Below are 144179 nucleotides of genomic sequence, written 5' to 3'. Positions count from 1 at the left end.
TTAGTACTGGAGCAGGCTGTGGGTTTATAGGGGAATAGGGTGGGAAGTAATTTAAATATATTAAATTAATTATTATTTTTTAGGAAATACAAATTAAGTTTAATTAATTTTTGCATTTATGTTTTGTAGCGGGTAGTGGGTTTATAGGGGAATTGGGTGGGAAGTATTTTAATTGTATCTAAACAATTATTTATTTTAATTAATTGGTATTGATAAATTCATTTCTAATTAATTATTAATTATTTTAATTGTTAATTTATTTTTTTAATTGGTAATTAATGTTTGTAATTGGTAATTAATTTTTGTAATTGATAATTTATTTTTTAATTGATCATTAATGTTTGTAATTGGTAATTAATGTTTGTAATTGGTAATTCATTTTTTTAATTGGTAAGTAATTTCTTTTAATTGGAAACTATTTTTTAATAATTGGTGATTAATGATTTATAAAAAGTATATATATATATTTTTTAAACTCTTTATTCGTGACTGTGACAAGCATTACAATATACATTTAATCATCGCACATAGTATCAGTCTTTTCCGTTTTCTTTAACTTAACTTTGGCATATCATTCCTCACATCTATTTGTTCGCCACATCTCTTAATTTTTCCCAAATAACATTTCAGTATAACATTTATTACGTGTCTGTAGAGTACTGTATCGCCCTTTTAGAACCCGTCCCTCCCAACTCCTTCCTCCCTCACCCCGTCTCCTGGCTATTCCAGTGTACATAGTCTGTAAGTTGAATATATCAGCTTTATGTTTTTGTGAGAGGAAACTGCAATCAATAGGCATGGTTACCGGTGTATCTAGGCTTGGTAGCCGCGCATGCAGACATTCCACATACCAGGTGTGTGTTCAGACAGTATCTTCCAGTGGCATTACTGGGTCGGCATCTTCCAACTCTATTAACATACGGTCCCAATCCTGCGCAATAGGGTATTTGCGGTGTCCCTTCTCTTCCTCCCTACGCAGTGCCCCAGCCTCTGCCTTTCCCCATTTCAGCATGTCGGACCGCCATACTTCTACATCAGGGTGCCTGGGCGACTTCCATCTCATGGTGAGAGTTTGGAGTGCCAACAAGAGAGCCAAATCTACAAATTTCAGTTGTGCCCTACAGGCCTTGGACCTCTTCCTGTTACCTATCAGGCAGGGTAATGCACCCTCAGGGATCTGCAGAACAGTTACAGTGTATAGTGTGTTTTTGATTGTCGTCCAGTAATTACGTAGTCTCGGGCATGCCCATAACATGTGAATAATATTAGCGTCATCCTCATGACATCTAGGGCAGTTGTGGGGGGTGTTGGGAAACATCCTGTGTAGTCTTTGAGGGGTGAGATATGCCCTATGCAAAACCATGGCCTGTATAGATTTGAATTTAACGTTCCTGGACACTCTCCTAGGGTGGCCTAGGATGATCTTCCATTCCCCGTCAGTGACTGCCTCCCCTGTGTCTGCAATCCAAGCCTCCCTGAGTGTGGTGAGGGGCAAAGCTGCGTGTTCTCTAATGCCCATATAGAGCCACTTCACTAAGTGTCCACCCGTCCCCATATAGTGGAGGAGATGAACCAGTTCGTGTTGGTCCGGTTTGGTGCGTTGTGGAGCCCAGGTGCGTCTTACATATTGGGTCACCGAGGCGTGTAGAATGTACAATCGTTGCAGGGCCACTGTGGATTGTGCAAAGGCAGCATGATCTAATAGGGTATCGTCCCCAAACAAGTCTCCCACCCTGTCTACCCCAGCATCCATCCAGGGTTGTAATCTGCGTCGTGTCAGGTTCCATTGCGGAGTCGGAAGGCCAACTAGGGGGATGTTGTCTGCATAAGGAGTGGTTCCTGCAGTGTACTTTAGTGCTTTCCGCCAACATTTCAGAGCCACAAGTAGTAGGGGGTGGCAGTCCCTGGGAGTCCTGGCTGCAGGTAGCAAAAGGGAGTGGAGGTCTCCGCGCGCCAGTTTGTCCGCCGTAAAAGCGATCTCGTGGAGGTTTCTACCTGCCACCCATCTTGTCAGCCACGGGAGTTGGCTAGCATAATAGTAGCTTCGTAGGTCTGGTACCCCCAGGCCTCCCTGTCTGGTGGACAACTGTAACTTCTTGAGACTTACCCGCCGTCTGCCCGACCCCCAAATAAGGTTGATTAGTAACGAGTTTAGTGTGGTAAATATGTGTTGTGGAAGTAGGACTGGTAAATTCACAAAGTAGTATAGTATTCGGGGAAGAAGGACCATCTTTGAGATCGCCACCCGGCCCATTACAGAGAGGGGCAGGGACGTCCAGAAGGTCACGCTACTTCGAAGGCCATTGATTGCTCTCCGCACATTGCCCTCTATCTGGTCTTCCGGACTCCGGTATACGTTAATACCGAGGTATTTAAATGTAGTTGGAGCTACCTGGATCTCGTGTGCGCCAAACTGTATATGGGCAGGCTGCCGTCCGTCACGGAAAAAGAAGCCTAGTGATTTTCCGGGGTTTACAGCCAAGCCAGAGATTCTTTCAAATCGCGTAAAGATGGTTGCTTGGTGTGTGTGGTCATCCTGCAGATTTCGGAGGAACAACATGATATCGTCGGCGTATATGTGGATCAAGTTATGGGTATCTCCAACCAGAATGCCCGCCTCCGCTGCCCTAGTCTGGAGTGCAATCGCCAGTGGTTCTAGTGTGAGTACGAACAGTAACGGTGACAGCGGGCATCCCTGTCGGGTGCCCCTGTGGACGTCATAGCTGTCCGAAGTGTGCCTGCCGGTGCGTGCCCTAGCCGTTGGATTCGTGTATAGTAGACAAATCCATTTTATCAGGGCGTCTGGGAAGCCGAAGCGACTTAAGGTTTCAAACATGAAGTCCCACGTCAGGGAATCAAATGCTTGTCAAAGGTCAAGGGCTATGCAGCCAGCGTGCGGTAACCCTTGGGGGGTGGTCGTCATGAGGGCGTGCAGTCGCCTCGTATTCTGGGAAGTGCTCCTCTCCGGGAGAAAGCCACATTGATCAGTGTGGATCAGGCCAGGGAGATGGGCTTGTATTCGCAAGGCGATAGCCTTGCTAAGGATTTTATACTCCGAGGGGAGCATGGACAGAGGTCTATAATTACCCACATCAAGGGCGTCTCTGCCGGGCTTCGGAATGGAAATGACTAAGTCCTGCATAGTCGAGGCGGGTAGATGGCCGACCTCATAAGCAGTTTTGTAGATTTTTTCCAGGACAGGTGCCAGTGTGTCGGAGTAAGTTTGGTAAAACTCCCCAGGCAGGCCATCCATACCCGGAGTCTTGCCTTGACTCAGGGCGTGGATGGCAATTTTAATTTCCTGTTGCGTTATGGGTTTGGCTAGGGCCGTCTGGATCTCTCGGGTCAGGGTCGGGATCGCCAACTCATGTAGGAAGTCTACCATGGCCTCCCTAGTATCTGTAGGGGGAGGAGCATACAATCTCTCTAGGTGGGTCCTGAACACATTGTTGATCTCTAGCTGCGTGTTTACCTGCCGCCCGTTCCATCTCGGACGCTCGTAATTACTGGGGTCTCAGGGGTATCTCGGATCAAACGAGCTAGCAGTGCCCCGGACCTGTCCGCCTCCGCCTGCTGTCGTCTCAAGTAGTCTTTATAGTCTATAACCCTTAAGGTTTCTAGAATTTCTGCATGCTCAATATTACACAGCTGTAGGTCGCCCCTGCGGCCAGGGTCCGTTCCCACCGCGGTCTCGAGCTCTCTCAGACGGCTCTCCACCTCGCAGAGTTTATTGTGAATTTCTTGTCTGGCGCCCACCAGCCGACCAATTGCGGCTCCCCTTACCACAGCCTTCATTGCATCCCACACTACCAAGTTCGAGGATGCAGAGTCCCAGTTTTCTCTGAAGTAGCCGGTTAAAGTGTCCTCAAGGTGAGCACGGAACGGGTCATCCTCAAGCAATGAGGGGTTGAGCCTCCAGGTGGGTACCGGTGAGGGTATCCTCCCCCAGTGTAGATCAAGCGTTAGCGGCCTATGGTCCGAAAATGTTTTGGCAAGGTAGGCCGAGGATGCACACTGCGTCGTCAAGGAGTTGGTGCACACAAATCTGTCCAGACGGGTGTGTAGGTCATGTAGTGGGGAGTAATATGAGTATTCTTTATGTGTTGGGTGCAGCGTGCGCCACACATCCACCAATCCCCACCCCTGAAGCCATGTGTGGAATGAGTCAGACAGTTTATGAACCCCTGTCGCCTGGAGGGGAGGGTGCGATCTATCTAGACCTACATCTAGTATCATGTTCCAGTCCCCCCCCAAAATCCAGGGGATGTCTATCCAGTCTGCCAGGCCCCGACCTACAGTTGTAAGGAATCTGTCCTGGTCGTAGTTCGGGGCATATATACAGCCCAGGACTACCATCATACCGTCTAGTGTACCCTTTACCAGAAGGTATCACCCTTGGTCGTCCACTTTCCTTTCCATCTCTACGAAGGGGGTACCATAGCGTACCCATATCGTGGCCCCTCTGGAGAAGGCAGAGTACGTTGTGGAAAACACGGTACCCCTCCATTTCTTGCGCAATGTGTGCACCTCGGACTGTGTCAGGTGGGATTCCTGTAGGAATACGATATGTGCTCTCTGGCGAATCAAGAAGGCGTGTACTCTATGTCGCTTCTGTATCGCACCTAACCCTCTCACATTCCACGTAACCAGCCTATACTTCCCTTTCTCTTCAGCCATAGTCAAATACAGATGTCCAAGGGGGCAACATTACATATTGCAGTACGTACATTGGCCACGTTAGCCTGAAGACGGTTCCCTCCCTTCCCCAAACCCCAACTCTGAAGGCACAGCCTCGGAACCCTGCTGTGCCGAACATGAAACTGTAAAACGTAATCAAACAATTAACAGTGCATACGCTCTTGGGGGGTCTGCTAGGCTTGGGCCATATCCAATGGACCATGCCAATCTGTGCCGCCTGCTCAACGGCACCGCCGGGAGGGTTATTGTTTAACCATTCATTGTTGCAGTCCGCCTCTTAGGGGAGGGGGCCTTACCCCTGCATAATCAGTGTTGCAGTCCGGTGATGGGTAGGGGTGTGAGGTTCATGAGGTCCACACGACAGGGACAGTACATTGTGGACAGGACTAGTTCACCTCAGGAGTCACCAGTCAGTACAGAAACACATTCACGCACTCCGTCTTTAGGACCTTCGTCCCCCCCACAGCCCGGCCGTGCATTCAGGTTACAATAAGGAAAAGGATACCAGCGTGACCTGACGATTCAGATCACATCTACTTTAGTCGTTATTCCAGGGCAGTGCCCAGAAGTTCATCAGCCGCTCTGGGTGTCACAGTTGGGAACAGCACCTTACTGTTTTCCGAGTCTGAATGTACAGTGCTGTCTTCGGTGTCCGTAATTACTTGCCCACGTTCTTCCCTGAAGGAGCCCACCATCGCAATGGCACCGACTTGTCCTCTTTTCTGTTCATGAACAGGAGGCTTACGCCGTTTCGGTTCCGCACTACATGCACCTGATCTGTTTTCCGCATGGTCCGCCCCAGCCTTGGATCCGCTGGCCGACGAGCCTTGGGTTGGGTCCAGGTCCTTCTCAATGTCCATCACTTCCAACCACTCTTCCATGTCCGTGGGGCTGTCGAAGAAGTGGGTTTTGTTGTCGTGGATCACTTTGAGGCGTGCAGGAAACAACAGGGCGTAGCGGAGTTTGGCTCTCTGGAGTCTCTTTTTGATCTCGTAGAAGGAGGACCTCTGCTTCTGCACTAGGTTGGTGTAATCTGGGTAGAGTGAGATGCGTTTGTTTTCGTATTCTATAACAGATTTCAACCGGGCCTGTCTGAGCAGTGTGTCCCTGTGTCGATAGTTGAGGATCCTCACAATCAGGGGCCGTGGTGGCCGGCCCGGGCTCGGCTGGCCAGTAGGGATCCTGTGCGCTCTCTCCACACAGAAGTACGGGGACAGTCCTTCTGCAGCTACATTATCCCTGAACCAGTGCTCCATAAAGTCCGTTGCGTGAGGGGCCCCTCACTGCGTTCCGGCAGACCAATGACGCGGATGTTATTGCGTCGATTGCGTCCTTCCGCATCCTCCACCCGTTCTATAAGAGTTTGTACCTGATGCTGGATTTGTTGGATGGAGTCTGTGGGTTCCGCCACCGTCGGGGCGAGGTCCATCAGCGCCAGTCCCTGGTCTTTGACTTTGTCCGACAGTTTAGCATGATCGGCTTTAAGCAGTGAGAGATTGGTAGTAAAGGTGCTCATTTGCGCCTCCATCGCAGCCCTAGAATCTCTAATTTCTTTAAGGATCAGGTCCAGTTTGTCTCCCTGGTGGCCTCCTGAGAGGGTAGAGGTCAATGCCAGAGGTGTGGAGCCACCCAGGGTCGCATCAGGAGTGAATCCCGCAGCTGTCCCATCCTTGTCATCTGTTGCCTTTGCGCCTTTTCGTCCCATGGTGGCTGTTGCAGGGCAGATTCCCACCACTTCCCGAGTCTCGACTACTCGGGCGTCCGTCGCCTCCCGTAGACACTCCCGTCTTCAGCAGGCAGGCAGCTTCACGAAGGTCGCGGGTATGGCACTAGTACACTTGGAGGCGCAAGTCGCATTCGGGTCTGTCCATCGCAGTGGAGGCGGCAGGGACCAGTGCACGGGTTGGACAGGCAGGGGCCGCCGCTTTACAAGCACCGGGGAGGGCAGTGTTACAGTCTCTGCTCGGGGTGATGATGGTGGTCTTCCTCGCGCCCGCAGGCGGCTCCCGGGGTCCGCTCCCGTTCTTTCCCTATATTTGGCGCCAGCCGGCCGTCGTCCCAGCCCTCCAGCGCAGCGCGGGTCCAGGCCGGCAGAGCCCCTCAGTCCGGCCTCCTCCCCCTACCCAGGGTAATGGCGGTGGTCCTGCCTCGTGTCCTCGGTCTCAGCCTAGTCCGGTGATTCTGGCAGTGCGTCGCCGCTCTGGTCCACCAGCAACCGCAATATCCTCGGAGGGAGGGGGGGGAGGAGACCAGGGAGAAGGCAAATGGGGCCAGTGCGGTGCCGTCCTCAATATCTCCGTGCCCTCTCCACTCGGTGGCAGTCTCCTGAGTCCCCACCCAGGTCGTCGGTGCAGCGCAGGTCCGGGGCACCCGCAGACAGAGCACCCTCTCGTGCACCAGCCCAGTTTTCCAGCTGGATCCCCTAGGCCCCCGAAATCCTGCAGGAAGGGGTCGCCGGAGGGTGGGGGGGCCCAAACTGCGTGGCCGCCCTCTCGGCCCTACCAGTGGTCAGGCCGTTCCCCAGGCAGTGGCGTCCAGGCAGTCCTCCGGCAGCTCGGCAGGCGGCGTCCTTGCGTCCCGGTCACAGACCGCACTCGAGTCCCCGGCATGCAGCGTGGGTCCAGGCCTCAACTCCCTCTGTTGGCTTGTCGGGCACTCGTAACACCCAGGGCTTCAAAAACGTTGTCGAGGCGAGCAGGGCACCGTAGGAGCAGGATCCGATCCTCAGTGGCACAGGGTGGCCCCCCGAGCCGGTGTTCAGGATCGATTCACTCCCGGCGGCACCGGAGCTCTAGCAGTCTCCGTCCGCCATGATGGCTTGCTAGCCCGACCACCCTATAAAAAGTATTTTTTGGTATAAAAATAATGTTCTTTTTTAAAGTTTTTTAATTGCTAATCAATTTTTAATAATAAATATGTGTTTTGTTTTGAAAAATATTTCATTGTTCAATATTTATTATTTGGCAACTAATATTGATTAATTAATATGTATTGGTATTTATTGTTAATTTATTGTTAATAAATTATTCAATTGTAATTATGTTTTTAATAATTATTAAGGGGTATTTGTAAATGATGTTGGTTTAAAATTTAAATTATTAATTATTTTAAATAAAAATATTATTTATAAGTATGTTATATTTAATTTCTATGCTATCCAACACTTTCCCTACTGTTGCACTCTCTGGAGTGGGAATAGTCATTTTTACCCTTACGCTATTCAACGTTTTCCCCACTGTTTTACTCTCTGGAGTTGGAATAGTAATTCTTACCCACCCGCTATCCAACGCTTTCCCTACAGTTACACTCACTGGAGTGGGAATAGTAATTTTTACCCCTACGCTATCCAACGCTTTCCCTACTGTTGCACTCTCTAGAGTGGGAATAGTCATTTTTACCTTCCTGCTATACAATGCTTTCCCTACTGTTGCAAACTTTGGAGTGGAAATAGTAATTTTACCTCTACGCTATCCAACGCTTTCTCTACTGTTGCACTCACTGGAGTGGAAATAGTAATTTTTACCCACCCGATATCAAACGCTTTCCCTACTGTTGCACTCTTTGGAGTGGGAATAGTGATTTTTACCCCTACGCTATCCAACGCTTTCCCTACTGTTTCACACTCTGGAGTTGTAATAGTAATTTTTACCCACCCGCTATCCAACGCTTTCCCTACTGTTGCACTCTCTGGAGTGGGAATAGTAATTTTTACCCCTACGCTATCCAACGCTTTCCCTACTGTTGCACTCTCTGGAGTGGGAATAGTAATTTTTACCTTCCCCCTATCCAACGCTTTCCCTACTGTTGCACTCTTTGGAGTGGGAATAGTAATTTTTACCCCTACGCTATCCAACGCTTTCTCTACTGTTGCACTCGCTGGAGTGGGAATAGTAATTTTTACTCACCCGCTATCCAACGCTTTCTCTACTGTTGCACTCTCTGAAGCTGGAATAGTAGTTTTTACCCCTACGCTATCAAACGCTTTCCCTACTGTTCCACTCACTGGAGTGGGAATAGTAATTTTTACCCATCCGCTATCCAACGCTTTCCCTACTGTTGCACTCTCTGGAGTGGGAATAGTAATTTTTACCCCTACGCTATCCAACGCTTTCCCTACTGTTTCACACTCTGGAGTTGTAATAGTAATTTTTACCCACCCGCTATCCAACGCTTTCCCTACTGTTGCACTCTCTGGAGTGGGAATAGTAATTTTTACCCCTACGCTATCCAACGCTTTCCCTACTGTTGCACTCTCTGGAGTGGGAATAGTAGTTTTTACCTTCCCACTATCCAACGCTTTCCCTACTGTTGCACTCTTTGGAGTGGGAATAGTAATTTTTACCCCTACGCTATCCAACGCTTTCTCTACTGTTGCACTCACTGGAGTGGGAATAGTAATTTTTACTGACCCGCTATCCAACGCTTTCTCTACTGTTGCACTCTTTGAAGCTGGAATAGTAGTTTTTACCCCTACGCTATCAAACGCTTTCCCTACTGTTCCACTCACTGGAGTGGGAAAAGTAATTTTTACCCATCCGCTATCCAACGCTTTCCCTACTGTTGCACTCTCTGGAGTGGGAATAGTAATTTTTACTGCTACGCTATCCAACGCTTTCCCTACTGTTTCACACTTTGGAGTTGGAATAGTAATTTTTACTCACCCGCTATCCAACGCTTTCCCTACTGTTGCACTCACTGGAGTAAGAATAGTAATTTTTACCCCTACGCTATACAACGCTTTCCCTAATGTTGCACTCTCTGGAGTGGTAATAGTAATTTTTACCTTCCCGCTATACAACGCTTTCCCTAATGTAGCACTCTCTGGAGTGGTAATAGTAATATTTTACCTTCCCGCTATCCAACGCTTTCCCTACTGTTGCACTCTTTGGAGTGAGAATAGTAATTTTTACCCCTACGCTATCCAACGTTTTCCTTACTGTTTCACTCACTGGAGTGGGAATAGTAATTTTTACCCATCCGCTATCCAACGCTTTCCCTACTGTTGCACTCTCTGGAGTGGGAATAGTAATTTTTACTGCTACGCTATCCAACGCTTTCCCTACTGTTTCACACTTTGGAGTTGGAGTAGTAATTTTTACTCACCCGCTATCCAACGCTTTCCCTACTGTTGCACTCACTGGAGTAGGAATAGTCATTTTTACCTCTACGCTATACAACGCTTTCCCTATTGTTGCACTCTCTGGAGTGGTAATAGTAATTTTTACCTTCCTGCTATCCAACGCTTTCCCTACTGTTGCACTCTTTGGAGTGAGAATAGTAATTTTTACCCACCCGCTATCCAACGCTTTCCCTACTGTTGCACTCTCTGGAGTGGGAATAGTAATTTTTACCTTCCCACTATCCAACGCTTTCCCTACTGTTGCACTCTTTGGAGTGGGAATAGTAATTTTTACCCCTACGCTATCCAACGCTTTCTCTACTGTTGCACTCACTGGAGTGGTAATAGTAATTTTTACTGACCCGCTATCCAACACTTTCTCTACTGTTGCACTCTCTGAAGCTGGAATAGTAGTTTTTACCCCTACGCTATCAAACACTTTCCCTACTGTTCCACTCACTGGAGTGGGAATAGTAATTTTTACCCATCCGCTATCCAACGCTTTCCCTGCTGTTGCACTCTCTGGAGTGGGAATAGTAATTTTAACTGCTACGCTATCCAACGCTTTCCCTACTGTTTCACACTTTGGAGTTGGAATAGTAATTTTTACTCACCCGCTATCCAACGCTTTCCCTACTGTTGCACTCACTGGAGTAAGAATAGTAATTTTTACCCCTACGCTATACAACGCTTTCCCTAATGTTGCACTCTCTGGAGTGGTAATAGTAATTTTTACCTTCCCGCTATACAACGCTTTCCCTAATGTAGCACTCTCTGGAGTGGTAATAGTAATATTTTACCTTCCCGCTATCCAATGCTTTCCCTACTGTTGCACTCTTTGGAGTGAGAATAGGAATTTTTACCCCTACGCTATCCAACGTTTTCCTTACTGTTTCACTCACTGGAGTGGGAATAGTAATTTTTGCCCATCCGCTATCCAGCGCTTTCCCTACTGTTGCACTCTCTGGAGTGGGAATAGTAATTTGTACTGCTACCCTATCCAACGCTTTCCCTACTGTTTCACACTTTGGAGTTGGAATAGTAATTTTTACTCACCCGCTATCCAACGCTTTCCCTACTGTTGCACTCACTGGAGTAGGAATAGTCATTTTTACCTCTACGCTATACAACGCTTTCCCTAATGTTGCACTCTCTGGAGTGGTAATAGTAATTTTTATCTTCCCGCTATCCAACGCTTTCCCTACTGTTGCACTCTTTGGAGTGAGAATAGTAACTTTTACCCACCCGCTATCCACCGTTTTCCCTACTGTTGCTTTTTTTGGAGTGGGAATAGTAATTTTACATTCTACGCTATCCAATATTTTAATTACTGTAGTATTTTTGGACTTTAAACAGTAGTTTTATTTATTTTGTATTTAATATTTTTTTATTATTGTATACAATGTAGTGTTTAATACATTTTGAATACTTTGTAGGTAAATTAATTTTTTTAATGTATTAAATAATTATATACTTTTTATTTGTGTTATTTTTTTATGTGTGTAGATGTATTTGTAATTTATAGTATGTATAAATAATTTGTAAGTAATTAAAATAATTATTAAAAGTTATTATTAAGTAAGTATATATTATATATTGTATGTATATGTTTAATTAATGTTTTATTATTATATATGTATCATTTATTAATTTTAAACATTATTAAATATTTTAACTACATTTATTTTATTTATTAGTATTATTTACTTTATTTTACACATTTATTTTTAACTGAAAAAAACGATATTTTTAACTACAATATTTTTAACATCGATATTTTAGTTTCGATATTTTTGTACTTACCTTGTTGTAGATAGGATGTCTATATACTTACCTTCGATATTCCAGCGTCGATGTTTCTGTAGGTCGATATTCTTAGAGTCGATATTCTGTCAGTGATTCGACTAAGTTAACAAGGCACAGATTACATTATGTGCACCCTTCTACATGCACATGAACCATACGTTCAAAATATACTCTAACATTACCGAATATTTAACCCCTACAAATTTATTGTGATAATAATAACGCTAAGTCATGTTTATAAACACATTTGTTAACCTTTTAATCAAACATTAATATAAAGCACAACAAGTTTAGTTGGTTACAACTCTAAAACATACATATGGGGCCAGATGTTTCAAAGGTTTTTACCCATTCTGTGTCTATGGGAAAACGTGTTCGTAGATATGGACAATGATTTGCATTAGTCTTGGAAATACTTTAAACATACAATACCCCTTTTCTTTTTAATACATTAGTCACACAGAGTATATGCTAGTGCAAACTACCTGTGATAATAATGCACTCCTACTGTCATTCTAAGTTGGGGCCGAAACTCCTCTCCTCAAACTGTCAAATACCTTTAACTGTCATTCAGTTTGTATATGACCTTCTTGTTGGAAACTGTGTCTGTCAGTGCCATCAGCCATTCTTCTACAGTCTGTTTTGTCACAGACTTCCAGTGTTTAGGATACATATCATAGCTAAAGCCATAGCTACCGCCAATAAAGTGGCTAGCCACTGCTTTTGGTGCTGTCATTTCATTCCTGTGTAACATACAGGAGCCTCAGATCCAGGGAAGTTGGAGGCTGAGGTTAGTGGAGTTCAAGAGTACCTCCCATACTGTTTCTCACAATGGTTGAATAATGGGACAGGTCTATAGAATGTGTGTCATTCTAGCTATCCCTGTGGAGTATAAAAGGTGAGCAGTGCCACTCATGCAAGATTTTTTAATTACTAATTTTTAACCTAGCTTCCCATAAGCTTTTGTCATAACTTTCCGTAAGCTTTTGTCATATGTGTGAAGAATCTCCTTCCAGTGTGTTTCATTGATAGAATATGAGGTATGTGGTATCCAGCAGCTTTATAGCGATCTCATTTTGGATTGGGAGTGGGTATGATCAATAAGGTTGTCATAAAGGCTGGAGATAAGTTGTTTTGTGTGTGCCACACATGCTTAAGTACCAGTGGAAGGTGGAGTCGCCAAGGATCTGAAGTTCATTGGCCACTCTCGATAAGAGGATTCAGTTCACTTGACCATACTTGAGAAATTGTATTGGTTCCAATTGAAATTTTCACTGGAGGTCTTTAAAGGTGAGAAAGAGTCCATCATGCACCAGTTGACCTAGTGCCAGGATTTCTTTCTCAGACCAAGAGGACCATGAAATTAGTTCCTGAAGGATTTCCCCATTGTTCGATATAGGTGCAGTTAAATGCAGGTATCTCTTCTGTTTCAAGAGCTTGTGATTAATTTCCCAAATCCATTTTTATACCTTGAAGTATTGGGCAAGTACAGGAGTAAACTATGACACCTAGAATGTGTTCAGTGCAGGTTTGAATATTGTGTTAGCATATGGTTAGGATTGGTGCTAATTTTCATAGGAAAATAAGTTGAGGGAGATGTCAGAGTCAGTACCATGTCATCTCTGTATAACATCAGTTTCAGATCACATGAGGATGTGCCTATAATCAAGGATTCCAAGGGCAATATGAAGAGCAGGGGGTATAGAGGGCATCCCTGTCTGGTTCCTCTGAAGATCTTCAAAGAAGAGGAGCCGAAACAGCTAAAGCAGGATATCGCTCTGGGAGTATGATATAACCACTGTAGCCAAGCAAAGAGAGCCTGACCTATTCACATTTTGCCCAGAATCCTGTATAAATATTTCCATTCAACCGAATAAAAAGCCTTTTTGGCATCAAGGGATGGTGCTATTTTTTCGGTGTTTTGGGAGGTACTGTCCAGATGAAGTGTCACAGAGTCCGCAGAAGGTTGCAAGGAGATTAGCTAGGTATCAACCCCACTTCATTGGTATAAACTGGCGATGGATTGAATTTTGTAATCAAATTGCCAAGACCATGGACACGATCTTCACATCTGAGTTGATGAGTAAAATCATGTGATAGTTCTTGCAGTGTAAATGATCTCTTCTGAGTTTGGAGATTAAAGATCTCAATGCTTGGGTACATTCAGTTAGTGGTATCCCCTCAGAAATAGCACCTCAAAATAAGTACCCCAGAAATAGGATGAGGGCTGAGCAGTGATTTTATAGACGTCTATCAGGAAGCCATCTACTACAGGTGCTTTGCCGGAGGGTATGTTCCTAGTAGCTTCTGCTTTCTCTTAATCCTCTATTTCACAGTCCAGATCCCTTTGACTGGCCTGAGTAAGGCATAGAATCGGGATGGCCTTTGTAGAAGTGCTTCTCCTCTGTCATGTCATTGGGAGCTTCTGAGATGTAGAGGGTGGAATACTAGTCAGGGAATTATTTAAAAAAGTTTCTCAGGCATGCGTGAAGCCCTTTGTTGCACCTTCACAATGAAGGTGTAGAAGATTGCACTGATCTCTGATGTAATTGAAAGGCAAGTAGTTTTCCGGCCTGTCTCCTCATTAGTAATGTCTGCTTTGCAGTCTTAGAAGCGCTTCCTTGCTGCTGATGTGAATAGGGAATGTTGTTCATGTTTATTTTTGCTGTAGGGTTGAGGAGGGTCACAGGTGATGGGTTATGCTAATAGATCCAGATTGGGATATTAATTTCACCTCCCAAGGTAAGTTTTCAATGACAGACCTGATTTATGGATGCTCGTGAATCTCATATTGTCAGCCCCCTCATGTAGGTTTTTCCTGTGGCCCATAACATTTGAGGGGAGAGAGTTTGGTTCTTGTTAAGCTCCACATAGTCTCGAAGATAGCCAAAAAGTTTCTGTTTCTCATCTGGGAGTCTACACCGTAGAGTATCCATCCTCCGTACCCTTTCCCATGACATTTGTAGTTGGAAATCTAATGTTTCTGAGGTAGGCGCGTAGTCTGATATTCATTGGGTTCCTATCTAGATTAAAGCTTCGGGAGGAGAATTGTGCTCAGGAAAAAACAATCAATTTGGTATTGTACATGCTACGAAAATTCTGCAGAGCAAGTGAGGGGATTTTCCTTATTGTCCAGGGGGCCTTATTGCCATGCTTGCTGTAGAATCTGTCTAGAATTAACATGGCGCAAAAGACACATGGTAATCAGTCTTGGCCGGTTTGAAGTACCAGGGAAGCATTGTTTAATCCTCTGGTCTTTTTAGAGTTCCAAAGGTGTCAAGAATTTAGTGTTCAGTAAGCATGGAAGGAAACCACTCTGGAAACCATGGATATCGTTGACTTCGCTCTTCCTGGCTGTGAACGAGTGTTCCACAATCTGTGTTGAACTCTTAATGCCTTTAAGTTTCTTCATTAGTGTATCTAGGGTAATATTTTCATGTGTTGCCATGGTGAATAGTTGATGTTTCCCCTCTGTGGCAGTTAGAGCTTCTGTAAATGGTAATTGTCTGGATGTTGTGTCTTTCAATATTTAGGAGCATGGGAAAAGTGTGGAAAGGAACACAATTTATAGATGAGAGTGAATCCAAGTAGCTTTCAGTGTGATTTCATCTCTTTCAGTTGGTGGAGCTGGATCCTGAGGATTCTCTGGAATTTCAAGTGGACCGCGTATGTCCTGTTCTTACTGGGCAGAGCGTGATGCCCAAGCGGTAGTCCCCTCTACTATGGCAGCCAACTATGACTTGCAGTCCCTTGTGATGGCGAATCTTATTGAAACATGACAATGTGTTTGGTCTCTGTACCTGCCAAAATAATAGATAAGAAGGTTGTATGCCACTGAGCTGATTTAAACCAGGTCCCACTCTTCATTGGCCTCACCTGTTGACAATCCTTTTTTGGGAGAGTTTGATGCACATCTGCGGTATGTGCAGGGTATTGAAAGTGGCTTGCATTGGCGGATAGACTGTGGTAGCACCAGCACCTTCCTATGAGCGATGGATGGCCACTCATGTGAAAAGGGGGATGGCCAAACTGCAGATGTTGCCCTTGATCTGCAAAGTTTATTACTCCTCTTGTCCCAATCCAACATGGATGACGTTTTTGAACCACATCTTCCCTCAAGTGGTGGAGAGCAGGTGCAACCGTGTTGATTTCTTCCCCTCAGGTACTGATAAGGTGCTGTGGGGAACACAGAAGGTGGGTATGCGGCTAAGGGCCCCCTTGCTCTTTTGTCCATGAATACAGAGACCCTGCTGGTCACTCCTGTGGCAGGTCTCTTGCCAGGGAATGGTAAATCCATTAGGGATGGCTTACCATAATGTTAGAGCATGGCAGCACCAGCAACTCTTGCACAACGTCTCATAGAGTCAGTCTATAGCCCAGGAAACAAGTTGCCAAATCCACCTTGCCCATCTGCCATGCATCGCCACAACTGCTGGAGTGTTGAGTTTATGGCTAGCAGGGCGCACTATCCTTTTAGTCCTGGATCTGTTTCGGCTCCACTGGCTCCCCCTCATAACCCTTGTCTTTTGTGATCAGTCTTGCCCCCCATATCATGATTATTATGCATCTTTAGGATGTTGGCCCAGTGGAGATATTTAAAAGCTGTCCATCTTTGTCGAGACCAAGCTCCAACTTCAAGATAACTGCTCACGCTTCAAGAGTATTGAGTCAGCAACCCACATAAATCTAGTCATAATGCTCTCTTTGCATTTCGATTGTTGTTTCATTTATGACATTTCAAACACTCATGAAAGGATTTCCACTACCCAAAAAGGTATCAACAATTAATGGTTTGGTCAAACTCCTTTCAGGTGGTTTCAGTGGTACAGCATCCACATAAAATGTTATACGCAACAGTGGATGATTTTTCGGGGCTGCTTATTAGGATCCAGTGGCTGAGGGAAATTATAGAAGGTACAGAATTTATATCAATGGTCATCCAATAGAATAAACTTGTCTGCCAGTGTTAGATTGCCTCCTCATGCTAATTTTGAAAGCAGCTATCAGTAAAAACTACCTAAAGGAAAAATCATCCATCTACGAAACGTGTATATTCCCCAAATTGTAACAATTAGAGCTATTACATGAACTAAAAATAAAATAAATAAAATAAAGGGGGTTATTCACACTGATTTCTTTGAAGCTTAGGTGTGAATTGACACAGATGATCACCTTCTCACAGTACATCTTGGCTGTCCTCTTGCGGTTTACAAAACTTAACAGAGTCTTGATTATCAATTTGTATAATTTGCCCTCTTTTGGAAATAGAACCATCCATTTGTCGGTCCTGCAGTCCTTTCTAGAAAGTTGTAGACACGATTTCACTTTGCTTACTCCCATGCTTTTAATTGGTGACTTAAATTTGCATTCTTGTAGAATGAAGGGCTGTCCGTTTAGATCAGGGGTAGAGAGTGCATGGCTGATGTCCCGTATATGGAGCATTGCACATAGGGGTATTTGCTTACCTTAATTTTGGAGGAATTTAATTTTTACTACACTGTAAGAGTCCTGTAGATTGTGTGTTTGTACATTCTCCAACTATTATTGGCAGATACACATCTACAACAATTGATTTTATTTTTATCTCCTCTCCTTTCACATCTTCAATGATACGTTTTACAGTCTTAGAGCAAGGGCTAAGTGACCACAACTCCATATCTCTTGCATTAAGATGGTCCAAGTGATTAGATGAGGTAATAAATACAGCCTGTACTCACCCTAATTTGATAGGTACATTACTAGTGCCAACAGATCAAGGGTGTTTGCTAAAGTGGGCAAAAATAACCCACACAACCTTTTTTAGTACCCTGATTGCCCCTTGCTTTCGGAATTTTATAAGTTCCTCCTTGAGGGCTCTAGAGATGAGGACTTTTTAATCACCTATAGTAATATTCGTCATAAAGTGAACTCTGCACTAACTAGTAAAGCAGACAAGGTGTTCAATGGCAAGTGTTCTATGGCCCAAAGAGATTTAGAGAAAGCTTTAAATTTCATCCAAGGGACCGAAGTTGGGTTGCAACCTGCCTTCAGGCTTATTGATGGGCCATTAAAGAGATGAAGAGTACTTTGAAAGAGTAGGCTTTTGAACAACTTCTTCTGGGAAACTGTTAATCATCCTCTGTTTACTCTGATGCTGGGAACACTACATGTCCTAATATCTTACCTGATATGTGGATGAGTCATTTTAACCCCTTAATTGCTGCCGTCGGCCAACGGTCGTCACGGCCACTACCTCCCCAGTGCTGCGCACGACCGTTGGACGTCCATTCAGCACTAGTTCCAATGGACAGCGCAGCACTGGGGAGGTTTATTTACAAGCTCTAAAGGGGTTAAAGAGGTTTCTAGCGGCAGTCTTACTTAAGCTTCTGAGCTGGGCCTAGGAGGACTTGCATATTGTTTTCTCTGGGTGCCCGGCCCAGATGGTGTGTGAGGCAATCTGTTTTTATTAGAACCTTTTGGGCACTTTTATTCACTCCAATTGTAATGCTGCAGTCAGAACTTACCTTCCCAGTTCTTGGGGGCAGTCTATCATAATTCCCAATTATAAAAATGGGGAATATGGGTGAAACGTGGTGTCATAGACCGATATCGCCTATTGACTTAGTAGTCAAAGTGATTGGCCAAGTGGTCGTAGCCAGGCTTTCATCCTAGGCATATTACAATGTGATTCTTGCAGATCTGTATTAGGGCTATAGACCTGGTCGATGCACTATGGATCAATATCTGAACCCCCGTTCACCTATTAACAAATATGTAGTGACTAAGCAGAGAGGTTTGCATTTGGGTTTCATGGATCCACATCCACTTTTGATCGTGTCAATAGGGACAAACTTTGGGACTTGCTGATCTCAATCGGGGTGCATGTGGACATTGTCCTTTTTCTATTTTTCTATGGGATTTGTGCAAGGATATGTCCTCTAGAGTAAGATATGGCTTGAATGATCAATACACTGTCAGATTTGGGGTGAAGAGTGGGGTTAGTCATGGGTGCACAATTTCCCCTTTTCTGTTTACACTATATATCAACCTCCTCAAGTTGGTTTTACTCCAGAATGCTATAGATTTGCCCTGAGTAGGCACTATTCCCAATCCTGCACTGTTATATTCCATTGATGCAGTCATGTTAGCCCGGACATCACTTGGTTTAAAACATTTATCACTTTCTTTTGAATAATTTATGTCTTCTTTGGATCTCTCGATAAATCCGAGTAAATCCCAAATTATGACAGTGGGTCCTAAGTCTACAAAATGATGCTGGCATTATATATCTGGCAGTGAGATCATGAGGGCATCTGCATTCTCTTATTTGGGAGTCCAGTTGATCAATCAGGATCCTGGTCTACTATATCATCTATTATTTTTTTTATTTCTTAATTACGTTGCAGCAGTTTCGGGCTTTGCATTCAGGCTGGGCTGCACACCACTTTCAATTATGCTTAAGATATACCAAGCCAAATGTGTTTCAGCGAATGCGTATGATGGTGGCATCTGAGGCTATGCAGGCATGTATATGGGTACCACAAGCTTTATAGTTCATGAGGAATTGGGAATGGGTTATATTTTGGACGTTCTTGCCTTCCACCCTTTGCTTAAGTGGTTATCTGTGTGGGCAGTGAATGGTCCTTTCCTCAATAAAGCTATTATAAGGGCTATGTAGAGCTGGATGGGGTAACATGGATTGAATGGTTGAGTTACGTTAAGGCGATATTCTCTGCTATTGGGCTCCCCAATTAATTCCAAAACACTGAAATTATAACTGGATCAGGTCAGAAGTGGATTACGTCTGCATTTGTGGCCTATAAAAATAACAGAAGGAAGACGGAGCAGGTAGGGAAATCTACAGTACATGCCCACGCTCTCCTGAAATCTACTCTATTTATGGAGCCCTCTCTAATTATGATGTGTAGCTCCAGCCAGCAAATTCTCTTGTCCAGATTTAGGATAAATTTTATTGGCGGTCCCAGGTAGCTGGCATAAGTCTGCCAGTTTGCCCGCTTGTGAATGCGAGTCTATTTCCACACAAGACACACTGCCTGTTATATTCTTTTGTAGGTTTTATGCACACTTGAAGAGTACAGTTATAGCCCCACGTTTAAAGGGCCCAAATGTTATTCAAGTAAGACCCGTCATAGTTTTTCTACAATTTTTGGCAACAGACCATATTTGTTTTTTCTCTAACCGGTATCTTTAGAAGGGCAGTCACATTGAGGCTTTCAATGAACTATTGATGGATTTGTTTGAAGGTTATTTAATCAATTCGTAATAGTTCCTTCTATCCCTCTTTTGAAATGAAAGATTTGATTTTAACATGGTTTTAGCGTTTAGGCCTCTATAATCGACTATATCTTGGGCGATGTAGATTAATGGCATAAAGTCATCGACTTTTCAGTAAAGCCTAGATTTAAAAGTGACCACAACAAGTTGGCACTAGAAATATCACTCCCCCAGGTTAATGTTCTTCAGAGCATATCCCCACTAGTAGTTTCAAATTTAATTACAACTGAAGGGGATAGAAGAGTGCGGTGGGGAACTTTTGTGCAGTCTTTGGAGAAAGTGACCACCCTTAATAAGCAAGTCATCCTTTTTTTAGAAATAGCTTTTCAAGCACCTGACAATAGTCAAGGTTTAGAACTCCTGGCGATACTAATCACGAACCATCAGGAATTGTTTTTAAAATTAGCAGAATATTTCTACAAATCAGAAGTTAGTAATAGAGTTCACACCAAAACTAAACACACCTGGTATAACAAATCATGCACGGATGCTAAGCGTGCTCTACTACTTGGGATCAAAAATAACGACAAACAATCTACCAAGGTAAACAGGGCACACTACAAAAAAGTCATAGCCGAAGAGAAAGCAACCTGGGAGTTAGATAAATGGGAAGCAATCAAAAAAACTCTAGATAACCGGGATATGAGAGGCTTTTGGAATCTAGTGAAAACTGGCAAATCCGAAGGCATCTCTGAAATCGAGCCAAACTTGGGGGAAGAAGTCTGGCGATCCCATTTTAAAACCCTTTTTATGCGGACAGTTGATGGTGAAGTGGTTCCCACCGAAGCTGCATCAAACAAAATAAACCTTATCAATGATGCACCCCCATGCACACTGAAAGAGGTTACTGCGGCTTTGGGAAGCCTCCTGCCAGCCAAGGCACCTGGCCTCGATAGAATCCCTGGTGACCTATTTAAAAATGAGCAAGCAGTGTGGACATCCTATCTATGTACCTTGTTCAACGCTATCTTGCAAGGGATGGCCATGCCCCCGACCTGGGCAGGGGCAGAAATCATTCCCATTTATAAAAAAGGTTCCCCGCTCAACCCGGCAAATTATCGCCCAATAAGTATTATTGATGTCAGTCAAAAGATCTTTGCTAGGGTTGTTCTTGATCGATTGGATAGAGGAAACAAAAATATTAACACCTTTACAATCTGGGTTTAGGACTAAAACCTCTACCATAGATCAGATCTTTACATTGCAATTAATCTATTGGAAAACGGTCTCTCTGGAGGGTGGCAGCCTTTACCTAACCTTTGTGGACCTTAGATCCGCATTCGACATGATGCAGCGGAATCAATTATGGGGTATACTCCATGACATGGGAGTACCAGCATATTTATGCACCTTGCTCAAGCGTCTGCACCATGACACGTATGCGAGAAGAAGGCATGGTAAAAAAGGGGAACTGACGGCCCCCTGTCCTGTAGAGAAAGGGGTGTGACAGGGATGCGTCCTAGCCCGACCCTGTTCTCCCTCTTTTTAAATGGCCTTATTGAAACACTATTAGCTGTAAAAGATATAGACTCCCCGAGTTTAGGTAACCGCAAAATACCAGCCTTAATGTTTGCGGACGATACCCTGCTACTCTCCAAATCACCAATGGGTATACAGCGGGTTCTGGAAGAGTTTTGTTCATTCTGCAGGAAGAGGGACCTGGAGATAAATCTCCAAAAGACAAAATATATGGTCTTTCATGCTAACACCACCAATTGCCCACATCCCCAAATGGATGGCTTGGCCCTAGAGAGGGTGTCCATTTTTGACTATCTAGGTCTGACACTCAATGACAAGCTGGACTGGGGAAATCAGATAAAGAAAGCCAACCTGAAGCTTACTCAGTCCATAGTGGAAAAGTGTGGCTCACTGGTTAGAGGAGGCAGACCTGGAAGCAGAGGTCAGCCCGGGACCGGGGGTCAATTCCCGGCTCGGCGGGGTCTTGAGTCCTAAAATGTCCATGGACTCGACAATTCTCGCTCCGGTGCCTACTCGATTCACGGGTTCACACTCTGCGACTCTGGGCAATAGCTTGCTTAATCTCCACAACGGCCCCTCGGGGTGGGATGCCTGGCTTTCACCTTGCAGATACCCTGCCGGGGTTATCTCACAGGGGAATACCAGGACGGGTTCCCTAAGCAAGCGCTTAGAAACCGCTCGGTGATTTGCGCTATATAAATTCCTGTACATTTACATAGGGGGAAGCCTGAAAGTATGTTAAAGATGCACACAGAAAGTGGTAGGTCCACTGGCAGAAATGTATAAAGTGCAGGCAAGGAGAGCGACGCTGTATGGAGCGGAGCTCTGGGGACACTACCTAACTAATATCCTATCTATAACGGAGAATACCTTCCTAAGGCAGCTATTGGCACTTCCGAAAAGTACTCCGTTGACTCCACTACGGATGGATTTGGGTATTTGCCCCATTGCCAATTTAAGCGTCTCCCATCCACTTTTATTCTAGCGTCGTATCTGGAGTACGCCCGAGTTGGTTCATTACAGGGAGGAACTTAGGGACGTTATGACCATCCTGCGTGCAGGGAACATACCCTGGCTGTCCCACATCAAGAGCACTTGCCAGGTATTGGGCAGGATGAATATGTGGTTGACGCCAGAAGAGACCTGCCCCTCCATCTCCAAAAAACCCTGTTTTCTGCCAACAAGGAATACAAATTTACCCAAGTATCCCAGTGCGCTAAAACATGCAGTTTGACTCACAGGTTTTTGGAAGTTAAGCAGCAGTACAAACTGGAGCTGGCCCTGGATAGTATACATCCTTTTACTGCAAAGAAATTGTACTTACAATTTAGGGATGGTATGCTCCCGCTTAGAGCGTGTACCAACAAATGGAAGAGAGCCACCAAATTAGGATGTCCTGGGATGGCCTGTGACTGAAGAAACAGAATTCCACGTCCTCCTTTTTTTGCCCTGCGTATAATAGACCCGGGTCAAAATGGATTGTTCAGCTCTGCAGAAATGTTGGAATTAGACACCACACTGAGGCCTTCAGATTTCTAAAGTATGAAACAGACCCATTATATGTTTTTGCCGCTTCCAGGTTTCTATTCATAATGTGGTGCATACGTAGGAGCATCCTTATGTGCACACAATATATTTTCCTATGAATACAGGAAATACCAGTATGCTCTGAGAAAAAGAGCAACAATGCGCAAATATAGTAGCAAATAATCAATGATTCATGAAACAGAAAGTGAATAAAAACAATATGAACTACCGATGAAAAAGTTTGAAATTCCTGTATTCATAGGAAAATATATTGTGTGCACATAAGGATGGGACCAGTGGTTCACTGACCTCACATTGTGTTTTGATTACCTAACGCCGAGGGACACCTGACGTTGCTTATGTGGCACCTCTAAACTTGAATGAACTTTGCTGAAACACTGCTGTGCACCCCAGTACACTGTTTTTTGATTGTTACCACTTCGAGCATACGTAGGAGCATCATAAAGGAAATTGCGCCTGTTAGCAAATAAGCTCTATCTGACTACTGACCCCGATGGAAAAAACCTTACTATATATTGCTTCTCCATTCACTAACTTCTATGCTAATTTTGCACATTCCCCCAAAAAAGGACAAACAGTAGAAATTCAACTTTTAATAATACTTTGATTGTTTTTATTTAGTATTTATTGAATCATGTTTTATGCTCTAAAAAATCAGTAGATAATGAATTTCAATTAATGTTGCAATATATCATGTTGATGTGCCACAGTACATTGTAAATGAAACTGCATTTTATTATCTTTTTTAAAAAACAAAATTCTATCTCTGTTTTTATTATCTAAATCATCTATTTGAAGGTGCTTTAAAATGTCTGCTATATTTTTATGTGCTTTTATGGCTGCATAGCCGAAATAAAGTTTTTTTGACTTGACTTGACTTGACTTGACTATTGGTATTGTGCTTTTACTGTGTTTGTCATTGTGTTTTTGATAGTGCCAGTGTTGTTCATTCCAATTTGTGATCGCAAATGCCGAAATTCGGCATTTGCCATCGCAATTGGGCTCAGTGGTATGTATGAAAGAAAAACTGCCTCACAAAATAAGGAATCGCACAGTTTGCGAATCCCTATTTTGCGATTGCATTTAAGGAATTGCAAATTTCTATTCCTTAAATGCAATGTATGAAGCACATAAAAAGTGCAATTTGGCATTTAGGAATCGCAAATTACCACCAACTCCAAGTTGGTGGTAATTTGCGATTCCTCTAAAAAATTCACTTTTTTGCATTTATTAAAGTGCCATGTGGCGAATATACATGCCCTTAGGGCATGTGTGTGTGCCACATGTGCACACATGCACATTTCAGGGGTGCAACAGGGTGTCCTTTTGACACCCTGGCACCCTTGAAATTGCATTCTCAATTTGCGATTCTCTAATTGAGAATCGCAAATTGAGAATGTCTTCCCATTCATTCCTATGGGCCTCCTAACCCATAGGAATGATTGGGGAGGTATTCCTTAATTGCAAATCGCAATTTGCAATTCACAATTAAGGAATATGTAGGATTCGCAAGATTATTTGCAAATCCTACATACATAGCATTTTGCGATTCTCAAATTAGCGATTTGCAAACAATCGCAATTTGAGAATCGCAAAATCAGAGTTTGATACATATGGCCCTTAATAATTAATTATCATTTGAACATACTTGAAAGCAGGAAGCATGGAATGGAGGGAGAGACATGAACAGAACTCAATCCGCCAGATTGGAAATCAGTCTAGGCATGCCAGAGAAAAGTCCAGGATTAAATGCCAAAGAGTGTTTCCCAAAAAGGTAAAACAATGTGGATTTTCAGGAAATTGCACAATGTCAAACCCTTAGAATCTTCAATGTTCTGGTATTGCTCAATAATGAGTGGGATGCTGAGTCACATTTGTTAATGTGCCAACATATGCTAATTCTTTGCTATGGTTGAAATATTGTAGTTAATATTTGTCAATCGCAGGTCCTGTTTTTCTGCCAAAATTGCTTTTGCTATCAAAATCTGAGAGATTAATGCTATCATTTTAACAAAAACAGCTTTGTCTTTCAGCTTATTAATGGCCCCATCAGTAAAAGTAATCGCTGATCATCTACTGTTTATTATATTTTATATAGCACAGATACACATATTTCTGAGAAATGTTACAGGGTGAAATGAATTAGTTGACTAGGGGGCATATTATCAAGCAACTGTGTTAATATTATCGCCGCTTTAGCGGCAGAAAACTGCCGCTAAAGCGTCGATAATGGGCTTAGAGAATTCCCATAGAAGCCCATGTTCACACCAGAACATGGGCTTCTATGGGAATTCACAAGGGCATATTATCAAGCCCATTATCGTCTCTTTAGCGGCGGTTTTCTGCCTCTAAAGCAGCGATAATTTCATCGCCGTTGCTTGAAAATATGCCCCTAGGTGTCTATAACTTCAAGCATACGAAACATGTCTTCATTTATACAGCAAACAATAAGATTATGGGCTTACACATCCAGTGTAGAATATCAGTAATATAAACAACAGATGGATATTTATTGATATGGACTGATAAAACTAGTTAGGGTATAATTTAAACAAAAAAGGTGAGATTGCACAGTCTATGAATCGATTTTTACATTTAAATATGGTGAAAACAGTATCGATAGAAAAAGGAGAGAATTGGAGGTAGGTGAAACAAGATGTATGAAGATATAGAAGTTTTGCTAGCTATCAGAGGTATGCTGACAATGATTTATGTGGAGATCATGGTATAGGTGCTGTGCACGTGAATTCAATTATGTGCTAAGTAGGTGCTTCATGAGTAGATATTTATTTTAGAATGTGTTGGAAGAACATAGAGATATTGCTCACCTTATTTCAATAGTTATGTTATTCAACATATAGCACGTAAAGACCAAGAAACAAAGTGGCTCATGATGGATGTCATTTTGCTAAAAGAGGGTGTTACAAATGCGGATCTCTGGTTGGCACCAAATAGGGACCTTTGTGTGGTATCTCCCTCTCCTGCCCACCCCCGGCGGCTCTGCGTGTGATGGAGCTGCTCGCGATGACATCACTTAGAATGTCACTGCGACCAGCGTTCCAAGGCGAGCGCCGGGGACACTAGCTGAGGAGACTGCATAGCGGCAGGCTGTGGCTGAGGTCGCGGGTGTTTGTACTGATTTAATAAAGACTTCTGTTAACGCACGTGACGGCTCCTGACTGTCATTTAAGAGGCTACCACACTGGCGACGAGGGTAACCTCCTGCGACCTTAACACGCCGGAAGGAAGAAAGGAAGAACAGCTGACTCGAGGAAAACCTGCCGGCTGAATGAAAAGGGCATCGGGTTACAACGCGGAGAACTGACCGGAGAAAGGCGCAGCCCAGGGAAGAATGGTGTTTGTCTAACACTCGAAGGAGGTGCAGAGGGAGTGAAGGTGCCACGGCGGAATACGTGTGAAGGCAACTGCAGGTCGGTGTGGACTTTTCATCTGAGAATCTCCCGTGAAGTGAGGTACGCCTGCCTGTCATCCCTGCGCGCTCCCCCAGACTCCTCGCCTTTGTTCTGTGTGGCGAGCTACCTTCAGCCAGTAGTGTGTGGGAGACGCCCAGTTCATGACGGAGCCTGGCTAGCGTGTAACTTTTGCGCCTCCTGGTCGAGTGTGAAGGCGAGAGCGAGGCGCACTGTCCCCTCACCCGGTGCAGAAGAGCAGGGCTGTCGGGGATAGGTAGCAACGCTGACGGAACTGATTGCTGCCTGGAATAGCACGGAGGGAGATCAGTCTAGCACCTTGAAGACATTTCTTGAAGTGAAGGCAGGAGGAGTGTGAACTTCACTTCAGGGGGCACGCACTGCACCGCGCGTAGGGATCCAGCGCACAACGTGGCTGTTTAGTCCCATGGATTGTCATCGGCGTGTAATTGGCATACTTTGATTGGCATTTGACCTTTTTTTTTATTTGAGAAGCGTTCCCCACCTCTGTACCCCTGCTGTCTTACGAAGGTTTTACTGTTTGGTAAACCCACATTGCTAGGCGCACATGTGCGTGGCAGCTTCTCTTTGTCACCACAGTAGGCGTGCGCAATCTGAGAGCGACAGAGGAGATGTGCACGTGAAAGCGATGCACTGCCTGTTGTTTGATGGAGAATTTGTGTTGCATTTGTAACGAACTGGTGGCGATTTTAAACCGTTGGAGTAGACGCATATGAAGATGTGTAATGCCACCATTTGAAACTCTCTGGAAAAGCTGTGCTGTCAGTCAATGAAAAACAGTTGTATGAGCACATCGAGCAAAGTTTTGACTTTTCAAAGGGCAAGCCGTGTGCTGAGTACATCCAGCCCCAGGGTGCATGGACTGTGCAAACAGGGAAAATATTCACTTTGTGTTTTGTACTTTCATTTCCCCACTGCTGGTCTTTTCATATGTTCATATAACAAAAAAATCTCCTGCATCTCAGTAACCTATTCTGTAGCAAGTTACATGCTCGGTATCCTTGTTAAAGGAAGTGAGAGCCGTGTAGAAGTCTGTCACCTATATTCCTGCTAGCTTATTAGATTTTGTCTCCTAAAGTATAAGTGTCTCCACCTCTAGGTTTTTCTTCCAGGCACACTTACCTTAGCACAGACTACAGCGCATGTTCACATATACCTAAGTGTAACTGTGATTTGGTGCATTCTTCAAGGGTGAAAGTTCTTATCCAGTCTATTGTGTAGTAAGCATGCAAAGTGTGACCCCTCCACCGTTTTTCTTAACCAATCCAGGTGATCCCACCATCCTGTGGAAAAAATGGAAAAAAGTGTTCTTGAATTACGCTACTGTGTGTGGGCCCAACCTAGGATTAGAAAGGAAAGTTGCGTTGCTGGCCTATTACTTAGGCGCAGAAGGAGAGGAAGTCCTAGACCACCTCCCAGATTTAGGGGCACAGGAGGCAAGGGGTCTGAATGAGTTTGAAGTTAGTCTAAAGAAGTTAGATTTGCACTACCTCCCTAAGACAAGCACAATAATGGAGAGGTACCACTTTGGGAAGAGAGCACAGAAGGAAGGAGAGTCTATAGAAGACTTTGTGTCTGAGTTGAGGAAATTAGCCGCCACTTGCAAGTTTGGTGGAGCGAGTGAGGAGAGAATTAGGGACCAGTTTGTCCTGACTTGCAGGATGGAGCGTGTGCGTGAAGAGTTATGGCTTAAAGATGACCCGCCGTTGAGAGAGGTCCTCATCATAGCCAAGCAGGTAGAGCACATGCTGCAGTGCGTCAAGGAGATTAAGCAAGATGCAGGGGAGAAGAAGAACGATGACAAGACCAATGTCAGTGAGGTGGTGACCGAATGCGAGGCTGTGTCCGTAGTAAAAGGTCAGAAGGTAGTGAGCAGAGAACAGAAGGAAGGCAGGCCGGGAGGGTCATTCAAAGGTACCTGCTACAGGTGTGGCAAGCAAGGGCACCTAGCCAACGACAAGGAGTGTCCCGCCCTCAGATTCACATTTAACAAATGTGGTAAGAAAGGCCATTTTAAGCAGTACTGTAAGAGTGGGCAGGGGGTCAGTAGACAGAGTAGAGACAGAACGAATGTGGTGTGCGACGAGATTGTAGTGCAGGTACAAGAGTTGAAGGCACAAAGTCCTAGCAACCCCACGTGTGCGGAAGTTGTGGTACAGGTTGGTGAAGGTCAAGTCAGTAGCCCTAAGGACCCCATAAAAGTAGGGGAGGTTGACCTAGAAGCATTGTTTGACTCCTGTTCTAGAATAACAATTATCAATGCCAAGGAGTTCTCACGTGTGTCAAAGGGAAAGATAACCTTGAAGAGTTTAGACTTAAGGCCAGGGGGGTATGCTGGGCGTCCTATCTCCATGAAAGGATATTTTCTGAGTAAAATTGAGTACAGGAATAGGACTACTGTGTCTAAAGTGTATGTATCCACTGTTGGTGACAACATTTTGGGGTGGCAAGCACAGAAGGAGTTGGGAGTGTATCTCAATCCAAACAGCAATCCCCAGATTTTAATACAGGAGATGCAAGAATGCAAGGCTGACATCACAACAGAGTTCGAAGAGGTGTTTAGAGAAGGGCTTGGATGCTTAAAGAACTACTGTCACAAAATAAGATTGAAGGAGAACGCCAAGCCCGTTGTGGCTAAAGTTAGAAAACTCCCCATAGCCATTCAGGAGGAGGTCAAATCCGAATTGGAGAAACTGTACAAGGCTGGAGTCATCGAACCGGTGGAAGCGACTGAATGGTTGGCACCCATCGTGGCTGCGAAGAAGAAGGATGGGTCAGTCCGGCTCTGCATTGATTTAAGGGCACTAAATAAGGAGGTCGTGGTTGACCGATACCCCTTACCGAACATCACCCAAATGATGAGCATGCTAGAGGGTGCCAAGGTGTTTTCCACTCTCGATCTCACCTCGGCCTATTTCCAAATAAAACTGCACGAGGAGTCTCAGGAACTCACGGCTTTCGTGACACCCATGGGCGCTTACAAGTTCAAAAGGATGCCTTTTGGGTTAGTCTCGGCGGCCGCCGTGTTTCAAAGAATCATGGGCAACATCCTAAAAGGCATCCCAGGCGTAATGTGTTACCAGGATGACGTGCTTGTTTTCGCAAAGAACCATGTAGAGCATGATGAGAGACTGAGATGTGTGTTGAGGAGGTTCTTGTCCCAAGGCCTTACCGTAAAGAAGAACAAATGTGTGTTTAGCTGTGCAGAGTTGGATTTCCTGGGTCACAAGGTGACGACGGAAGGCATACGTCCCAAGGCTGAACTGCAAAACACCATCGTGAATCTGTCTCCCCCCAAAAGTAAGGACGAGATTAAATCATTCATGGGGATGTTGGAGTTCTATGGAAAGTTCATAAGGAACCTGGCGGGCAGGACTTACGCCATCAGGCTACTGTTGAAAAAAGAAAATGAATTCAAATGGAGCCAGGAGTGCCAGAGGGAGTTCGAGGACGTGAGGAGAGCACTCGCTGAAGCCCCCAGTTTGAAGTCATACGTGCCCAACCGGACAACGATAGTCACCACAGATGCAAGCGGAAAAGGGCTGGGAGCTGTACTCACCCAAAAAGGTGAGGAAGGAGAAGAAACCATAGCCTTTGCCTCAAGGTCGCTCCAGAAGTCTGAGAACAACTACTCAGTTATCGAAAAAGAGGCGTTGGCGGTATCATGGGCAGTAGGAAAATTCAGAGATTTCCTGTGGGGAACTCAGTTCACCCTCCGAACTGACCACAAGCCGTTGGTAGAAGTGTTCAGCAAGAAAGGTCTGGATGCCATCTCCAGCAGGATAAGGCGTTGGGTGGTCAGCCTCCAGGAATACACGTTCAACGTCGAGTACGTCCCAGGAACGCAAAACCTTGCAGCTGACTGTCTATCCAGACTTGTCTGTGAAGAAGAAACAAGGGAATTGCAAGAAAAGACGGTTGAAGAAGAAGAGGGCCTCATGGTAGAGAATGTCTGCACCATCCAGAAGGCGTTGGGAGAAGAAACATGGAGAAAGGCGCTGGATGAGGACAAGATATTGGAGGAAATTTGCAGAAGAGTAAGAAGTGGATGGAAGCACGTTGACAAACGAGATGAAGACCTGCGGCCTTACCAGGCTATTAAGGACGAGTTGACCATAGTTGACGGATGCCTGTTCAGAGGAACGAGGCTTGTACCACCAGCAACTGTGAGAGACAACCTGGTCGAGATAGCCCACGAAGGGCATCTGGGTATCACCAAAACCAAACAAAGACTCAGGGAGAGTTATTGGTGGCCGAACATGGACCTGGTCACCGAAAGGAGAATCAGGGAGTGCATTCCATGCAGCAATAGCGACAAGGTCCTGAAGCAACAGACGCCACCCATGGTGTGTAGGCCGCCCCCGTCAAGACCGTGGGATGAGTTGGCATTAGACATCGTGGGCCCAATGTCTGGTGAACTGCGGACGCCTTACATATTGGTGCTCGTGGATTTATATTTTCGGTGGCCGGAGATAAAATTCGTCAATGAAGTCACGACCAAGACAGTCATCAGATTTTTACAGGAGGTGTTTATCCGAGAGGGGCTCCCTAGCAACATCCTCACTGACAACGGAGTACAACTATGCTCGAAAGAGATGGAAGACTTCCTAGAAGAAAGAGGCATCAGACACAAGCGTTGCGCGTTATACCACCCCGAAACCAATGGCATGGTCGAACGTTTTAACAAAACCCTCAAGGAGAGCATCCAGCTGGCCAAAGCCAGTGGCATAAGCTGGAAAGAAGAGGTGTGGAGGCGTTTGGAAGCATACAGGTTCACGCCGCATCAGACTACGGGCGTCACCCCGTTCGAGTTGCTCCGCGCCAGGATACCCAACACTAAGCTTACCCCTGGGTGGATGGAATGGCACAAGGGGTGGTCGGACCGAACCAAAGAAAAGGATAGCCTGAGGAAGCATGAACAAGCCATGAAGGCGAGGAAAGAAAGATACGACCAGCGCAAAGCCACACGGGAGGTCGAATTCAAAGTAGGAGACAACATCAAAATCAAAGCTCCCACAGGGAGGGCAAGCTGGTCAGGGTACAGCAGTCCTACCAAAATCACAAAACTTTTCAAGAATGCAGTCAAAACTCAAGAAGGGAAAATATGGAACCTAGCGAGAGTTGTAAAATACCACCCTCCAGTGGAAGTCCCTGAAAGTGCAAGGGGGGGGGAGGGTGACCCAAGACTGGACAGTAGTTCCACCACCATGAGGCCGTCAGGTGTCCCTCCCCCAGGCCACAGGCCCAACAGGAGAGTGACCAGACCCCCCAGGCACTTTGATCAATATGTAATGATGTAACTATTGCCACTCTGCCTACTGTAAGCTTTCACCCTCACTAGGTCAGGGTTTCCTGTTTGCTATACTCCCCAATACCAGTTCGTTTGGTCACCCCATGTTTTCTTTCTGCACATCGTTATATTTAATGTTTTCAATTTTGCAGGGAAGGGGGATGTGTGGTATCTCCCTCTCCTGCCCACCCCCGGCGGCTCTGCGTGTGATGGAGCTGCTCGCGATGACATCACTTAGAATGTCACCGCGACCAGCGTTCCAAGGCGAGCGCCGGGGACACTAGCTGAGGAGACTGCATAGCGGCAGGCTGTGGCTGAGGTCGCGGGTGTTTGTACTGATTTAATAAAGACTTCTGTTAACGCACGTGACGGCTCCTGACTGTAATTTAAGAGGCTACCACACTTTGCTTCTAGTCAGGATAAGGGAATACACACTTTAGATAACCCCTGCTCACCCCCTTGGTAGCTTGGCACGACCAGACAGGCTTATCCCAAAGGCAATGTGTAAAGTATTTTTACCAACACTCACAGTAACACAGTGAAAACACCACAAATGGACACCACACCAGTTTAGAAAAATAAATTATCTTTATGTAAACCAAACAAGACCAAAACGGCAAAAATCCAACATACCAAAACTCAGTAGAATGTCTTTAGAAAGGGTGTTGTAAAAATAAACTTGTAAATGATGAGATGCAACACTTTACTCAGAAAGTACCTGGGATGCGTAGCGCAAAACAAACAAAAAGGTCGCAGAAAAGGCGATGCGTCGATTCTTCCTGCACTCCGGTTCTGATGCGACATGATGGCGCCTATATGCTTTGCGACGATCCGGTGGAATGCGAGAAAATGGCGTCTTTTCTGCGATGCGACAACGTAGAGGCGATGCGTGCACGCTCAACGGCCGTGCAGCAAACTCAGTGGTTTTCTGAGCCGCGACAGGCCCTGCGACACGCTTCTCCAGTGATGCAATGACGCCCTCGGTGACAGCGGCCTGCTTCTCCGGTGTTGCGGCGACGATCAGCAGCTGCGCGCTTCCACAGCGGCGCGACGGCCCTGTGACACGCTTCTCCGGTGACACAACAGCACACTCTGTGCAATGGCACGCTTCTCCAGCGATGCGATGGTGAACGCCAGCAGCGGAAACAAGCTTCCCCGATGATGTAACAGCAGCTGCTGTGGCGCCATCACACTTCTCTCTCAATGCGTACCGCTTCCAGCGACCCCCAGTAAAAAGGCCTCACACACAGTTACATGCCCTCCTGGCAGACTGGAACTCCTAGCAAGGAAGTTCAGGGAATCTGGTGGTAAAGTCCTTTTGTGCCTGGGACTTCAGAAACTTCTCAGACTCTTGGAGACTTTACTTCAGATGCATACAGCACATAGCAAAGTTCTTCTTTAAGCAGGGGACACATCACACAGCAAAGTCGTTAAGTTCTCTTCTCAGTAAAAACAGCAAACTGCAGGCCAACCCCAGACACACAACAAGGACGGTACTTCTCCTCAGTCTCTTCAGCTGATCTTCTTTAGCAGTCATTCCTCTTGATCACAAAGTAGTCTAACTTTCAGGGGTTTCAGCTCTCATATTTATAATCCAAAAGTCTTTGTTCTCTATGTGTGAGGAGTCCTGGACCCAGCCCAAACCAGTTCTGGGTGCTCTCTGGCAGTGCACAACTTCCTCCTTTGTCAGTGTGGGCCAGGGTCATCAGACGCACCACAGGAGGTGGAGCCTGCATTGTGGTAGACAGGCACAGCCCTATTCAGGCCCAGGTGCTACTCCTCCCACCACTCAAAATGCAGATAGGTCTATTCAGCCTAGTGCTGACTGACCCAGACTCTTGGAGCCACCCCAGCCCCTGTCACTCTCAAATCTGACAGTCAATCCATAAACAGGCAAAGGTACACAGAAAGGTTGAACAAGAAAATAGCCACTTTCTAAAAGTGCTATTTTCAAACACAGAATTTAAAAAACATCCTTACTAAAATATGTATGTTCAAATTTTGAGTTCAGGGATACCAGATTACAATTTTCTATTTTGCTCCTATGGGAAGCTATGCAGGTAAACATGTTACACAGGATTCCTCATTCTGTCCTATGGGCAAGATAGCCTTTCAATAGTTGTTAGACCTGGCACCATTGGCGTGGGTCTCCCTTCCATTTTTCGCTTTTGTCTCCTCTGTGTTTGCTAGTGTTAGATGCTCTGGGCGCTGTGCCACTGCCATTCAGTGCCACGGCACAAATGCTTTCTATTGTAAATTGACAGTATGAATTGGTATAATCCTAATTGACCCAAGGAACATGATAGGAAAGTCGAATTTAGAATGCCTGAGCTCCAAACATGAAAGTGCATCTTTTAGTGATGATTGTTTTTATATTCTGTGATTGAAATTACCACTTTTAGGAAGAAGGTATTTTATTGCCTAAACCTTCCAGTGTGCTCTGCTGTTATGTGAATTGGCTGTCTGGTTTTGGAGGGTCAGGGCAGGCTGAGCCCGACCTGGATTGAATAGAGAGATCTGCAGTGGAGTATGGGGAGGGGTGACCCTTTGATCTGAGCAGGGCTGTGCCTGACAAGGTAAATGATGGCTCCATCTCCCACTGTGCGTCTGATGGCAGACCCCCTTTCCTTTGAAAGGCATGATGCAGCCTTGCAATCAAAGTGCTCCAGGATGACAGCAAACTGGTTCTGGCTGGGTTCAGTGATTTGTTACTTTTTGAGAACAAAGACTTTTGGGGTATAAAGATCTGTGCTAAAACCCCTACACGGGGTGTTAATTCTGGATGTTAAGACGTACCTCTGTCCATGTAACTAGAGGGAAAGGACTTTGAAACTTTCATCCATCTTGCTGAAGAAACTACCCAAGGGCCTGACTGGAGCTTGCCTCCTGATGAAGTGTCAGGGAAATTAGACTTCACCCATCAGCCATCTGGATTCCTATTTGAGGGGGATTCTACTCGCAGGTGAGGCCTCTGTTGAGAATTCCAGAGCCTCTGCTTCTACTGCGGGGAATGCGGGCTGAAAGTCATCGTTATTGCTATTGTGGGCCATCATAGCTGAGAAGCTATTGCCCCAGAGTGCCCGCATTTGCCAGTGTTACCAAAGTCATTGTTATCGCTCTTGTGGGCCGCCGCAGCTGGGGAGCTGTTGCAGCTGAGAGCCCACATTTGCCTGTGTTACCAAAGTCATTGTTATCGCTATTGTGGGTTGCTGCAGCTGAGGATCTGTGCTGTTGAGTGCCTGCATTTGCCTGTGTTACCAAAGTCATCGTTATCGCTATTGTTGGCCACTGCAGCTGAGGAGCTCTGAGGAGCTCTGCCTCTGAGTACCCGCATTTGCCTGTGTTACCAAAGTCATTGCTATCGTCATTGTGGGCCACCGTAGCTGAGAAGCTGTTGCCGCTGAGAGCCTGCATTTGCCTGTGTTACCAAAGTCATCGTTATCTCTATTGAGGGCCGCTGCAGCTGAGAAGCTGTGCCTATGATTGCCCACATTTGCCGTCCCACGAGAATCATTGCTATCGCTATTGTGGGAAGCTGCAGCTGAGGAGCTGTGCCGCTGAGTGCCCGCATTTGCCGTCCTACGAGAATCATCGATATCACTATTGTGGGCCGCTGCAGCTGAGGAGCTGTGCCGTTGAGTGCCCGTACTAGTCCCCAGTTCGAGGATCTTGTTATCACCTGTGTGTGCCGCTGGGTGCTCGCCTTTAAGTCCCATCCCAGGATTATCATTAGTGCACGCCGCGGATCGCTACAGCTGGGAGTTGTGGCCACTGCGAGTCCACCTGTCATCACAGCAGCTTCCTTGTGAGGCTGCGAGCTGTGCCCCTTTAAATCTCAGGTACATTGTGCATCACTGTGTCGCGTGGACCCCGGCCTCGAGCTAAGTTCGTTCCACGTGCTTTTTGAGAGCCTTTATTGCTTTTGAAGTGAATCTGTAATTATGTGCATTGTGGCTCCTTGAGCGCTTTTAAGCCTCATGTTCAGTCTATATATATAAAGATAACAATTTTTTTATAACTGCTTGTGGTGTCCGTTTGTAGCGTCTTCTCTGCGTTATTGTGTATGGTCATAAATGCTTCACACACTGCCTCTGAGATAGGCCTGTCTGCTCGTGCTATGTCACCACAGGGTTGAGCAGGGATTATCGAAGGGTGTAGCCCCCTTACTCTGACTTAGAAAGAAGGATCCCTATTTGGACCTAGGCACCAGCCATTGCCAACTAGAGATCTCCATTTCTAACAACAGTAAAAAACAAAATTGGCAGTATTTCACTAGTAGGACATGTAAAAAACACTAGTACATGTCCTACCTTTCAAATACACTGCACCCTGCCCAGGAGGGGTACCTTGGGTCTACCATAGGCATGTCCAATGTGTAAGAAAAGGGAAGGGGCAGGCCTGGCTAGTGGGTACACTGGCCAGGTACACAGGACAGTTAACAAACTGCATACAGGCTCTGTGGTGGTAGGCCTGAGATCTCTTTTCAGCGATATTTGTGTGGGTGGCACAATCAGTGTTGCAAGCCCACTAGTAGCATTTGAATTACCAGCCCTGGCCCCCTCAGTGCACTTTACTAGGGACCTACTGGTAAAACAAGTAAGCCAATTATGGATAACCAATCACAATAACAATTTACACAGAGAGCATATGCACTTTAGCACTGATCAGCAAGTGCCCAGGGTTCTATAGCCAACAACCACAGGTCAGGAAAAACAAAGGAGGAAGAAGCAAAAGGCTTGGGGACAACCCTGCAAAAAGGGCCATTTCCAACATAACCTCCTTCCAGCCAAAAGCCAGGGTAGACCAATCGATAACCCGATGTGCTTCTCTGCTTGGAGCGATAGAACAGGGCAACTGACTCAAACAGCAGGGGACTATTCCTGTTCTACGCCTTCCTGAACCAAGTTGGATCCCTCTATCTATACTCTCAGGGCCCACTAGGCTAACTCATGGGGGACCTTTTTCCTCACCTGTGTACCCCATCAGTGCAGCGTCTAAACTTACTTTGCTCAACCCAGCGGTGTGACCCAGCCCCTCTCCCAGGGGCAACTCTGTCCACCAGACAACCAGCCACAGTGGGCACTGACAGCTGTCAATGATGAGAGCCAGGCCTCATGCCTGTCAGGCCTCTCTAACCTCTGTGGCATCAGAAAATGGGGGGCAGTACCCCCAGGTGTCTGGCACCTTTTCTCCTCTTTCCCTCCTGCCAAATCAGGTATGGCATCCTGACACGGGCCCACCAGCCCAGGGTTCGCACCCTCAGGGCACAACTCTCCCACCAGTTCAGGACCTTTCTCCTGCAAATGGTCTACCAAACTAGGATCTAAATCCTCAGGTTGAACCATGGTCAGAGGCGAGGACTCCCTCCCTCTGCACCCTCCCACCGGGAGTGGTACCCCTGGAAGCCAAACCGGTCAGGAGACTGCTTACAGATGTCCTTCCTTCCAAGTCAGGCAGAACCTGAACCTGCCCTCCCAACCTAGTGGCTAAACCCCAAGGCTGAGCCCCTACTTGCCAAGGAAGGACTTCTGGGGCCGCACAGAGCATCCCCCTTTTGTTGGTCTTCCCAAAACTTGTTTAACTACTTGCCTCCATTTTTCTGCTGAAATGTTGTTTTGTTGGCCTTAGGATTCTGTGCACTTTACCACTGACAATAAGTGCTTAAGTGCTTGTGCCCCTCCCCTAAACCAAAACCTAATTGGTATATTTAGTTTTCCTAATATGTCCCTTGTAAAGTGGAATACAATGTATCCAGGGCCTGTAAATTAAATGCTACTAGAAGCCTTCTGCATATATTGACCACACACTTAGGTAGTCCCTTATAACATGTACCAGCGCTGCTATTGTAGCCTGAATGAAGTATCATCTGCTAATTTGATTTGCTAATACAAACCCCTTGTCAAGCCTTAACTTCCATTTTGATTGCATTTATGTCACCCCTATGGGCAGCCCTAGGTAACCCATAGTGCAGGATGCAATTTAGTTAAAAGTTTGAACCTATACTTTTAAGTTTCACATGTCCTGGTAGTGAAAAACTCCTGAAATCGATTTTCACTACTGTGAGACCCATCTGTCCCATAGGATAACTTAGGGGTGCCTTATTATCTTTAATACATTCAATAAGTGCTACATTGTGGTTGCAGATAAATAAGAATTTCATGTTTGGTATCTATAACATTGTAATTAAAAATCCTCTTTAATGGTAAAGTTGGATCTTAAAGTACAATTTTAAAAACGCCACTTTCAGAAAGTTGGCATGTTCCTGCACTTGGCAATTTGGTGTCTACAGGCTTTCCTGGGTCACATGAGTGGGTGCAACTGATAGTTAGACTTCATGAATTACTCCCAGACAGTCACCCAATAGAGCAATTAGGTGTGCCTGAATGGGCCATCTGCTGGCAGGAGGGAGGGTGGAGCTGGGTACAGACCAACTTGCAACTGGATAGGCTGTGCTCTGCCTTCACACAAGTGCTTCTCTCTTCCACAGCCAGCTTGGTGCCAGGGCAATGGAGTCCAAAAGTTCCACGCACTTCAAGGAGAAACCTCTAGGAACTTCTACTAACTTCAAAGGAAGCACTTGGTATAAAAATAGGGACATCAGACTCACATTTAGTTCACATTCTGAACCTACGGAAGGACTTTCAGATGACTGCCTCCTGCTGCGGCCTGCTGTGTATGTCACAAGATGCTTTGCTGCACCTGGAATGACTGCTTTGCTGCTTGAACCCAGCCTTGAATGCTCAGAGACCAGCCCTGTTGTTTGATCCCTGCATCTTCACCTGAACCCTAGACTACAAGAGTGACTCTGTTGCAAAATCATCCTGTGCCCTGGGCACCCTCTAACTTTTTGCTGACTGGAACTGGTGGTAACTGACTCTGACTGACCCTGGGCTCTCTTTAACCAGGGCCAGTGCCAAGCTGAAAGCAACACATTAGAATACAGTTAAGACACCCAACATACACTAGGGTACACTATGGTATGGTGGGGTACCCCTGTAATTGATGATTCCCAAAAAAGGGGGACAAGGGGGGGCTAGTTTAACGAGGTCCAACGTACGAGCCCCAGAAGTACTGTATGCAAAGAAGGTACGAGGTTCCTCTGAAGTAAAAGACAAGGAGAGGAGATACTATAAGGTGAGGGTGGTCAAAGGTAACCACACACCTAATAAAGTGAAAAAAGGGGGGGAATCCCCTTTGCGAAACTAGGAGAAAGCTAGGTGTCATGCTTTCTCATATGAGCCTGCCCCTCGTCAGCTCAACATTGCAATATACCTGATGGGCTCCCAAACCGGGGCTCTTTAGCTGGGATCATTTGGTCCTGCGGGTGGGTGCAGTGGTGGTGAGGGGCCTAGTGTGCGTAGATGTCAAGGAAAGTTGATCACCCTGACATTAGAGGCATGAAACATGTCGCTCCACTGAGAGTAGGGCACACATAACTAGACACATTGCATCTGGTGCACTGCCACTCTCTCTATATTTTTTTAGTCATGCGGTTTACCTTATGAATAAAATAATGATTAGGACTAACTGACCAGTTTTAAATCCACTTTCCTTGACATCTACACACACTAGGCCCCTCGCCTCCACTGCACCCACCAACAGTAACAAAAGATCCCCGCTAAAGAGCCCCGGTTTGGGAGCCCGTCAGGTATTGCAGCCCGACCTGACGAGGGGCAGGCTCATATGATGAAGCATGACACCTAGCTTGCTGGATGTGTGAGAGCCCTAGTTCCGCAAAGGGCAGTCCCCCCTTTTTTTCACTTGATTAGCTGTGTGGTTACCTTTGACCAACCTCACCTTTTAGTGTCTCCTCTCCTTGTTTTTTACTTCAGAGGAACCTCGTACCTTCTTGCATACAGTACCCATGTCATTGGCATGCCCTACCCCATAAGCCCCTAGTATATATTAGGGCAGGGGATTGAAACTACCTAGAAGTCCCTAGTATCCTGAGGCATGGCAGTTTAGAGGCCAGCAGATTTTCTGCACTAGCATGTGTGCAGTACGGAAGCCTGAGGACAGTTTAAAAGCAGCACTGGTTGCCAGGACTGATTTTAAACAGTAAATTGTGCCCAAACTCAACTTTGGTGGTAGGGACACTTAAACATGGAAAACCTACAATGTTGTTGCACATTAGGGACCCCCAGGGTTTCCCCAGGTATTCCAGGGGTGGGGGTCAGTGATCTATTAGGTAGTAGGTACGCCCATATAAAATTAGTTTTTATATGCCTGGGTAAAATGAAATTTTACATTTCACTCCCCACATTCTATTAAAGTGCTGCGCAAATTGGACTTTGATGCTATGAGCACTGGGTAAGGAGGACTTTAAAGTCTTTGTAATGGCAATTGCCTGATTAAGCCACTTAAGTGAAGATGAGGCTCTATAACTGTCATATCAGAAAGCGTTCTTGGATAGGAATTTGCTCTTCCGCAACTGCGATTCCTTCTAAAGCTGGGCTCAACATTCTACTAGATGCAGGGTATACATTTACTTAGATTGCTTGTCTCTAAGATGACTAGTTTATCTTTGGGGTCAAATAACAGGGGGCTGGCTCTAATCAGTAAGGCTGAGCCAAAAATTAACCAACAAAACAAGAATGCCAGTACTGATATGTATAATTCAAAAAAACAAATTAGTCCCAGGACCCGAATGATAAATCAGGAGCGGGAATTACTATTTGATAGTATTTTATTCATATTATTTGCAACATTTAACTCCACATTTTAATTCATAGTACAAAAAAGGAGAAAACAGGATATATTTACAATGGACACTGAAAATAACAGTTCTGACATTCATTCAAGGTGCAGGCATATCTCAAACAACAGTCTCATGTCATACATACTCAGGGAAAAAGGATTGGAAAAAAACAACGAACAGCAAATACCAAGGTCTACAAATTTAAAAAAATTATTTGTACTAGATGTGGTTCTAAGTACATTCCTAAAGCTTTACACATGCGCGAGTGATCAGTACACCCTGAGACGCCGTCGGTTCGTGTCCGGCTCCCCTTTGAACAACAACAACCCCATTCGACCATCGTGATCCCTTGACGCCGCTACCCTTAAAAAATGCCATCATATCCTGAAATGTAATTTCGAGGATCAAAACAGGTGGTCAGCGCCACTACACTAGTCTCGTTCCTTTCCAACTCTGAGAGTGCCTTTCGACTTGGCGACACCTCCTGATGATAGCAGGCCTTGCGGGGGGCCCCACATTTTCTCTCAAGGGAGAATGTAGAGATAGTCACTCTGTTGGTCCAGCGTCTTCACTATACACAGGGACATTATCCTTCAATACACTCTCCTGCAGTTCGAATCAAGAAACTCTAAAGGCCCTGAAGAGAATCCCCCACGATTCAAGTGGGATTCGAAACGCGTAGGCCACCCTCCATTGGTCTACTGACGCCTCTGGGGATCAAATTGGTTGAACCCACCGCTTAATCCTGTACATGACCATATTTACTCCAATTAACTTTATTTGATTATGTAAAGCTTTAGGAATGTACTTAGAACCACATCTAGTACAAATAATTTTTTTTAATTTGTAGACCTTGGTATTTGCTGTTCGTTGTTTTTTTCCAATCCTTTTTCCCTGAGTATGTATGACATGAGACTGTTGTTTGAGATATGCCTGCACCGTGAATGAATGTCAGAACTGTTATTTTCAGTGTCCATTGTAAATATATCCTGTTTTCTCTTTTTTTGTACTATGAATTAAAATGTGGAGTTAAATGTTGCAAATAATATGAATAAAATACTATCAAATAGTAATTCCCGCTCCTGATTTATCATTCGGGTCCTGGGACTAATTTGTTTTTTTTAATTATACATATCAGTACTGGCATTCTTGTTTTGTTGGTTAGTTTATCTTTGGAGCATCTAAGAATGGACCAAATTCTTAAAGTCCACCTTAAGTAACCGAGAATAGGAAAAAAAGAATTCTAACTCACATGTAAAGACCACCCTTTTGTAAATGGGCCAAGGTAGATCCATTTGAGTTAAAGGCTCTTTCAGACATCTTCAAGACTCTCATGCTTGTTGTGCCTATAAAATGATGCCCCATTACTGCTGGATATGGGTAAAATGAGTCCCATGGAATTGGACACTAGGACATTATCTTTCATGCTGCAGAGATAATTTATTGTGTTTTTTTTTCCAGTTTGGGCTGCTTTAGAATAGATGTGCTGGCAGGCACTTGTTGTAATAGTCTACATTTCTGTGGACTGTGCCATAAAGAGGACAACTCACGTGTATCCTCAATTGCATGAGAACTGTGGTTACGAGGGGTAAGTAACATTTGACGTTGGGATCAATAATCTTCACCACAAAAATTCTGTCAAAATAATTAGATTTTTTAAAAAGAAAATAAGTTTGCCAACCTCATCTTAGACCTTAAGATGTCCCCTGCCTAACTGAGCGATTGGATTATGGAGATTGCACTCATTACTTAATTTGTCAAATGTAAGTTCAGGACCCCTCTCTGGAGGCCACTGTAGCTTGCACCATCAAGGTCTGCCAATGACATTACCAGCACAAGTACTGATCATCACACTCCTATAGGTGTGACAGTCAGACTATTCCAGAACACCCAAAATTAGTACAATGAATTAGGCTGCAGGTATTACTCATTTTTATTCTAAATTGGTTTATAAAACAACTGTTGTGCGAATTCAAAATTGCACATACAGCCCCAGTTATAAATGCCGGTGTTGATTGACAATTGGGCAGGTGGAAAACACCGAAACCACTGATTCAAATTAAATACTAATTACACTGCTTATTGTGGGGGAAATGCTTCCCTTCATGGCTTCTTTTGGAACAAGGAAGGGCCTATTGAGAGTGAGGGCTATCCCTTTTGAAAACATTTGGATAATTAGGTAAGGTATGCCTGTCTTGCGTGGTTGACACTGCTCAATGACGTACTGACTTGGAAAGAAGAACCAATGTCTTGCCATAAATGGTGTGCATGAGAGCATTTGTTGCAGTTCCCAGATGATCTGTATGATCCCACACCTGTACAGAAAAAGACAATAAAACAGGTGATGTTTATTGACCTTTCAGAATGATTTGTAAGAGAACAAATATTTAATTGTTGTACTTTTCAAACACAATTTCATGTGACATTTGTGAAAAAGTGTATGAAATCAATGGTACACAAAGAAATATCTAGAACCTTGTTTTTAGGTCGAAGCCTACTAGAGAGTGTAGCTGTCTGGTTTGAGTAAGACTTCTTGTGGGCATGCTGAAAGCTTCCCCACGAATGCATTTCACCCATTGCTTACTATTGACTTTGTCTGTTTGTCACTCACAGTTGCTTGTTTTGTATTTGCTGACTTTATTTGTTTTAGACTGTACCACTTGCTTTGTCACTCCTGTGAGCATCCCTTGTTTACTGTATCCTTTTGAGTACTTGCTTTCTGACCTTCTTTTTATCTTGTCACATTTGCTGTGCATTCAAATACAGAAGTCAAATGTCGGGCTCTGTCTTCCAAGGGCGCTTGATGTTTACTTTGCTTTCTCTGATTTCAAAGTGAGAGAATTTATTTGACAATTCGGCTGAGTTCCCATGGGAAACAAGAAAATGTAAGATGTTATTTTTTCTTTAACATAACAAAATGAACTGTGATGATATTTCAGAATATATCAGAATGAGTAAAGTACAAATGAAGCACATTTTTGTAATTCTGAAGGGAAGCTGGAAAAAAATATATAAATGCAATCAAAATACATCAATAGACTAGGTGATGACATTTCCACACAATATTGTTTGTGCACAGTGAAACTGTACGTCTGTGCGAATGTAATGGTGATTGCAATTTAAAATGTGCTGTATGTAACGGCAGTGTTCTATTGCACCATGCATACTCCACACCACGCCACTCCACTTTACACCACTCCACTCTAAAACACTCTACTCAACTCTATGCCCTTCCTCTCTATACCATGCCACTCCATTCTATGGCATTCCACTCCACACACAACATAGTGCCCACACCGTCATCCGCTCCCACCCAACATCATACACATTTTGCCCATATAATGATTACACCGGACACATTGCTTATGGGTAAGAACTGCTGCCGGTTTATTTTCATACAACAAGCGTATGACGTTTGATGGGTTATCTTACGGGCGATCCAAGGCAGGCAGCCCCTCGCTGTCCCGCCTGCCTAATGAGCCAGCCAGCACGGTGAGTCGACGCTCGGACAGTGCAGCCCTTGTAGATCCTTATCTTATACTCCCGCCCCCCCCTTTCAGGGCGGAGCGGTATGGCACACCCCCGGTCGGTTCAGGCCCCCCGACCGCCCGAAGGACTAACGGGGGTTTCCCGGCACCTCCTGCGGCTCCAGGTCCTTGGCTCAGGCACCCTTACTGTGCCAGGCAGAGGTACCCTAACTGTACCAGTCTGCCGCAGAGGTACCCTTACTGTACCCGTCTGCCTCCAGATCGCCCTGTAACTCTGCCTGCAACACAAGAAAAAACATTAAAATATCCAGCAATCTGCGCCGCCTGTCCAGCCGCTGGGTACGAGGATAGGGTGGGTGCAGTGCTCAGGCGGGCGAACAGGACAGAAGCAGGAACAGAGGCAGAGCTAGGGGCGGCTGGAGTTTAAGTAACTGGCACGCCCCCACTGGTAAGCCCTTCCCTGACCGCGCATCATGGAGACCCCGGGGAGGGGCAGACGAGGCTTGCCGCACCTCCTTCGAAGCCCTGGACAGGGGGGGGGCTACGAATAATGGCCACTAAGGTGGCTGCCCTGCCAATGTCCCCCTGCGTGGGACGCGGGCAGCGGCATACCACTCCACACCACTAAACCCGCTCCACTCCAATCTACTCCACTCTTTCCCACTCCAGTCTACCCCAATCCACTTCACTACAATCTACCCAATCTACTCCAGTCCATTCTACCCCACACCACTCTAATCTGCCCCAGTCTAGCTCACTCCACCCCAATCTACTCCACTCTACTCCTCTCCAGTCTGCCTCACTTCATGCCAAGCTACCCCACTCCACTCCAATCTACCATACTCCACTCCAATCTTCTCACTCCAATCTTCACTTTAACTCACTTCACCCAAATCTATCCCAATTTACCCCACTGTACTCCAATCTACCTCAATCCACCCTACTCTTATCCACCTCATCCCAACCCAATTTACCCCATTTCTATCTACCCCACCCCAATCAATCCCACTCCACCCCACACCAATTTACCCCACAACACACTATATCAACCTACCCAACTCCAATCCATCCCATCCACTGCAATCAAATCTACCCCACTCCACTCCAATCTACACTCTACTTGAATCTATCGAACTCCACTCCAATCTACCACACTCCCCTCAAATCTATCTCACTCCACTCTACTCCAATATACTGCTCTCCACTCCAATGACTCCACCTCACTCCACACCAACCTACCCTACTCCAATCTACCCAACTCCAATCTACCTCACACTACTCCACTCCACTTCACTCCAATCTACCTCACCCCATTCCATCCCAATCTGCGTCCACACCTCTCAACCCCAATCCACTTTGCCCCACTCCAATATACCCCACTCCACTCCATTCCAATCTACCCTACCCTAATCTACCAAATCCACCCCACTCCAACCTACATCACTCCAACCAATCCTAATCTACCCCACTCCACTCCATTCCAATCTTCCCCACTCCATTCCAATCTACCACACTCCACTCCAATTTACCCCACCACACTCCAATCTACCTCACTCTACCCCAATCTATCTCACTCCACCCCAGTCTACTCAATTCAATTTACATCACTTCAATCTACCACAGCACTCCCATCTACTCCTCCCCACTACAACCTACCCCACTCCACCCAACCCTAATCTACCCCACTCCACTCCATTTCTATCTACCCACTCATTCTAATTTACCACACTCCACTCCAATCTACCCCGCCCCACTCTGATTCAATGTACTTAAGTCTACACTACTCCACTCCAATCTGTGTCACTCCAACCCAGTCCACCCAATCCAATTTACCTCACTTCAACCGACCACACCAATCCAAAGTACCCCTCACTATACCACCATAATATCCCAATCTATGCCACTCTAGTGTACCTCACTTTGCCACACTACAATCTACCCAATTCCTCCCCCCACTCTAACCCTCTCCACTCCATCTAAATCAACCTCATTCTCCTCTACTCCAAACTACCCCTCTCCAATCTACATCATTCTCCCCCACCCCAGCCCACTCCACACTACTAACATTTAGCAGTGCTGAACATGATCCACACTTGTGTACAGCATGGCTAAAACACATTGCCTAAGCCAATAGCTCTTGCATAAGCAAGACGTGTTAGTGTTGCCAATGCTTGTTATGCATTATAGTTAGATAATGGATCAGGTTTCCATATTAAACAGCAGGGAAACACAGTAAAAGTGGTCTGTCAGGGAAGATCCATCTCTAGCAGTAACAGGCTTTGGAGGTCATCTTTTGCAATAAAGAGATTATGTCTGTCATAATGGAGAATTCTTGAGAGGGTTTTAAGACTGCTAATGGGAATCGGCGCCAACAAGGTAACAGCAGATTTAATTCTAGATGCACTTACACCATTTTATTAATGATCCAAATCCACAACAAAAATACATTAAGCCTTAAAAATGGAATGTTCCATTTGTATTTATTGCTAATTAGTCAGATAGCATTATAAGAAACGTGGTCTTGTTTGAGTATGTTCTGCTTCTCAAACATTCCCTGAAAAGTCAATTTAGAAGAAAAGTGACCAACGATCACATTGACTGCAAAATAAATGTTGGGTTAAAGTTTGCTTCAAATTAAATTACGAATCACCCCGACTTCAACTAAAGTTCACTTAGAAAATGTAAAATGAAAAGCATCTGCTCAGCATCACAAAAGGAAATTCCAGCTCCACCTGATGCGTTTCGTGTTAGCAGCACTTTATTAAAGGCACCGGATGCACAAACACAGGCACAGCGATTTTCGGCACCATTTTCAATGCAATCCCCGCCCAGATGGGCGTGGCCACCACTGTGGCAAATTGGATAAATTAGTGCTGGTATTTCTTCAGTGAGATGCCGTGTCGGTGTTCAAATATTCACAAATAAAACCCCAGTTGGCTAGTACTTACATATTTACTTAGCAAAACACTTATACAAACACCACTTCTTCTATTCATTTAGATAGTAAGTCATACTTAGTGAATTATAAAATCATTATTACAAGTATACAGTTATCCATACAGTCACTCACACAATCATTGTGTCTTATGTATACTTATTTATATACAACAACTGACACATACACTGCCTTTTATTTTTCTAGTTTGTTGGACCTGTACCATTGAGAAATATATTTGCTCATCACCACACCCATAAAGATATTCACTCACCCAAACAACTGTTAGAACATGTAGTTTTAACTTCATATATCTACTGAATCAACTATTCACACATCTTTGGACAGTCACACACCCCCCACCGAACCACACACACTTTCACACTCCCATACAAATACTCAGTTAACTAATCAATAAATAATATAGACTTTCACATAGCTAGTAACCAACTGTAGAATCAGTTTACACAACAACTGACAAAGTGATACAGATATTCACACAGTTTAGTCACTATCCACTATATTTAGTGAGACATTATAAATTGGTCAAGTAAACAGTCAATTTCACTGCTACTAAATCCTCCATCCAAATATTTATTTATATATATCCACTTATTCTTCAATGCAAATTGCTATATATATAATGCATATTTAAATAACGAAGCAAACCACATTCACTGGATGATGTCATCAGTGATGTAATTTGAGATGTCATCAGTGATGTCACTGACCATGTCATGAATGATCTAATATGTGACATCATCAGCAGTGGATTGCGGGTGCGCAAAATATAGTTAGTACAACTAACTATATAGGAGCAATTTCAATGGTTTTGTATGAGTAAAATGTCCAGCTAACTATAACACCACTAAAACTTATAGTTTTTTGAGTGAATTTCAAAAGTTTTTTAAAAGCTAATTCCTAACTATATAACTCCTGAAACCTATGGTTTTTTCAGTGAATTTCAAAGGTTTTTTAAATGCTAATTCCTAACTATATGAGGCCTGAAACCTATGGTTTTTTCAGTGAATTTGCAAGGTTTTTTAAATGCTAATTCCTAACTATATAAGGCCTGAAACCTATGGTTTTTTCAGTGAATTTCAAAGGTTTTTTAAATGCTAATTCCTAACTATATAAGGCCTGAAACCTATGTTTTTTTCAGTGAATTTGCATGTTTTTTTTAAATGCTAATTCCTAACTATATAAGGCCTGAAACCTATGGTTTTTTCAGTGAATTTCAAAGGTTTTTTAAATGCTAATTCCTAACTATATAAGGCCTGAAACCTATGGTTTTTTCAGTGAATTAGCAAGGTTTTTTAAATGCTAATTCCTAATTATATAAGGCCTGAAACCTACGGTTTTTTCATTGAATTCGCAAGGTTTTTTAAATGCTAATTCTATTAGCGGATAACGTTTTTATATATTAAAACGTTTTTTAAATCTCAAATGCCTGCTTTGCTAACAGAGTTTTTAAGCACAGGCTCTTTTGTCTCTGGTGGCCATCTTGGGAGACTGCATATCAGAATTTTTTTAATGAAATATAAGAGGATTTGAGAAGTCACTCAAAATGTGCCCTAATTTTTCTTTCTTCAGCACTAATCATAATTTCTATGGCAAAATGAACCCCCTCATTTTGTTCCTTTGCAAATTAAATGTTTTAAGTGTTAACACTTTATTCCAATCAAGATGACTTCAGGTGTGCCATACTTTTGTCATAAGTAAGACTGTTAGCGCTCTAGTTGTTCTTTAGAACACTCTGGGACATTCTGTCATTGGGCTATAGTTGGGCTACATCTGGCTGATATTTGGGCTACATTTGTTTTTTTTTGTCTCTGGTGGCCATCTTTGGGCTACATTGGGCTACATTGGGCTACATTTGGGCTCTAACATATATATATAGCCCAATGTAGCCCAATATATATTTTTTCAAACTTAATTTTCGTAAAAACCACTGGAGCACATATCTTGAGACATAGCAAAGGCACATCGGGCTACCAGTCCCTACAATTTTGCCAAGTTTGGTGGAAAACCATTCAGCCGTTCGGGCTAAAAGTGAGTCCAACCGCCCTATGGAAATTAACATGGGGAAAACCATTGAAATTCACTGAACAAAACGTAGGTTTGACACATGTTATAGTTAGCTGGACATTTCACTCATATAAAACCATTGAAATTTCCCCGTTATAGTTAGTTCAGCTAACTATAACCTGCACGTCCGCAATGCACTGCTGATGATGTCACATATTACATCACTAATGACATGGTCAGTGACATCAATCATGACATCACTGATGACATCTCAAATGACATCACTGATGACATCACTGATGACATCATCCTTGTGGAAGAGTGGCAGACCTTCTCTCACCCTAATATAACCTTTATTACACACATTCAAAGATATAAAATAACATTTTCAATACAATGGACATACCAATGCCACTTACAACACACCTATTTAGTAATTCCAAGATCTATACACACATCCACTCATTCATCAACAGACATATACAGTCACTCATACATGTACTCACTCATCATATGTACTCATACACTGATACATCCTGATCATCCTGTTACACACCGACACTCATCCATAGAGTTACTCACACATAACTCATATGTACTAGTTTAAAACATATGTACTTACTCACAAATACACTATTAAAACAGTCATTCATTCACTAACACACCCATATATACACTCATCCACCCATACAGAAAAAAAAATTACCTATATAGCTACTCACCACACACACTCATCCACCCATACAGTCCTGCACATATGCTGCCTTCAACACATACAAGCAGTAAGTCACTCATTCATGCATCTAGGCACTACGTAAGACCTCCCAACGAAGCATATAGACACTCAAACACTCAGACACTCCTACTGATAATCAAACAAACAATAACCTATATAGACACTCATGTATCACTCATATAGCTACTCACCAACACATGCACCCACTTATACAGAAAGTGAGAGACTGATACAGAAATGTATATATTTAAACATTACTCACTAACCCATGTATTCATTAAGATACACTTAATCAGTCAGTTATACAATCTATTTTGCACCAAAAAAGCAGCCATTTATACACTTATATACCCATTTCTACTTTCATCAACCTTCAGATATACATATATAAAACATATTTAAGTTTCTGAAAAACACCCATTCATTGGATGATTTCATCAGTGATGTCATCAGTGATGTCATTTGAGATGTCATCAGTGATGTCATGAGTGATGTCACTGACCATGTCATGAGTGATGTAATATGTGACGTCATCAGCAGTGCATTGCGGGTGCGCAAGTTATAGTTAGCTGAACTAACTATAACGGGGGAATTTCAATGGTTTTATATGAGTGAAATGTCCAGCTAACTATAACGTGTCAAACCTACAGTTTTTTCAGTGAATTTCAAAGGTTTTGTAAATGCTACTTCCTTACTATAACGTGTGTAAAACCTACGTTTTTTTCAGTGAATTTCAAAGGTTTTTTAAATGCTAATTCCTAACTATAATGTGGCTGTAACCTATGGTTTTTTCAGTGAATTTCAATGGTTTTGTAAATGAAATTTTTTTTAATGTAATAATTGTTATATTTTTATACTGATTTACTACATTATTATAAATTTTTTATTTTTAGATATATTATTTTTTAAATTACATTACATATTTTTAATATAAATTAATAAAAAAATTGTACACCTCTCTGCAACGCAGCCCCCTGATGCGTTTGCAGAGGGGGAACTAATTCCCCTTGCATACTGGGGGTCCCTGGGGGCCAACTAGTCCACCAGGAACCTCCAGTATTCCCCAGGGGGCTGCATTGCCGAGAGGTGTAATGAGGCCACACCCTTTTTTACACCTCTCTGCAGTGCAGCCCACGGGCGCCTTTGCAGAGGGGGAACTAATTCCCCTTGCATACTGGGGGTCCCTGGGAGGCAATTAGCCCACCAGGAGCCTCCAGTATGCGCCAGGGGGCTGCGTTGCTTTGCCCCGGAGGGTGGCGGTCCCCGGGTTAGTGTGGGGGGGGATTGGGCACACCCCACACTTCTTTATCACTATGCCCCCGCAATTTGGTCCCCCTGGGGGGTAATTTTTAAATAAACATACCGGGTTTTTAAAAAAAAACATTTTTGGCCTTGAGGGTCCTTGTGGGACCCCATGAGCAGGCCTAGGGGGTCAGGGTGCTTCTACCCTGTCCCCTTTTTGTGTTCTACACATTTGTTTTTCTGCTTTCTTGTGCCTCGGTCTACCGAGCACAAGATGGCTGCCAACACTTCCTGGTTTGAATTGTTGAAAGCCAATGAGCATGCAGCTCGTGCTCGAGAAGTTTTAGAACTCAAAAAGGGGAAAATCATTTTTCGCCTGGGACCCTCTGAGCAGGCCTAGGGGGTCAGGGTGCTTCTACCCTGCCCCCTTTTTGAGTTCTACACTTTTTTTCTGCTTCCTTGTGCCTCAGTCTACTGAGGCACAAGATGGCTGCCATCAATTTCTGTTTTGGAGTGTTGACAGACAGTGGCAGCCAATCAGCATGAAGCTCGTACAAGGCAAGGTGCGCGCACGGTGCGCGCAAAGTGCGCGCACGGTGCGCGCTTATAGATATATAATTGATTTCAACTTACATTTTCTCAGCAACTACTGGAGGGATTTACACCACAAAAGCGTGATCTGCGTACCAGACCCTACCATTTTCCCATATTTGGTGTAATTCCGTTCAGCGGTTCGGGCTGTAGCAGTGTCTAATCGTCCTATGGAAATTAACATGGGGAAAACACGTTTTGGGACCCCCCATTTTTCTCGGCCCCTGCTTGACGAATCTTCCCGAGACTTTCAGGGAAGGAGCGGGCCATCTTTTTTGAGAAAGTTGCGGAGATTCATCAACCGGCACCAAAGTTATTCCCAATAGAATGTTGTGGATTTCCTATGGAAACTAGGTCCTAACTATAACTACCTACTGGCAACCGCCAGTAGGTTATATATATATATATCTATATATCTCTATATATATATATATATCTATATATATATATGATAACCAGTATGCTGCTGCTGGCCGTTCTCCTTCCAGCGGTACCGTTGCACACAACAACAGTAGCCTCCATCTAAATAAATCAGTATTTGACAATTCTTGGAACTCCAACAATAATCAATGCGGCACACCTCCAGACAGCATAAAAAAGTTTTTTTATGCATAAGCCGACGTGTTTCAGCAGAAGCCTTTTTCGAAAAAGGCTTCTGCCGAAATGCGTTGTCCTATGCATAAATAACTCTTTTATGCTGTCTTGAGGTGTGCCGCATTGATTTTTGATGGCCTTCCAAGAATTGTTCAGTACTATATATATATATATATATATATATTGTTGCAGCAAATGTCCCAATACGAGAGGAGCAACTTGATGGCTGGTGCTAGCGGCGAGGTCCGGGACGCCCTCGCAGTTAATGTTTACAGCACAAAATCTTCCAAAGGAAGACGCCGCACACCACTTCGTTTTCAAACCTTATTTAATTTTCTGTAGGTTCCCCACCTACGCGTTTCGGACAGAGACTGTCCCTGATCACGGTACAAACAATTGTCCATCATTACTGTTTACTTTTTATCTGATGACACCACATAGCGTGTTAGGGTGCATTGTGGGCTCAGTAGTTAAAGTGTGCATTATACACAAACTGGATAATTATTCAAACTGATTGTTGCAGTTTTCAACACAAATGAAAGAGATTTAATTCTTTATGTACAGTCATAAAGGGTGATTTGCGCGATATGTAGACAGGTCCAACTTTGTCGACATATATATCATTTATATGGCGCGCATTTCATATATTTATGGACTAACAGCCTGATTCATGAAGCGAAAATGCAATTGCGGGTGCAAAACACGGAATCGGCATTCAAGTACAAAATAGCGAATTCGCAAACACAGAATAGCGATTTAAATTGCGATTACGCTATAATAGTCGCAGACTCCGGGTAGTCGAGCATTAGCGATACGGAAATAGCAACCAACCACGGAATCTGCGAAATGAATAGCGAAACGCAATATTGTCTCAATCGGCATTCATGAAAATAATACAATAGCGAAAAAGCGCAAATTCGCACGTTTGCGCGGCGCAATTTAAGGACAACTCAAAGCAGGTGGTAACCATAAAAGCCATGATTAAGTAAAATTTGAAAAACTGTTGGCCAATCACCAACAGGTCCAGGCCTGACCAATCACACATAAGGACATTCAGCAGCAGCAGTAGGCGTTCCACAATGCCAGGGATGTACATGGTGGTGAGGCGGCGAAGGCTACAGCGAGCAGCACGGAGGAGACGCATGAGGCAGGAAAGGATTTACCGGCAGCGGGTCACCTTGCTGGGCCAAACCAGAGAACAGATTTATGCTAAATACAGGCTGAATGGGGCAATGATCACCTGGCTGATACAAGAACTCGACCCCATCATGCAGCACCCAACAAGGCGAAACAATTCTGTGCCTACACATGTGCAGGTATTGTGCAGCCTGCACCTCCTGGCCTCCGGCAGTTTCCAGGGCATAGTAGCCGCTGCTGGGGGGATATCCCAGCCCACCATGTCACGCTGCCTCCACACTTTTGTTGACGCCATGCTCAGCCAGCTCCACCGCCACATCACATTTCCCACGAGCCAACAGGAATTGGACCTGACAAAACTACAATTTTACAATGTCGCCCATTTTCCCCATGTCCTCGGCTGCATAGACTGTACCCACGTCGCCATCTGCCCACCAGCTGCCACGGAGTATATGTACCGCAACAGGAAGTCCTACCACTCCCTCAACATACAGATGGTCTGCAATGCCAAGACCATCATCACTGACATTGTGGCCCAGTACCCAGGGAGTACCCATGACTCCTTTATCTTCAGGCACAGCGGACTCCACACACGACTGCTCAGGGGAGAGTTTGGGGAAGGACACCTACTTGGTAAGTACACTTTGTCGACAATGTCACATTGCTATGAAGTAACTGCGCTGCACAGGCAATCAACATCTGCTCCTCTCATTCAGGTGACAGTGGCTACGCCCTACGGGAATACCTCCTGACCCCTTACCTCAACCCTGCCACACCTCAGCAACGGCGCTACAATGTTGCGCACATCCGGACAAGGAACTGTATAGAAAGGACATTTGGCCTGCTCAAGAGCAGGCTCCGTATTCTGCACAAGACAGGTGGGGCGATGTATTACAGTCCTGCAGCGTGCTGCCGCATTGTGGCTGTCTGTGCAATGCTTCATAACATTGCAACCAAGCGCCGGATACCTGTTGACATCTCAGGCAGTGAATCTGAGGGGGACGACCGGCCACCAGCACATGCGCACCATGCACGCGGGGAGAACCCAGCTGAAGGCCACAGACGTCGCAACCACATCACAGCGAACAATTTCTAGCCCACCCTCTTCCCCCAACCCACATATCACAATTGCATGCAAAATGTAAGGATTACACAAGGCTAATGTGTGCAGCAAAATAAATGTATTTGTTTCATTCACAAGAATAAGGTTATGGTTTCAACTATTTACAAATTACAGTATTCCTGCATACTGCAGTGTGAAGAAGGTTCTTGGCAGGCTTAGCGTCAGCCTGTGGCAGTGTCCCTCAGACAGTGTCAAAGGCGCCTCCGGCGCGTAATGCCCAGGCGCCTGTGAGGCTCATCCTCATCCTGGGCAGCTGTACCAGGCGTTGCCCTGGTGCTGCGCCTAGGTGGCGGGACCTGCGTGGCAGATTGGCTGCTCACGCTGGAGGCACCCTCACTGGCATCGTCTCCCCCTACAGTGGCCGGTAGCACAGGTGTGTGAAGTGCCGTCACGGCGGTGGTTAGGTGCTCGAGGACCCTGGTTATGTCCTCGCAGCACTGGACCAGTTGGTGCTGCTGGGTGAGAGAGCGCCGCGACAACTGGGTGGTGGCATTTGCTGCCACATAATTCGACCTACTATAGGACGACAGCCGGCTCATTAGCTGGTAGTGGCGCCTGCTTGCTACACTGCGGTGTTTGATGAGCGCAGCAGTGTTATCCTCCATGGCTGCAGTCATGCGGCACATGGCCGCCGTCATGCGGTCCATCTTGTCTCCAACTCCCGCCACATTGCGGCCAATTTTATGCAGCTGGAGCTGGATGGCTCCTTGCTGCTGCGACTGGCGCTGGTAGATTCTGAGCATGCGCCGCTCGACGCTCATGCAGGCATGGAGGTACCCATTGCCCCTCCTGCTGATCGGCCGCTGTGTTGCCGCAGGCCCAGATCTCGTTGCACGAGCTGCAGGTGTTGGCGCAGCAGGTGTTGCTGGTGCGGCAGGAACTGGAGGCACATTGGTGGGGTGCCTGGCTCTGGCAGCCGGTTGGCCGGCAGATGCAGGAGCAGGTACGGTGGGGGGCCTGGCCTTGGCAGCCGGTTGGCCGGCAGATGCAGGAGCAGGTACGGTGGGGGGCCTGGCCTTGGCAGCCGGTTGGCCGGCAGATGCAGGAGCACGTACGGTGGGGGGCCTGGCTGCTGGTGTTGGTGCAGCGGCAGATGCAGGAGCTGGTACGGTGGGGGGCCTGGCCTTGGCAGCCGGTTGGCCGGCAGATGCAGGAGCACGTACGGTGGGGGGCCTGGCTGCTGGTGTTGGTGCAGCGGCAGATGCAGGAGCTGGTACGGTGGGGGGCCTGGCTGCAGGTGTTGGTGCAGCGGCAGGGGCTGGTGCCTGGGTTTCGGGTAGTGATTCCTCCTCCTGGGCCTCCTCATCAATCTGCAGCCTCTCGCTGTCACTGCTATCTGCGCCACCTGTGAGGGTAAGTGGATACTCATTAGTTGCATGTGACTGTCAGACGTGCAGATGTTACATGCATGCTGGGTGACATTCCCTGGATGGCTGTGGATTTGCGTACTTTGGAACCTTTCTGGCTGCATTGTGGTACTACTACATTGTGGACATACTACATCTCCCACAATGCTTCAGGGCATTTCCTGATGCACAACATAGGCATGACTAAGGGCCAATGAGTGAGCCTATTTGGTCAGGGACGGTCATAGGGGACAGGGTCGCAGTCGCATGCCACTTACCTTGGGTGTCTTGGGTGGGGCGGGAGGAGTCCAGAGGGGTCACGCCAACGCACGCCTCCCTCTCCAAGGTGTTCTCAACCTGGTCCTCCAGGGGTGTGTTGGGTGGGACTGTCGGTCCGCCACCTCCAGTGCCCGAAGCCTCACCAAGCCGCTCCGCCACCCTCTCCTTGGCACGACCTCGGAGGTCGTACCAGCGCTTCTTTAACTCCTCCAATGACCTATCGGCCACACCCACCGAGTTAACGCTGGAGGCTATCCCCAGCCAGATCCTCCGCTTGTCCTGCTCTGGGACCCTCCTGGAGTTGAGGCCGAACAGCCTGTCATGGTTGGCCACCACCCCTTCAATTAGGTTCTCGAGCTCCTGCTCTGAGAACTTGAGCTTGCGCTTTCGTCCGGCGCTGTTGCTGGGGCCAGGGACAGGTTCCTCAGACATGGCGGTCGCTATTTCTGGAGTTTCTGGAGTCGCTATCGGTGGTTTGGCGTCTGCTTTCCGACGTGCTCACTCGTAGGTTAGCGTCACTGTGGTGTTTGGGGGTGGGAACTGCCTGCTTCCTGGTTGTGATGTCATCACGGTGCTCGGAATGCGTCTTCCCGTTTTCCCGATCGCGCGAGAATGCGAGTCGCATTCCCGGTCGCACGGGATTGCGAGTCGCATTCCCGGTCGCACGGGATTGCGAGTCGCATTCCCGGTCGCAGGTAGCCGGGAATAGCGATTTTTCTGCGTTTTTAGTTGGTCGCTAACGGCTTTAGCGCCCGCGTGCGAGTCGCTATTTTTTCCCCGAAAAGTACATGAATGCCGTTTTGCGTTTCATCTATAGCGAGTCGCTATGAATCGCTATTAGGGACACGCAAAACGGCCCGTACATGAATCAGGCTGTAAGTGCCCAAAGTTTGACCTGCGGCCAAGTGCCTAGATTTTTCATTTGTGTCGTCAGTGCTCCAATCGAAGTTTAAACAATACAAGAGGAAAGTTAATTTTTACATTCATATATTCAATCACATAAGTCTCATATTCTTTTGTTTTGTTTTTCACCATTAATGTCTAAGTCATTGTGCATAAATACATTGCATTTCAATTATTGTTGGATTCAGTCAGAAGTTCAGAGTTCATTGGTTAGACACATTTTTTCTCATAAATGAACATATAGTTCTTCATCAGCGTTCAAACCCCATGGGCTTCATGTTTTAAATCTTATTATAAGGTTGGATTCCAAACGTCTCAAGTTTCTAGTCCGGTCTCCACCTCTTTCATTCTCACTGACTAAGGCAATCCCAGCATATTTCATATCTTTCCAAGTTTTGCCTGGATGAGTTTTTAGATGTTTAGCAGTCGCATAGCTCAAGTCATTGTTCTGGATAGCTCTAGTATGCTCTAGTATTCTTTTCTTGAGCGGACAGATGCGCGCCATATAAATGATATATATGTCGACAAAGTTGGACATGTCTACATACGCTATGTGGTGTCATCAGATAAAAAGTAAACAGTAATGATGGACAATTGTTTGTACCGTGATCAGGGACAGTCTCTGTTCGAAACGAGTAGGTGGGGAACCTACAGAAAATTAAATAAGGTTTGAAAACGAAGTGGTGTGCGGCATCTTCCTTTGGAACGTTTTTTGCTGTAAACATATATATATATATATATATATATATATATGTATATATATATATATATATATATATATATATATATATCCACGAAAACCTCCAGCAAAGCAGAAGGAAGGGGCCACAGGCAGGGAAATTCGAGAGAGGTTTTATTAATGATACAAGCAGTTGTGGCATAATGCATTTCGACGTGGTGTGCCTTCCTCAGATGCCGCTGACAAACTGCAGGTGAGTTTGACACAGTTAAAATAGTTCTGCATGCTCTCAGGTAAGGAGCCGACGCCTCCCCCAACCATGTGACCATCCACCAAGCTGTAGCGACGCTGGAAACTACAGCTCCCAGAAACCAGATATATATATAATTATGAGTTTGTTGTTCAGTTACCCAATATATATCACCATGAAGACTAGGCTGTGTAGGTGAAGTAATATCACTGCCAGACCAAATCTCCTGAAGGAATTCTGTCTAACTAGGAGCACAAAAAACAATAATTCAGTTAAAGCTATGCAGAATAACAACATGAATATCTGCTGTTCAGAGATCTCTCTATTTGAATTCCCTCCGGCCATTGATAAACAAATTGTAATGCACAATCAAATTTGGAGGCAAATCACGGAGAGACGAAAACAGGATCTGAGGAGGGCTAATTTTAGTATAATCATTAAAGCAATAATTACAGCAATATCAGGCATTTACGATCTTAAAATGCAATTAGGAAAATCGATTTCTGATTGGTCATTAATTACCAAAGCTCAGGAAAATTCAAGGAGGGATATGAGCCATTATCATTCCAAGGCACTCTGCCAGCATAGGGAAAGCAGTCTGGGACTAGCACCCAGCCTAGGTGGCAGCCAATAGAGTCAGCAAGAAAACAAATGTTGTGTTACTCACTCCCCAAAAGGCAAGAACTCTCTGATCTCCGTCATGCAATGTATAATATATTCCTCAAGTTCCGAGGTGACACTTCCTGGGTCACCTCATTTGGTCAGACCATTGGTCAGTTCGTATAGGGTGATTGTCATGCAGTGTGAAGAAGACACACATTATAGCAAAAAGGTGGTGATCATCACGTAAGTTGTCGAACCATCCAGAGTATGTAGCTTTCAACAATGGATCCTTTACAAAAGCACAACTGATTTCAAGAGGACAGTTTTTCAAGGCAGATGTTCCCAAAGTAACAAAATTGTTGGGAGCAGTCCTAGAATGAGCATGGAAACTCTCTCTATGAAACATAGTTTCACTTCACATAGTAAGTTTATGAAGCCATTCCATGAAAACAAAATTAAGTAAAGTAAGGCAAATACAGGCTTAAGTTGGATTCAGTTCATGAAATACAGAATATAAAATGAAGGAAATATACATTTCATTGAGTGTCTTTTCGGACCTTATATACCTTCTTTCAACTTATTTGCACTCTTAAAGCACTTTAGTTTCATTGAAAGTAGCACATGTAACTATAACATATTATTGCATTTTCAAAGTACCAATGTGTAAATTTATTTCAAAACATAAATTATTAATATCGTAAGTAGTGATTCTAATTATTACATATATGAAGATCACAATAACAAAGCACATGCAGTGGTGATGTAGACTGTTGCACTACCAATCTAAGAGTTGCAATAAAGATTTTTGTTGCAGTTAAGATCAAGGGTAGAAGGGCATCTTGATTTTACTCGATCTATCGGCGGCCTTTGATATGGTCTCACACACTACCTTGGTTGACCGTTAGGTAACGCAGGTATAGGAGGAGTGGTATTGGCATGGCTTACAAATTTCCTCTCCCAGGGACGTCAGGTTACGGTATTAGGCGACTTCAAATCTGAAGAAAAAGTAATCAGCTCAGGGGACCCACAGGGCTCTAGTTTGAGCCCTGTACTTTTCAATCTTTATATGGTACCCCTGATTGAGCTAATCGCCTCTTACCAGATTAGTACTATATCGTACGCTGACGACACGCAGCTGATCCTGGTGATGGATAGAGAGCTGCCAGGTGCAGAGGAAAACCGGAAAAATTGTCTTACGGCTGCATTTGAGTGGATGAATAACAATCACCTCAAATGTAACTCAGGGAAGACAGAAATACTATCTTTTGGTTCTCAGAATCTGTTTTCCCCTAAACAATGGTGGCCTGAGGATGCTGAAGCTCCTCCTAATACTATCTCCTCTGCGCGAAACCTGGGCATCAAGTTTGATGACCAATTATCATTTAAGCAGAAAGCGATAGGTGTGGCCAGCACGTGCTTCCATATTATTAAATCCCTTAGGAAGTTCTTTGACCTTCTTCCTCTTGCAGCCAGGAAAACAGTGGCAGTAGCATTGATAACATCTAGATTGGACTACTGCAACAGCCTGTATGCAGGTACCAACAAAGCAGTGCTCCACAGGCTGCAGATAGTCCAGCATGCTGCTGCCCGTCTAGCACTTCGCTGGCCAAGAAGGTCATCTGCTTCGGCCGCGCTTAAGACCCTACTTTGGTTACCCATCCGCAAGCGTTTACTATTTAAGGTCCGTGTCATTACCTTTAGAGCCTTCCAGTCACAAGGACCAAGATATTTGTTTAATGGCTTCAAACGCTACCTGCCAGCACGCAGTTTGAGGTCTTCTAATCAAAATCTCTTGGTAACCCCCAGATTTAGATTGGCAACTAAAGGGGGGAAATCTCTCTTTGTATTAGGCTCCAAAGCTTGGAACAAATTGCCACCTCAGCTTCGGCTTATAGCTAAGGAGAGCCACTTTAGGAAATCTTTGAAGACATGGATCTTCTCCCTCACTGATGCGGCCTGTAGGGCACTGGTGTAAGCTTGCAATGTGTTCGAAGTTACCTTCAGTCCACCAACCTTTTCCAGCGGGGTTGGGTGTTGAGCGCCAAGATGCTCCCTGGAGCGGTAGTAGCGCTATACAAGTGTGAACTTACATTACATTACATTACATTACATTAAATTAGGCAGTCCATATAATTTGAGTAACGTGGAGGTGCCTCTCAAGGTAACATAGACATCCCACTGCACAAGATGTCAGCTCAGGCTAAAATCCAAACGGATGACAGTTATAACAAGTTAAATAAACAGTTGTTGTACCTCGGCACTCAATTATGTAGCAGAGAAGCAAGGGCTTCTATGAAAAAGAAAATTAGTCAAGCCACGACCTTATTAAAGAGTCACAACTTCACGATGATCAGAAAAGGGCATATGATAAACTAGGCCATTATATAGAGAACATCCAAAGACTTAAGATATTTTTGCTCTTTTAATATCTGGTTGACACAAATCAAGTTAATCCGATGTCATATTGTCAATACAAATCATGTAGTACGTTATTTTAGAGTTCACAAAATTCTGGGACACTTTGTTGAAAGTTCTTCCGCGTATAAGTCCCAGAAGGAACACAGCAGGCAGCCGACACGTGTTTCGTTACTCAACAGTAACTTCCTCAAGGCTTAATGGCTATTTCTTGAATGAGAAACAAGAGGCGCAATAAGGGTCAATTTCCAAAGAAAATAAAGAATGGTGAACCTTTAAAGAGAACAGGCCTCTCTATCCTTAGTTACAGATAGATACTGTAAAATGGTATGGTCCTTTCACAAAAACATTTTATGTTTCGACCTGCTAGTAGGTTGGAATACGATCAGTCCACAGCTATGTAGGGGAGTGAAAGGTAATAAATCTATATAAAAAGACTCAAAAAGCGGCAGAGAAGATACAGTAATCCTCAGTGTGGGGGCTCAGTGACAGCATTATAGCCTATTCTATACTAGTCCCATTGTTGGCTCCCATAAGCACATTAAACGAACAGGAGGAGGAAAGGCCCACTTAGAACGGTGTGTATGGATGCAAAGAACCTCTGTAAGTTCCCACTAGAAGTCTTGTAAGACAAAATGAAAGAGCTTGGTATGCTCTTCAAAACTGCAGCATGACGCCGTAATTGCTGCCAACTTGTGGAAAGTGTTATCGGCCTTTCCTCCTAAAACAGCAAAAATATCTTAAGTCTTTGGATGTTCTCTATATAATGGCCTAGTTTATCATATGCCCTTTTCTGATCATCGTGAAGTTGTGACTCTTTAATAAGGTTGTAGCTTGACTAATTTTCTTTTTCATAGAAGCACTTTCTTCTGTGCTACATAATTGAGTGCCGATGTACAACAACTGTTTATTTAACATATATGAAGATCATTCTCTGAAAGTTTCAGAGCATTTGGTTTTAGTATTAACGTGCATTACCATTTTCTCTTTTCTCATGTGGTGCACAATTTCACATATGCAAATATGGGATTTTAAAATTAAACTTTTCAAATTTACACATAAATATTTCTAAACCATGTTAGATTTCCTTAATTCTCCACACACATCACTATTTTGATAAGCAAGATTTGAATTCTTATAACACCTGAATACATCACATTTACCCTTTTTATTGATACACATAAGATTAGAAACTGAAACGTTTTATACTATGAACCTATATTATTTAATGTATATGTTTCCATCTAACCTACAGTTTATCTGCATGCTTTACGATGCAGTAATTAGGGGGTATATTCACAAGAATGTGTGATAACTACCGCAGGAGTCCCGTAACGCAACTTTCAACATCGCAGCCTATCGCGTGAAATTACACGTGGCAACGTGGAATTCACAACAAGGTGGTAGCATGCGATAGACACCAGATAACGCAGCAAAAGTCCGCGTGAAAATCAACGCCGCACCGCAAAAACGCGGTATGCGAATGCAAAAAAATGCGGGACAAAAAATAGCGAAAACCAGCCACAGGCCTGCTAATCCCACATGTCCGGCAGGACAATGCATTATACAAACCCAGTGTAAAATACACCAGAAACAAGCCAAAGCAGTAGAAACATGGATGCACCCTGACCCAGCGGAGAGGCCTACTCGAACCCCACAACCCCCACAGACCACCAGCAAGGAACAACGGGGTCGGGGAAGGCCAAGGAGAAGAGGGAGAGGAAGACAGGGTGCAAACCGCAGGAAAACAAGACCAGCGTCACGGAGGTGACAGAACACTACCAGCAGCTGACCCACTAGCAGAGTAATCCAGCACCCCCAAACAGTCACAATGTACACTGCCATACAGCCTGCATGCAAACTATCACAATGCGCCAACATATATGCCAACACAAAGGCAACACACACCTACCCTTCACATCGCAGAGGGCCACACAACACCTGCAGCAAAGAACATATTACAACACATCAGTGATGCCAGAGAGGACCATCACACCATCAACACCAATGCCTTACAACCAACCATGGATATCCCACGCAACCCCCCACCAGGACCCAGACAGCCAAGATACACAGAGGAGAATACCGAGCCTGCAACAGACCATACAGCAGGAAGCACCCGAAGCACGGCTGGCACACAACACTTCACCGACCCACACATTGCACCCCAATGGCATATGTCAGCATGCCAAAAGGAGGTGGCCCAACAGCTGTGGGAGAGGGCCGAACCCATAGAATGCAAACGAGGACACATATGTGGGGGTCTATGATCCTACAGAGCCCACCCACACCCCTCTGAGAAGACCCACGCTGCCATAGAGACACATGCAGATGCAGAGCACAGAACCACGCCCAGTGCACGCAAATAGCAGTCACACATCCATGTTGGCTGTGTGTACGAAGGCCCTGGCCACTCCCCTCATGAAAGGAGTGGGTGAGGACAAAGCTACATGTCCAAACCCCAACCCGCTGCCTACGGGGACATGTCTGCATCTGTGGTACACCGCAAAATGTAAAGTCGTAGGGCCCAGGGCCCACATGCATACTACAAGACCATAGGGACACACGCAGAGTTCATATTGAACTGGCAATGGGCACATGCATCCGACCCCTTCATTGGCAGGGCCACATGCATAGTGGTGCCTGTGTTGGATGTGTGTGGGGTGAGTGTAAGCCAACCCGCACAGAATTTCTGGTGTTGGCAACCACTTGGACATTGGATACCAGTGCAACGTTAACAGAAAACACATGCAGTACAGAGTCAACTGATGAGCAACATGTGGTGATTTGGATAAAGTCCAGAGGACAGCCAACATGCAAACAGAAGTGTCCGTGAGTCGCAGTGCACTGGGCTGTGGACACTAGCGATAAGCACGCTCATGTGCATAAAAAGTCTCGGATTGTGTCCCTTCGATATATTCATGATGCAGATGCAATGGGGTGTGTCAGACCTGCATCATCTTCACCATCAACGTCTCAGGGCCCCCACACTGCCGGAGGTGACATACCTTGGTAACCGCTCCACAGCACAAAAACACAAACAGCTACGGACAATGACCTGCGGTGTACTGAGTCACTGGCACCTGAGTGCTGAGCAGGGTAACAGGCGATGATGACATCCATGACAGGCCTGAGCAACCACAAAATCTGTCTGGACCACCGCTACAACTCTGCCAGATGGCGTTTGGAGGTGGTCCTTGCAGTGGTGACGTGTGCCTCCTGCGTGATGCGTCGTCCAAGCCAGTCTGGACTCGCTTTGGTGTGTGAGCCCTGGTGGGACGCATTTGGGCCCGGAGGCTGCGTACAGCGCAAGGCCACAAAGTCATGGCATTGATGAGCCTAAGGCCCATGCCTCAGGGACCAGCCTATTGACCCGGAGAAGGGGTCCTGGACCAGCACAGAGTTAGTGGCCCTGGATGCACTGCGGCCGGCACAGGCACCCAGCCACGGGACGGTGACTTGCGGTGCAGTCAGGTGGGCCATGCGACCTGAGCGGTTAACCATCATTGTCCGAGGTGTATGTTTTGGAGTGTTTCGTGGGACAGTGGTAGGTGTCCTCCAGAGCAAGACGCCGAAAGGTTTGATTTTATCAGTAAGCAGCAAATGGAGGAGTGGAATGCGACAGCCCGTTGCCACCAGCAAGTCTGCTTCAGCTAAATGGGGGTAAAAACTGCCCCCTAGTCCATAGGCTCAGAAGCTACCACAGTCCGACCAGAGAGCATCCATACATGTCTGGGAATAGACTTAGTGGCACCGGGGCTGAGTGGGGATGCAGATTGCGATGATGCGGTACACTGATATGGACTCCGCCATTGCTGAATCATGACTCTGTGACCTTCTGGACTGCTGTGTAGGACATAGGCAGAAGTCATCAGTGGCCCAAAGCCACATGTCTTCCGCTCGCGATGCACAGTGCTAGTGACAGCAGGGCAGATGTCGGTAGTGTACGAACACCTCCATACCGATGATCCTTTTCTCTCCGCCAAGTAGAAAGGCGACCTCCTCTTAGGCCTCTCCTTTCGTTCAATGAAGTGTCATCTGACTTTGCATAATCGATGCTCAGGTCCAAATCTGTGGCCTACTCGAGCACAGCCTAGGCCGAGAGCAGTGTAGGCCAGAGGCAGTGGAAAGCACGGGCCATTCACTGAGTGTCCCCGGCATCGGTTGGTGGCCCCACCGGCCTGCATAGTTCAGGTTCAGTGGCACCACGTATTTGGTCACCTCCGTGACTGTGACCCGGCTTTCGTCCGGACTGAGCCACATCTTCCTCTTACTCTTCTTCACGCGACCACTGGTGTGGACTCTGCCATTTGTGATTCGCAACTAGATGATGGATGTGAGACTTACTGGTCCGCAAGGTTGTCCTGGTCCCTCATCCATGGTTCGCAGGATGGCGTGGGCCGGGTTTGTGGCAGCACGGCTCGCCGGATGGCGTTGGACAGGGTTTGTGGCTGGATGGGTATATGCCACACTGATTGAAGGGACTTTGGTGCTGTGGCCGCTGTCCCAGATTTGGGGTCACTGCCATTCAGGAGCCAGGACACAGTATCACATATGGGACACACTGGGTCGCAGAGGTCACCGGTAGGATATGTTATCGAGAAAGAAGTAATGTGGGCCAGCGTCGGGGGGACAGCGGTGGTCTGAAAGGCTGGCCGGGTCGCAGGCTTCGGGCTTGGAGCTTACACTTGCACGTGGTCGGCCCTCCATGACACACGCTGGTGTTGGATGCTGATCAGTGTGGCCTGGCTGCGTAGGGTCGGCCCTGACAGGTTTGTGGCCCAGCAGGTCGGGGTATGGCAGGCGCACAGGATCTCTGGCAATTCTGCTAACGAGAACGGCTTCAGCCTCGTTGCAGGGTGGGAGGCGCTACCCTGGCAGAGACGTTGGGCTTTCCAGAAGAGGAGTACACCCAGGGCTACATGTTTTTTATTCACACCACTACGCTGGCCTGGCGTACACCGGCCTATCCTACTCTGCTCACACTTGTGGGTGGGGCATAACAGGCATTGTGTACTTTCCCAATCATGGTTCTACTGCATACTTCACATATGCCTGGTTGCCATCTCTCCCAACATTCGTCTATTGTGTGGCTGAGGTGCCATGCCGTAGATTGGTCATTTTCACAGCTTGCCCAGGTTACCATTGTGAGTTATTCGATCGTGTCTGGTGGGTGGGCATGTTGTTGTGCATCTTGGTGGTGGACTTGTGACATGTGCATTGCCAGAGTTGTGGATTGCGTGGTTGTGGAGTTGAGGTAAGTGGGGTGTTAATTGGGAAGTTGCCAAGGGGCTGTGCATTTCCCTTTGTGCCATCCTGGGACGGCTGGTTGCTGTTGGACTGTCGGAGGGAGAAGGGATCACCCACACTGGCTGTGTATTTGGAGGCGACATTGGTGAAGGTCCCACGGTGTTTGGATGTTGGTTGCACATTGATGTGTTACGTGTTGCGCAGATTGTATGCTGTGTCTCCTGGGGGCACAGGTAGGACGTGTGCAGGGGATTGCCACCTACAATTGCGTGCATCCGGCTGTGGCGTGTGGTCCTTGCTTGGTATCCAGCGGTTCCTGCCCATTGTGTTGGCCGTATGGGGACTGGGGTGCCAGGGTGATAGTGATCTCCAGGATAGGCGTGGGGGTCTGACTGTGGCTGGCTGTGAGACTCCGCCGACTCTTGCGGGTGTTGCTTGGGGTGTGCCAGGGGCCAACATGTGGTGCACTGCCAGCAGCTTGGTGTGGGGTGGGATGTTGGTTGTCTGTTCTGTTGGTGCCGTTGTCCTGTTAGGCAATGATGGCCAGGATGCATAGGATGGTTGTTCCTTTCAGCCTGTAGCCGACAGTGACATTGCCAGATGTTGGGCCTGTGAGGCAGGTGCGTTTCCTGGGGGGCCGGTGTCTTCGTCTGCGCTGCATCTGTAGTGGTACGTGGGGGTGTGCCGGGTGGGTGTTGTGGCACTCTTGGGTGTCCGTGCTACATGATGAGTCGCTCCATGGCATCTGCTGTCCTTCCGATGACTCCCTGGGAAGGGCCTATTGTGGTGTAGGCTGCCGTCCGACTTCACACCAGGTCAGAGCAGGTGTAAAATTCCTGCTGCTAACGCGCCTTATCGAGTGTTTTGTGTTCTTATCGCCGATTTGTCTGGTTGTTGTGAATGTTGAGGTGTGATTTTGTCGCGGCTTTGTTCACGGGAACGCCTACTCTGCATCTCGTTAGCGATATTTGCGTGGGTGCTCTGTGGCACTGTTTTTTGCTGCTGATATCGCGTGAAAAGTGGTGCTGTGGGCTATTAGCACCTGCTTGTGAATGGTGGCGTAAATTTATCATGACTTTGGCTGTGATAAAGTACAGTTAATTCGGCAATAGCTCCTTGTGAAAATGCCCCCAAGTCCTTTCATGATCTATTTCTCATAATTCTTCAAGGTGTAGTTAGCACAATTGATGCAGGTTTGTCATTTTTCTCTCAAAAGTGTCCAAATCGGTTTATATGTCAGTGAAATGATTCAGCAGTTTATCTGCTTCATCACAAAGAACCAATTGACAAAGATGAGCGTGAATGGCATTAATGCACTAACATGACCAGGCACATTCACATATCAATTTGTGTGTAAATAAATGATGCATCTCTTTTGATATTACGAATGTTCCACAGCAGGGAAAATGTGTCTGTACATGTATGGACAGCATTTTGCCATCCCTATCTGAAGCAACAAAAAATGAAACTTAAAATGTTGCCACATTTTTTTATAAGGCGAATCAAAATGTGTGTTTCGTTTAAACTCTAGTTTCGTTGTTTCACCTCAATAAAAACCGATAAGTTTACCTAAAATGTTTTGAATGAAGAAAGGCTAATCTGCTTTATATTCAGAGGCGTCGATTATAGTGCAGCGAGTGCAGCGGTACCGGGCCCAGGGGGGTGAATGGCCAGTGCACCTCAATTAGGGCTCCCTTGTACTGTGCAATACTGGGCGAGGAGGGCATTTTACTTGTTTGCTTTAGGGACAATAGTACCCTTGCTACTCCACTGTTTATGTGACTACTTGTCCAGTTAAAACTAGGAAAGAAATGCAACATCTAAATATTACTTTCCTGCATACACTCTACAATTCCCTTATTCTGTCTGAAAGGAAGATTTGCGATGTTAGAACGGAGTAAACACATTAATAACACAGACGAAGCCCGGTGGCGTAAAGCCGGTAGTTAAGCGTGCTCTCCTCATGTCGAGATCATGTCAGAACCTGTTGGGCGAGGCGCGGTTCTCCCGTGATCACGCGGGCAGTCGATATCAAGGGCTGAATTCAACACGCAACATGCTGCGGAGGGCTCCTCGACGTTTCTAAGGCGAGCTATAATCCTTTTATCGTGTGACACGTTGAGGTGGGTCTCTCTAGTTCTTCGTAATGCCTCTTGTCATGTTTGTGTCGGGCCTTGCCACCTGGTGGGCGCGCGTGACACGGGACTCGCTGTCTCTCTACCGAGGTAAATGCCTTCATTAATGGAAGCCTAGAACGTATGCAGGGCATTTAACCGTAACAGCCGTTTGCTTTTTAACGTGCTGTTGTTGTACATTTAATACGCTCCTGATTATGAGCACGAGTCCCTGTTGTGTTGTAGCTCTTCGAAACGCGTAGAACTTAAGAATGATCATTTAAAGGTCACTAGGGCTCTCGCATATTATAGATACATCGTTAATTTATTTTATATGTATTTATTTTTAGCAAATTGTTTTACGGGCAATTCAGACAGAGTTCAATTGAAAATTAATTGAGCAGGGGTCACAGTGCCTTAGGAGCCCGTGGTGGTCAGCATTGCTGAATTGCATGGTAGCCAAAGAGCAAGGTGAATGAAATAGCCTTAATTCCAGCTCATGCATCTTTCTTCCACTACCCTACACTCCAATTGCCTTTAGCTCTCTCTTTCAGGCTCTTTTTCAACTCTTCTTACTCCCTGAGTTACTGTTTTCGTATCTTTCTCTTCCTCCTTTCTCTCTTTTATGCCTTTCCATCTCAATCTCTGGCTGAAAGTTTGATGATGGAAAATAAGTCCTGGGCCCTGAAAATGAATGACAATGCCCACCACCTTCTACCAACCGAACCAAATTAAGCACTGACTGCAGTGTCCTTTAGGAGACAAAATACATGGACTGAAGACGTATGGTTTGAAGGGTAGATCTAGTCTTACCAAACGAGGAGTCCAGACCCCATTCTGTGTTCCTCTGTCATTGCCGCTTTTTAAACAAATCACTGGAAGAATGGTCACCTAAAAAGTTTGTTATTTATGAGTATTTTGATCCAGGGATGAAACAGTTTTGCCTTCAGGCTAGGGTTAATTGCCTTTTACAGTCAGGAACACTGGACGTCCATTTGCCTTCCTCGCGTGCCCGTCGTCTGAAGGCTTATTGTTGTAGCTGCATGGTGAACAAATGTAGGTTCTTGGCAGGTGGTTAATTTGGGGGAGGCAGGTATAAGTATTATTTTATTACATTTGTAACAACTGGTTGTATGTATGCTGTACACTGGGCTCGAGTCGGGGTACCACGCGGGTGGACGGCGTCTCCCCACTTATTTTACTGGGAGCTCGATAACTGGAGCAAATGGAGCCACACATTCACTCTTTGACCTCTCTGTGGGGAGATCGGAGCCCATTCAGAACGCTGCTCACACGCTGGCTTCTCTGATGCAATCGCATTAAGGGGTGAGCGAGGGGAGGCAATGAGTCTGAAGGTGCAAGACACCATTCGTGACGTCACTTCCTGTCGTGACGTCAGCACCCCCCCACTTCTTCTTTTAGGATTTGTGCCCTGGCTGTACACGTTCCACTATGTTCATTGCGACTTATGGCGCAGGCTAAATTGAAATTATGAATTCTACTGTGGTCCAAGCACCAGGAAGTGTGCAAATCGCTTTCATGCCTGAAATAAAAAAAATAAAGTAATAGACTTATATAATTGATTTAGAACGTGTTGCTGAATGCAACTGTGGGAATAAATATTCAGTATTTCCTAAAGTAGAAATAATTCTAGTCCCAGTGACTATTTGGGCTAGTAAACGTAGGCGGTATGGATAGTGCTCCTTGTCAGACCATCAGCCCTCAATGACTAGTGTAGACAAGGTGTCTCTTGGGTGGATCAAGTTCTGCTTGGAGCATTGCTCTCTGTGTGTCTTGATTGTATCCTTCACATTGTCTGCTCAAACTGTGTCGTCCCTAACAAATCCCCATTCTTTCCCTACCCGATAAGCACACACCTCCTTTTTAACATCTATCTTCAACTAGTATGGAATTCTAATTCTATAATAGCTAAATATTGTAAACGTCTTCATAGGAATTAGCCATGACTAGCTGCTGTGTAATCTTGTATACAGCTGAAGGCCCATAGGAGCAGCAAACCCAGCATAGGTCTCAGCAGGGATCCATTTGACACCAACTCTAGCTTTCCTTTACTCTAACATGCACCAGGTTTTTAAAGCTTCAGCTCTGTCACTCGGCAATTCACTATGTCGCACACACAGAGTACATACAGACACTCACAACCCAAGAAATTACAAAATCCTAACAATCCAGAGCCTTAGTTTCAACACAAACGAATTGCAGATTTGTCCATGTGTCAAATAGGCCCAAGAGAACTTGGGTCCTCAGTCCAGATGAAACCTTCTGATGAGGAATTAATTTAGCTTTAGTGCTCTCAATACTACTGAGATGGATGTTTTGCTGCTAGGGCCAGGCCATTAATTGGCGAACAACTTCCCTTAACCAACTACTTATTTGCTTTTTGGTCATCTAACATTCTTTCCTAGTAGGGTAAGAACAGATTTGTGGCAACCATAGGACTCCGAAATTAGTGGGACTCACCAAATTAACTCAGTGATGCAGGAGAAACATTCATTACTTGGAGGACTTCATCAAGCTTTGCCTTACATGTCAACAGATCTACACTTGATGGTATGGACAAGTCATTTAGGGGTCGCCAGGGGTCGCTGTTAAGACCCCTGGCTTGCCCCATGCGCTGGCACTGCCCCTCCGACCACTGGTCTCAGAGGTAGCATAAGCAGTAGATAAACAGTCTCCTGATGATCTCTGTTTAATTTCTGCTGCCCAGACTAGCATCCACGTCTATAAAATAAATTCAGACTGGTAAATCACACTCTTAAAAAAAAAGGACAAAGTAAAATAGGAACACACATTGGTAAGCAACACATGAATGAATACATGAAAAATAATTTGTTTCACCAAAGCCTTCCCCTTTATCCTTAGCAAGAGTGACAGTGCATTTCAAGCTGTAATAAATCAAAGTGCTTTAACAACGATAACAAATACTGTTAGCCAATAACATAATTCCTAGTCAGTATATATGCCATGTAGATCAATAGAAGTGAACAAAACAACTAACTTTATCTTTTTTGAAAGCCTTTTCGTGTAATGTATGAATATATTTTCCTTTTTTGATGTACACTGGGGGCAGCAATACACCACAACCGTTGTTAGTAGACATTCTTTTGGTTTACAATGTTGTTACAATTTTCGTGTCACTATAACCCTACTTGAAAAGAAGAGAAATGCATTTCCTTGGCATATCATGCCAGCATCCCTAATGAAATACAACGTGGACCTAAAACAGACATTTGTGTTAGTAACTGATGTGTTATTATATTAGTTCTCCAAACATTAATGGGTCAAAGGTCACATGACTTAATTTCCTATGATGCCATTGAGGTTAAAGTATTTGTGATGTCGCATCCGCACCTTCTGACATTTTGGCGAATTGTCTTCCATGCTTGATGGTGATACAGAATTTAGGGCCTGATTTAGAGTTTGGTAGATGGCGTACACTGTCACACGAGTGACGGATATTCTTTTACCAGTTTAGAAGTTCCATAAAATATAATTGAATTGCAATATGGCAGGCGGGATATCGGTCACATATTTAACAGAGTAATCCTGTTTGCCAAACTCCAAATCAGGCCTTGTGTCGACTCCAAAAGTGGACTAAGGCAATGTGTTACATGAAGGACCACATAAAACAAGTACAGGTCGGATGCCTGTTTTTTGTCTGGAAAATGAGTAGTCCAGTATCAAAGCTTAGAAGTTCTCTCTAGTAGGTCCTAGCAAAGCATGGTGTATTATTGCAAAGGCTTGCATCTCAGTTCTTGGCAGTTAATATTCCATCTGCTGCTTTGAGTTTAGATTCCCTGACAAGTGACCACTGGCTATTTATAAATTCTGTAAGAGAAGCAGGAGCAAGCCTTTTTTCAGTGCTACATCAGTAGGCATCATCAGTTGTTTATTTTTGCATGTCCCGGAAGTCTTTCCGCAACAAATGTCTATGCTTTGGACAGTGGAGAATGCAGGGCAGGCAAAGGTCATAAAAGTGGAACAAGTTAGACTATGACTGAGATTGAGTGAGAAATTGACAAAGGTAACTCTGAAAAAATGTGTCCATACTGCAACCGAACCAAGGGGCCGATTAGGATGGCGGGCTTACTTTGTCTGCCTGCCATCCTGTCGTGGGAAGGGACAGTCCGCCATAAGGGCGGGGGTCCCGTGCGTGGAATTAGGATGCACCCGCCACAGTGCCGGGTGCATCCCACATTTTTAACATTGTGACGGGCGGTGCTTACAGCACCGCCCGCCGCAATGCTAAAAATGCATGTTGTGCATTTCAAAGCACAACATCACAGGCACCGCGCGGTGCCTGCCATGTTGTACTTTGAAACGCAGTGGGGTACCATAGGTACCCCCCATGTGCACCTCCTTCACCCTGGGGGCCCGCAACGGGCCCCCAAAGCAAAGATCGTATGCCTTTCGCCGTGGAAAGGCATAGGACTGCAGGCATCGTAATATGGTTGGCGGTGTCTTGCAGACACCGCCACCACATGTACGTACTTTGAAAAGCGGCGGACGGTCTTCCCGTCTGCCGCGGACCCCCCAGCCATCCTAATGTGGCGGGGGTTCATTTCAGTGTGGATGGCGGGTGGATTGCCCCCGCCAGGCCGGCGGTGGCTACCGCCAGCCTGGCGGAAGCAATCCGCCCACCATCCTAATGGGCCCCCAAGTGTTTGTGCGCTAAAATCTGAATTTCTTTTTTAAAACTGGGTCCCTATCACGCATGAAGTCAATGGCACTCACTAATACATCTGTAAGTTGAAATAAGTAATACATAAATTGCATACTGACCTTGGAAGCTCCCAATACAGCTCTTAAATTGCCATTCCAACAGGTTTTCAGATTTCTCTTATTTTAATGGAATAATTCTACAAACTTGGATGTTGTCCCTGCTTCTCATTGCCATTCAAGATAGCAGGTAATGTGCTGGGAAATGTACCAAGCTATGTGAAAGCCAATGGTTCAGTCAACATAGCATTGAACAGCCCAATGTGCCTTAAAATACACCAATTGTATCACATACTATGAACAGCCCATCCATGTGCCTTAAAATACACCAACCGTATCACATATGCATATAAACTATTGTATCACAGACAGTATGCACCCAATGTTAACTACAAATACTTTTAGCTGTTCCAACTATCCAAGACAGATATGGACATTTTAACACAATACAGCTCACCATTATGTGAAAGAATATATCCATCATCACCTTCACCACCAAACATGCCTCTCTGGATGACACTGTGAAAAGTCCCTTTGAAAGAAAGAGGCAGCAAATAAGTAGAGGAGCTTCATTGAGTTCATAGGTACTCGGAGGGAGCCTGAAAGCCAACTGCCCCGTTACTACAACCCAAACAATCTTCACGAGAATGCTTTAATGTTTTAATAACATACCAAGTAAACAAGATGCACCACATCTCCCTTCCTTAAATATCAACAAACTGACCACTTGAAAATACTAAATGCGATAGTCTAAGAAAAGAACATTGTTAGCAAACAGTGAATCAATAAAGTAAATAAGAAAAAAATAATAAAGAAAGAAAGAAATGGAGTCTCACTAAAAACCGCTAAACGTAAATAGAATTGGCATCAGTACCTTACAAATCCCTCTATCCACTTGAAAGCTCAACACAAACTTTTCTGGGGCATTACATGTGTTAATTAAAGGCAATGTAAACAACAGAAGGGGACTAAAAAGGGACAATATTTATTGGGGTCCAGTGTACCTGTCCGAAGAACATGTAACCAAGAAATTGTACAAAGTTCTCCTGTGAAAAATAACAATTAAGTAGCAGAGTCTCTCTCTTTGCAATGACTTATGAGATTGACAGTCAGGGAACCAGATGACCACATATGAGGGTTGAATGAGGCCATACTAACTTGACTTTGGTTCTCGGTACCCCTCATTTCACCTTTTAATAGGGTGGCTAACCACACGAATAAAGGACTCTTAGTGGATTAACCAACCTTTTTTAACACACCCTGCTCACTACTTCACCCTTTTCTAGGTCCCTCACACGCTCTCATATCACGGCAAGGAACAAAAGATCTCCATAAAAGTGTAACACTCGTTGTTACCCGTCAGGCATTGCAGCGCCAGCTTGACGTTGGAGCAGGAAGCCGATGATGAAACAAGACAACTATAGGGCTGAATGAAACATGTCATCCAGCTTAATATTAGTTCTGTTAATTAAAGGCAACTCTTTTACCTTTACCCCACTCTGATCTTCCATATTCTTGGTGAGATGTGATAGAACTCTCATTATTTGTTTTGGGTTCCACACATTACAGTCATGTAAAAGAACAGTACACAAATGTATCTTTCTAACATGCAATGGCTTGGAGAATTTTGTTAGACCTTTGCTACTCCTTTACCTGTTCCTCACACGCACCCCATCATCTATACACAAACTTTTCGAACAGCACGCTGACCATCTCTCTCCTCCTTGTCCCATGATTGGCAACTTTCTACACTCTAGGATAACAACACTCTTTATTTTTTATCTCTCATGACTTTACACAGAATCTTACCTTGAACACTGTGATGGGTAGTAAGATATGTCCATTCTAATTTACCTACAGCTCTCTTCCAGTTGTTGCCATGAAAGAGAGCCAACTTCAATCCTTCCTTCAGTGTTGTATTCTACCTCTCAACTAATCTGTTACTCATTGGATAATAAACTGCAGTGTTTATGTGATCCGCACAATTTGTCTCCAAAATAATCTTTCATGGCATGAGATATGGACTGTTACCCATTATCAGTGCCCGTAAGCTTGGGTATGCCTTTCCTCTCCCTCAACTCTTCAAGAAACATGATCACATCAATCACAGTTACTTCATTGGTAAATAGGACTTCTAGACAGCTACAATAATAACCAACAGTCAACAAAAGCATACTTGGGAGAAGCACCTAACACATGTATTTGTAAAGGGCACATTCACCCATAGGCATCTTGGCGCTGAATAACACATGTTTTATTGTTACCCAACTCAATAATACTCATTATTTTGGGTGAATGACCTTTACAACGCGGTAGTTACACCACAAAACATTTACATAGCGGTCATTACAACGCAAGTCGTTACAACGATTTGCGCTGGATGGCGCTCTAAACTAAGGAATAGTATGATTTACTATTCCTACACCTTCGCTACTGTGACACACACTGGAGTAGGAATAGTAAATCATACTATTCCTAAGTCCAGCACCTCTAGCGCAAGTCGTTCTAACGACTTGCGTTGTAATAACTGAGATGTGACTTACCATGATGTAAATGATCACGTTGTAATGGCATACATTTATTATATTGACCTCAGATAGATGAAAGGCTGAGTGGACCCATCGGGATTTGAACCTGTAATCATGAGGTCGAACCCAGTCCTCCACGGGGCCGTATTAATCCACTGAACCACCACACCCAGCTTATTCATAACTTTTACAGTCATTATATTCAATCCAATGTTTTTACCATGGAAAGCTTTTTGGTCTGTTTCTACTGAGAAAATTTCACAACTTTCTAAGATTTATCCCTCCAAGCACGTGATAAACAACCTCTTATGCTTCTTTTAATGCCATAGTTCAACCTTGGTCACCAATACACAGCTCTGACTCCACGTTTAGTAGCACTCATTCCGAATGTGTCCCTCGTGAGCCAAATGAAAACACAACCCCTCAATACTTTTGGGACAACCCAAAGCTCAGCTCCTAACCTTTTAAAATCAAATTCCATACAACAAACAGTTCCTTAGTAATGTTATGTTATGTGTTACTTTATAGTGCATTAATCACATGTGCGGGTATCCAGGCACTCTGTAGCAGGTGTGTGAAGTAGGCTTGTGGACTTACTAGAAAAGTCAGGTCTTCACCTTCTTGTGAAAGTTAAGAAGAGAGAAGGAGGCTCTGATGTGCTGAGGGAGGGGTGATTGATCAAAATATCGAAGACAAAATATTGTGTGGCCAATATGGAGAATTTGTGTGTGGAGAATTTCAAGTACAAGAACATCATGAAAGTAAGTCTCTAGTGGTAAGCAGAACTTTACTATGTCTGACCCCACATATAAGTACCTTGACAATATATATCTTCAAAAGTGCGTTGCCATGGTGTTACGAATTGTAAATCTACACTTAACTATTTGCACTTACCGTCTTGATTATTTTGTCCTCAATATTTTTGCCAATATATTTTGGCCACACAATATTTTTGTCCTCCATATTTTGTCAGACAATTGTGCGATGTCGTTCTGGCTGTAGGGCCCTAGCATCAGAAGGTATGTCCCCACTCCGCTTTTGTGTAAGGATGGGGTGGATGCTAGTGAGAGGCTGGCTGAATTGAAGTTTGTCAGAAGGTTTGTGAAAGTACATTTGTTGTTCAAGTAGTAAGGGTTAATGTGTGAAGTGGTTTGTAGGTGTGTGCACTTGTTTATCAGTACCCATGGAGAGCCAGTGGAGTTCCCTCAGGTTAATGGCTACACCCATACTTAAGAAATGCGTCTTTACTCTGCATTCACTGGCATCCCCTGCTGATAACAAAGACAAACAATCCAACAAAATGTTCTTGTTCCTCGAAACGTGCACCATGTTGTAAGTTTATGCCATTCATTCTCATTACCCAAAAGGAGGTTCTAGCAGAAGTTCTGTCAACTCTTTTCACAGTGAGAACATTCACTATGCGATGATGATCTGTGAGGATTTTGAATTTCGTTCCCTATAGAAACCTTCTGAAATTAATCACTTTTCACCAACTTGCCAAAGCTTTCTTCTCTATGGTGGAGTATAACAATTCAGTGTCCTAAAGGTCTTTACATGTACACTATGATAGCCTCCTTTATTTTAGAGTATTGCACCAACAGTGGGCCAAGGCCCACATTACTAACATCCATGCTAATGATGCTCTTGTAGTGTCTGTTGAAAGGCTTAAATGCAGGAACAGTAGCCATATAATTCTTTAAAGCAACAATTTAATTTTCACACTCTTTACACCATACAAATTTAGCATTCTTTAACATCAATTTTTGCATGCATTTTTAACTTACCTGTGAACATGGGAATGGAACAGGAGTAATATTCTACTAGTCCCAAGAATGATTGCAAATGATCCCTAAAGTGTGTGGATGGGCTTCTTTGATATCTTTTGCTAATTTTATTTTTTGGGACACTCCACTTTCATCCAACCAATGTCCGTGACACTCCACTCCTTTCACCCCTATTTTGCATTCCTGTGTTATTGTCAAACCACATTTGATCAAGATGTTCAAAAACCTATTCAGGTTAATGTTATGAATCTCTCTACTCTCACTAAACACTAGAGGTCTGTTCGGGAAATAAGTTATGTTTGTCTAACAACAGAACAATCAATGCATTGCTGTGTGAAAAACAGCAGAGGCTGATTACAGCCCAAAGCGCATCTGCTTGAACTTTGGGTTTAACAAAGGTCAGAAGTGGTCACATACTGTCTGTTGAACTTGGCCCTTTCTACAGGGTCAGCCCAAACTTTTTGCTTTCACCGTCCTGTTTTCTAAACCTGCTTTTGTTGGCTTTTAGGACTCTGCACAATTTACCACTGCTAACTAGTGCTAAATGGACTGCGCTCTCTCCTTTAAACATGGTGAAATTGACTTACACAAAATTGGAACATTTAACAAGTCCCTAGTAAAGTGGTACTACATGTACCCATCGCCCGTAAATTAAATGCTACTTGTTGGGCGGCAGCACTTATTGTGCCACCCACTTAAATAGCCTTTTTAAACATGTCTAAGGTCTGCCATTGCAACCTGTGTGTGCAGTTTTAAACTGCCATTTCAACCTGGCAAAATAAATCTTTTGTCAGGCGTAAACCTTCCATTTTAGTACATATACCTCACCCCTAGGACAGGCCCTACACAGTCCACAGGGCAGAGTGCAGCATATTTAAAAACAAATGGAAATGTACTGTTAGAAATGGGATCTCTGGTTGGCTAAGGCTTGCGCCAAAGCCAGGCAGAGATCCTATTTCTAACATTGGTGATCAGCGGTGGGATTAGGACTTGTGTTTGCGCAGTACCACAGCGACAACTTGCTTCATTACAAAACTCTGCATTCACATGGAAAGGGATTATTGTGTCTAAGTTGGTTCTAAATGTCATTTCTTTGGAAATGTGTTTCGTGTGCACTATGAGTTTGGTGTCCTGCCAAGGACAGAAACCAGTGAATCTGGAGGAGAGACTGCCCTTGAACCATTACGCTGGTTCTTGGGTTGGCCTACAGTGGGGACTTAATTGGCATGGAGTCACTAGCTCGGGAGGGTAGATCATCCCCTAAGTGCAGTATGAGTTTTCTGGATTCACCAGTAAGGGTGGGATCCAGTGGTGGCAGCTAAAGTGTGTCCAGTGCATGAAGTCTCCGTCCTGTTCCCAGAGTATGGTACCTAGTGTTCAGTAAGAGGGGTGCAGGTTGAGATTCAGGGGCAGTAGATACTGTCTCACCAGTCTGGGGGGGTTGATGAAAGGTGTGTTGCACTGTACGAGTGAGTGTGAGTTCTCTGAAATAAGGAGCTTGCTGGATGATTGGGTGCGTGTTCTCTGAAGTAAGGAGTTTGCATTGGGGAGTGATTCCAAAAGGAGTGACTGAGGTGTCTTCCAGCGTCCAGAGTGGTGGAAGAGGTTCAGAGTAGCCCAGCTAGGTCCCGGTGTAGGGGCACACGTCCTGTCTCAGAGGAGAAGGAGTGGGTGGGACTGCGTGTCTCCATGTGCCCAAAACCCTGTCTCAGGGCCTGGATGGTTTCTTTAGGGAACACCAGGTTGGGAGCCTAGGCTGTACTGATAAGCCATTTGAGGAGGATCTCCCAGTGTCTAGAGAACGTGGAGCCTTTGTAAGCAGGGCTCCAGTAGTTCTGGTGTCTGGCGGTGCCACTCCAGTTGGGAGGGGGCCGAAGTCCAGATGGAGGAGTGAGAGACGGAAAGAGTCCCCAGTGGGAACCAGTGGGTCAGGGGCCATCCAGAAGGGTTGAGTCACCAATGAATGGCCAAGGTGACGCCACTTCTGTCCTGGTGGATCTGCAAGCACTGTCAGTTGGACAGGAGGTCGTGAGATCTGCGCCAGGCAGACTCACACAACACATTAGTTATGTGTTACCCTCGTGAAGTCCTGGTTCGCCGGGCATCTGACCAAAGGGTAGCGTCCCTAGGTTGGAGAGCCAGGTTCAGGTGTTTGCCTGTCCTGGACGGCAGGGCGGCTGTAATCAGTGTCCTGGCCGGTTTGCCTTCTAGGGGTATCCCTGTGAACACAGGTGGGGCTCATCTTAAGTGAAGAGACCCTGTGTTTCCCAGAAGGGGTGGTGCAGACCTAGCCGGGATCTTTAGGGTCCTTGGCTGAGTGCGGTAGTACTACCCTGAGAGCAGGTGGGGCCTATCTTAAGTGAAAGGACCCTGTTCTACAGTGGGATGGTGCAGAACTCTGGAAGTGGGTGCAGAGGGAGGTAGTACCTCGCCTCTGACCCGGTAAATCCAGTGAATGTGGATCCCAGGTGGTAGACCAGTTGATGGAGAGAGGTCCTGAACTGGTGGTAGAGTTGTGTTCTGGTGGGTTCTTCTCCTGGCAGAGTGCGCAACCCCAGAAGTAGAGGTAGGGTGACCGTGAACTCTGGTCAGCCTGAGGGTGCAAGACCCTAGGTTGAAGGATCAGTGGTAGTTGGGACTACACTGAGAAGGGGAGTGGAGAATGGCTATTGTATGCCTGGTGTTACTGCCCCCCACTCTGTGGATTGGCAAGGACCAGTGGTATCTGGGTGGTCTAGGGTCTGGTCCTGGCCGTGGACAACTAGGGAGCACCATTGCCTAATTGGGCCTGAGTTTTTTTTCAGATGGAACCACGTGGCGTAGAACCGAGGGTGTCCCTGCAGTGCGGGCCACAACTACTAGTATCAGGTCATATTTAAAGGCAAAAAGTTCAGGGGTGAACTTGCCAAAAAGGCCAAGTCCAACACAACCCCCTTCCAGCCAAAATGCAGGGCAGACCAATCACCACTGTGATGGGCTTCCCTGCTTTGGGCGATAGAACACGGACGCAGGCCCACAACTGCAGGGACACCCTCCTGTTCTACGCCACAGTGAACCCATGGGGTTCCTTCTAAAAACACTGTCTGGAACAACTGGGCTACCCCACTGGTGCTCCCAAGCTGTCCGCGGCCAGGACCAGTCCCTAGGCCACCCAGGTGCCACTGGTCCTTGCCTATTCACAGAGTGGGGGTAGTAACCCCTGGTACATAGTAGCCATTCTCCACTCTTCCTCTCCTCAGGACAGGGCTAGACTGCCACTGGTTCTCCAGCCTAGGGTCTACACCCTCAGGCGGACCAGGAGTCACGGGTGAGGCTCTCTTCCCCCTACCTCTCCTTCTAGGGTTTCGCCTTCTCCTCCTTTGAGAGGTACCCTTAGAACAGCACTTTCCCAACCTAGGGTTTAACCCCTAGGGTTGCACGGGGGTCAGAGGTGGGGACTCCCACCCTCTGCACCCCCTTCCAGAGTTCTGCACCCTCCCAACTGGAGTGGTGCCCCTGGAAGATGAACCGGTCAGGACACTGGTTACAGATGTCCTTCCCTCCAGGTCAGGCGGATCCTGAACCTGGCCTCCCAACCTCTGGTCTAAAACCTTTGGTGGAATAATTGCCTGGCACTCCAGGACTTCTGGGGACTTACACACCATCCCCCTGAGGCTAACACATGACTCATATGTTGTGTGACTGTCTGTGTGGCGCAGATCTCCCGCCCCCTGTCCATCTGACAGTGTGCGAAGACCCCCCAGAACAGAAGTGGTGTCACCCGGGTCCCCCCAAGGGAAAGTAGCCCAACTGGCTAATCCCTGGTCCACTGGTTCTTCCACTGGGGAACTCATCCCCCATTCACTCCTCACTTCGGACTTCTGTGCCCTCCCAACTGAAGTGATACTGCCGGACACTAGAACCACAGGAGTTCTGTTTACATATGCTCCAGGTCCTCTATACATTAGGAGATACTCCTCAAATAGACTAACAGGACAGCCTAGGTCCCCAACCTGGTGTTCCCTTAAGAAACCATCCAGGCTCTGAGGCAGGGCTTCGGGCGTCTGGGGACTCTCGGTCACACACTCACTCCCGCTCCACTGAGACAGGTCGTAAGCCCCTACACCCCTCTCACTACTCTGGGACCTAGCTGGGCTATTCTGAACCTCTTCCACCACGCTAGGCTGGAAGATACCAGAACTACTACTTTTGGAATCACTCACCAATGACTCTTCAGAACCTCTGGCCCTTTCCAAGCGATCTGCTTCCCTTGCCAGGAGCTCTGGGTCAGTAGATCCACATTCCAACAGGTGTTGGCGCAACCCTGGCAAACAACAACTGAGCAGGTTCTCTCTGAGAACCAGACTGAACAGTTTGTCAAAATCAGATTCCGTGTGAACCCCTACCCAATCAAACAGTGCTCCATCACATTCATCCACAAAATCCTCCCTAGACTGGTGAGACAGTTTCTTACTGCCCCTGAATTTCAACCTATACTGCTCTTCTTGGGAAACAGGTACCATACTCTGGGAACTGGGAATGGGACTTACTGCAATGAAGTCTATATCGCTGCCACCACAGGACTCAACCCTCCCTGGGGAATCCAGAAAACTATAACTGCACGCAGGGGATAGTCTACCCTCCAGAGCTAATTTCTCTCTGGCGAAGGCCCTCTCAGCCTCCTCTATCCTCTCCTGCGCTAAGACCCTCTCAGTCTCTAGCATTTTCCTCCTAACACCCAGCTGTGCCATCTCCTTGTCATGCTCTAACCTGAGCTGTTCCAAAGCCAGCTGGTGCTCCCTTTCTTCCCTCCTATCTTCCCACTCCTCTGGGGACAGGGAACGGGATGGTGCGCTGCTCCTGACACTGGACCCAGAAAGGAATTCCCTATCTATGGGGTCTTCACTATCTACTGGCTTCCATGCAGTGTCATTTTCTTCCTCTTCTTCAGATTCTTCAGGGCTCCCCACAGACCCACCACCCTCATGGCGTGCGGCCCGGGCCCTTTCCTCACTGCGCACAAGATCCCATTGATCCTTTTGCCATAGGATCAAGCTGTTCCTAAGTTCAGACTGGGTGTCTGACTCACCCACCTCTATGTCTCTCTCTTCACAGAACCTTACCACCTCTAACATACTGTATCTAAACAGACCACAGAAATCAAAAGCAGGTTCCATTTTGGCAGGCGTTCTTGAGAAAAGTTCAACACAAGGAACCTAGGTGTCTGAGCTAACACAGGAGTACACAATTCACAAAGGACACCTTTAGGAGAAGAAATAATGAAACTTACAAAAAACAATAATCCCCAAAATGTGATTATCTAAAATGCAGAGTTTTGTGGTGCAGCCAGTAGCTGCTACGGTACAGCGCAAATGCAAGTCCTTTTCCCACCGCTGATCACCAATGTTAGAAATTGGATTTCTGGTTGGCTAAGGCTTGCGCCAAAGTCAGGCAGAAACCACCACTCTAGTCAGGGCAGGGAAGTCACCCGCCAAGATAACCCCTGCTCACCCCTTTCGTAGCTTGTAACGAGCAGTTAGGCTTATCTTGGAGACAATGTGTAAAGCGTTTGCACGCGCACCCAGCAACAACACCCAAGGCCCACCAAAAAGGAAACTCCACACAAGGTTATATATAAAAATAGCCTTTGTATTATACCAAACACGTTAGATAATAAACACACAATTTACACTGTGCCACTGGCACGGGTGGAATTTTCAGGGGATTATATACACAGGACAGGGCCACATGGACCACTGTCAGGAATACGCACTTGGTAGAACTAGCACTTTGTAGAAATAGCACTTTGCAGGAATAACACTTATAACATAGAATAATTGTAGCACCAAATAGCAAAAGTAGCACACAACCAGTAACCACTGGTAAAAGGTAAATACACCCTACGCAATCTTAAACACTTTAGGCATATATCACGCAGGGAACCATGAACTCACCAACAGAACCTACATTAGGAAAAACAACCTCCTAAGCATAAACACACATTTGTAGGTATAGGCAAAAAGGCATTGCTTATGATATAACAATCACATTAGGCAGGTAATCACATTGGTACCAAAAAGTACACAGAATTGACCCCAGGCCAACCTGGCCTCTCAGGGGCTTACAAGCCCAATGTCCAGAATGTCTGGACTGGCTGCGCAGGCAGCCAAAGAGGATTCGCAAGGGCCTAAACATAGCAGCTGCCCACTAAGTGCTGGGCAGCTGGGGAACTGAGCCTGGGCACCAGCGTGCTTCCTGGCTCTCCTTTGGGCTCTGAAACAAGTATGTGCCCTTGGAGCCTTGTGGGCTCGAGATAACAAAATGCCCCCATCGTTGGAGCCTCTCAGGCTCGTAATAAAAATGCCCCAATCACGTGGGGGCTTCGTGGGCTCGGAATGAACAACTGTGCCCGGGAGCCTCGTGGTCTCTAAACAACAATGGGCCCGGGAGCCTCTCTGGGGGAGCGGCCCGCTGCCAGCCGGGCCGCTCTACCTCCAAAAATGTCCCAAATCAATGGCCCCTTTAGCGTTGGAGTCCCTCTCTGGGGACTCGAAAGACAAGGGCCCCTGAGCCCTCGTGGGCTCTGCGAATAAACAACTGTGCCCCAACGTTGGAGCCTTTCGGGCTTGAAATGAAAATAATGCTGCCCACTGGGGGGAGCGGCCAGCTGCCTCCCGGGGCCGCTCTACCTCAAGGAAACTGCCCCCGCACCAGTGGAGCCTCTCAGGCTTTAAACACAGCACCGGCCGGGGGAGAGGCGGGCACCGGCAATGTGCCTCGACGCCCCCCTCCACAACACGGAACACATGGGCATGACTCACCGGCTTTGCAGGGTTCCTCTGGCTCTGCTCCGGTCCGCGGGCGGGTTCTTACTGCCGGCGGGCTCTCCTCAGCAGCAGCCTCTCGGCGGTACCTCTGTGCGTCTCCCTCGTTGGAGGTGTTTCTCGCCGGCGGCTGCGGGGAATGCCCCTGGTCTCCCTCCCCACACGGGAGACCTGCCAGGTGCGGGACGGCTTCCCCAGGCAGGGGGAAGCGGAAAGCGGAAACAGAAGGTCACCAGGCCCCGCCCCTGTCTCAGTGAGGGCTGCCTGACTTCCGGGTTTCCTCCGGGTCGCGGCGGAGAGCCTTACAGGGCAGAACGAGGTGTAGGCACCCTCAATAGCACAAAATGAGCAGGATGGGCACCCGCTAGGGGCAAAATGATCGGCACCAAGTCCCTGGCGGAGCGGGAACCCGCGAGGGGTGAGAGGAGGGGGGAATCCCTACGCCTGGGATTCCCTCTCAAGAAAAGGCAGCACAGCGCTGCAAAAGCCCCCTCACGCTCCATTTCTTCTGGGGAGCCTGAAATACAGGGCCCCTAGAAAACAAAAACTAAAGCGCTCCAAGGACACTGTAAATAAAGCGCTCCCCAGGCGCTTGGCAGGCAAAAGTCTTGGAGCAGTCCTTAGGAAGGCAGGGGGGGCAAAGTCAGGGCCCAGGGGCCAGTTCACAGGGCCCTCCGGGCAGGGAGGCAGTCCCCAGTGGCTTTTCCTCCTGGCGCCCAGCAGCAGCAGGCCCCCCTCAAGGTAGGATCAGGAAAGAGAATATTTTCATGGGGTCACAGCCCCTCTTTTATACACATATTCCCTTTATCTTAGGGTGCAGGGTGGGGGAAGACCAGTCACAGCTGGTTTTGGAGCACTCTGTTGTTCTCACCTCCTCTCCCCATTCACTGGCCAGGCTAGGGACATCAGACGCACCACAGGGGGCGGAGCCAGCATTGTGTAGGGAAAGCCCAGCCATATTCAGGTCCCAGATGCACTCCTCCCACCCAGCTGGCTGTCAATCTCTCTATTCACCACAGGGGCAGACCCATCCTGACTCCTGGAATCAGGCACACCAGCCAGCTCCAGCCATTCACAAGCCAGACTGCCAATACACATTTATTACACAGACATGCCAGCTTCTAGAAGTGGCACTTCCACACTAGACACATTAAAGCCGCACACATCATCGCGCAGCATTTAATCACATGAGTCCGCACATACCAAACTCGACCTAGCACTCCCCACACATCAGGAATTAACATGGACACATACATTCCCCATGCATGCCTATGGGAGGGCAGGCCAATCTCACCACATGCACTCAGAGTGCGCATGCACTTTACACTGGGACACAGTGAAAGTGCGCAGAAGCCAAAAACAACCAACACCAAGTCACCTATCAAAGCAAAAAGTTTAGTGGTGAACCTGCCAGAAGGGCCAAGTCCAACACCCAGCAAATAGTGGACAGCTGCTACGTTTAGGTTTGCGCAGTGGCGCACCCTTGACTCTCGCTGCCTTGGCAGCGCGCCCTGACTTTTGGGACTTAGGGCATTTGAGCCCCTTAGAGATGGCCAGAGGGCCAGGGGGGACTGTTAGATTTATAGGGCGCCAGGCCCTAATGTGATGTGGTGCTAGGAAATGTAATGCATTTAGTATGTTTTACACACCCTGTTTTATACCTCTAAACTGTGGTTTATGATTATGAGGTTGTTCTGCATATTATGGTTTATGATAGTGAGATTATGTTGTCTGTGACTTATGCTCCTAATGTGAGTTATGCTTAATGTGTTTAGACTTGTGAGGTGATTTCATAATGTGTTTATGCTGGTGAGGTTGGCGCAAAATGTAATTCGTGCCTGAAGTGACTGTGCATAATGTAGTTTATGTTGCATGCTGATGCTAGCTACAGTTTATTACCAGTGTGTACTGGTTGTACGTTTATGATCTGTTTTACTTTTACCAAGTTCGCTTTGTGATGGTCCCGACAGTGGTCCATGTGGCCCTGTCATGTGTAGATAATCCCTTGTAAATATTGCCCAGTACTAGTTGGCACAGTGTATATTGTGTGACTACTATTCTAACTGTATTATGAGAATACAAAGGCTATTTTTGATATAACCTTGCGTGGAGTTCCTTTTGTAGTGTGCCTGGGATGTTGCTGCTGAGTGTGCGTGCGCAAATGCTTTACACATTGCCTCCGGGATAAGCCTGACTGCTTGTGCCAAGCTACCAAGGAGGTGAGCAGGGGTTATCTTTGGCGTGCAACTTCCCAGCCCTGACTAGAGTGGTGGTTTCTTCCTGGCTTTGGCGCAAGCCTTAGCCAACCAGAAATCCCATTTCTAACATGTACCTGTAACGTTTACATTTCCTGGTAATAAAAAGCTCTTATATTTGTGTTTCTTTACTGCAAGGCTTACCTCTCGCATAGGATAACATTGGGTTTTATTCCATATATTAAGTGATAACTTTAATTAGGGAGCAAGATGTAATGTAGAGTTTTGTGTCTAAGTACCTGTAATTTAAATCCCTCTTTAATGGTAAATTCGGATTTGAAGTCACATTCCTAAAATGCTACTTCAAGAAAGCTGGCATTTTCCTGCATCAACAATTCAGTCCCTGAATGCTGTATCCTGGGTCACATGACCAGGTGTAATGTGTAGCTTGTCTTGGTGTATTTCTCCTAGACAGTGAGATAAAAATGGAATAGGTGCTGGACAGATGGGCCTTCTCTGACTTGATGAAAGGTGCTGTCACCTACTGCACTTGGACATCACAGAGGCTGCGTCTGAGCACACTCACAAAGGGGTTGAAACGTTTCTTTTTTGCCCCAGGCAAGCTGGGACCAGGCAGTGAGGCAGGAAATGCCAGAAACCTCTGGAGGTGGAAAACTCCAGGACCTTCTTCTAGGTCAAAGCCGGACCCAGGTATAAATATTGAACCCTCAGACCCACCTCTTCAGTAAACCTCTGGACTTGAGGAAAACTCAGAAGGACTTTTGTGCTGCCCTGTTACAAGAAGGACTGTTACTCTGCTGCCCTTCTGACCTGCTCCCTTGCTGCCTAAGTAAGAAGGAATTGACCTGTATTTTGATCCCAGAACCATGTGACTTGAAAGACTACTTTGCTGCCCTTCTGATCAGACAGAAAGGGCACCAAATACCTTGAACCCAGCACTGGTCTCTGTCTGCTGTGGGTCTAGCCACCTAATGGTGTTCCCCAGTCCTGGACCCTTGGAAGCAGGCATAAAGGTGCTCTGCCAGCCCAACTGAAGTCCTGTGGGCAGAACCAACACAGTACAACGCATCTCATCACAGCTCATCCTTAGAAATGCCGCTCTGCAGCGCATCCTCTACGCAGGACTTTGCATCACAGCCATGCAGCACCTTGAAACTGCTCCCGCATGACACATTTCAATGTTAGACCTCACATCGCAAGCTCCTCGGAACTGCACTACACACTTTGATGCAGGACTTTGCATCGCAGCCCTTCCGCCCATCAGAATAATTGATGCATGACAAATTCTCTACACTGGATCGCGCAACACTCCACAACCCCAATATAAGGTACGCTGTTTAATTGGCCTAAACTGGTCCCTGTTCCACTCTCCATTGTAGTGGGCCTGAACTTGTGACTTTGTCCCGGTCTGGTGTGACCAGATACCCACAGTTGGCGCTTTGTGCTTTTAGGCACTGTTTTCACTTAAATCTTTAAAATTACATATCTCTGGTTCTGCATATTGTTGTTGATTTTGTCTCAAATAATGTATTAAATTCTACTCTATTTTTTTTAATTGGTGTGTTTTTTTTGTATTTTGTTTTCACTTTATTACTGTTTGAAGCACTGCATAAATACTTTACACATTGCCTCTCAGTTAAGCCTGACTGCTTTGTACCAAGATACGAGATGGTTAAGTACAGGATAATTTGGCATTTGTTTGTGACTTTACCCTGACAGGATTTGTGGTTGCTGCTTGAGTAGGGTTTCACCCACCTCAATCAGAACCCCAAGTGCTACACCATCCATAATGGATTGCACAATAGTCCTGCAAATTACACGGGCCCGGCAGTTGCAGAGCGTTCAGGAGCCATATTAGTTGAAAATGACAATAAATCTTTGAAAAGTAATTTCTTAGCAACCTTTTGTGTGCTAACCCCAGTTGCAGCTATTGAAGCAACAGGACAGGAGCACTGAGAGAAGATGCACTGTTGCTGGCTCCTCACACAGACTCACTCCTCCAGGTAAAGGGACACTCGTCACTAGTGAAATGTCACTTCGATAGAACAAGGCAGCTGTTAAGTGGAGGAGCTTTATTGAGTATGTAGCTATCAGAAGGGAGCTTGCCAGCCACCTGCCCAGCTTCATCAAACCAAACATCCCCTCAAGAATGTTTTAATAACTTTCCAAGTAAACAAGATGCAACACATTGCTCAGAGTGCCAGGAGCCTGCTTGTCACTGATTATGGAGAGGGGTACCAAACCCGTGAAGGAAAAAAGCAATGGTCCTACATGGTTGGAGTTTCTTCCCTGTTCATGGGCATCATTGCTAATTTTTCCTGCATGGGTCCACTGTGTATTCTGATGCAGAATGATTAGAGTTGGAAGACACCCTTAAATAGAGAGGACCGTCCCTTATTCACAGGTCTGCGCTCCTGCGTTGGATGGCCATGTGTGAGTCATTTTCATTTGTTTTCAAAAAGGAGGGAGAGCATGATCCGAAGGGATCGATTGGGGCGTAATTACCACTCACAAGGAGTGGAAGGTCCAGCCTCAGTCCGTGCCCTCAGTCGATATTTTATTCAAGAAAGTGGACAAGGCTGTTCCTCGGGTAGAAAGGAAAGGGAGTGAGATGCACTGGTCGAGTGAGAAAGTGGTGGTTAAAGAGTGTTAACCTCCCACTGGGTATCCATTATGTTGGATGTGTTTGCCTCACACACCCTTGCAGGTGTCATGCTTCATCATAGGCATTGCTCCTCGTCGGGCAGGCGGTGCAATTCCCAACGGGCTCACCTCAAAGAGGGGCTCTTTGGCGGAGATCTTTTGAATCCAACTGCCTATGGGTGAAGTGTGGGTATGGGGCCAGAGGGATTGTAGACTTAAGTTGTGAGTTAAAATGTAGCGTAGGGTACCTGAGACTACTTTATTCGGGTGGTCCCTCGTTACAATTAAAAGGTGGAGCTAGACTAGACTATCTGGAAAATAATGTTTCCTTATTCTAGACTAGACTAGGATGTAAAAAGACGGTCGACATGTTTCTCGCTATGTGCATTGACTTGCGATTCGTCAGGACCTATATGGTGTTGTCTACAAAGGAAAATAACTTATGTCAACGATGATGGCTCATACATCAAATTATGGGAAGAGTTTTTACCTCAATTATGTTGTTCCTTGCCTAAAAGTCAGGAATTATCCTGAGTCAATGCACATAGCGAGAAACATGTCGACCGTCTTTTTACATCCTAGTCTAGTCTAGAATAAGGAAACATTATTTTCCAGATAGTCTAGTCTAGCTCCACCTTTTAATTGTAACGAGGGACCACCCGAATAAAGTAGTCTCAGGTACCCTACGCCTACATTTTAACTCACAACTTAAGTCTACAATCCCTCTGGCCCCATACCCACACTTCACCCATAGGCAGTTGGATTCAAAAGATCTCCTCCAAAGAGCCCCTCTTTGAGGTGAGCCCGTTGGGAATTGCACCGCCTACCCGACGAGGAGCAACGCCTATGATGAAGCATGACACCTGCAAGGGTGTGTGAGGCAAACACATCCAACATAATGGATACCCAGTGGAAGGTTAACACTCTTTAACCACCACTTTCTCCCTCGACCAGTGCATCTCACTCCCTTTCCTGTCTACCCGAGGAACAGCCTTGTCCACTTTCTTGAATAAAAAAAAAAGAAAAAAAGTCATTTTCATTTGCCATTGTATAATTGTGTATGGGCATGTATAGACAACAGGTATCTTTTGCAGGAAGACATAACATGATATCACAGACCCCAGTAGTGAAATCAGAGATTCCTAAGTCACCACAGGTGGAACATATTACGTTGTTGATAATTTCAAATGTACAATTTTATTTTGTATAGCACTTTTCACCTATGTGCATCCCTTCCTCACCCCTGGGCAGTTTTCATGGACAAAAAGAGTAAGTGACTAGGAGAAGTCTCAGGTGTGTAGGAGCCAAACCCACCAACCTAATCACATACATTTACACTTAAGGACTATAACAGAGGTCAACAGCCGCCTCCCCACATCATTAAGAGTACGCCTTAGATATTTTGAAATGTTTAAAATCTTCATGGCAACCTACCACCCTTCCTCTTTCTCTTTCTCAGCACTCTAAACCCTTCATAGCATCACACTTTGAACAAACCTGACACATAGCTACGCCTCTCCACACAACTTCCCACATCTATCTTTGCTCCATTGTCATCTGTTTGTGCCTTAGTATTCTACCAATGTAGAACCATTTAGCTGTGCCTCCGTGTTACATCACAACAGTTAGACTTTGTTGTTTTATTTGATGGTTTTGAAACTATATATACTTGTCTATCAGCAGGCCTTAAAGAGTGTGAAGAGTGTAGGAGTTTCCGTCCTCCTATCAGAGATTACATTTTAGGGTATAAAGCGGATTATAGGTGTGTGATACTGTGGGTCCAAAGAAAATATTCATGTTCTGACAATTATAGTCTTTGTATTATAGATAGGGGAGTAAACTGTGCCTTTTTTGCATAGTGTGAAGTTCAGCAAGTTTCACAACTCTGTCCAACTTTCTAACTAAATTCAAACCAAAAATGTTTTTCTTCTGTTGCAGTGTTTCTTAATCAAATCTACATTTAGCAGACGTTTGCTTCCATTATTTGTTTTTCTTTGAAAGGCATTTAGGAAGAATGCGACAATTCTGATTATTTTTTTTTTTACAAATAGACAAGGGCAAACCTTATGCAATCTTAGTTTGAATTCGAATTGTAAAAATCACATAATACCTACTATTATGTGGTGAACATATACTTTAATCTTCCAAAAATATTTGAAGTAACTTATAGTAACTCAGAACTGCATATTGGTTACCTGCATTACTGCAGCACTGATTAAAGATTCTAGGTTTATTTAGACCTCAACTGGTGGCCAGCTAGAGGGCTAAGAACCAGAGGGGCATATTATCAAGACCTGCAATAAAATTATCGCCGCTTTAGCGCCAGGAAACTGCCGCTAAAACGGCGATAATGGGCTTGATAATATGTCCTTGTGAATTCCCATAGCAGCCAGGTTCTGGTGTTAACCTGGGCTGCTATGGGAATTCACAAGGGCATATTATAAAGCCCAGTATCGCAGTTTTAGCGGCAATTTCCTGCCGCTAAAGCGGCGATAATTTTATCGCAGGTCTTGATAATATGCCTCCGAGGCTCTACATCCACTCGCCCTGCAGCAGACAGCACCCCTAAAATCAAGTGACACCCTGTCGTAGAGACGAGGGCTTTCTGACACAGTAGAATTATTTAGGTCAGAAATGTAGTACCATGGCCGCCTCATGATTTACTGTTTCACAGAATGAAACTCGCTGAGGAGGACTGTTTTTGGGAGCCAAAATAATAAATACATAAATCATTGGCCCTGTAGAGCAGGGAGTTTTCTGGCTGCACGTGTGGAGCAGTTCCCGTAGAAATGTCATGCTGGGCAGGCCGCCATATTCAAACAACACTCTCTGCATAAATGTTGTTTTAAATCTATCTACCCGCTTCATTTAATTGAGGAATGCGTTAAACTTTAACTGCTCAAAACGTGTTTCCATCATTTATCTTAAGAAGAGAACAACATATTTATTTCTTACCGTAAGAGTGCTGATCAGTGCTACATTTGTCTGCACCTGTGGACTGGAATGTGGCTCCAAGCAGAGACATCTTCAGGATTTTGGGGGCCCTGGGCCAAATGTATGTTGGGGGCCACTGTTTGGAACAGCTTTGAATTCATGATTCGATTTCAGCTCTTACATCCCTTTTTAGCCAGGCCACTGACAGTGCACAGGCACAGTGGTCCAAATTCTAAATGAGATTGTAGCTAAAATTCAGGAGTGTCAGGTTCATTAATATTACTGCAAATAATCTCTGTGACATCCCCACATTTCTCATCTGTGAGGTCATATTGTCATCTAAAATAATTTTTTATGGATATTGCATGAAACAAAAAACATTTCGCTGCAAAATGTCTTTAATAGACTCACAAATTACCCACACTAAAAGCACATTAAAAGTAGATGGTATTTAAAAAATCAGTTTAAGAATTATTCAAGGTCATCAGGGCTAGATTCTCTACAGACCAGAGTTGGCTCTATCACCCCCCCCCCCCCCCCCCCTGAAAAGCTGGTGCCTTGGGCCAGAGCCCACTTTGCCCATATCTTAAAACGTCTCTGGCTCCAAGCGTCGTCAATGGAATGAAGCATTTCTTCCATCACTCGTTATTTGTGACCTTGGTCTGTAAGAGCAGGAACAAGATGGCAGCCAGTGCAGCAGAATCATCACATATATAAAATGTACCCGTTCAAGCGTAAATGTGCAAAGCTATATGAGTAGCAGGTACAGGTAAACTGCAGCAAAAGAATCTGCAGCGGGTCTGATGTAAAAGGTAATTTTATCAATCGGAATTGATTTTCCAAAGAAAAGTTCCAATTTGCACTTCTCAAAATTGCATTGTAATTCAGAATTGCCATTGTGAATTGCAATGAACTCGTTGCAACCCCTTGCAAGTTGCAATGGAAATGAGTGACCCAGAATGAATCCCTTGCCCCTTACGACTTCAGCAAATTATGCGTAAGTGAAGAGAACAGGTTGTAACCCTTAGAGAAGTGTATAGAGTCCATTTCTGCCAATGCATAGTCTGGGTGCGGAGTCTGCCCATCGACAGGAAAAAGTCCTGCTGAGATGGGATGGATACTGCCATCGCAATCTAAGGAGTTTGGAAGGCTCCTCAGACGGACCCAAAGGGGATTACATTGGTGGCCATTACAGTAACTTATTTGGGCCTAAGTATCAAGGAAGATTTCTGCGTGGTCAGAGCCACTGTGCCCTACCCCTCACCACCATAAGGCCGCAGTGCTTGTGATGGGTTTTAGTCTTGCAGGACTCAAGAATGGGGGTGCAGGCAAAGGCAGGGCTAGCGTTTCCCTCAAAATGGCCAAAAAAGCCGCAGGCAGTAAAACTGACAGCGTGTTTATGCTGTTACGGGGGCCTATGGACAAGTTGGTATCAAGAAGGAGATGAATGAATGGAACTGGAGTGTTAAGAGCATGTCCATAGGTCTACTGGTAGAGTAGATGAGGGAGGATAATAGATGAGCTGGTTCAGTCAATGGTGGGTTAGTGTCGGGGTAAAGTAGAGGGAGGCATCTGGGATGAAGAGACATAAGAAGATGACGGTTGTGGTTTGTAAATGTTGAATGAAGAGGATGCCCACAACTGCCAAAGCTTGGTCAATGGGTGAAATAATTTTTCCTGCGAAAGGGAACATGTTGGGGAGAAAGTACTAAAATGATGACTCAGGGCATCTGGCAGTGAAAGCAGAAAGGAGGTGCCAAGAAGGGAGGCAGTATGGGGACAAGGGAGAGATGCACACCCGTCCACCTAGGAAATGAATTTTTGGAGCAAGATGATGTTTGACCATTTTAGGTAATTGAAAGACTGTGAAAGTTGGGAAAAGTATTTTGGGGGAGGGCATTCACTGGAGGACACATGAATAAATTTGTAGGGGGTCTGTGGTGGGCAAGAAGAAGACAGATCAAGGAGGAAGCGGAGTTGTTGGATAATGGGGTGAGATGACAACAGGTTTGGTGCGTGTGATAATGTAAAACCTGGAAGAAAGAGACAGAGGGGAAATTTGAAGGACAATGTGGCAAGGATATGTGGTTGCTGGGAATGGACCAATACTGAGGGCACTGTTGTTGAAAAAAGGAGCATGGAGGAGTGACTTGAAATCGGCCACTAGGCACACAGCGGTGCAAGTGAATGGGCAAGAGAGTGAAGGGCTTTTGGCAAAGTGGATAGCATTTGAAGGTTCACATGAAGGATGTTTGGGAACTAAGGCCTAGGCTGCATTATTCTTTGCATAGGAATTGTTTTTAAAAATAAAGATGAGGAAAGTGTTGAAGAAGTAGAGGGAAAAAGAGCAGTGCATGGGGGGGACAGAAACAACACTTCTGTGGAGGGTTTTCTGGTGCCTGAAAATAGAGCTCATTATAAAGGCAGTTGAGAAATAGGAAGGTTAGGAGAAAGGATTATGCCAAAGATAAAAGTGACGAAGAAGAAGAAGGCCACCTGGGCCTAGTGTGGGCAAGTGGAAAAAGAAAGCATTGGGAACTCAATGATAAAAGAATTGGAGATAGGGGTTATTACAAAAATGTTAGGGTGGAAGTTAAAAAGAGAGTGGAGTGAAAACCCATAAAAGGAGGGTGATATTTAGGAGTAGGGCAGTGGATTCAGTTAGTGATATAAGAACATTGTTAGCGTGTCACACACATGCAGCTATGCCTAAGAATTGTGAATAATTGTGAGCTCTGCTTGCTTCCAATAAAGCAGCCTTTTAAAAAAACAGCGAGTGGCATGCGTGATCCCTCTCCCAAGGATTGCCCTACGTGGACGGAGCAGGAACTGGCCTATCCATGCAGGGAGTTTGGGAGAGGCTACGGAAGGATGAAGAGCAGATATTTGTTGGACACCTGGACATTTCATAATCCTGTTTCTGTGCATGACAGTAATAATACAGTCCCACAGCCCCATACGAACACCATCATTGACCCTGGTACAGGGCTGAGCAGCAATCGCAGGCAGGGTATGAGGTGTTTACGTGAATCTGTATGTATGTTGTCACTGGAAGTAGACCAAATAGAGAGCCCAGGATAACGCAGGCCGAGAGATGGGAAGGTTAAGAGAAGACAAGTATGGGAAAAGATCTGATTGAGGAAGAAGTAGGATACTGCTTGAGCATAGTGCAAGCAGGCTGAAAAGAATGCATCTGAGATTCCACGTCAAACGAGTTGCAAATCAGGATTATTAGATAAGCATTAAGGTGGAAAGTTAAAAACAGGAGGGTACCAAAGAGTCATAATTGGAGGGTCATTTTTAATGGTACCGGGATGGGTTCAGTTTGTGATGTTGATATTATTACGATGTCTAGCGTGCGACTGCGCTGGAGGATTGTGAATAAGTATGAGCTCTGCTTGCTTCCAACAATGCAGCCTTTCTCACACACCAGCATACATCATGACTCATGAGTGGTCCTTTTCCCAAGCAGACATTGATCAAACGGTCTGCTGCCTATTTTCCCTAATGTACTGTTTTCAATTTGCCACTTTTGTGGTATTGTGATCCCATCCCTTCAGGGATTGCAGTGACATTTTGTACTTGAGCATAGACTCAAAGGTCTTTCGGTCCCATAAAGGCTGTTGTCTCACCATTTACTAATGTGTATAGTGAGGCTTAGGGCAATCTCCCGGTCCACCAATATTAATGATAGGGAGGTTTGCATTTCATAGGGCACATTAGCTTTGTACAACTAAAGATTAGGGAATCTTCCCAGTAGCTAATGTTTTACATTGAAAGGAGCTGCACCCCAAATCTGGCCATTTGAGCAACTAAACATCTCCAGGGGCCGCATTTTGAACTTAGGCGTTGGCATATAGCAGAGCTGCACACCTGTTTCTAATGCACTCCACTGTCTAAAGTGCATACATTTAACTTAGAAATTCTCAGTTAGTACATTAGCTGCAGCAGCATATCTTGTAAACATACAAGTTGACTACTGCTCTCTGTTTCTGTACTGTGTGAAACTTACACAATTAGAAAACATGCAACTTAAACTTATCTGATTTAGACAGTGCAGTGTCTTACATTTCAGGATCATATTTACAAAACTTTCACGCAACACAAGGCAGCAAGCAAAGTTGCTGTGCGTGTGAGGTAGAGTGCAGAAATGCTCCATATTTACAAAAATGTGGAACAATTCTGCTCTCTCCTTCTGCTGGCATGCTGTGTGTAGCCTAGTGCCAGTGCAGGCACCCTTGCATGGTGTCTGCAGTACAGGCAGGATTTTTTTTGTGCAGGAAGGAGCACCGTCCTGGGAAAAGTCAATCCTTAGAGGCATTTTCCTCTCCCTAGATGTGATGCTGAATATGTTATGCATGGAAAGAGGAAGTAGCATGGAGAAATAAACATATTTCATTTCTCGTACGCCTCACTGGTGAAGGCATAGAAATTTGACACATTCCCATGTTCACTAGCTGCAGTAAATCTGGCGATGCTGCAAAATCCATGGGTGGATGTGTGAGAAAACCCATGCTCCACGTATGCCCTTTGTGTTGTCTTTGTGTTGCCTTGCGCAACACAACGACAACTTAAAGGCTGGATAAATCTGGACCTCAGGGTATAGGTCTGTGCCGCACCAATGCACATTTTCATGATACCGTCCATGATTTCAAAAGCTAACTACCACGGTGAACATTCTTATTAGTGTACTATTAGATACTTGGGGCCTTCTAATTACTTGGTGTATTGGCTCAGGAAGGGCCTGAGCTGCTCTTGTTTGCATGTGAGAGGAATAAAGTTCATACATATAACTTGGCATTTCTCTGAATTAATGCATGAAATCTAGAGAAGACAAGCAGTGATTGCCTCTCTCTGTTTCCAGCTTCCTCTGTGCAAAGTGTGTGCATTAACTTGGAGACATTCCAAATTATATGTACGAGTTTTAGATTCGTCATGCAACAAAATGGCGCTCAGCCTGGCACTGAGACTGCACAGCTCATCATGATTGAGCCCTAGTGCGTTTTCCAATCCTGTATTAAATCTTCCGCACACTCCAGGTATACCTGACCCAATTCACATATCGCTTACAATTTTCTCTTTCTTGTATTTTAAATATGTCCTGTAACTGCCTGTGTAAGGTCCATCAATATTACCCGCAGAAAAAAAAGTTAGACTGCTGGACTGAGCTGATCACATCAGTTGTTGCAGATAAAATAACAGACATACATTGAATCATTGCGCTATGTTTGTCCTTGGGAGAGTTACTTTTGCCATGGTGAAGCTTCAAACAGTAGAAACGTGACACAAGCAAACCTGCCTCCTTCTTCCACCCACCCAGTAATCCTGCCTCGGTGCACCCATAATTACAGGGAAGAGAACAGACATTGCTCAAACCTGCAACATATCATTTAATGATGTTAATGTTTTGTCTGAGTTCAGTGAATGTTCGTAACGGTTTCTTCATTTATGACGGCCCAGTTATATATGTTTTTCATCACAGGCATTCAAACTTTTATGAAACGTCACCACAAAATATTTGAAGTCATTTTAGCCTGGGATGTTAAGCTGTTTCTGAAGAGTGGCGCTGACAGGCGGCTGCTATGATGTGATGACAAAATTCGCATGACTCACAAAGAGCAACTTGACAAGCTTCCCTCAGTAGAGAGACAAGGGAGTGGCCACGAAATTAAAATGTGCCCAAATTTGAAAAAAGCTCCAAGGCGGTATGAGAATGAACAAAGTGAGAGAGTCTGATCATCCCAAGAAGCGTTCCGCAAGGGACGTGCTTAATTTGAGCCGGTGCTTGCTGGTGGGGACCATAGGCACTCATTTTTGGGAACTAACATTTATTTTTGTTCAGCAGAATTTTTTCCAAACGATAGAGAGAAAAATATTAAAAGAGGGAAGAAGGAGTAACAGAAAGACATAAAAACGGTGGCAAAGGGAGAGATGAAGGACAGTGGCGGCTCGCAGAGGGAGTGCTGCGGGGTGGTGAGGCGGGGTGGGGCGGGGTGGGGCGGGTGGGGGAGGGGCAGGGTGGGGGTAGTGGGTTCCGACTTACGGCGGAACGGAGTTAAGTAGGGAAATAAGTAAAACAATTTACATGGCGCACGCTGCATTGCCGATTTCGCGATGCAGTGCGCGCAATGTAAATTATTTTGTTTATTTATTTACTTACTTAACTCAGTTCCGCCGTAAGTCGGAGTCCACTACCCCCAAAACCACCCTGCCCCGCCCCACCGCCCGCAGCACTCCCTCGGCGAGCCCCCACTGACGAAGGGTGAAAAAAATGCAAGAGTGAGAGTGAGGGGAAAACTATATCTGGTGGGGCATTAAAGAGACATAAGGTAGAATAAACAGTTTGTAGCCATGGTATTCGCCACACTGACACCTTCAATAGCGCCAACTGTGGCCCAGTGGCGGCTCCTCTATGGGGGCGTTTGGGCACTGCCCCCCTGCTTTCTCGCTGTGCGAGAAGGCAGAAATAAATAGTAGTTAGAACTACCATTTGTTTCTGCCTTCTCGCACGGCGACAAAGCAGAAGTTTCTGGTTGAGAGTGGGCGGTGTTACTCAAGGGCAGGGGGGAGTGGCTAGCCCACTGTTTTTAATAATGTCTGTTTGGGCGGCCTCAGGCTGTCCAGACAGACAGTATTAACATTGAGGATGGACCTTCGCTGCCAAATGTTACAATAGGGCAGAACAACATTTACTATTTAATTATGTTTTGCTTTCTCAATGAAAAAAAAAGCCTTTGGAGAAAATGCCTGGACGGCGATATGGTTTTATAAGATGCATTGTTATCTCAAACTCTGTTATAAAGTTCTCTGGTTATACTGAATGAGTGGGAAACAACCTTTACAACGCAACTTTTACAACGCACTACCATTACAACGAAATTTTTACGACGCAAAAACCATTACAACGCATGTATTTACAACGCATGTTTTTACAACGCAGGTACCTTTACAACACATACCATTACAACGTAAGTATTGGTAAGTATATAATTATATTTAAAATGTTATATGTTTGGGTTTTTTAAGGGGTATTTTTAGGGTTCAGGGTCAGTTTTCAGTTTTTGGGTAAAGGGGTATTTTTAGGGTTCAGGGTCAGTTTTCAGTTTTTGGGTAAAGGGGTATTTTTAAGGGTTCAGGGTCAGTTTTCAGTTTTTGGGTAAAGGGGTATTTTTAGGGTTCAGGGTCAGTTTTCAGTTTTTGGGTAAAGGGGTATTTTTAGGGTTCAGGGTCAGTTTTCAGTTTTTGGATAAAGGGGTATTTTTAGGGTTCAGGGTCAGTTTTGGGTTTTTGGTATTTTTAGGGTTCAGGGTCAGTTTTGGGTTTTTGGGTAAAGGGGTATTTTTAGGGTTCAGGGTCAGTTTTCAGTTTTTGGGTAAAGGGATATTTTTAGGGTTCATGGTCAATTTTGGGTTTTTGGGTTAAGGGGTATTTTTAGGGTTCAGGGTCAGTTTTGGGTTTTTGGGTAAAGGGGTATTTTTAGGGTTCAGGGTCAGTTTGGGGTTTTTGGGTAAAGGGGTATTTTTAGGGTTCAGGGTCAGTTTTGGGTTTTTGGGTAAAGGGGTATTTTTAGGGTTCAGGGTCAGTTTTGGGTTTTTGGGTAAAAGGGTATTTTTAGAGTTCAGGGTCACTTTTGGGTTTTTGTGGTACAGGGGTATTTTTAGGGTTCAGGGTCAGTTTTGGGTTTTTGGGGTACAGGGGTACAGGGTAAAAATAAAATAAAATTAAATTTAAATTAAATCAATTAAATTACATTAAATTACATTAAATTACATTAAATTACATTAAATTAAATTAAATTAAATTATATTAATTTCAATTAATTTAAATAAAAAAATAATATATACTTACCAATACTTACGTTGTAATGGTATGCGTTGTAAAGGTACCTGCGTTGTAAAAACATGCGTTGTAAATACATGCGTTGTAATAGTTTTTGCGTTGTAAAAATTTCGTTGTAAAGGTATGCGTTGTAAAAGTATGAGTTGTAACGTCATACATCCTGAATGAGTAGCTACCTACATCATTATCATAAGAAATCTCTTTATTGACGGCATAACTACACTTTCACAATTGCTTTATCACTTCTGCTTTCTCAAATTTGCTTGAAAATGCACCATTAGCCCAATCTTTTCCCGAAATTTTCCATGGGGGTGAACCCTCTCCCCGAACATACTTTATGGCAGTCGGGCTCACCTGCTACACTCGCTCGCCACTGGGCATTCATCCCGAACATTTACGCCTCACCGATTTCAAATGTCACCAGCCACCACTGCTGTGGTCTACAGACCAAAACTTTAGACCCACCTACTTATTCTTTTACAAATTAAGTACTGCACAAGGGGGGGGGGTTGAAGTTGAGGGGTGTTCTCCAACTACAGACATTTAAAAAACACAGAACTCTCTTTAATGTATTTGACCAAAACACAAATGTCTTTCAGGCAGTTCTGAAGGGACATTCATGAAAAAATTCAAAAACACTAAAATGCCACCAATGTGCAGAGACTGACTTGACCCGGGACTCTTGGAAAGGATGCACCTTCCATCCCTTTCCGCGCTTCTGCCTTCCCCGCTTTGTTTCACACTTTTTCACTTTCTCTCAACTCATTGCTTTGTTTTTGTTTCTTTTCTGTCTTTCCCTCACAGATTCTGCCCCAGGTTCATATTATGTCTTTCTCCCGCATACTCTAAATTAGGCCTGTAGCTTGTCCCAGCAGAATGGGACATGGAGAACAGGGGGAACACCCGCTGTAGCAACTGAAGTGAGGGGTTTACTATGAGACAACCGAAAGATCTTGTTTGAAATATGGTCTTTACGTAGGCAATAACGGCACTAGTATGAGGGAGGCATTTACATGAAATATTCAGTCAGTAGCTCATCCTTATGACAGCCCTTTGTCGTGGGGTGAGTGCAACTCAGCAACACACCCCACCAGCAAACACTGCAATCTCATCATAAAAACACACAAGGTACATTGTTTGTCGGAGAAAACATTGTTGCAGGTTTATTTACATACAAAGTATGCCAACATGGTGGTTCAATTTACGTGCGATCCAAGTGCAGGCAGCAGTGACACCCCTAAGCTACCCTGCCCACCTGAAGTGCCAAATTGCACCATTGCTTAACCAATTGGTACTCACCATTTTGGGGGATCACCCCTTACATCATGTGGACCACCAGACCACCCATTTACTCACGCTCCTTGAGGGGGAGGAGCATATCCAGGCAAACAGCGGCCAGGGGTGCATGACTCTGGACTACAGGGTTCACGGTTCGATCCCCGGTGCTGGCGGCAGGTTAGCTCAGCACCATGTGACTCTGGGCAATAGCTCGCTTAATCTTCCCGATGGTCCCCAGCGTCGGGACACCACTTCGGAGGTAGCTATGCACTTTACAAATACTGGTATTTCATTTCATTATTTTGTTCCCACCTCCCAACCTGCCAGCCTCTACCTGTATGGGAGCACCACGCCGGCCAGAATTCTTACCCAAATGAAATGCAAAACTACTGCTCTTCGTAATCCTGGTTCTGTCTGATATAATCCATGTGCACTGCGTTCAGTATAGTGCCTAACATTCAGTATTGACTAAGCTTTGGGAGTTCACTCTGATTACCGTACACTGTACTAGCAGTGAAAATTTACCTGCTCCTTCCAAATTTCAATTTTCTTGAATAATGGACATGCCAAGTGTCCTTAATACATTGTAGCCTTTTTGTGCTTTACACCTTGTTTCCCCATCTTTGGGACAGCAGCACCCTTGTTAGCTGACATATTTCACCCCAGCCTGGCTACTGCGGCTATCAGGGCGGGGGATGTTTTGCTTAACTGAAGTGACCTGTAACTTGCCCTCGGTTCCAGAGTGCTCATACTTCGCTGAATTTGACCGGACATTTGCACAGACCCTTCTGATTGCTAAACCAAGGCGAACACATTAATGGTGTCAAATCCGGTTTGAGGGAATGTATATATTGTGCCCTCTATTGCAGTCACCACGCCCTTTCTTGGAATGGCAACATACTCAGCCCACCAGGTTTGCTCAATTGCAGTCCGATCACAGATGCATACTACCTGCTAACCAGCTGTGACCCTTGGTGCTTGAACCAGCAATAGACCTGGTTCACTTAGTCTTCCTCTGAATTGATTGCCCTCCCTCGAATCAAAGCTGGGTTCGGCTTTCATGTTAGAATATTTTTCCTCCTCAAAGCCAGAGGGTCTTGCGTATAATTAATGCAATGATAATGTCAGAATCAAGATTCCAAGTTTCGTGTTTTGCAGCAGCCTAACTTTTGTAGGGCAGCTGGGACCCATCTGCCTCCCTGCAAGTAACCTTGTTACTTAATACAGCTCCCTTACTGCATTTGGCTGTCACTCAAAGACAACTGGCCACAACATGACCCCTTGCAGCTTGTTGAAGAGGATGCTTGAGCAAAACGTACCCCAGTCCGTGTTTTCAGCAATTATCCTTTAAAGAGGCTCCCGTTCGTGTGAAGTGTGTGTCAATGTCCTGGCAAGGCATACCCAATAGCCTGTTCAACCTTGGTAACTATCCTACAAGGATGTGTAAAGGCTCAACTATCGGATGAGCTTAGAAGTATGTGACATTAAGCAAGAGACTCCTCGTGTACTTGCCATGTATCCCTCCTTTCTTACAGGAATTTTGCCTCTTCAGTTCATCTGTGGTGTTTGCCCCCAGACTTCCCAGGCTGCTTACTGCTAACCATGTGAGCAGCTGCAGACGTTAATGAGGGAAATTTCCCGGTTGCAACTTGAACTTATTCACCGCCTGTCTTAATGTGCTACGTTGTAAGCGATGAAGTACCTAACTTATATCTCTTCCCCTTGAAAAGATACAATAAACCGCATCGGTCATGAGAACTGTCATAAGCACAAGGTTTTAACATGGACAAACCTCTAAATGAGAATGGCTCTACCCAGCCATAAGAGCAGAGATACTCATGCATTAAACCCACAGATACACCTTTGAGGTATGCTAACCTGCCCCAAAATCTTCTTCCCCCTGCTCCTGAACTGGGAACCTGTTGCCTGGAAGTACAACCCCTCCGCCCCAGAAACTCTCAATGATATCAGCTGGCTGAAGCTGCAACTAAATGCATTACATTTGTTTGCCCAGGCCTGTTGAAAGTAAATGTTATTCCTTTATTCGGAGTCTGGGTGATCTTGAAGTGGGTGAGGGAACTAATATCTGCCTTTGAAGAACCAGCTTATTGTTTTAACCAATTTATGATACACGTGCTGCAGAAAATGGCCCTTCAGATCTCTGACTTTAGCCAATTAAAGCGTAAACCTGTGGCTTTTGCCTAAGAAACCTGTATGTATGTACCACACATGACGTGTATTTGAGCAGACTGTCACCCTGAAAGGTTTGTTGGCTCTGAATAACAGATGTCTGTTGATACTCAACTTATTAGTAGTCATATTATTGACCTCAGGAGGCTGAAAGGCAAGGTAAACCTGCTGGGAGCTGCATCTGTGACCATGGGTAAAAGACAGTCCCCCACCGGGTGTGCAATAGTCCTAATGCTTCCATCTTTCTAAAGCAAGTAATACCCCCATGTGCAGCGCACAATCCCTCCTGAATCATAATTATTTGCACTGGCAAGGTTAGCCTAGGTGATTGCTCCCTTGAAGTCCTGTATGGAGACTACTTCCCACTTAAAGAAATGCCTACTATCTTGAAGGAGGTGATGCAAGTTTGAACTGGTGGCTACCAAGTTACTTACGCCTGCAAATACTAGGCTCAGAACAGAGTTCACTTGCTCTGCAATCCCCTGGATTCTTGCCTGGCATTCCTATATGCCCATATATACCTAGGGCAATGCTTCAATTCTGACATGATGGGACTGTGCAAGAGCTGTAATGCGTCTTTGTCTACACAAGTCACCCAACAGACAAGTTGGCCCTGATAGATTTTGTGTTCTGGTCTCAGATTTGAAAAGAGCCTTACCTTCACTTGCCGCCCCCTGGGGAAACACAATGCCTGTGCACTGGCCACAATGCAGCGATGCCCTTGTGTAGCATTGAGCGCTCGGTCAAATTCAGTTGACAACTCCAACGACTTAAACCTACACCTTAGCAATAGTGCATCCAACAAAAATGCACCTGAACCCGACTGCTCACTCTACCACTTAGAATGCCTCCACACCGGCAGCATGCCGGAGGTCTTATTCCCCGTGGCACCATGGGGTGAATATTTATGCTTAACTCCTTAGATAAATGAGAATGCCTCAAACGGTTAGCTTCCTATAAGACATTGAATGCTTTGCAGTATCACCAGCGCTGTAAAGTGAACAGCTCGTGCCTAACAAAACCATCAACCACCCTACCGAAACAAACTGCTCAAAGAGCACAGCATCAACAGCGCCACCCTCATGCCTATTTGGGTTCAATGATATCTGTATGTCCTAATTAAAAGAAACTAACTACAACGTTCACGCTATTTCATCGAAACTTTCAACATTTTGAGAAACTAAGCAATGCTGCTTTAAAGTATTGCTCTGCCATTCCACAAACAAAAGGAAAGAACCATCTATGGTCTACATCGCAGTAAGATTGCCACTCCCTTACGTGGATAGCTTGGGGTTGGGGGGATGGGTGGGCGGATAAAACACAAAATACCACATTGTAGATAGCATAATTAGCATGCACCTTTTCAAATGAGCCACTAGCAGGGATATATCTTTCCGCCAGTTAGCCACTGTTGCGTCCACCCCTCCCTGTATCAGAGGAGAGTGGGAGACTTCTATTAAATATGTAATCAAGAGAGTGTATTTCCTGGTTTACTTCTATTGAAGGATTGAGCTGGTCCCAGTATGCACCAAGTTTTTAATCAAACTGTGGATCCAAACAGTCTTGTCAACAGTGTTGTCTGGATGTGCCTGAGCAGCAAGGCAAAATGACCAACAACCCACTGTGTCTGCAGTGCTTGATTGTGGATCATGATTGAATCCCTCAGATCCTTTTCAAAGGTCTCAATGTTCCACCAACGCAAAACAAAGATGCAAACTGTAGCCTCACAGCTCCACGTGCCTCAATGGGATGTTATGTGAAAGTAACAGAGCAATAGCTCATCAAAACGAAACAACCAGTGCCTATGACTGAAACCTGATTCTGCGAATTTCAGTCACATACCCTCAGCCACCCTCTATGTTCTCGTTCCTCATTATATGCCTCAGACAACAGGAAAGGATCTGACAGCAAACATACACTCAATGTAAGAAAATTATACTAACAGTGATCACTAGGATGTAGCCCCCATCTAACCTTCCCTGTGGGCTTGCAGAACCCCTTAACAAAAGATACAGGAGGTAAAAGTTCTGCCTGGAGCTGTTCATGGCAACACATACACAGAAATGCCCAACTTTGTGCAAAATAAAATCTGCATTGGAAAGCGCTACAATGCACATGGGCTAGGCTCTGCCAAAGGTAGGCAACCCTATCATGATCATGTCTCATGTCTCATGTCACCGTTCACTCTCCTCCCTTGTTCTGTTGATCAAGCCATAAGGACGAGGCTAGCCTAGAGCCTACGAAGACGCACATGTAGTTCCACGACAAGGGATATGTCTGAATTGAAAGTTGAAACCTACTCTTGGTTACCGAGATCTGCCCACATAACAGGAAAGTCAATTTCCCCTCCCCCTCAACCAATCACAGTGCTGGGAGCGGCCATGGCAATTAACCGCAGGGAAGAACAACTGCATAGCAAACAGTACATAGCCAAAATAAGAAATGAGAAACAAAAAGTACTGTTGAAACTTAGCTTTCATACTCGAGCCAGGCACAACCCTCACGACCTTCCAAAGACCCCAGCACATTGCTACAGGTTACCAAACTGACCTGTTGAGAAACAGTTCTCAGCTTTCAATAGTGGTTACTCCCTTTCTTGCCCTTTGGTTAGCTTGGTGGGGCTCAACTCTTTAAATTCATTACACAACGGCACCCACTGCTCCCAGCCAAGGTTGAGGTGGTTGACGTGTGCCAGCAACTCCGCAAAAAGCACTCCAGCATGAAGAAGCTGCCAGAACTGCATAGACAGACTGGCCCAACAGGAAATCCACCTTCTCCCCAAGAAGCTAGTGTCTCCAAAAGGCGTGTGCTACCTCTAGAGCCGTGCCAGGGAAGGACACTCCAGCCCAATCAACATTTCTAACAGCCACCTGAGGGCGCACCTCATACTGAGCTGCAAAAGTCTCGCTGTTCCCAGTCCGATCAGAGGTCGGAGTGGAAGAACCATCACCTACCTAAAGCAATGCACTTTTAGGAATCCTACAAGGAAACTTTAATCACTGGACACCGCTTTCAAAATGAAGGAAGGTAATCCATCCTCACACTGGGGCAGTTTACAAGCAGGCCATTAACCCTGCAACGCTGCGCTGCCGTGAATCTATGGCAGTGTACCCAGAACAACCCCTGCAACCGTACCTAAAACCGTTTTGTGGCCAGGCCCGTTTTCTGCCCTGCGCGGGCCCTACTTCCAAGACAGTTTGCAATATACTAAACGCGAGGCCCCACTCTGCTGGACATCTAAATAAATGGACCATATCTAGACTGGTCCTATTAGAAGTAGGTGTGTGCCCAAACTCACCAATGATAAACCGCAAGCCGATCTGCATACCCGCTCCAACACTGTACAAAAGAAATACACCATGCAACAATACCCTGGAAAACAATTGCTGCAGACTGAAACTAAGAAAACAAAAACAATGGATCTGTCGGCAGACTGAAATTACAAGTCCAGTCTACCTTGTTGTTAACATTACAGGGACAACAGGCTCTAGAAGCCTCAACTCACCACAACCAAACGACGCCCGCAGTACCTCCGGAACGGGAAGGTGACAATGCACGGTAAACGGCGTGAAGTCTCAGCACGCAAAAGGATCGCCAAATGGGCGTGGAGGTCTATATACCTGCCTCCCCGCCCACTAGCATGCCTGAAATGCGTCATTAGGACGCGCCGGACCCTGAATGGGTCCAAACACTAGGCTTATCGGGGTTTGTGCCCTCATGTGGCACTTAGGTGGCCATCCTCTTATGGGTGCTCTCTGCATGGGCCGAGGGCAGCCTCAGTTGCATCAGTAAACTCCATATCGTTCCATCACAAAACAAGCATTGGCAAATCTGATAGGTCCCACCTATGGAGAAGTTATTGGCTTTGTCAATTTGTTTTAGCCATGTTGTAAATTAATGTGGCTGCTGTGCCACATAGCTGAAAGTAGCCAGCATTGATCGCAATGGGCAGCTGAAGGTAGCTGTGATGGCCTCGCATAAGGATTGGACCAAAAAGGCCAGGCAGAGCAGGGAGCGCAGCTTTGTTTTTATTTTTCTAGCTTCTTGAAACTAGTTTACATGCTTTTCTACTGGGACAGGAGGGAATAAGCAATGAAGGGGAGGGGTGGGATTGGTGGGGCAACAATCACTGGGGGAACTGCAGACTGGACAAGCAACAAAACAGGAGGAGTCTTTGGTGGACAGGGCTAGTAACAATGCGGAAGCGGGAGAGAGGTGCAAAGAAAAAGGAAAAAAAAGTAATTCTGAAGGTGGAGAGTTAGGTGGTGGGTGGAGGTAAAGGTAAGGGGAGGTGAGGGTGAGTTGAAGGTTCAGTGTGGGTAGGGGAAAAGGGAGGTGAGGGAGACTTTAGTGTTTTTAGATGGGTAGAGGTATATGGTGTAGAGGATGCCTTGAGGGTTCAAGATTGGGTAGAAGTAAAGAGAGGTGAAGGTCACTTGAGGGTTCAGGGGTGGGTGGGCAAAGGTAAAGAGAAGTGAGGGTGACTTGTGAGGGTGACTTTAGGGTTCATGGGGGGGCAGAGGTGAAGCAACAGGTAGCCAAAATGTATGTTTTGGAAATTTGTCACGTACCCCAAAGTTTTTGTATTGCTAGTTGTGTGCCTTGCCGATCTTGGATCTTGGAACAACTGGAAAGCATGAGCTTCAACTCTGAAGGTATCAAGTTGTCTTTCAAGCAAAAATAGAAAAACAACAAGCATTTGTAATGCAATAGGTCTTGCATTTGCTAGAATGTGAGGTTTTAGCTTTGTAAATGACAATTCATTTTATTTATCTGTTGTGATCATTAACACATAAATAAAGGCAGTGTCATTTACAATGCCAATAGCTCAAGCTCTTGTAAACATGAGAACTATTTCACTTCAAAGTAGTGTCCGCCATTGTCCCGGGCTTCTTGGAAAGTGAAAGCGCACGGCGCACTCAATGTTGCAGGAAAGCATGTTATTCCTGCAATAGGAGAAACTCATTAAAGAAAATAGTGCTTACAGACTAAATAAGACATACCGTGTAACAACAGAAGTAAAAGGGCCAGTCCTCATGGGAAGTTACAAATGAAAACAAGGTGATACGAATGTGGGACTAACAAATCAGAAGCCAGCATTTACAAAGGACAATGACAAAAGGCAATGAAAAATATGGGCGGAGAGTAGGCTTCAAGGCCATACGCGAATACAGCATGCCTCGCAGTGGTTGCGCTGCCCATGCTCAACTTAAAAAAGCAGCAATTTGTCAGAAGACATAGCTAACATTTGCCAGTGTCTTTTTTTGAAGTTTCTACATAGCATGAACTTGATCCTTTTGGAAGTGGTAGCATTATGGAGGAATGGGAAACTGTAGAGCCAAGAGTCATCTTACCTCACTTTTAATGAAAAAGGGGGGTATTTTTATCGTGGAGTATGAGGGGCGCATGTGGGTGAAGGTACAACCACTTTAAGACACTCTTGCCTCTTACTTTAAGGAAGGTCTATTAGAATGCTGCCTTGAGGCCAACATTGAATCTGCCATGAGCACTTGCCCTTTAACTCCTACACTGTCCTATGCATGGTAATTACCTCAGGGGAAGCGGCAACAAGCTCAAACAGCCAGCTTCTGCGGTTTTGATTCCTTTTTACTAGCAGAACAGCTGATGAACAGGTCACTGGAGTGACTTGAGGCAGCATAATCTTAAGGTGGGGGGAACATTCTGTGGGGGCAGAGACGTTCTAAGGAATGGGCAACGTCTGCTCTGGCCCAAGGAAGGGCCCCCTGATAGAGCCAGCTCTATCATGCAGAGAGTCTTTCCCTGATGACCTTGAATATTTCTTAAACAGATTGTTAAATGCTGATGTCCTTTAACTTATTTTAATGTGGATGATGTTTGAGAGTCTATTACGGACATTTTGCAGAGAAATGTTGTTTATATTTCATGCACCATACATAAAAAAGTTTTTTAAAATCAAAACAGAACCTCCCATGTGAGAAATTGGAGAGTAAACACAAGCAGATGATGGACGGAGCGTTAGAACTTTTCAGACATTCACCCCCAGTCATAGATCTGGTTTGAATCCATCATTGTTCTTTAACTCACTTCCCCACCCCAGTTCAGACCCAGCTATATGCAAATCAGTCTAGACCCTGTGCCTCATGGGAACAGTCCAGCACAAACTGCCAAGCCATGTTTCCCCTGGACCAGAAACAAGCATCCTGGGACCGGTTTCAGTCTAACAGCCTACATCAGCCAGGCTAGCTTGAATCCAGGGGCAAAGTGAGCAAGAGACCCATGCCTGGGCATACCCTGCCAACTTGGGGCGAACAAAGCAAACACAAGGGGATGATGGACGGAACACTGAAACTTTTCAGACACTCACGCTCAGACACAGATCGGCGTTAAATCTATCATAGTTCTTTAGCTCACTTTGCCACCCTAGTTCAGACACAGCTATATGTCAATCAGTCTTTACCATGTGCCTCAAGGGAATAGTCCAGTCCAAACTGCCAAGCCATATCTGCTCTGGACAAGAAACAAGCTTCCTGGGACCGGTTTCGGTCTAACAGCCTTCATCAGCCAGGCTAGCTTGAATCCAGTGGCAAAGTGAGCAAGGGACCCACGTCGGAGCATACCCTGCCAACTTAGGGCGAACAAAGCAAACACAAAGAGATGATGGACGAAGCGCTGACACTTTTCAGATACTCACCCCCAGTCACAGATCTGGGTTGAAGCCACCATCGTTCTTTAGTTTACTTCGCCACCCAATTCAGATACAGCTATATGCAAATCAGTCTTGACCTTGTGCCTCTTGGGAACAGTCCAGCCCGAACTGCCAAGCTATGTCTTCCCTGGACCGGAAACAAGCATCCTGGGACTGGTTTCGGGCTAATAGCCCTCATCATCCAGGCTAGCTTGAATCCAGTGGCAAAGGATAGGATAGGATAGGATGTGAATTTATACAGCGCGAATTGCTGCCCGGAGGCGTCCAAGCGCTAGGAGTACCATGAACCCGCAAGAAGGCCTATCGGGAGGCTGGGATAGAGTTAGTTGAGCAGAATGAATAGAAAAGTTTTGAACTGTTTGCGAAACGCAGACAGATTGGGGTTGGCTCTGAGAAGACAGACTTAAGACAGACTTAAGACAAAATCCTAACTTAAGTCTGTCTTAAGTCTGTCTTAAGACAAACTTAAGACAAAATCCTAACTTCTGTGAATACCAAAAGTAGTAAGTTTAGGAATTTGTCTTAAGTTAGTTCTGTGAATCGGGCCCAATGTATTTTAAAAGGTAACAAAATGTGCAAATATCGCAGTTCTAGCTCCCGGCTGTGCCTCAGGAGGGTTTGAGTATTCTAACGCGCTCGCAGATCAGCGCGCTTTTAACTCAGCTGAAGGGGGCGTGGCCTCGAGGTGGGCGTGTCCCTCGTTTCAGCGTGGGCGATGGCGGCTGGCAGGAAGCCCACGAGCTCTCCCTCTCAGCGCTAGATCCGCTGATAGGAGTGCTTTCAGGCAAGAGGGGTGCAGGTAAAGATATTAATTTAAAATCAGAACACAGTATTTTAAAAGGTAATAAAATGTGCAAATATCACAGTTCTAGCTCCCGGCTGTGCCTCAGGAGGGTTCGAGTGAGCTAGGGACCCACGTCTGGGTATACCCTGGGAGTGAGTGTGAAAAGTTTCAGCACTCCGTCCATTATCTCCTTGTGTTAGAAATGGGAGAGTAATAACAACAAAGACAGGGGGGTAGAGGGTCCAAGGGACTAAATTTAAAGACCAGCAAGGAGGGAGTCCCCTTCTTTCAACAATCTATAGCACAACTACTCCTTGGGTCTGAATTTATGGTGTGTGCTGGGAGTGACAGAGCATGTAAAAGTATCAACACTCCCTAAGGGAGAGAGATCCCTTGAGGACGATTACCCTCACTCATCATAGGTGACATGCTTCATCATTTGGGTATATCCTCACAATGAAAAAACCTAGTTCCACTGAGGGCTACAACCCCCTCACTATGAGTGAGAGAGGAGCTCAGGGATGTTTTGAAATGGAAGCTGCTACAATATCTGGGATCCTAAAGTCCCGTGGTGAATACGGTAAAGTGAAAAAAAGGCAGCACAAATCATAGAACAATGTGATTTAAAACTACCTAGTCAATAGTAATAGGATCTAACTTTATTGGCTTGCTCCCACTGGTAGAGATAAAAAGCAGTGCAAACAGCAGTATGGAAACTAGACTGCAGGTTTTGGACACACGGTCAACATGTTTCAGCCCCTCCGATCAAAAAAGTATCTGGGCTTTCGTCAGGACCATAGAAATTAACAAAGCTGCTGCTGAAGTGAACAACCCCGCAAGGGTGCAAAAAATATATAATAGTGTGATACTAGACCAATGTTCCAGTATATTCTTCTTCAATACTGGAAATACGCATTATGATGGATATATAGCCTCACCTCAACCTGGCTACAGCTCAGGGAAGAGGGCCCCGCTCTATCTGTCGGTACCCCATCGCAGACTGAGGCTGTGACCGGACATGCTCTGTCACTCCCAGCACACCCCATAAATTCAGACCCAAGGAGTTTTTGTGCAATAGAAATGGGAGAGTGTCAGAGATTCTTTGCAGTAATATTAGTGAGCTATTAATGTGTTACAATATTGAAAACATATGTCACTATCCGTGAATATTAAACGTAAATAATTTTTTACATTTGGACAGTGTTGCTTTGCACTGTCAGGGGCCTGGCTAAATGGGGCATGAAAGAGTTGTCATTGTACCATAAATTCAAATCTGTTCCAATCAGGGGCCCCCAAAATACATTTGGCCCTAGGCCCCCAAAATCCTTAAAATGCCCCTGCATTGGAGGTGCACGGGGTGTGCATGTTGGGGGAAGCAACAGCACTTTAAGACTCCTTTGCTATGCACTTTAAATTGATGATTTTTAGAGCGTGCTTTGAGCGCATTCCAAAATCGTTAAGAGACTTTGGACTTTAAGACTCACACGGTGCTAAGCATTTCAATTGGTTGCTGTCACAAGGTATGTGGGCTATTCATTTTAGCAAGGTGGTGGCTTGAGTTAACCGCTAAACTGATGAGGGTAGTATGTACGGGGTGTGCATGTTGCGGGAGGCACAAGCACGTTAAGAGCATTTGCACTTTATCCCTCAGCATTCAATGCATGCTGTTCACATCCCTAGGACATATCCGGAGGATGGTGCTCTGTGTTGACCGGGAAACGGATGGGGGCAGCATGACAATTGTAATACTTCTTCAGGCGAAGTATGGTCTTTAGAGTTGTGAGGTTCTAGGGCACTCCTATAAAGCACAGGCTGGAGCTTACTCTCTTTTAAAGTGCAGGTGCCTTGTGCAAATTTAGAATCTAGTATGAAGAAACCTATGTATTAGTATAAATATAAAAGTATGTCCTTTATCGACCTATATTGCCCCTGTAAACATGTAACCTTGAATAAAGTAATGGACAAAACCCATCATCTCACCTTGCCCCCCTGAACAGCAGATAGCATGCCCCTGTTCTTGCTCTCTTTTAACGTGCAAGAGCCTTGAGCAAACCTAGAAACTAGCAATTTAACATTAGGGGTCAGATGTACGACGTGATTTTGCATGCGCACAGAGGTTTTTTTTTTAATGCATTCCGTTTTTTTTAAGGAAAACGGTATGCATTTTTTAAAAAAAAGCTTCTTTATTAAAAAGCAGTCCCAGACATGGTGGTCAGCTGAGCCCACCAGGCCACCATCCCTGGGAGAGCTGGCATTCCCAATGGGCTCGCAAATTGCGAGAGGCTCATTAATATTAATGAGCCGCGCAATTTGCGGCCCCATTGGGAATTGCAAAACGGTGTAATAACACTGTTGTACATTTCATTAACCGCCTCGCAATTTGCGACTCGCAATGAGTCGCAAATTGCGAGACGCTTAATAAAAGGGTAATACATTTGGCCCTGAATGAACAAACAGCTCAATTGTAAATAAAGTACTAATGCTTTGTAGATTTCAGCTGTCTTGAATGAAAACGACTTTACTAATTTATTTGCCCATGACAACAAATTATTCCTTCACTTGTTTCATTTCTTTAAAAATCAGCATAAAAATGTTATCCCCTTGAGAGCCAGGGGAATTGAGGTGTTGCTTAACCAAGTGATTACAGCTTGCCTGTAAGAGAGATTTTCAAGTTTAAAAATATTGTTTCAAGTATTTTTTCCTATCTGCCAGGGGCCCGGGCACACACAAAAAATATGCACTAACGATTCTTGCTTGTATGAACAGTCAACAATCTTGATTTTGCCACTGGTCTTTCCAAGCAGGGTTAAGATATTTGGTCTCCATGATGCCAAAACGAAATAACATGAACTGATGCTTTAGAGCCTGTGAAAAGTGCACTGAGAGGTACTCCTGAGGCCGCAATTTGTTATATGAATTGATCACAGCCAAGGCGTGATGGCTTCATGAAGAGCATTTGTATCTGTTGTATAAGACAAAAACTGATTTGAAGCATTTATTGCTTGATAAAATGTAGATTTTCCAATGCTCACACCCCAGGCTTCTTGCACGCCTAAACCCTTGATGGCCTGGTTTAGATAGAATCCCCAGGAGTCTTTTACATGCTGTGTTGTTCCTCCTCAATTTCCTGCCCGCATAAGTTATTTATGGAGCCTCTCACAGAGGCGCACAGTCTACAGTACAGTTTGATGTAAGCACTCTTGCAAGGAAATGTTTGATTTTTCAAGCCAAACTCGAGGCATACCTGGGCTGGCGTGTATGATTTTGACACGGTTTTATATACTTATTGAGGATGGCTAAATGACAGAGAGCTCAATTTCTTCTTTAATAATTTAAAACCATAAGTTAGCAACTGTGCTTTTGCCTGAATAGCGGATGAATGATGCTTAAAAGACATTTGTTGTTTTACGTTAAATCACAGATGTAGGAGACTAGGGTCTGCTTCCTATGGTTACCCCCACTTTATTGCTGTGATTCTCTGTTTTTCAACTTTAGTGTGGCTGTGGACCTGCCGATCAGGCCCTCCGCCCAGCTGTTATCTCTCTAAATTGATACCATGTACTTTAGGTACATACCTGATTGGTTACTGGGTAACCCTTGTGAGCCCCTGTATAGTGTACCCTAGGTCCCCAGGGCATAGGTGCACCCTAGGTCTACCAGGGGCTGCAGCATGTATTGTGCCACCCCTGGTTTTCCTTCCAAACTGACACCGCAGGTCTGTTCACACAGCCTGGGTAAGGTGGTGTAATCACCCCTTACTTAGATATAGTATACCTATATCAATATACCTATATAGGCACATATACCCATATAAGCCACTCCTAAGGCAGACCTCGACAATCCTGGAGGTAGAGTGCCTTGTTTTATGTGAGAGGGTGCCATAGCATGAGCTGAGCCCCTATGCAGCTTTCGGAACCATCTCCTTATAGCTGTTCTATGATATAGCCATACCATATACTCATAAGTGCATTATAATCCTAGCGGTTAATGTTAACTTTGGTTTGGCTTTATTAAAACATGTTGTGTAAGGTGTCAAACAAATTGGAATACTACCCCCCCACCAATTCTGGCGGTGGGGGTAGCATTCCACCCTTCTAGAGAGAGAAGACATGTAGTTACTGATTTACCCGGAAAAAGTTAAACAGAGCCTCAGCATCACAAAATGGATGCTGCTACCACAGACACAAGTCTGCCCTCCTGCTGCTGGACGAAACTCCGACAGGGGAGGTCTGGAAGATAGGTTCCCTGTCCAGGGAGGTGCTGGCATCTCCCCATACAGGCTTTAGTGTATTGGGGCAGGGAGGGCTGAATTCAGTGAATGCTTTCCAGACACTGCCTGGGGCACACAAGGTGCTCCATGCATTTCCCAGTTCAAACCGGTTGCTGGGGCACTCTGCCCAAGCTCTGGCATGAAACTGGACAAAGGGAAAGGGGTGTAACCACCCCCTTCCCAGGTCCACCCATAGGAGGGCACTTAAAGGTAGTCCAGCCCCTAAACCTAGTATAAATATAGGAACACAGTCCCTAGGACTTCAGATTACCCTAGACAAAACTCTGAAACATAAATCCTGGACCTTCGACATTCCATTTCGACTGGAAGATGGAAGACATCTCCCTTGTGGTCAAGGAGTGACCACCCGGTTCAAACAGGCACCAACAGCAACTTTGCTGGTCTGCATTATTGAGGTTCCTGCCAGATCCCTAACAATATGTGACACAGGACATGGACTTCCAGACATCTCTGACCCCGACCTTCGCTCACAGCAAAGCTGAGACCCATGGCGGACACGAGAGTGGTGGGACCGGAACTCCAGGACATCCTGCATTTTGAAAGCTGCACCTACTTTACGAGGTATCTCAAAGTTGTGCATTGGGGTGCTTGAAGCACCAGATCCGAGCACCATTTGCACTGAAGCTCAGAGGCCCCCACTCCACGAGTATCCCGTGGGTCCCGCTTTTGCATTTCAGCTCGACCCGTCTTTGCGGTTCCTTGCCCATTGGCTAGTGAGCCCCCACAAAGACTTTTCTTTGAATCTAACTTGCTTACCTGGTTGCTCTAGGCTTGCTCCATCTTTCCTGCAAAGGAAAACTTCCTCAGACCTTGTTGATCTGCCCCGAAGCCCATCTCTTGCCAAGGCTTGTTGGGTCCAATCCAGATACCGACACCGCAGTCAACTAGATCCTCTGTGGGACAGCTCGAATCCAGCTCCTGGTCACTGTCAACACCACCTGGTCCTCGTGGCTGAGGGAGACAAGCTTCACCTTTTCTCATGAAATCACCCGACATTGGCTGGCAGCTTTCCATCACCATCCTGGTCACTGGCAAGTGACCCAGACTCTGTCCCTTCTGATTTCAGGTTCCACAGAACTTTGATTCACCCTTGGATCGACCCGGACACTTTTCCTCTGGTCGCCTGCAGCACTTCTTTGCAGATCTCCATTGAAATCGACGACGAAACCTGACACCAAAAGAGACCTATGCACCCGACTTCCGTGGGTGAGGTAACGGGAGTACTCTGATAGTCTCAAGGGTATTGTCCCTCCTAGTGTCTAAGTCTAAAAGGGTTCCATCGCAGTTTATTTAGAAGTGTCCTTAAATTGTAAATTTGCAACTTGTTTGTTTCCCATAGAAAATCAATGGTAACCCGCGGCTGTGTTTAGTCACTGCACGCGGCTCCCATGGGCCTCCTACATCCTAACCTTTGGTTGTTAAGAGTAGTCCCAGCGATTCCACAGGCCGCAGGCCTGCTTTCTAATTCTCATGTGGTTCTTATACCACTATTTTAGTATATGGTTTGTGAGGCCCCTGGGGCAAAACGTATACTGTGCAACTTATCGTATGCTAATTAAGTAACTTGTATTGTACGTTTACCTCTGACCTCATAAAGAGGGCAGAGGGGTTGTGTTTAGAATAAATACTTATATATTTGATATATACCTTGTGTGGTGTGCTTTCATTTGGTACTCAAGGGATTATAATTGGTAAAACAACTCGCTTAATTCGCTCTCTGAAGTCTTAGCCTGAAGATTGCTCATCACTGCGACCCCTAGGATAGCTTTCTATAAGGTTGACTTTACAACCGTCATCAATAAGGGTCGATTAGACTGGTGCAAGGTGCCCACTAGAAGTAGTGGACATCATATGCCAGGCTAACTTCTCACAACAGATATTTATAAGTAACTGCTAAGTCAACTTTTTCTCCTTCCGTAAAGCAGGAGAGTAACTTAAATTCAAAATCAACCAACCGTACCACTTTTTTAAAATATAAATGTAGCTCTAGCCCTTGCTTGTCCATGTAACGTTTAGGGCATTTATACTATGTTGCAGGCCTAAAGAAAATTGACTGCTGTGCAGTAGGTAAAGTCCCCTGCTCTCTCCCTTTGTGTTTTTGGCCCATCCCCACGGAGACACCTCCGCTACCCGCCAAGATGGTGCTCAATCTTGGGGTCAGTTTTAACGATAACCTTAACCCACGTTAATAGAATTGTGAGAAGCTGTTTTTCGCTTATCAGGGCCCTCCAGAAGATTTTACCGTTACTCCCATACCAGGTGCGAGCACATGTAGTAAGAAGCGTTATTCTGAGTCGACTTGACGATGGAAATGCGCTACTGCTGAAAACACCTAGTTACCTGATTGGGAGACTCCAGAGAGTACAGACGGTGGCGGCTAAACTGGCCCTGTCCAGACCACGACAGTAATCCACATCCTTCGCACTGTCGGTCCTGCATTGGCTTCCGATACTCCAGAGTATTCAATTCAAGTCGCTGTGCATTGTCTTTAAGGCACTGCACGGACTGTGACCTATACCACTGCAGTCCAAGTTTAACTGGTATAAGCCCACATGGAGCCTTCGGTCTTCCTCGACTAATCTGGTGAATTTACCTAAGATCAAGAAAGTTAATTCTGGAGGAAGAGCCTTTAGCTATGCTGCAGCACGCCTCTGGAATAGTCTGCCAGTTGAGCTGAGACAGATGCAAGGTCTGACTAAGTTTAGGGGCAAAGTTAAAACCTGGCTTTTCCCTAGAGTACCGGATTAGAGTAGAGACTAGTGAGCCCGGAAGTGTAGTGATGGAGTTTCTGTACCTCAGCGCCAGGATGCCCGTTGGGTTACAGTGCGCTTTATCAATCTGAAATTCAATACAGTACAATATTGCCTTCATATTGAATGCAACCTAATTTCTCTTGTCCCAAGCTTGGCAGGTGGCAGTTATCCTGTGGAAGGGCGCCTCCAAGATCTGCAAGGTATAAATTAATCAGACTTGGGGCCAAGATGCTCACCTGTTTAAGGCTGTTTTGGTATCAGTTCTGTTTGTCACTCGGCTATCATCTTAAATTTTGACCCGGGCCTGGGTTCTTGTGTGCAGTTCTATATTTGCCCTCAATAGGCTGCTTGGCATACCCCATTCTTCCAGTTTTGACCATAGATGTCCTTGAGGAACTCGATCAAACGCAGACTTGAGGGCTGCGAAACATGCATATAGCAGAGTTTTTCTATTTTTGGCCGTCTCTACTAAGAGAGCTAATGCTGTTAAATTTGTTAGCGTCCCCATCCTGGCACTAAACTCTGTTTGTATCCGTGGTCTAAGCTTTTTTTCTCTACATGCTGATATTTGATTTTTCAAGTGTCAAATGGGTGCTTCTTGAGGCATTGCTATTGATACATCCACACAATAGCTATTTTGAGTAAAACAATTACCATTGATGCCCTTCTCAATTCATTTGTAGACACCTTTTCTTCTTCTTTGATTTGTTCTTTTTCACTCTACAAGAACCAGATGATATTATTAGGCCTCTTTCTTGATGCCAACCTCCACTAAGGCATCCTCACTGTTCAATACATTATAAGGGGTCTTTTTTAAGCAATGGCGGCTAATCCGCTAAGGCGGAGGCCCATCACCCCACTGCTTTTAAGCACTGTAACGAAAGGAAAAATAAAATTATAATAACGTGTTGTTATTATCATTTTATTGTTTCCAGCTGCTTTGCGGGAGGGGCTGCTCTGCTCTAAGGGCAGGAGAGGAATGGTTTGCCCACTAAAAGGGTGTATGAATGCTTGCCGGCCCTCTAGGGCCTGCCAAACAGTCATGCACATTTTGCATGTTCTCCACGCAGGCTGTATTACTGCCTGCATGGAGAACATGCCCGGCCCCCAGACTCTGTCTAAGCACTGAACCATGGCGCTCAGACCAATCACAACACTGCATTGCAGCGTTGTGATTGGTCAGGGGAGCCTGGGTGCTTACCAATCACAACGCTGCATTGCAGCTTCGCGATTGATCAGGGGAGTCTGGGTGTGCTTCCTGGTTGCTGTTCTGCCCAAGTCTGATGGAGGGGAGACAGAGCTGAGACACGGGACGCTTCGATAAGGTAAGTGTTTTTTTCTATAATCCCCTTCCTTCTCCTCCAGTCCCCCCCACCCCGCCACTCCCGATCCATGCCTGCTGCCTGCCACTGATTTTAGGTACTAAGTTCTACGACACAGCCTAAAATGGATGACTGCTGTTGTCAAAGTCGTACAAGTATGCTGTGGTGTGGATCTTGAATATCGAGTAGAGAATATCATCATACCTCACATCGTACACATAATATCGAGGACAAAAGCATTTACAGAGAAATATCTGTACATTTTCCATATCTGACTCCATATTTATATACCATGACAATATATATATATATATATATATATATATATATATATATATATATATATATATATATATATATATATATATATATATATATATATATATGAGGCACGTAGCTGTTGCGTTAAGAAGAGTAAATCTTTATTTCTGTGTCTATGCTTACCTTTTGATATATTTGTCCTTGATATTTTGGCTGCAATATTTATTCTTAACAATATTCCCTCATTGATATTCCAGACTACAACATTATGTTGCAAAGTTAAACACATTAGACACTTACATAAAATAGCACGATTGGTTGTTCTGCACCCCAGAGTTATGCTCTTAAAGCATTATTATAAAGAGACAGGGAAATTGACCATTTTTTCTCCACTGTCACAGCTACCAATAGCAGGAATACTACTAACTCCAGGGATGGGGGACAATCAGACCTGTTACAAGTTGTACCACGAAGGTACACTAAGGATCACAAAGTTACAGAGCAAACCAGTAATATTTCTTTCACAAATATTTCGTCATTATGGCCCAGACTTTCACCGAGAGTTTTCATCAGCTTTCAGCAACAGAAAAGCTCCGGTTGAAACTAGACATCTCATAATTCGGATGTGTGGGCGACAACTGAAGTTACCGTCTCCATCAGAGTTAAATGACCACCGGGGATGATTGCACCAGGCATCAACTGTTTATCTATCTTGTGTTCCTTTCAACTCAGATCTTCTTGCACTCTAGTCAGCCCATGCCAGGGATAGATGACTGCTAATGCATCGATTATGATCCTTTTAGTTCTTCTAAATAAAGGGCAGATGAATAGATTGTTGCTCCCCGTATTCAAGCAATATTTTGATGACCCCTTATATGGCATATTATCAAGCGCCGCTTTTTTGGTTTTAAAGGCCAAAAAGCGGCGAAAATGACATCGCCCTATCTACAAGCGGATGCATTACCACGTGTTAGCACCCGTTGTCCCGATGACTCGCTTTGCATCTCTAATGAGATGCAAAGTGGGTATCACTGGGCAGTTCTCCTTGTAAATTATCGCTGATGTGTACATCGCAATATTTACAAGGAGGCCCACGCATTTTTGCAGACGTTAGTTTTTGGCGAAAACCACGGTTTTCGCCAAAAATGAACGTCTGCAAAAATGCTGACTTAGGTATACTTACCATTGGGGTGGATTATGCTGATACAACCACAGGGTCGTATCAGAAAGGTTATCCCCGTTTTCCATGGAACATCGCTGAAAAACCAGCGATGTTCCATGGACAACACCGCTATCGCTGGAATGATTATCCCCATTGCGCTATGCGTTGTTAATACAGCTCTAGCATGGCGATAATTACCAGCGATAGCCGGCTATAACATTTTTCACGCTGAGTGCGGCCAGCGATAATTATGCCCCTCCTTTACTTATTTAATGAGTAATTAGGTACAACTTGCTGCGATACCTTAGTGTTTTTTCTATCAAGGATTCTCATGTGCCTGTCTCATTCAAAGAACACATAGTGGCTTTTTTTCTAAAGAGCTTCAACCTTTTCACATTTGAGCTGTCTAGCTTGGAGCAAACTGCGAATCTTTCAGTTCTAGCCAAGTTTCTGCAAAATACACCAGGTAGCAGCCTGAGGACTCCCTCGATATTCACTAGTTACTGTCCTGAATTCAATCTGGTTTCAGATCTTGGCATAGGACTGGGATAGCCCTGCATCCTATAGTTAATCTTTTCACAGATCACAGGTGTTAGTTCAGGCTTATGTTGATGACACACAGGCACATAGTAATATCTCTACAGGTTTAATACCAGGCTAGACCTTCTATGTCTTCTCACTGACATTCAGGACAGGATGCCACTCAAAAATCTGCATTTTTTTATGTTGCAAATACAGTTCATATCATATTTGCGTGAAGGGGAATTTGTCACTTTCAAACATCCTCCAAATTGATCAAGCTCAACAGTAAGCTTAAGGAAAAAGTACAAAATCTCAGTGTCATCTTTGTTTCTAATGCCTCAAAGGAACAATAAATTAGTGCAGAGGTAAGTAGATGTCACCTACAGTTAAAAAAAAACAAGTCCCATTCTTCCATAACTATCTAAAAACATAGAGCTATATTAGTACTTGTGAGAGCCTACATCAATTCCTGTTTGGACCACTGTGTTGCTCAGTATGCAAAAAATATCTTAGGCTCTTTTGCTGCTACTGCAACCAGACTAAAATGCCAACATGAGCGTAATAACTGATCTCTGATACAGAGATCAGGAGTCCTCAACCCAGAGGTAACTGCAATGAATACCAACATTGGACATTAGTCACTTTAAAAAAGCCTCCTTTCAAATATCTAACTGCCAAGTCCTATAATATCCTACCTCCAGATCACAACCAGATCAACTGCATAACCCTAATCTTCAGAGCAATGACAAGAATGTGTCACTGGATGTTCAATTTTACCTTACATTGTGTGGTGGACACAATGTTTCTGCCACACCTTCCCTTGAACATATACTGTTTACATAATGGCTATATTCAGGGCTGTTAGAAATGGGGGTCTCTAGTTGACAGAGGTAGGTACCGTTTTCCAAATAAGGAAACTTGCTTCTAGTCAGGGTTTAGGGGATACACACTTTAGATAACCCCTGCTCATCCCCTGGCTAGCTTGGCATGAGCAGACAGACTAATGTTTAAAGTATTTGTACTAAAAACCACAGTAATACAGTAATAACACTACAAATGGACACCTCACCAGTTAGGGAAAATAAAGTATCTTTCTCTAAATTCAACAAGACCAAAACGACAAAAATCCAACATACATGTAATAAGAATATGACTTTAGAAGGGTTTCAAGCAACTGGGTCCAAAGAAAACTATGGATGCGTGATTTCTCACAAAGTACCTGTAAATGCGTCACAATTCACAAGGCCATACAGCTGCATAGATGGGAAGCGTCGAGAAACAAATAGATGTGTTAGTTCCTGAGACCGTAGGGAGTCGATGCGACAGTTCTGCTGCACGCAATTGAAGCGATGCATTAAATGTGGTCTGTAGGGGGAAGTGATGCATCGACTCCAAGACAATTCTCGTCCGTGGGTGATGCGTCGGGAAAACTTGCCACACAGTGTAACACAGGTAAGATGTGTGGAAATCCGGGATGCATCGGCGATCGATGCAGCGGCATAGAGTGGTGCTGCATTGGTTTCTTGAGCCTCAATCCCTCAAATGCATCGTTCTTGCAGCAGTGAAAGGCGCTGTGTCGTTTCGGCAGCGGCGCATCGATGCACACAGGCCCTTGAAGATCTTCTTCAAGCAGGTTCAAAGCAACGTTCCAGTCATTGTCCTCTTCTTGGCAGAAACAGCGACTGCAGGCCAACCCCACTCAGCACACAGCAAAGGGGCAGTACTCCTTCTCACAGCTCTTCAGCTCTTCTACATGGCAAAACCTCCTCTTGAAACCAGAAGTGATCTAAAGTTCTGGGGTTTTAGGTGTAATACTTATATCCCAAATGTCTTTGTTCTCTTTGTGCAAGGGTCTCTGAGCCCAGTCCAAACCGGTTCTGTCCTCATTGGTGCAGTATGACCACAGGAGGTGTAGACAGCATTGTGCAAGGGAGACAGGCTCTATTGAGGTGCAAGAAAATCTCCTCCCACTACTCTAAATGTAGCCAGGGCCCATTCAGTTCAGATCTGAGTCATCCAGGAAGGGACAGGCACATCTCTACCCCTCCCCCTCTCAAGGCTCTTACAGTGCATGCACATCCCCAGCCCCTGTCACTCCAAAACCAGACATTCAATCCATAAACAGGCAGAGGCACACAGAATGAGTAAACAAGAAACTGCCTACTTTATTAAAAGATGTGTTATTAAATTCTGAGTTCGGAGAGCCTAAACTTTATTTGCCTATCTTGTACTAATGGGAAGTTATGCTTGTAAGATGTTACAAAGTATGTCCCATTCTATCCATTGGGACAGACAGCCTTTCAATAGTGAAAAATGAAATTGATAGTATTTCACTATCAGGACATGTCACATACCAGTACATGTCCTATCTTTCACATACACCACACCCTGCCCATGGGGGGGGGGACCTTAGGCCTACCATAGGGGTGCCTTACATGTAAGAAAAGCGAAGGTTAGGCCCTGACAAGTTGGCGCACTTGCCAGGTTTCCATGGCAGTTTAGAACCGTGCACAGACACTGCAGTGGCAGGTCCGAGATACCTTTTCAGGGCTACTCATGTGGGTAGCACAATCAGTGCAGCAGGTCCATTACTAGCATTTGATTTACAGGCCCTAGAACACTTCAGTGCACTTTACTAGGGACTCACTAGTAAATTACATATGCCAATCAGGGAGAACCAATTGTGATCACAAGTTACACGGGGAGCACTTTGAAACTCATCAGCAGTGTCAAAGTGCCTGAAGCATCTAAGCCAGCAAAAACGAAATCCAGCACAGCATCAAAAATACAAAGCACATCCCCAGCCCCTGTCACTCCAAAACCAGACATTCAATCTATAAACAGGCAGAGGCACACAGAATGAGTAAACAAGAAACTGCCTACTTTATTAAAAGATGTGTTATTAAATTCTGAGTTCGGAGAGCCTAAACTTTATTTGCCTATCTTGTACTAATGGGAAGTTATGCTTGTAAGATGTTACAAAGTATGTCCCATTCTATCTTATGGGACAGACAGCCTTTCAATAGTGAAAAATGAAATTGATAGTATTTCACTATCAGGACATGTCACATACCAGTACATGTCCTATCTTTCACATACACCACACCCTGCCCATGGGGGGGGGGGGGGACCTTAGGCCTACCATAGGGGTGTCTTACATGTAAGAAAAGCGAAGGTTAGGCCCTGACAAGTTGGCGCACTTGCCAGGTTGCCATGGCAGTTTAGAACCGTGCACAGACACTGCAGTGGCAGGTCCGAGATACCTTTTCAGGGCTACTCATGTGGGTAGCACAATCAGTGCAGCAGGTACATTACTAGCATTTGATTTACAGGCCCGAGAACACTTCGGTGCACTTTACTAGGGACTCACTAGTAAATCACATATGCCAATCAGGGAGAACCAATTGCGATCACAAGTTACACGGGGAGCACTTTGAAACTGATCAGCAGTGTCAAAGTGCCTGAAGCATCTATGCCAGCAAAAACGAAATCCAGCACAGCATCAAAAATACAAAGTATAGGAAGTAGAGGCATAAAGTAACGGGAAACCACACAATAGATGTCTAACCCAGGCGAACCTGAAAAATAGCTCATTTGACACAGACGCTTAATGTGAGATCAACATTAAGAGACCCAGACAGGTGGTGTGTGCAAAATAAGTGCTGTCTTGTCGATCCCTACTTACTGTGATATTTTGGTGCTCCCTTCTGTGGTGTACAACATATCTGTTCATTGTATGGACAATTGGGCATCCCATGCTGGAGCTGTCCAAGATTGTGGCTTTGTCTTTAACTTTCCTAGAGAAGACACTCAGAGTGTACCACACACAGCACAATAGTTAGACCTGTCCTATCAGTCCAGGATTGATGTAGTCACCCTTACAGCATTCATTAGAGGTGCAGACAAATCTTCTGTTCTTGATAGAAGATGGAAGAAGGGGCAGAGCTCAAAACGTTCCAATTATGTTAGATTAAAATGTGTTTAAGTAGGTAAGCTTCTTTAGGGTCTTATTAGTGATAATCCTTCCCACGAAGAAGTACATTGGGTGGATGGAATAGGTCTTTGCCCATGAGTGCTTTTTGAGACACATAAAAATCATTACGGCATCACAATTTTTGCCTTGATGCGAAAAATGAGTCATAAGTGGGAAACAGGAGCACGATTTTCCTTAGTAAGTGCCACAGGGAAAACAATGCAGTTCTGAAAATTTAAAGAAAGCTTCCCTAATCGTCTCTCTCACTCGAAGACCTATGGCCTACTAAGTTTCATTGGTTATTGTTAAATATACTCAAAGTCATGCATAAAAAAGTTTACCATACATCTATGTATAAAAGTACAGGAAAATGGAGGATGTAATTAAAAACAGAGTTTTGACAAAAATGTTACTAAAAGAAAAATGAATAAGTGGCCAGGCTCCCCCACTTTAGTCTGGCTTTGCACTCCTTTCTACAACAGTTTTAAGACCCTAAAAAAGACCAGAAATAATGAAAAAGGGTGGTTTGGGGGCAGCTGAGTGTGTCAGTGTAATGAGTGATTACACCTAGGTATCACGTTCATCTACCCACGGAATATACAAACAAAACTATTAAACTTGGGAGTGTTTTGGTTTGTAGATGCATTATCACTCTAACAACTTGAACTGATTGCTATCGCTTCCATGGAAACAAATAACGCCATGTATTAATCTGTTCGAGAAGCAGAAGCTCAAGGTCAATTACAAGGCAAAGCAGCACTTAAACACTGAGTGCAGAAACTTGGCTTCAGACCAGAAAAAACCCACAAAAAATGCTATGTGGGGACTACCAAGAGATGCAATAGGCAGTAGTTAAGCTCTAAAACAAACAGAGCATTTTACTTTAGCTTCAATGATGTCTGCACTGAGCATTGACATGAAAGCCACAAAATAATAGAGATGCAGGTCTTGTACTTATATATTGTTTGTAGGTGGTATTTGCATGGCATGAACCTAGCTCAAAGGCAGCATAGTGCTGTACAGTATCAAAGACAAAGATACAGCCATCAAGAGATTGAAATGGCTGCTGGGCTCAGAGTGCAAAAGTGGACTGTTACAGTATCATGTTTTAGGGCCTGATTATGGGTGCCACAGTACTGCATTGTTATGTATTGCAGCCCTTAAATAACAATACCTTGGGCATTGTTAAATATTGGATGCAGTATATTATTCTGATGATGAGTTGTACCTGTGAAAAGGGGGCATAACATGTTTATTTTGTCGCTTACCACACCAAAATATGCAAGTACCAATACTTTTCAGCCCTTTTTCCTCCAGAAAATATCAGCTGGTTTGATCTGCCAATATTATCTTAGAAAAATTTCAGGCTGCAGTGTTTGCTGTCAAATTCCAATTTGCGACATGTGCGAAAACTGGAGTTAGCACATATATTGCAATGTACACAGCACTCCCATATGCCTCCTCTCTTTGCATACCTCTGCCTAAAATTAGCGGCCTTGCTTCCACCCACTCTGTACGTCCACTGATGCTATTTCCCTCTTCTTGGCAATTTTCCCTTTCTTCCATTCCTCAAATCTGTCTATATTCCTGTTGGCAGCTCACTTATTCTGTTTTTTCTTTCCACTTGTCTCCATCGCATACTCTCTCTCTTTATCTATCCTTAGCTGATTTCTGTTTCCTGCTTTTTCTGTCCATCTTTTCTCTATTTCTTTCTCTCACTCCTCTCTTCGTCTCTGTCTCCTTCCTCTTACTAAGCAAATGAAAAGTCACTTTATGTCATGGATAACCGTACTTCTGAAGGTGGAGGGAAGGGATATTAAATATGGGCAGTGGAATTAGGACGACATTTTTCAGAGTTCACCAGATTGAATTCAAGCAACCTTCAACATGAAGGTAGTCCTTTCCTACAGACATGAATGTAGGCAAAAGCCAATTGTGCTTTAAATAGCATTTATTTTATAGAATTAAATGGTTTCCATAGACATAAGCTTAAATGTTTCTTGGCTGCTCAACGAATTTTACATCTAAATTCCTTAGAAATCCATTGATATTAAATTCATATTTCAGCATTTCAATATCTGTTGTCAGTTTTTCAAGCTCATACAGTAAATTAAAGGTGGTTTTCAATCCCAGTGGGGTCTAACATGTATTATTGATTCTAACATTTTATACAGGACCTGAAATAAATGTAATTTTGAGGAAGTGACGCTTTTGCCTACAATGATTTGTGCATAAAAGGACTTCCTTCTTATTGAAGGCAACTTGAATTCAATATTGTAAGTACTTTGGACTAGAGTATATTCTTTCGTAGCACACCTTAACAGTTATAAGCTGAAGAATGATATAGCCTAGGAGTGAAACCCTGTGGGACACTAAATCTTATTACACAGTTCACCAAATGCAGTGGTGAAAATAAGAAGAACAGAGGGGCATATTATCAAGGACCGGTGGTAAAATTATCGCAGTTTTATCGGCAGGAAACTGCCGATAAAACGGCGATAATGGGCTTGATAATATGCCCTTGTTAATTCCCATAGAAGCCCATGTTAACATCAGAACATGGGCTTCTATGGAAATTAACAAGGGCGTATTATCAAGCCCATTATCGCCGTTTTATCGGCAGTTTCCTGGCAATAAAACAGCGATAATGTTAACACCGGTCCTTGATAATATGCCCCAGAGTTCTGATTGCCGAAGTAGGCGATGAAAGCTTTCCAACGTTGTACAAGGGAATTGCGATAATGTACATCCAGAAATTGTAACAACACTTAAGCCCTGCATGCCTATGTGTAATATTCTAATGTATGGTGCAACTGCAATACACATCCACAAATTTACCCTTTCTGAGTCTTTCTTCGAATGGGAGGAACAGGCTGGTTAATTACAGGATTTCATGTACATACAACGTTCTTACAACACAACAAACCCCTAGATACGAACGGCAAAGCGAATGCCTGTGCCAGCGATTGTCTACTCTTATTAAAATTAGCTGCTTTGTTTTGCTCACAAAAGGACATTTCTTTTGCGGATGTTATTGCAGGTACACACACTCTTGGGAGCTGCATTTGATACTTCCATTCCAAAACAGAGTATCTTTTCAGGCTTTACAGGTAAGAGGAACTAGGAAAGAGGATGTCAAGTGTGTAGGGGTTATAAAACGTGCTAACAGGTGGAACTGGAAAATGATCACCGGAACACAAAAAAGGAAGTTTATATCTCTCAGGAGTGTGGCATAGTTTCAGCAAATTTTCTAAAGAACATGTGTGTCCCCCCGCATGTGTGTTTTTGTGTGAGTGCATGTGTGTATGTGTGTGTGAGAGAAAGAGAGTTTTCATGCCTGTGTGTTAAAGGCCGAGGGACAGAGAGTAAGAGAGAAAGAGAGGGATATTAACTAAAAGAGAAAGACTGAGAGGCAGAGATGTCTGGTAGAGGCTAGCAGGAACTACTATGTGCGTCCCTGCAACAGCATCTCTAAGTTGTATGAGATCCCAACGTTTGTGTTCTCAATACTGCAGTGGAACTAGTAGCTTGATAAATCTGATATAGTTCTAGGCAATTTATCAATGCCAAATCTACTGCTATTATTTTAATTGTGGGACTGTACATATAGACAGTACTGACACCAGAGCAGACCTGATGTTAGTTGCATTGCACCAAAGAGAGTCATTTGTAAGTCATATGTAAGGTTGTGTCTGCCATCAAAGTAGTACTTGATCTACTCCCTTTCACAAAGTAAGGTTGTAATAGTGTTTTTTGTTCATGAGCAACATTGAGTATGGATTTGCCTCTATAAGACCTATTCCCAAAAGTAAATATGTGTGTTTACTCACATGCATAATTACTACTACACCCAGGTGCAACTTCACACCACAATTTTATTTTCTACCCATCTGAGTGTAGATTTACACCTAGATGTAGATATACACCCCGTCAAATTAATGGGTGAAGCCTCTTACAGCATGATTCACAAGTGTGAATTTACTACTAGTAACACTGCACACATAAGTGGGGTGACCCACCACCACAATGACAGAGGTCTACCCATGGGAAAGTATACAGAAAAAATATCAAAGTGTATTATACTTTAAAGATTATAAAAAAAAATCTAATTTGTAACCTGAATTTAAATTCAAATATTTATTTCAACCTTTAACTAATAAAGTAAATTGTTACATAACATTGACTCAAAAAATAAATGTATATTAAATGAATAATTAATTTAAGTGCATTAATTTAATTTATAAATAATTTCTACGAATAAAATTCACCACTTTACTAACTTTTTTTATTATGAATTAAATGTAGTTAAAAATTATGGGTTTAATTTAAAGTTTGGTCGGGAAGTACCCATTCCACCAAAGTGAAAGTCTACCCGCCTCATTTAGGGGCCTATTATGATGTCATTTGTAAGGCCTGCAACCTCATGTCAGGGGCCTTATGACCGCCATCGTCGGTTTCAATTCTGACTGGCTGATTTTGATTTGGGCGGTCGGAATTGAAACCTGACGGCCATTGAGGTCAACAGTCAAGGAGCCCGTTGGTCAGTCGGAACCAGCCCATAATCCAAATGGACGACGGTTTGCGCCATCTGGATTACGATGCACGGTTTCTGGTAGGGTTTCCAAGCCGTCCTTTTCGACATGGAATCCCTGTTGGAAAGCAATTCAATTTATAAGCTTTATTCGACATTTTGTCATAAAAGCATTCACCTAACCCTATACAATAAATACTACTTATAAAAATACTTCTAAAAATCCACATTAAACATTTGATGTCGAATAAGCGTAATAAAAGATCATAAAATTACAACACATTATTACAATTTGAGAAACACATTTCATAGGTTTAAAAACATACAGTTTGTTGCAATAGAACAGTTTATGGATATACATAATTTCATTGTGATACAGTAGCCAATAATGATCGGGTACGAATTAGCCACGACCATGCCAAATACTTTGCTACACCAACCACATACAATGTTGTGCAATCAGATTCAAGTATCCTAAGGGCTTCGGCTTGGTTTCGGGTTCCCAACTTTAGACACACCGGTTTTAGCCACTTACGTCTGGGGGCCAAATACAGTGGGCAACAAAACAAAAAATGGGAGATGTGTTCAATTTCCCCAATGCAATAGTGACAATGTTCATCCCATATCTGGGACCAATGCTTCTTAAACGCATTTAGTGGTAATGTACCAATGCGAAATTGGAAATACAGTTTTCTATCATACGGTTTTTCTATTAGGTCCCAAAAACATTCGTATGATGGGTACATTTTTAAGTTTAAAAAGCGAGATGTTAACATTACACTTGTACTGTCCCTAAATATTGCAAGGTATATCATCTCCCAATAAAGGTCTTTTAGCTTTTCCTTTGAGGGGAAGCAGGTTGGATCATTGTTGTCCCATAGGTGGCCCAATTTCAGTTCTGTAAGTAGGCCCCGCAACTCCCTTAGCCATGGGATAGTATGGAAGCGGTCGAATTTGATGACATCCATCAGTGCTGCTGCATAGTGGCCTAACTCTGGGGTCACCATAATTCGCCTCCAATACAGGAGGGGCCGAAGCCTCGCTATGTCCACAACTGATTTTCTGCCCAAGTCTAATTTTAACGGGATCATTGGGGTACTTTGGGGGACCATTGTAACCCCTCTTAGAAACCTATTTTCCGCTCTGGCCAGATCGCTCAAGTTTGAGAAGCCCCATAATTCAGAGCCATATAAACAAGCCCCCAGGACCTTCATAGAGTAAATTTCCATGACACAATTCAAAGGCTTTGTCAGAGAAGTGCGGTGTTTTAGCGAAATAGCACCTGATAGCTGTCTAAATTTTAGAAGGGTTGTCGTTATGTGGTGTTTCCAGCTCATGTTTTCTTGCAGAGTGATACCTAGGTATGAAAAAGAGTCCACTCTTTCTAGGGGTGTTCCTTTATATTTTATTACACCCTTAAACGAGGACTGTTGATTAAGGCACATAAATTTCGTTTTGGTGGTATTTAGTTCTAGGCCCTTATCATCACAATATACACCAAAGGCGTCAACTACTTTTTGTAACCCACTAGGGGTGCGGGAAAGTAATAATGTATCGTCCGCAAACATGAGAACTGGTACACGGGAGCCGGCAATTACAGGGGCGTCACTAGCAATCTTCTCTAGATGTTCCACAATACCATTTATATAAATGGAGAAGAGGGTTGGGGCTAGGACACATCCTTGCCGCACCCCACGTTCAACCGGGAAGGAATCAGTCACCTCTCCTTGTTTGCCCCATCGTATCCTTGCGAAATTATTTTCATGTAGGCGAACGAGGAGTGTGAGCAATTCCTTTTTTATGCCTGCATCCGCCAAGGTCTGCCAGAGTTTTTCCCTAGGGACTAAATCAAAAGCGGCTTTTAAATCTACAAAAACTGCATACAATGTCCCCTTCTTCAGGGTGACATTTCTCCAATAAATTGTTAAAAAATGGAGAACTTGGTCAACGCTACTGGTTAAAGGCCTAAACCCAGCTTGATAGGGTGACAAGATGTTATTTGCGTCGATCCATTGCTGCAGTTTATTTTGGACTAGTCGACCCATTAGCTTTTGAGCTGTATCAATTAAACTAATGGGTCTATAGTTTTTAGCCAGGGAACGGTCACCTTTTTTATATATGGGAATTATTTCCGCTCCCTTCCATGAGGCGGGCACTTCCCCTCCCATAGCCACTGCATTGGCCAACATTGTAAAGTAGGTGCACCAGGACTTCCGGTCAGATAGAAAGATATCAGCCGGAATACCATCCATGCCTGGTGCTTTCCCCCCTGCTATACAGTCTAATACAACACTCACATCCCCCTCAACAAATAGTGGTGTTTTGTAGTAGACTTGTAGAGGAAGGTTAACATTATTAAACATATAATTACGGGCATACTGTGGTTGAAAGTATTCTATCCAGCTGTTCTTTGCAACATTATTAACAGGCTGGGATGCTATGCCACCCTTTGCCCATTTCACTGAGGCCCAAAAGCGCTTTGAATCCTTGGAGGCACAGATCTCCTTAAGTTCTTGCCAACAATCCTCGTCCCAACGCTTCTTGGCCGCTTTTTGAACCTGCCTATACTGATTCCTCGCCAGCCTTACTGCTTCAGGCCTTCCTAGTCTTAATTCCTTCCCGAGATTATCTCGAGCTGCCCTGCAATTCTTATCAAACCACCCCCTAGTGTCTTGTAGTTTCTTCATTTTGCTTACGGGGGTTTTTTTCCGGAAGAAACTTTGGATTGTGGTAAAAAATGTGTCATGGGCAGTCATCATGTAGTTGATAAAGTTAGTCTGTCCAAAATGGGACTTAATTTTAGCAACTTCACCCACTACTACTTTCTTTAGAGTCTCTATTTTAACGAGATCTTCTAGGAGCATGCTCCACTTCAGGTAACGGGAGTTATTGGAGCATACTAGGTCCTGTGTGACCATGTTATCCTCTCTAGGATGGTCAAATGTTTCATTGTAGGTATGTAGTGTCAGGCACAATGGATTGTGGTCGCTTTCAATCTTAGCCTTCACTTCCATATCCTCTAATTTATCCCAGAGCCTTACATCTAGAAGTATATAATCTATCCTGCTTGCCGATCTACCATTATCAAAGGTGTTTTCCCCCCTACAATCGGACACTGTCCGGCCGTTCACTGCTCTAAGTCCTCGTGAGAGACAAAAACTTTTCAATTGTATTGCTACCGTGCTCCAAGTCTTAATTACAGGGATATCTAGTTGGGGTATACCCCACTTGGAGTCCTCATCTTCAGCCAGGACTTTATCCTCCTCACCCAAAGGCTCGAAGGTGGTATTGAAATCCCCGCCTATTATTATGTGAGAGGAGTCTGGTAGCTGTTCAATATTGTTCTCAAGACACGATAGGGTCTCAGATGATTTACCCCTTGCTACTCCCCTTGAATACAAATTAAACAGGGCTAGTTGATGACCATTTTGCCAGGAGAAATCAAGTGCCAAAATATCGTTAGAGGGAATAGACCTTTGCTTAACCGAACAGTTCAGAGTTTGGCGTACCCAAATTAACAGGCCCCCCGAGGGACGTCCCACTCTGTTACTAATTGCCGGGATAAAGAAGTTTAAATACCCTTGCCTAAAAATTGGGATAATCGACCAAGTTTCTTGGAACATGATGATGTCCTGCTGATTAATAAAATCACCCCAGTCGGGAATATTTAGCTTATTAGCTATTCCGGCTATGTTCCATGAAATGATTAGTAGCTTTGGTTTAGCCTGCTGGGAGTAAGTCTGGGCAATGTCGGGAATGATCAGTGTTTCTGCAGGATCTGCTCCTAGTATTACCTTTTTATTCAATCTCGATAGTGACTCAACTTCCTCCGATGATTTTTCCTCATCCACCTGGGCTCGGGTTTGTTCTTCCGAATCGGAAGCACAAGATTCAACTGGGACTGGTATGGATTCATCTGACATGGCAATCTTAGCACAGCCTTTGCCCGTCCACACATTCAGGGTAGTAGAGGAGACATATGTGAGTCAATCACACTCATTCAAATCCGTTAACACAGAGTAATGATTATCCAAGCTTAGCCCCCACTCACATGCTGGATTAGTTCTAGCCCTGCTATTTCCCACTACTGTCCATTTAGTTCTTAGTATACTCGACTTTGCTACTAGACCCCTTCTGCTGTAGAAGAAATCCAGTGTCAGTGGAACTATTTCAGCTGTCCTACGTTGTGGAGGAAGAATATTCCGTAGGACATCGGGCAGAACATCGGGGCCCTTAAAGTTCAAGACCACACAATCCCCTTGAAATTTCTTTGGCTTAGTACCTATCCACCTAACTCTTCTTGCTGTAAGCAGATCGTCTGATAATTTTTCCTTACCCCAGGGGGATATATGCATATTACTACTCAACCACTGGAGAGCCTTATTTCTTAACGAGTCAGGGGATTCGATCTGACCAGTTTTGAGCAAGGGTGTGTTAGCTAGTACTAGGATAAGGGGCGAGGCTTCAACAATTAGTTCAACTGGGGCAGATTCTGGGTTTAGGGTCTCAGGGATACTGCTGGCCATTAATTGGGCTGACTCATAAGGAAGATTCATACCAGAGTTAGTATCATTCCTGGGGCTAGCGTGTTGGACATGGTCTGAAGAAGCTTGTGAACCAACAGTCACCCCTGTTATTCTTCCCGCAGTCTCCATTTGGTCAATTTTTGAAGCAACTAGATTTGCTATTTCACCCACCCCCTCATTGGTTTTCCTTAGCAGGGATTCTAGCTTGTTGACCTTAGTAACTAATTGGTCAACCTTAGATATGAGGGGTTTCATTAAACCTAGTAGTTTAGACTCTAGTGCGCCCATGAGCTTAGTTAAAAGAATATCCTCCCCATCTTCATTTTCATACTCCTCTTCCCGTATCCCATCCTCTTTCTTTCTTTTTGCTCGTCTAGGTGGGGTTGCGGGTTTATTTTTAGAAGAGCGTAAGCCACCTCTTCTAGGTGGCGCCTTAGTGATCCCTTTTTTTGCTCTCGGGGCAGGGACAGGTGTTGGGGAGGTAATGGTTTCTATGTCTGCCTCCTCAATTAACACAGATTTGTCTTGGTCATCTAAGTTGATCAGATCTGTAAAGGGGTCAGATTGATGGTCCATTGTGGTCATTGAACCATTAATTTCTAAATGCTCAATTAGGACTTCACTAGGGTCGGAGACAATAAGATCATCAGTTGCAGGCTGGGACACCCCTGATTGATTGATTTGGGCACAGGGTGGCGAATCCCCCGTACCTAGGGAGGTCCTCCGGTTATTATTGATTTTTGTCACTACCTGGACTAGGTAGTTGTGCATGGTGTTAGCCGGAGTGACAGGCGTTTTTTGTTTAGACATGATGTGCAGACAATAGGTCACAACCAGGCCCCAGCAATGGATAACTAACAATAGGCCAGTCACACAATAGATGTTAAATTAGTTTACCTTGCCACTAGTCAATTTGAAGTTTGGGAGTTAGAGGGATGGCCCAGTCCAGTCTCTCACAGTCTAGAACGGGCTAAAACGGGCCCGCCCTTGGCCCGGGCTTAGCCCCGCGCTTGGACCCGCTCGCGTCCCGCTACGCGGAGGGGGCAATGGTGTTTTATGCGCCGCCTGGCGCCTAACGCTTCGTCACTGGGAGCGCCCCCGCAAAGGCTCCTGGGGGTTGAAGTCCCCCCGCTCGGCGGCCGCTCTGGTGGCAAAGGCGGCGGCGGGGGGGACTCGGCTCCTCGGCTCCTGCTGCTGCCTCGTGGGTCTTCTCTCCTCTCAGCACGGACACAGTTGCAGGGATAAGTGGCAGGTACAAAGCAAAACTCCTTTTGGGCTCCCACAGCGCTCCGGGAGCGCTGCTGTTTTATGCGCCGCCTGGCGCCTAACGCTTCGTCACTGGGAGCGCCCCCGCAAAGGCTCCTGGGGGTTGAAGTCCCCCCGCTCGGCGGCCGCTCTGGTGGCAAAGGCGGCGGCGGGGGGGACTCGGCTCCTCGGCTCCTGCTGCTGCCTCGTGGGTCTTCTCTCCTCTCAGCACGGACACAGTTGCAGGGATAAGTGGCAGGTACAAAGCAAAACTCCTTTTGGGCTCCCACAGCGCTCCGGGAGCGCTGCTGTTTTATGCGCCGCCTGGCGCCTAACGCTTCGTCACTGGGAGCGCCCCCGCAAAGGCTCCTGGGGGTTGAAGTCCCCCCGCTCGGCGGCCGCTCTGGTGGCAAAGGCGGCGGCGGGGGGGACTCGGCTCCTCGGCTCCTGCTGCTGCCTCGTGGGTCTTCTCTCCTCTCAGCACGGACACAGTTGCAGGGATAAGTGGCAGGTACAAAGCAAAACTCCTTTTGGGCTGTTGGAAAGCATGTTTGGGGGACCCTGGCAGAGCCCCCTTTTCTTTGCAGCCTCCAGTTGGTGGCCGTGCCCCCTGTTAATCCACCTCACATTTCCCTATGGGCACATGTACAACGGGTGGTTTACGGCTGTAACCCATTCTCCCATAGGGAAATGTCGGAATGTGACTGCACCATGTGCAGTCACATCATAATGAGGTGGTCGGGACAGCCGACCAGAGGTCAGTCAGTCCTGTTTCTGAAATGGTGGCGGGCGGACGCAAGTCCGCCCAACATCGTAATAGGCCCTTTGTGTTGGGTGGCCCTTCTGTCCAACATTGTAATAGGCCCCTTTGTGTTGGGCGGCCCTTCTGACGATTGACATAAAGGCTACTTCATCTCCGCAGCTGACATAGACGTTCGATGGCCTAACCGACCAATGGCCATCGGAGGTTTTGCCATTCGTTCACCTGCCCTATTTTGAGTGGGCGGACAAATGACATGTTTTCACTCACCATCAGAGAAAACCTGGCGGTTGGGAGCAGTAAAAACTGCAAAATTACCCCCACACCATTAGAGAAGACTCCCGTGGCCACGGGTTCATACATTTTTATTTTCAAAAAGGAAATCCTGATTACTGTAAGACTGGCAAGAGGTGGACTTACACCTGTTTACACACCTTTCGTTTAGTGTGATGAAACATTTAGGCATGATGCCATCTTTACTTAAGATTTTGCTAATGGCATTCATATACGTGTAAAAATGTGCATGGATATTCATCTAAAGTAATTTAAGTCTGTAATTATTATGTATTTTTTTTTCTAAAAATATATTTCAATTATAAAGCAAGAAATCTGAGCAGTAAAACTGGCTGAATTAAAAGTAGTCATTGACCTTACATCTAGTCCAGATAGTAAAAGTGGAGACGGGGAAATTGAGAGAAACACTTATCCCCTCTTACAATTCGGCCTTCAAATGTGTTAGGCAAGCTCAGGTCCCACTTGAAATACAAGAAGGGAGGCCAGGAGTAGTAGAGAAGAAGGCACATGTCCTTACGAATAAATGCCTGCTTCTGGACTCCCCACAAGTTTCCCTATAACAAAACAGTTACACTCATTGCCTCAACCTCTCACCACTATTTCCCCCATTCTGCACTTCAAGAAAATGTTCAGAATTGAATTATTCTCCCTATCTTAAACACCTTTGTATTGTAGTAACATAGCATTAAGACATTAAAAGTGGCGCCCGGTGACGCAAGGGGCTTGTAAGTAAGCCACCTAGTTCCTGGATAAGGTAACATCGTTATAAACAATAAAATCAATTTAATGTAACAATTTGAACTCTGGAAATGTATTTGCCAAAGCCCTCCTTGTGTGTTTTAGTACATCAAGACTTATAGTCCACTTATAAAAATTTAGTTGCAGTTCTGTCCAGTCACCACTAATTCCTGCCTAGACTTTTTCTTGATAGCCTCCTTTTGGGAGGTAACTTCCTTTTTTTGGTTCTGCAGATCTTCAATGCCTTCTTTGTGAGTCTGAGCAACTACTTTGCAGCCCAACACCTCTCGGCAGAAATCTGCGTGGGAAGAGTTTTGGACAACTAAAAAGTAATAATTTGTGTTATAACGAGTATTGTGGAAAATATTACAGTTTTGCCAGCTATCAACAGCAGTTTCATTCTGAAAAAGAAAAACAATAACAATCTGTGCATTTAATGCTTTGTTGCCGCCCTGATAAAGGGGACTTTCAGATAGTTTCTTCTTTGCATTGTCATTTTCATTTCTAGAGCAGACCGTTGTCATTAGTGTGACCTCAAAGCTCTGTTATGGGCAGTTCGTATGAGGTATATATACTAATGTAGTCTTTCTTGTTTACATTCTGCAGCATATTACATGGACCAAGTCATCACAAAGGCATATAATTTTACAGTGGATCGACGTGGGATTTCTGCACATGAAAGCGAAATAGTCAGAGTTGGGTTGCCTCTGCTTTATCTCATCATATTCCTTGGAAGTATCTTCCTAAATGGCCAAGCAGCATGGGTGTTCTTCCACATCAAAAGTACAACAAATTTCATCTTCTACTTGAAAAACATCATAGTCGCTGACCTTCTGATGACCTTGACATTTCCTTTTAAAATAATCCAAACCGCAGGTATTGGACCATGGAACCTGGATTTTTTTATCTGCCGATACGCAACGGTCTTGTTTTACACCTGCATGTATATAAGCATTATATTTCTTGGACTGATCAGCATCGATCGATATCTCAAAGTGGTAAAACCATTCAGAAGTTCAAAGATGTATAGCATGAGCTTCACAAATATTGTGTCTGCATGTGTGTGGGTGGGCATGATCACTCTGGCCTTACCAAATGTGATCCTAACCAACGTCTGGCCAATCAAGGACCAACCAGAAGACTGCATTCAGTTCAAAAGCTCATTTGGTGTTGCATGGCACGAAGCAGTAACTTACATAGACATGTGTGTGTTCATAGCAGTGCTGATTGTGTTAATAGCCTGCTATATTTCAATTTCCCGGCATATCCGAAAATCTAGCAAGCAATTTTCGAGCTCATCAAGTAGACGGCGTAAACATAATCAAAGTATACGTGTTGTTGTGGCTGTGTTTTTCACATGCTTTGTGCCATACCATGTGTGTAGGATCCCACTCATGTTTCTCCGGCTAGATACTTTTTTAGGTGATCCCGCCCACAGGATTCTGTATTATTGCAAGGAAGCTACGCTCTGTCTGTCAGCGTGCAATGTATGTCTTGATCCTATCATTTACTTTCTGATGTGCAAATCCTTCTCACAGAGGGTGTTCAACAGATCTAGTATCAAATCCAGGAGTGAAAGCATTCGCTCTCTTCACAGTGTGCGGCGATCGGAAGTCCGAGTGTTCTGTGAACTTACTGAAGGATAAACATGGCATCCAGGCAATCGTTGCAATGTGTTTGTATATGGAATACTACCTGTACATAGTAAATGTTTATTAAAAAAATATTTTTTCGTTACTGTTGATGGTTTTTAGATACAATGACAAATAGTTGTACACAAACAACTCGGTATGGTCATTGCTACTGTTCAAATGTATGGTTAAATTTTACCTATAAATGACAAAGCTCTAAAGTTCTTCCCAAGTTGTCAATTAGTTCAGCATTGTCATAGGTATTTAATGGCATGTATAAATCATGTCACTAATACAAATGTCACCACCTGTCTTCTATATGTAAATCTATCAATCAGATCATTAATATAGCATCGATTTTGGATCTAAAGATGAAGGTAAGGAATTCTAGTAAGGTTCTTTGAGCATTAACTCACCAGGTGATGTATGAAGCAAGTGGCACATGCAATACTAAAACAGGGTTCTTGTGGAAAGGTGGAGATCTTTCTGTTGGGAGAGGAAAGGTGTTCCAGGAGGTCAATAGATAACCTTTTCTACAACATTTGCAATTGAATCGGTCTTGCCTTTGGGACCTTATATATATTTAGCTATGCAGCACATTCGCCTGTTTGCTGAAACATCTACTGTTCTTTAACATGGAGGGAAAGTAAGCACGAAACTGCGTGACATGCCAGGTATGGGTACACATGGAGAGAAATATTGCCTTTCAGCTGGAAATGGTATAGTCCAAAGCTTTGTTTTTAATTTAAAATCAGGGCCTTCAGTGGTCAAGATTTGAAAAAAATATTATTGTCTATGGGTGCTCGTGGAAGACAATTTCTTTGGACTGTAATCTAGAGAATGCTAAAGTGATTCTGGTATTTTACTGACCTCTGCTGGTCATATTCTAACAAGAAAGTTAAATAGAGGCAGTTGCCAGAGCATGTTTAAAAAAGAGAGTCCCTCAGCAGAAAGCAATTCTGGTATTTTACTGACCTCTACTGGTCGTTTTCTATCAAGACAGTTAAATAGAGGCAGTTGAACTGAAAAAAAAGTCCGTAAGTGGAAGCAGACAAGTCCTAGGGCTGATCTCCAGAGCCCACAAAGTATAGACACGTGTAAGTATATACTAAAGTATATACCAGAGTTCCTGAATGCTCAACCTAATAAATCAGTATCTTCAGCACCAGAGAATCTATCAGGGCTTTGGTCAAGTGGAATGTGATGTGGACCTAGATCTTACAGCTGTTGATGAGGTGGAGATGGAGTTGTAGGTGGAGGTGAAAGTTCATTGGCATGGTAGTTCAGATAGTGCCAGCACAATTGTACATGAGGCTCCCGTGGTTCCTGCCTGAGGACGTGAGAGTTATGGAGTTGTGAATGAGGAAGATGGGAGAGACCCATTTTATTGGTGTGTTTCATGAAGGAATATGAAGTTACTCATATATGGATCCCACTTTAAATGCCTTTATCAGATTTGGACCTGTAAGTCTATCTATAATACTTGACACATACACAATAGAAATAATCACAAAATTACGCTGTTCGCTAACAAAATATTGCCTCTAGAAATATCGCCATACTAAAATATTGACACATAAATATCATTGTCAAAAATATCGTCATGCTATCTTTATAAAGTAAATTACAAAAATATTGAATTTAAAATATTGCAGTCATTAATATTGTACAAAATATCATTAAAAAAAATATATAAATATTAATCATTACATATATTAATGAGTACGCTTAATATAATGCAAACTAAATATGTTTCTTTCATTTTAATTTTCATAATTATAATTATAATTTCATGATTATAACTAGTATACTTAATCAGAAAATTATAACACACATATTTATTAAACCTAAAAAAATATTGCAGAATTAACATGAATATTTATCAATTAAGTAATTAATATTCATTAAAATTGAATTATTTATTAATTATAATTAATTTACTTCCCACCCCATACCCGTACAAAACCTGCAACCTGCACATCACATTTTATGCAAAAAATGAATTACACAATTAACATAATTAATTATCAATCGGATAATTAATATTATTTAAAAAGTAATTATTACCTAAATATTATTAATTTACAACCCACCCTATACCCCTACCGACCCCACAACTCGCACCTAAAATGTAACATGAAAAATGAATGACACCAGTAATATAATTATCCATTAAATAAATAATATTAATATAAAATTAATTAATAATTAATTATGATGATTTTACTTTCGACCCTGTACCCCTATAAATCCTACATCCCTCCACTGTACTAAAAATAACAAAATTGCCTTAAACAAAAATTAATAACTTATAAAAATGTAGCAAGTATATTTAAAATATATATATATTTATGCAAAACACTTATAAAATATATATTTAAAATATATACTAAAATACATAACAATAATTTTAAAAACGATATCAGGCGCTCTAGAAATCTCACTACTACACAATTATATTTTTGTAAACGATATTAAGGATTTCGATATTTTCGAAATCGATATTACTTACCTTAAAATCGATATTCTTAGCAATGATATTGTTGCAGACGATATTTCCATAACACAATATTTTAGACAAGATAATTTGGTATGACAATATTTTTGTTTCGATATTCTGTCTAAAAACAAAAATGACAGGGGTATTTCTACATGGACCAATCAAGACCTTGATTATTTTAAAAATAACCAACGTATGACTTGACCAAAATTCACATTTGACCATAACATAGCAAGAAGATGCAAAAGAATTACAAGAATTGGCTTGGCAACATTTTATTTTTGTGGGGGGTTACCAGTGGCACACGCACTTTTCCACACAGATAAGAGAGAATTGTTTCAAAAGTTATATTTTTCGTCAAAATATCTACAAATGTCATGTGCTGAAGTTATAGTCAAATATATCTTCCACAAACTACTGCTGTATTGCAAAGAACATCACTTGAAAGACAGATGTCATGATTCATTAGTAAATGATGTCAATGAGAGTTGTTATTCATCAACCTTATGCTGGTGAGAATCTTTCAGATGGTGCAGATCTACAGCCATAGTCACAAGAACATTTTACTGACCTGCACTAGTGCAGAGTGGGTAAAAGTGTTTTTTCTACAGGTGCTAATCTACAAACCAAACTTGTCCTTGTGCAAAATTTAATGTGCATGTTATTTGCTTTTTGCATACATATACTCCCTGAGCATAAATTGTGCCATAGGCAACTTTTTCAGTGCGTCTCTTATTCCCAAATGGATGTGCTATATTCTTCCTCTACCAAGAACCTATTGGAGTCATGAGCTAGCATAGGACTTTTGTAGAAGAATTAGAGTAGAAATTTGAAGAAACGTTCCCTACCTGCATTGCAGACCTCATACTCCACAGCCCACAAAAATGCTTAATTGGCAGAGTGACCTAAGGGGTGAAATATTAGCTCATGATTTGACATGGACTGGCCCTTTAAGATTTGTACAACTGAATAAGCTCCCATATGTACCATCAGTGCAGGGGCAGGACATCAGTAGGAACAATCACCACACCCGCGTAGCTGGTAAAGAGCCAAAGCTAAGTGCTTTGGTACAAGGAAGTGACTCATTAGTGGATATCGTTTTCAGCAGTTACAGGTTTAATAAGTTGTTCTTTATTGCTAACCATCCTGCCTGGGGATGAATTAATGCAGAGGATAGCCAAATGTACCAGGAAGTTCAACAGCCATTTGGTTGTGGTGAATCTGCAGATTAAACAGCTTTACCACATTTACTACACACTTTTTCCCAATACACAAGAATAACTTCTGATAACACCTAAGCCCAGATTTATCATCGGATTTCTTTGCCCTTGCTTCATACATGAGGTTGCAAGGGCAATGCATTCCCTAAGTTAGATTTACCAAGCAAGCAAGGCCACCTTGCATGGTCCTGTGTCACTTGGTAAATCTGGAGTAAAACAAGGTGGAACAAGTCGCTGCCTTGCATTACTCTACCCTTGAAAGGCATTCCATGGGTGGAGCATGGGTACTCCCATGCATCCACCTATGGGTTCTGGTGCATTCCCGGATTTACCAAGACTGGTAAGCCTAGGAATGCATCAACATGCTATGCCTTCCTGATAGAGGAGCAACGAGAAGAAATATCCTTATTTCTCTTTGTTGTTTCCCCTTTTTAAGTGTGCTGCATTCTGCAGAGAGTACTTGACTTGGCAGTTTAGGCTGGACTGCTCTCAATGGAGCAGGGTCAAGCCTGATTTGCATTTAGCTGCGTCCAAACTGAGGTAGAATGATGTGCAACATAACAGTGGATTGTGATACAGCCGAGTGATTACCAGTGACTGAGATTAATTCAAGCATTTCATCCATCACTTTTTGTATACCTTTCTGTGTCACTCTAAGTTGGATGGGTATCCACAGACATGGGTTCCCATTGCTCTGTCACAGGAACCAAGCTGTACCTGGCTGATGAGCCTTAACTAGGGTGAAACCGGTCTTGGGTTGCTTTTGTTTCGGTTCAGGGAGAACCAGGCTTGGTAGCTTAGGTTGAACTGTTCTGGGAGGAGCAGGGTCAAAACTGATTTGCATGTAGATGGGTCCAAACTGAGGTGGCATGGTGTGCAAAATAACGATAGACTGGGATGTTGCCCGAGCAATTGCCAGTGGCTGAGATTAATTCAAGCATTCCATCCATCACCGTTTAAATAATTTTAAGTGACACCTTAAGTGGGACGAGTATGCCCAGATGTGGGTCCTGTCATTGGAACCAAGCTACACCTGACTGCTGAGACCTAGCTTGGGTGATCATGGTCTGAGGTTGCTTGTGTTCCGGTTCGGGGAGGACCTGGATTGGCAGTTCAGGCTGGACCGTTACCTTCGGAGTAGTGTCAAGACTGATTTGCATATAGCTGTGTCCAAACTGAGGTGGTATTGTGTGCAAAGTACGATGGATTGGGGCATGGCCCCAGTAATTACTAGTGGCTGAGATTAATTCAAGCATTCCATCCATCACTTTTTGTCTACTTTTCAGATTCAATTCAGGCCTTTGCAATAATGTCTATAGCAACATTATTGGCGTTCGCTAATACATTCCTTTGCATGTAAATTGGATAAAAGTATAAAATCAAAATACACTTTATGACATTTTGTAACATTATGAGCCCATTCATCTGAGACTATCTGGCAATTGTGAAGATTGTCTTGCATTCCATACAAGGGCAAATTGGAAATTACAATAGCAGGTCAACTTCACACCTAGGCCACAGAAGAGGGCATGGTGCAAAAGCCACCACTATCACCATAAGGCACATGCATAGAATTCCTGGAGGGAAAACACAAAGGGGCACATATGGAACAACTATCACCATACTTATTTAAGAAGAAATTGAAAACTCATTTATTCATCTGAAGCCCACTGCTCTACCCCATTCGGTCTTGTATTGGGACACTCATGAGTAGCCGTGCGCGTAATAAATTCATATAACATAACATACTTACACACCAGTGAGCACACATCAACACACTTCCTACCTGTCATTTCCTAACTGTCATATGGATCACACCAAGAAAATTAAAATCACAATGGGCACCTATCATTTTGAAGACCTGTGTGCAAGGTGACCCCTTTGCAAATACAGTCTCACACTATAATTAAAGTGGGCCTGAGTATATAGCCAGCCCAAAGCACTCC

General features: G+C 44.7%; 1 protein-coding gene across 1 annotated transcript; it reads left to right on the top strand.

Moving 5' to 3' along the window:
• The first annotated feature begins 67979 nt into the window (after nt 1–67979).
• On the top strand, nt 67980–138714 carry GPR87 (G protein-coupled receptor 87). The gene is made up of 2 exons (XM_078666115.1): nt 67980–68086; nt 137489–138714. Exon 2 carries the CDS (start codon nt 137497–137499, stop codon nt 138526–138528), a length of 1032 nt encoding a protein of 343 aa, XP_078522241.1. The 5' UTR covers nt 67980–68086; nt 137489–137496; the 3' UTR covers nt 138529–138714.
• Nucleotides 138715–144179: the final 5465 nt, after the last annotated feature.

The sequence above is a fragment of the Lissotriton helveticus genome, chromosome 11, assembly GCF_964261635.1.
Source record: "Lissotriton helveticus chromosome 11, aLisHel1.1, whole genome shotgun sequence".
Lineage (NCBI taxonomy): Eukaryota > Metazoa > Chordata > Amphibia > Caudata > Salamandridae > Lissotriton > Lissotriton helveticus.
The sequence above is the reverse complement of the archived record's forward strand: the minus strand, read 5'-3'. Positions and strand labels throughout refer to the sequence as shown.

Excerpts from the sequence above, each read along its gene's own strand:
- GPR87 (XM_078666115.1), top strand. The coding sequence starts at position 137,497 with ATGGACCAAGTCATCACAAAGGCATATAATTTTACAGTGGATCGACGT.